General features: G+C 40.2%; 1 protein-coding gene, 4 long non-coding RNA genes and 2 pseudogenes across 6 annotated transcripts; 4 read left to right on the top strand and 3 right to left on the bottom strand.

Moving 5' to 3' along the window:
* Positions 1-9,336: 9,336 nt before the first annotated feature.
* Positions 9,337-13,905, bottom strand: LOC138816667 (uncharacterized). The gene is made up of 3 exons (XR_011368707.1): positions 13,832-13,905; positions 10,769-10,909; positions 9,337-9,430 (listed from the first exon to the last, which is right to left on the bottom strand). It is a non-coding gene; the product is annotated as an uncharacterized lncRNA (long non-coding RNA).
* A 32,840-nt stretch (positions 13,906-46,745) lies between these two features.
* Positions 46,746-75,019, bottom strand: LOC138817059 (uncharacterized). Its single transcript, XR_011368759.1, has 3 exons — positions 74,758-75,019; positions 50,846-50,897; positions 46,746-47,161 (listed from the first exon to the last, which is right to left on the bottom strand). It is a non-coding gene; the product is annotated as an uncharacterized lncRNA (long non-coding RNA).
* On the top strand, positions 54,074-66,235 carry LOC138816762 (calcium-activated chloride channel regulator 1-like; annotated as a pseudogene).
* Positions 75,020-76,559: 1,540 nt separating the features above from the next.
* LOC138816551 (uncharacterized) lies at positions 76,560-89,769 on the top strand. Of its 2 annotated transcripts, none has more exons than XR_011368686.1 (3): positions 76,560-76,699; positions 84,280-84,504; positions 89,626-89,769. It is a non-coding gene; the product is annotated as an uncharacterized lncRNA (long non-coding RNA). The 2 variants fall into 2 exon arrangements; XR_011368685.1 differs by lacking the exon at positions 76,560-76,699 and adding an exon at positions 77,100-77,134.
* Positions 89,770-97,111: 7,342 nt separating this feature from the next.
* LOC138816549 (calcium-activated chloride channel regulator 4-like) lies at positions 97,112-122,451 on the top strand. Its single transcript, XM_070006368.1, has 14 exons — positions 97,112-97,305; positions 100,221-100,361; positions 100,473-100,620; positions 103,465-103,573; positions 105,322-105,499; positions 106,009-106,227; positions 107,766-107,993; positions 111,423-111,600; positions 113,596-113,702; positions 116,869-117,084; positions 117,626-117,893; positions 119,616-119,786; positions 121,141-121,374; positions 121,903-122,451. The coding sequence occupies exons 1-14, from the start codon at positions 97,147-97,149 to the stop codon at positions 122,319-122,321; spliced, it is 2,775 nt and encodes a 924-aa protein (XP_069862469.1). The 5' UTR covers positions 97,112-97,146; the 3' UTR covers positions 122,322-122,451.
* Positions 111,430-121,366, bottom strand: LOC138816550 (uncharacterized). Its single transcript, XR_011368684.1, has 3 exons — positions 121,111-121,366; positions 118,125-118,214; positions 111,430-111,751 (listed from the first exon to the last, which is right to left on the bottom strand). It is a non-coding gene; the product is annotated as an uncharacterized lncRNA (long non-coding RNA).
* A 14,549-nt stretch (positions 122,452-137,000) lies between the features above and the next one.
* The window catches only part of LOC138817098 (calcium-activated chloride channel regulator 1-like), a 17,485-nt pseudogene continuing 10,306 nt past the window's right edge, over positions 137,001-144,179 (top strand).

The raw sequence follows: 144,179 nt of genomic DNA, 5'->3' as shown, positions 1-144,179 counted from the left end.
AAACCCCTGGCTCTACACTGCTCCTGTAGTTGGGCAGCAGCTGCTCCCGTGTGCCCCCCCCCTACACACACACGGATTTCTTTCCCAGCTCATGTCTGTGTCTGCAGTTGTGACTGGGACACACTTTTCCTGCTCCTTGTTAGTACAACCGCTCTCTTCAAATAATTTGCTTTCCTGTGGACTCACGTGGGACCTGAAGACCTTAAGGCTGTGTTAAAGGGGTGAATGTGGCCCAGAGGTGGTGTTTGCTGGGGTCTGGGAGCAGGCAAGCGAGGTCAGGCCAGGCCTGGTGCTGGCTGGGTGAAAGGCGGGGCCGCTCAGGTCTCAGAACCTGCTGGGCCGGTTGCGGTGTTTCCTTTTTATTTCTCACTGCCACAGGGTGAATGGTTTACTTGGCACTGCTGGGGAAGGTCAGGGGCTCCATCATGCTCCCAGCCAATCAGATATAGCACCGAGGAACAAGACAGCAAGACAGCTGCCCGCCTGCCCGCTCCCGATTCAACTTTAGACCTAGGCTGCCAGTGGCTTGTTACTTTGGCTGACTTCTGACATGGAAAGGTCTGGAACCACGGCCCAAGTCAGCATCTCCTGTGAGGCGCACACCTTGCTTGTATCAGGGCCCTGTGGTCACTCATGTCCTCTCCTTGTTGCTCAGTGTCACCTCGCTGCTCTGCTCTCTGTCCACATGTCCCATCCCTGGGGCCTCCCGCCCTGGCCAACCCATGGAAAGTTCCAGAGGAGTCCTGAGGAGAGTGCCTCTTCCGAGTGCTTTGTGATTTCTGTAATGAGGTTTTGACGCTGGAGGTTCCAGATCTAATGAAATGGTTCTTTGCTTCCTGAACCTCAAGGTTTCTGTCTTTCTGTTTACCAAAGACACCTGGAAAGACACACAGAACTCAGCTCCAGGAGGCAAGAGTGCTCCCAAGCCCCAACTTGAAGTTCATTAAGTCTCCCAGCGTGGGGATGTGCCCATAGTAGCTGAGGTCAAACAGATTAGAGTGAGAATCTGTAGTGTGCCTCGAGTTTTTCCCTCCTCTGTTATCCAGGGTCTGGAAAAAGGAGTGATAACATTCCAGGGAGCTGGGTGCTGGTGGCTCACGCCTGTCATCCCAGCTACTCAGGAGGCTGAGATCTGAGGACCAAAGTTCAAAGCCATAAGGCAGGAAGTCCATGAAACTCTTCAATTAACCACCAGACCAGAAGTGGTGCTGTGGCTCAAAGTGGTAGAAAAGAGCTCAGGGAAAGCGCCCAGGCCCTGAGTTCAAACCCCATGAAACTCCCCTCCCCTGCAAAAAAAGAAGTTGAGCATGATGATGCACACTTGTTATCCTAGCTATAAAAAAAAAGCATACATTGAAGGACTGAGGTCCATTCTGGGATGGGTATAAACTTGAGAACTTATCTGAAAATTAAAAATACCAAAAAGGCTGAAGGCATGGATTGAGTGGCAGAGTGCAGTTCAAGGCTCTCAGTTCAAACTTTAATACTGAAGGGGAAAAAAAGGAAGAGAAAAAAGAAATAAGGAAGAAAAGGGAAGGAAAGACAAGGAAAAGGACTGGATTAAAAAGTCCAAAGGGATGGGAGTAAAAATTTCTTCCTCTTGCCAAAGAAATTCCTTCCTCTTGCCATTCACGATCTTGATGGCACATAAACCCCTGACATGATTTGAGTTCTGAAGTTGGGCGGCTCTCTCTCAATCGGCCTTCTCTGACCGGCTGTTTTTCATAACTCCGGTCTTCTGTAAGGAGCTATGCCCGTTCGGATCAGTGTCTAGGGGTCATTTTACCTCACCCAGGCTCAGGTAAACAAGTCGTATTGGTTTACAAAGGAAAACTACAAGCTCTGTGGTGTTTTTGAGACTAGTTTCAAGTGCGCAGTGGAATTTTTCTCAGTGCGTATTTGAGTCCTTTCTTGTGTACTAGTTTCCAGTGTTCATCGGAGTACACCGTATGCAGGAATACCTTGAGATAAAAATAATCCCCCTCCTTCACTGATAGTTTAAATATTTACAAAGCAGAGAGACTACTCTAAAAATAGGCAATTTTAACTAGATCTTATTGTAGTTGTCTAAATGGACAGAGAGGCACTTAACTCCTGAACTAAGACACAATTAGTCGAGCAGAAAGGAACTCTTGGGGGGACTAATTGCTTTTAAAAAGATAAATGGAATTGAACCAGAGAAGCAGAAAATTACTTTTGTTGAGAATCATCTTGGTTTTTCAAGGGTGGGAGGAAAGGAGCCCAGCGGACGGGAGGATTTGTCCCTTCCTGGCATCTCCGTTTTGCAGACTTCAAGCCCAGTGCTGCCCGAAAAGGGAGGCTGAGCAGGGCCCCCGTGCCCCTCCCCTGCACCCTACCCCTGCCTTGTGCCTGGCCCCTGCCCGGTGCCCACCCTGCCCTCTGTGGCTTTCTGTGAAGTTATCTCAAAGGGCAAGGTTTGACTCCCTCTGTGAAGGCAGTGTAAGCTCCACTTTGTTTTGAACCTGGCCTTGGGGCAGGGATGGAGGGGATAGGGGAAGGGGGGTAGCAGGGCCTCTTACGGTGGCCACACGTGCGGGTGTGGAACAATAGTGTTCTTGGCTCTTTGGTCTAGCTGAGGATGCAGTGCACAAAGGAAGTGTGGTGTCACCATCATGATGGTGCTGAGACTCTGGGAACAGGGGCAAATCTGGAGACGTGCTGTCCTTTTGTGGTGTGTGTAGTAGCAGTACTGGGGCTAGAGCTCAGGACCCCACGCTCTCACTTAGCTTTTTCCTCCAGGCTGGGGTGTTACCATTTTAACTACACCTCACCCTCTGGCTTTTTTTGTGTGTGGCTGATTGGAGATAAAATTCCCTTGGATTTGTCTGCCTGGGCTGGCTTCAAACCTTGGTCCTCAGATCTCAGTGTCCTGAGTAGCTAGGATTATAGGCATGAGCTGCTGGACTCCTCCTCTCCGTGTCCACCTCTGTCCTGGGTGCCCGGGAGACCTCCCAGCCCCCCACTGCTCTCCCCCTGCACCCTCCAGCAGGTGCCCACATAGCACCAGGGTGAACACACAGGTGTAATCAGGGGGCGCCGATCACCGGACTCACACCAGTCCAGGTTCCCCAGGGTGCGGGGAGACTGCCAGCCTGCCTGCACAGAACTAAAGACGGGGTCCTCACACACAGGACGGGGTCCTCACACAGAGGATAGGATCCTCACACAGGTGACAGGATCCTCACACAGATGTCAGGGTCTTCATACACATGACAGGGTCCTCACACAGAGGACAGGGCCTTCACACACAGGACGGGGTCCTCACACACACAACAGGGTCCTCATACACATGACGGGATCCTCACACAGGTGACAGGATCCTCACACAGATGACAGGGTCTTCACACACATGACAGGGTCCTCACACAGAGGACAGGGACTTCACACACATGATGGGGTCCTCACACACACTGGCAGGGTCCTCACACACATGACAGGATCCTCACATAAAGATGGGGTTCTCACAAACATGACAGGGTCCTTACATACATGATGGGGTCCTCACACACATTTCAAGGTCCTTACACACACGACGGGGTCCTCACACACATGACAGGGTCCTCACACATATGAAAGCATCCTCACACAGAGGATAGGATCCTCACACAGGTGACAGGATCCTCACTCACATGACAGGTCCTCACACACATGACGGGGTCCTCACACAGATGACAGGGTCCTCAACACACACATGACAGGGTCCTCACACACATTTCAAGGTCCTTACACACACGATGGGGTCCTCACACACATGACAGGGTCCTCACACACGTTTCAAGGTCCTCACACACATGACGGGGTTCTCATACACATTTCGAGGTCCTCACATACATGACGGGGTCCTCACACACATGACAGGGTCCTCACACACACGACAGTGTCCTCACAATGACAGGGTCCTCACACACATTTCGAGGTCCTTACATGCATGATGGGGTCCTCACACACATTTTGAGGTCCTTACACGCATGACGGGGTCCTCACACACATGATGGGGTCTTCACACACATGACAGGGTCCTCACACACATGAAGTTCTGAGTTCTCTACTTCCAAAAAGGAAAGAGAAATCGACAGCATTTTTCTGTCACCAGCAGCTCCTGTGTACTCCTAGCACCAAAAAAAGGCCCTCTCCTGGTCCACAGCCACAGGTCCAATTTTTTTTCTGCCCAATTCTGGGAGAGCTGACCAGTGTTTGGGAGCTCAGGATGCAAATGACCAGATAGAGCACTCAGAACTTGTGGGCCTTAAAACAAAATTATTTTAATGCTCCCACGTTCTGAGTCCTCTACTCCTTCCCCAAAGGACAGACAAGCCACCAAAGAGAAATAGACAGCATCTTTCTGACACAAGCAGCAACTTTGTGCATCCTAGCGCTGACAAAAGGCCGTCTCCCGGTCTAAAGCCACAGGTGGAAATTTTTTTTCTGCCAAAATCTGGGAGAGCATACGAGTGTTTGGGGGCTCAGGATACAAATGACAAGGTAGAGCACTCAGAACTCGGAGGCCTTAAAACAGCATTGTTTTAAAGCCCCAAAATTCCGTGTGTTCTACTCCTTGCCAAAGGACACACAAGTCACTGAAGAGAAATACACAACATCTTTCTGTCACAAGCAGCTCCTGCGTGTGTCCTAGAAGGCATGAATCCCCTCTTGCTGTCCAGAGTCACAGCTGGAATTTTTTTCCTCACCCAATTCTGGGAGAGTTGACCAGTGTTTGGGAACTCAGGATGCAAATGGCGAGATAGAGTACTCAGAACTTGGGCTCCTTAAAACAATTTTGTTTTAAGGTCCACAAGTTCTGAGTGCTCTACTCCTTCCCCAAAGGACAGACAAGCCACCAAAGAGAAATAGACAGCATCTTTCTGTCCCAAGCAACTCCTTTGTGCATCCTGGCATCTAGGAAAGCCCCTCTCGCTGTCTACAGGTCTGATTTTTTTTCTGCTGAATTCTGGGAGAGCTGACAAGTGTTTGGGAGCTCAGGATTCCAACGACAAGGTAGAGCACCAGAAGTGGCACAGTGGCAAGTGGTGGAGCATTAGCCTTGATCTGAAGAGCTGAGGGACAGCGTCCAGGCCCAGAGTTCAAGCCCCATGACTGACCAAAAAAAATCAGACTGTGCCTGTCCTCACTGTTCCCATCCTTGAGCCTGGCCAACCACTTAATCTCAGAAAACTGGTCTTCCACAAAGGGCCACCATATGCACCCACCTTGCGCAAGTCACACACAGCAGCGCTACCACCCCATGGATTGTTCCGTAGATAACAGTGGAGTCTGAAACCCATGTTATGCTCAGGGTTTTGCTCTGTGACTCATTTAGTCCTCCAGAGAAACCCCCTCATAGTTCACATTATTCTCCTTATACAGATCAAGAAATCCAAACACAGAGGTCAAGTGACTTGTCCCACCCCACAAGGCCCAGGGATGTTAATCAAGCAGTGAAAGTCAAAGCTAAAATCCTATACACATGGTCCCCATGCTAATTCAAAGTACAAGGACAGGAAAGGGTGCAACAAAGGTCTACTTCAAGCTCACATTGCCTCCAAGTGACCTCACAGGCAAATAAAACCAGTCATTGGATAACAGCCTCTGCTCTGTCAGACATCCTCATTCCTACAGCAGATCATTGCAGGGGGAAGAAGGGGAGAGCAAGTGGGGAGACAGGTCATTGTCTTATTCAGATATGGAAGAACAGATTGATTGAGGGTCTGTGTTGGGTCAGAGACTCAAACAGGCTCAAACACCAATTCCACCACAAAAGGCTACACATCTTGGGCAAAGTACCCATATCTCTGTGTGCTTCAGCTCTCTTCCTCCCTTCCCACCTGCTTATACATGTACATATTTAAGAAGAGAAGTGAAGCCGGGTGCTGGTGGCTCAGACTTGTCATCCTAGCTACTCAGGAGGCTGAGATCTGAGGATCGAGGTTCAAAGCCAACCCCGGGCAGGAAAGGCCACGAGACTCTTATTGCCAATTAACCACCAGAAAACAGGAAGTGGTGCTGTGACTCAAGTGGTAGAGCGCTAGCCCTGAGCTGAAGAGTTCATGGACAGCACCCAGGCCCACAGTACAAGCCCCACAACTGACAGACAGACAGACACACAGACAGACAGACAGACAGACAGACACACACACACACACACACACACACACACACACACACACACACACACACACGCGAGAAGTAATGGGCTGAGTCCAGCTAAATAAATAGCAGCCTCAGTTATGACTACTCATTATGATCCTTACTAGGAGTATTTTATGTTGTGGCTTCCATCATCTAAGAAAGCTGAAGAAAATTTGGCATTCCCAGCTCCAACTTCTCTCAAAAACCAAAGAAAAGGAAGAATAACTGGGCCTGCTTTTTGCTTCCCCCTTCCTTCTCCTATCTCCATTCAGCAGAGGGCAGCAAAGAGGAAGCATGGAAAGATCAAAGAGTGATAAAGAGAGAGAAAGAGAGCCACACAGAGAGCCAGCTACTCATGTACCCACCCACCCACCCACCCACCCACAGCAAGCAGAATTGTTTATCTTCTTCTAGCTTCCAAAGTCTGAACACTCCCCTTCTTCTGGCTAGGAGGGCCAAGCAGCGGGGAAAAATGTGGAAGCTAAAGAGACAGAAGATCTTTTTCATCTCAAGAGATTTTCAGTGAGCTGCCTTTGCGTGCCTATGAGCAAGGGCAGCTGGGAGAGGAAGGCAGCCACAGAACTGACAAGACAATTCTCAGTGAAGACAGCTTTCAACTACTCATCTTGAGGCAACAAGGCTGGCAATCCTAACACCCAAGCTCTCCCCAGTGAGAAACTGAGGCCCCTGCCATTAGCATCTCAGCCCAGGGGTGTCAGAGAGTGCTGATCTACAGGATGCAGGTTCAGTGCTCCACAAGGACAGGGCTAGAGTGGCAAAGGGGTGGCCTTTTGAGGGTTAAGTCTAGTCCCCACGATGTCAGCAGGGCTCTGACATGGACATCTGTTAGCCTCTTCTCAACTAGCTTTCCCACCACCACAACCAGGAGTAGCCAGCTTCTTCTCTGTGTAAATGCTCTTTCCATATGATCCAGGTGGCCCAATCCCATCCCTAGCTCTAAGGTAGGATAAGTCACCCAGTACAGCCCATCTTCCTAACTAGTGATTGTGAATGAATCTCATCATGATGAATATATCAGATCCAAAATGGACCAATAAGATTTAAATACATCATGCCAAGATAATAGGAAAAGACATTTCTAGTCTTTTCTATAGAGGCAACAGAGATAGATTCTCTCCTCTAGGGTCTGGGTATGGATATAAGGTCAGAAAGTGTTATCATATTTTACCACCAAGGTGAGGAGGGGTGGGGACAGTACAGAGTGCTCAGTCTAAGATAAATCAGAGCCAAGAAACTCAGAGAGAAGAAGCTGATGCCCGGACAGTACCACAAACCTCCGGATCATACCATACCTGAACCAACTAGAGTCCCAGGAAGCCTGTATGTCTTCTTACTCATTTAAACCTGCCTGGCTCAATTCATTACTTGCACCTGATAGGAAGTGGCCCTACTTTCCATGGACAGCAGTGACAGTGCCACATGGCACGTGTGCTTTACTTTGTCTACTTTTTTTATTGAATCCCTTCAGGTTAGTCTACCATCAGGTTATTCTACTTTCCCTTACTTTAAAAGTAAATCCAGGCATGGTGATTCAGGCCTGTAATCCTAGCTACTGAGGAGGTAAAGACCGAAGGATCAGAGTCTGAGGCCAGCCTCGGTCTAAAAAAAAAAAAAAGAAGTTTGAGAGACTTCATCTCAACCAATGACTTGAAGCAGTTGGGCATGCTTGATATCTCAGCTATGGGAGAAGCAAAATGGCTGGACACAGTGGCAAAGCACGTGTATATTTCCCAGAGACATAAGGGAGCAGCAGAGCACAGACCAGGCATAAAACGAGATCCTACCTCGAGAATAACCAATACAAAATAAGGCTAGAGGCATGGAGTAAGTGCTAAGTTCCTACCTAGCAAGGGCAAAGCCCCAAGTTTAATCATCAATATGACCAAATTTTATTATTTTAAAGTTACAAGCCAAGTGCCTACAATCCTAGCAACTCAGGTGACTGAGAGCAGGAGGATCACAGTGTAAGGCCAGCAAGGGCAGACACATTCATGAGCTCTCATCTCAAAGAAAAACCAGCCAAAGAGAGAAAGGGGGAGACGGCAAGCTGGAGGCATGGATGAAGCGGTAGAACCTGGCCAAACAAGCAAGTGAGCAAAGGCATTGCACTGAATTCAAACCTCAGTACCACCAAAAATAATAAGTAAAAAGGTTGGAAAGAAAATTTACAAAAATTGATCTGCAAAAAAAGTCAGGTAGCACTAGCTACTCATAAGACTAAGATAGAAGGATCATGCCTGGTTTGAAGCCAGCCCATGCAGGAAAGTCCATGAAACTCTGATGTCCAATTAAGTACCAAAGTGGGGAGGGAACCCTGTGAGAAACAGATGTGGATCATATGGTACAGCACCATCCTTGAGCAAAAACAGCTCAGGGACAGCACCCAAGCCCTGAGTACAAGCTCCAGGACTGGCACACACACACACACACACACACACACACACACACACACACACACACACACACACACACACACGTGTGTTGGGTGGAGAGGTTCCAGTAGACAAATGGTGTAATTAAGTACTAGCTTCCAAAAATGTGGCATGATAATTTGACTCACAAGGGAAATAACAGTAGACATGGATCTAGTATGTGGAGGGAAGAAAGTGTTTGAAGCAGAACACAGAGGACTTAGAGAACACCATTCCTCCTGTGAGAACTCAAGTGATGTCCCTTTTGCTGCCTGCTTCCATAATGGACTGAGACTTCTCATGCACCTCCCTCCCACTTTAACACTCACTCAGCAAACATCCAGTTTTCCAAGTACCACACCATGTGCTATGTACTTAAAGAACTGTATCAAAACAGCTCCACCTATTGAGGTCATGATGCACTTCTTGGGCACAGGAACTGCAACAGGCTACATCTTTCCCCATGGCATTGTACACACTACAAAGGCTACATAAGCTACCTCCATCCCCCATGCCGTTGTGGTTGTTGGAGAAGCAAGATCTTTCTCTTTCTGACTCTGACCCAAGTATAAGATGCAGAAGGTCAGGTGCCGCGGACCGGGTTCTGTCGGGACGACGGAGGACACCTAGGGGAGGAACCTGGAATAGGATGGGGAGATGGCAAACAGACAACTCACACACAAGAGGAGTGGATGCTGAGTGCTGAGTGCGATTTAATGCAGAGGATAGCAAACTTTTATAACAAAAGTCTCCAGAAGAAAGGGCAAAAGGTTACACAATCTTGCTGCAGGGCTTCATCCTTGGGTGGTCACCAGCTGGTCGCCTGATAGGCACTTGTTTCCGGCTTATCTCTAAGAAATATACGATGTTTGTCACCAATTAACCATTACCTATCTTTACAGAGGCCTTAACTTTCCCAAATAGATCTTTCCTGTTTCTTCTTTAATAGTAAACCTCAAGGAGACCTGGATCTAGCAATTCTCTAGGTCTAGCAATTCTCTTAGTAAATAGCAGGAAATTCTTTCTCCTAAATAATTATCTCAGCAATTGCCATACATTCTTTCTGTTCTAGCTGAGCCTACAGCTTCTTGTAAATCCCTTACAAACAATTCCTTCTGCTGAAGTGACTTTGTGAAACCCCCAATACTTTTATATTTACTTATAACTTGTTTCCTAGCCTCCATAAGAGGGGTTTCAGGGTAGCACTTAACTCTGGTGAGTTAGTCATATTTTTAAGACACTCATCAGATATTGGAGTAGTCAACACTCTTAAGAAAGAGCTTTGAATAAGGAAACGTTGACAATGAGCAAGTACACAAAGCAGTAGGAGCAATAAAAGATTGATAGGCACTCTTATGAGGGAAAGAAAGGCAGAAACACATCTTTTCCAGGGGTTTTGCCAGCCGTTTCCCAGGAGTAGGCCTCTTAGAAGCCCTATTCTCCGAGGTAGACTTCGGTGAAGTCCCAAAACTTGGAGATAGGTTTCTGTAAAGCCCCATTCTCTGAGGTAGACTTCGGTGAAGTCCCAAAACTCAGAGATAGGTCTCTGAAGCCCCTATCATGGTCTGATAGATGGTTTCCCATGCTAAGCAGACTCTACTGGGGTCGGTGTGGCATTTGCCCCCCCCTTTTTTTTTTCAAATGTGCCAGAAAATTTCATCTCGTATAGAGGAGATGGAGTGGAAGACTAGTTTGAAGAGGACTGGAAAGACATAAGAATACATATAACAATTAGTGTTATGACTCCAAATGTAACCAAATAGTGCCACCAATCTAAAGGATTAAGACTTTTTAATCCTTTCTGTAAGTCTTCTGCTAACAAATTTATCCCTGCAGTTTCCAAATGAGCTTGACTAAGGGCTGAGATGTCTTCCTGTAGCTGTCCTATATCATGAGTTAAGCTATTGTCCTTCCAGATTCCTTGTAAATGCACTTTGGTAGCTTCCCAATCTAAGCTGTCATTATAAGGCAATGGGGTAACACAAATATACTTAAATGACTGATGACATCTAGTTGTCAGCTGGGTTTTAAGATTATTAACTTCAGTCCCTAACTTTAAGACTACTTCCTCCAAAGCCTCTAGTTTGCTGTCCAATTTTTGTTCAATGATTTGCTGCTCTGTTAATGCTAGAGAAACATTCTTATTTAACTCATTAACAAAATGTGCCGAGTGCACTTGTTGTACTAACGCAGTGGTGGAGAGAGAGAGAGTCTTCATCTTCTGGACCAGTTTTCTCTCCTGATGTATTTTCATTTTCTTCCTGACTCTTTTTTGGGCCTGAGAAGGGCCGGATGAGTCTGTCTGGGACCCAAATGGGGGATTCCGCATCCTGTGGGAAAACACAAGCATAGCCTCTCCCGGATGTTAACAGGATGTCTGGCCCACGCCAGGTTCCAGTGAGCAGATCCTTCCATTTTACTAAAGGAAAAGTTGTAGTTTTCTCCATGCCCCAATGTCTCATCATCGGAGTTATTCCTTGCTCATCGGCATTGAAATGATTAAGGACCAGCAAAGCATGGTTAAGAGTGTAATGGGGGGAGTATTGCTTCCCTCCTCCCCGTCTAATTCTTGTCAATTGATTTTTTAAGGTCTGATGAGCCCGTTCTATGATTGCTTGGCCTTGTGGATTATATGGAATCCCTGTTTTGTGCACAATTTTCCATTGTGCACAGAATGTAGCAAAAGCTTTGGAGGTGTATGCTGGTCCATTGTCTGTTTTTATTTCTTTAGGAATTCCTAGGTCCACAAAGGCTTTAAGCAAATGTTGAATAACATCTTTCACAGCTTCTCCAGAATGGGCTGTAGCAACCATGGCATGAGAATAAGTATCTATAGTAACATGGACAAAGGCAAGTTTCCCAAATTCTGTTACATGGGTAACATCCATTTGCCACAGCACTCTAGGCTTTAAGCCTCGAGGATTGACTCCCATTTTTTGTGGATGAAAAACTTCTGGGCATGCCTCACATTCCCTGATAATTTGTCTTGCCTGTTCTCGAGACACTTGAAACATCTTTCTTAAGGCATTAGCATTCTGATGGTGTAGTCTAAGACTTTCCTGAGCTTCTTCTAAAGCTGACATTACCTGACTTTCCTTAGTTAATAAGTCTGCAAACTTGTTCCCTTGAGACAAAGGTCCAGGGAGATTGCTATGCCCCCTGATGTGTCCCACAAATACCTTTGTCTTTCTTTGTTGTAATAGCTGTTGTAATTTTACTAAGTATTCTTTTACTTTAGATTGACCAGTAACTAGGGCTGTTTCAATGGCAGGAAACAAGGAAACCACATAGCGGGAATCTGTGTAAAGGTTAAACTCCTCTGAATAATTTTGAAAGGCTAGCAGAACTGCAATAAGTTCTGCCTGTTGTGCAGATACAGTTGGGTCATAAGATATTAATGGTGGTCTTGTACTGCAATAAACCACAGACTTTCCACTAGAAGATCCATCTGTAAAAATAGTTAATGCCCCGCCCAAAGGTTCTGTAACCACAACCTTTGGAAATATTACAGGAGTTTCAGTATAAAAATGTAACAAAGGATGTTGGGGCATATGAAAGCTTATTTTACCTGTATAAGTTAATACAGCAATTTTCCAATCATCATCAAATTGTATCAAATGATCTAATTGTTTCTTATTCTCTTGGGGAGGGGCTGAGAGGTTGCCCCTCTGTCCGTTTTTTGTTTCCTCTTGAAGAGGAGTTCCGTCTTTATGGAACTTAGATTTACATTCACTTTTCCAATGGTTCCCTTTTTGACACCGAGGACATAAGCCTGGTGCTTTTCCTGATCCCTTCTGCTGCTTTTGAGCTTTACACTCCTTTTGAATGTGGCCTGGTTTGCCACAATTATGACATACTCTTTGTCCAGGATTAAATCCTGAGCCTCTGGTTACCTTTTTCACATATGTTTGAAAAGGTGTTTCTTTCATGGCAGCAGCATATGCAAGTCCCTGAATCACAGCAGGAGAAGCATCTATGCAAGCCTTAACATAGTCTTGTAGGCTTCCTGTTTTTCTTACTGGCCTGATTAATTCCTGACACACAGTATTAGCATTCTCCCATGCCAATTGTTTGAGAATGATCTGTGACCCCTCAGAGGGAGGGAACATTCTTGCAATAGCTTCCTCCAACCTAGCTATGAATTCCTCATATGGCTCCTCAGGTCGTTGCTTAATTCCTGATAGAACAGTGGTCTTTCCTTCTCCTGATGGTAACTTTTTCCAGGCCATAACAGCAAGCTTAGTGATGGTTTCTAAAATCTCCTTTGAGAGTTTAAGTTGTTTTCTAATGTCTGCATAATCCTCCTGACCAGTTAACATGGAGACTGTAGGCTTAGGGCCTGAATTTGTGAATAATCGCCGTTGCACTTCTCCTCTAACAAGGTCCTCATATTCTGTTCTCCATAATATGTATTGCCCCGGGGTTAGCACCGACTTTGCAGTTTGATACCAATCATAAGGAGTTAGCCAATCGGTTGCTATGGAGTCAAGGACTGTTAAAGTAAAAGGGGCAGAAGGACCCATAGTTTTCACTGCTGTTTGTAATTCCTTTAGCACTTTTAAAGATAATGGCTCCCACTGAGGCGGGCCATGGTCCAGGTCAACAACAGGGAAAGTGAACGTAGTATCGCCGAGCTTTTTTGCCTCTAACATAGCTGCTCGGAAACCTGTGAGCGGAAGTGCGGGCGTTTTCACTTCTTCAGTATTATTGTCCCCGTTTTTATCTAAATCTATACATGGTTTTTCCTTATTACCTAAGTTTGTAGCTTCCATCGTTGTGCCATAGTTTTGACACCGATCGGAGCTCTTTAACTCAGAGGTTTCTTTGACTGCGGGACCTGCTTCCTCGGCTAAGCATTTTTGCTCAGCCTTTTCCTCCATAAGATCTCTTATCTGAGTCCATAACAAATAGACTGTCATAGGGACTGCTGCTGAGCCATGAGCTTGGTAGAACTCTTTTATCCCTTGTCCTACTTTTTGCCAATCTTGTAGAGAAAGGTTTCCTTCCTTCGGGAACCAAGGATTAGTTTGTAACACAAAATTATAAAATTTTTTCACTGTTGCTGTGGAGATCTTAATGCCTCGTGCTTTCAGCATATGTTTTAGGATAGAGACAAACCTATTCTTATTCTTAGAAGATGAATTCCCCATGATTTACTCGTTATCTTTCTCAGTCACAACTGAGGGGCCTGCAGCACCCCAACGAGCTTCTGACTACTATTCCAGGTGAAAAGGAATGAGAGAGATGCTTACCTCCCAAGGTTCCTTGACTGAAGAAACTGCTTCGTGCCCCGCTTCGAGCCCCACGTTGGGCGCCAATTGCCGCGGACCGGGTTCTGTTGGGACGACGGAGGTCACCTAGGGGAGGAACCTGGAATAGGATGGGGAGATGGCAAACAGACAACTCACACACAAGAGGAGTGGATGCTGAGTGCTGAGTGCGATTTAATGCAGAGGATAGCAAACTTTTATAACAAAAGTCTCCAGAAGAAAGGGCAAAAGGTTACACAATCTTGCTGCAGGGCTTCATCCTTGGGTGGTCACCAGCTGGTCGCCTGATAGGCACTTGTTTCCGGCTTATCTCTAAGAAATATACGATGTTTGTCACCAATTAACCATTACCTATCTTTACAGAGGCCTTAACTTTCCCAAATAGATCTTTCCTGTTTCTTCTTTAATAGTAAACCTCAAGGAGACCTGGATCTAGCAATTCTCTAGGTCTAGCAATTCTCTTAGTAAATAGCAGGAAATTCTTTCTCCTAAATAATTATCTCAGCAATTGCCATACATTCTTTCTGTTCTAGCTGAGCCTACAGCTTCTTGTAAATCCCTTACAAACAATTCCTTCTGCTGAAGTGACTTTGTGAAACCCCCAATACTTTTATATTTACTTATAACTTGTTTCCTAGCCTCCATAAGAGGGGTTTCAGGGTAGCACTTAACTCTGGTGAGTTAGTCATATTTTTAAGACACTCATCAGATATTGGAGTAGTCAACACTCTTAAGAAAGAGCTTTGAATAAGGAAACGTTGACAATGAGCAAGTACACAAAGCAGTAGGAGCAATAAAAGATTGATAGGCACTCTTATGAGGGAAAGAAAGGCAGAAACACATCTTTTCCAGGGGTTTTGCCAGCCTTTTCCCAGGAGTAGGCCTCTTAGAAGCCCTATTCTCCGAGGTAGACTTTGGTGAAGTCCCAAAACTCAGAGATAGGTCTCTGAAGCCCCTATCATGGTCTGATAGATGGTTTCCCATGCTAAGCAGACTCTACTAGGGTCGGCGTGGCAGTCAGGTATACGCAAAATACAGAAGACACGCACACAAATGGCTCACACAACTCAAACATCATCAGGGGCAACTAGCTGCTGCAGGACATACTTCCAGCTGCCAAGTTCACCTCAAGGTATTTCTTTACACAGTGATGTCATTCTGGATGCCATCTCAATATAACAGTGGACTCTGGACAAGGAAAAATTAAATGGTTACCTAATTGTTGCTAGATGGTTCTCTTTTAATAGGCCTTTGCTTTTCCATTATTGATTCTCTTATCTGTTATCTGTCACCAGAGCCAACAGATTAAAGGCTAAACACCTTTAGACCACAGCCTGAGAGACAGCATTACAGTATGAACAAGCTTTCAAGTTAGGGCCTCCTCAGAGGTTACATTCAAAGGCTTATAGTCCAAATCTTCCTAATATGTGCTTCTAAACTCAGAACCACAGGACCTCAGAAATGGAAAGGCCTAACAAGGTACCTATTTCATTAAAAACATTATTGTTAGTATAAAGATGATATGCAGAGGGGTTATGATTACATTAGTTGGGTAAAGAGTACATTTCTTTTTAGACAATGTCACCCACATCCCTCACCTTCTCCCAGTTTTTCCTTCCCATTCCCATCCAGAAATTGTATAGTTCATTTGCCACAATGGGTCTAATGAGTACTACCACTGCGTTTGTTCCCCATTGTCAAAAATACCAATTTCTTATATCACCAGAATTACTACATCATTAACTTCACTTGAGCAGCAGTATTGAGAACTAGTCTGAGACCAGCTGATTCCAGGCTTAGTAGACTTAGTAAAGTCTGCTTTAGTCACAGGAGGGAAGAAATTAATTAGTAATATTTGTCTTGACCACAGGGGAGGATGCACCATTCTAATACATATTTGCCTTTCCTCCTTTGGAATCTAAACTAACTTCACAAAGGAGTAATCCAAGCCCAGAGCAGTTAAACCACTTTACTAAGGTCACTGATTGAGTTGAAGGTAGGAAAGAAGACCAGAAGCCAGGCCTCTCTCCCCAGACCATCATCACTGGGGCTCCTTGGTAGAAGCAAGCCCAGAAAAACAACAACACAGGGATCTGCTTGGCTAAATCAACAGCACTTCCCAAGTGACATCAGATTTCACCACAGTAAGCAGGCAGTGATTAGCAATCTAAAGGCTACCAGCCCCTATGAAGAAAACTAGAAATCATCCCAGGCTACATTTCCAAGCATTTAACTTTCTTTCTTTTCTTTTCTTTTTTTAAAAAATTCTTTATTGTTATTAAGTGGTTACATAATTTCCCAAATTTCACAGTATTGTGGGATAGTGATGCTTAATTAAAGTCACAAACACATTCTAACTTTCATGGGGCAAATTGTTTACTATGGTCTATAACATTTATGAGTTTTATGAGCTTTGCAATAGTTATTTCTTCCACATTGGGTGATATGTACATTTCTTTTGTTTTGCATAGCATCAGCTGTTCCCTCTTTCCCACTTGTTCCCTCCCACCCATCACTGCCATTGAGTTGCTTAGTTCATTTTGATCAATGTCCAGTGCAGCTGATGGGTCTCGCTGTTGTATGTTTTTCTCTGATTCCCTCTAGTTCTGAGTCGTCCTCCTCGTTTCCCTCTGGTGTGCACATATATACCATATATGTTATCAGCAGCATGGGGTTATTTAGTAGTGATTCAATTAGATGAGTGGAAGTCCTTTGTTTCTTAAGTCTTGTTAATTTTGTGGTATCACCTAACATTTTGGATTTAACATCCACTTATCAGGGAGACCCTTTGCTCTTGGCTTACCTCGCTCAACATGATTTCTTCTAGCTCCATCCATTTCCCTGCAAATGCCATTATTTTGTCCTTTCTAATGGCTGCATAATATTCCATTGTGTATAGATACCACAATTTTTGGATCCATTCATCAGCGGTAGGACATCTGGGTAGTTTCCATATCCTGGCTATTGTGGTGAACAGTGCTGCAATAAACATGGAGGTGCATGTGTCCTTGTATACTGGTTCCTGTTGTTTAGGATAGATGTCTAGAAGTGGTATGACTGGGTCATAAGGGAGGTCAATAGTTAGCTTTCTGATGACCCTCCAGACTGCTTTCCAAAGTGTTTGTATAAGTGTACATTTCCACCAGCAGTGAAATAGGGTTCCTCTTTCTCCGCATACCCTCCAGCATTTGTCGTTGGCTGACTTTAGGATGTGGGCCATTCTGACTGGTATAAGGTGGTATCTCAGGGCTGTCTTTATTTGCATTTCCTTTACAATCAGGGATGGTGAACATTTCCTCATGTGTTTCTTTGCCATTTTTATCTCTTCTTCTGAGGAGTCTTTCTTTAGTTCCCTTGCCCATTTAGTAATTGGTTTGTTAGTTTTGGGAGGGATTAGTTTCTTGAGTTCCCTGTACGTACTGGATATTAACCCCTTGTCTGATATATTGCTGGTAAATATTTTTTCCCAGTTAGTTGGTTGTCTTTCTAGCTTGGTTGCAATAGCTTTAGCTGTGTAGAAACTTTTTATTTTAACGTAGTCCTATTTGTCGAGTCTCTCTCCAATTTGTTGTGACCCTGGGTCTCTGTACAGGAAGTTCCTTCCTGTGCCTATAAGTTCAAGTGTCTCTCCTACTCTATCCTGCAGTAGTTTCAGAGATTCAGGTTTGATGTTAAGGTCTTTAATCCATTTTGAGTTGATGTTGGTGCATGGTGATAGGCTGGGGTCCACTTTTAGTCTTCTGTATGTGGCCGCCCAGTTTTCCCAGCACCAGTAGTTGAAGAGGCTGTGCTTCTTCCACTGTATGTCTTTGGCTCCTTTGTCAAATATCAGCTGACTGTAACTGTGTGGATTTATTTCTGGATCTTCAATTCTATTCCATTGGTCTTTGGGTCTGTCTTTGTGCCAGTACCATGTTGTCTTTGTTGTTATGGTTCTATAGTAGAGTTTGAAGTCCAGCGTTGAGATCCCTCCCATGTTGTCTTTTTTGCCTAGAATTGTTTTGGCTATTCAGGTCTTTTGTTATTCTATGTGAATTTTTGAACTGTTTCTGTATTTCAGAAATGTATGGCATTAGGATTTTAATAAGAATTGCATTGAATTTGTATATTAATTTTGGCAGTATTGTCATTTTCACTATATTAAGTCTGCCTATCCAAGACACCATTTCCTGGTGTCTTCTATAATTTCTTTCTTTAAGTTTTTATACTTTTCATTAAATAGTTCTTTTACATCTTTGGTTAGGTTAATTCCTAAATATTTTATTTTGGGGGGGGGGTTATTGTGAATGGGGTTGCTTCCTTTATTTCCCTCTCTTTTTGTGCATTGTCAGTGTACAGGAAGGCAACTGATTTTTGTGGGTTGATTTTGTATCCTGCTACTTTGTTGAAGTGATTTATAATTTCTAAGAGTTTGGGGATGAAGTTTTTGGGATCATGAAGGTATAGTATCATGTCATCTGCAAAAAGGGATAGTTCAACTTCTTCCTTCCCTATGCGGATCCCTTTAATGCCTTTTTCTTGCCTTATTGCCCTGGCTAAGGGTTCCAGGACTATATAGAAGAGGAATGGAGACAGTGGGCATCCTTGCCTTGTTACTGATTTTAGGAGAATTAGTTGTCCTTTTTCCCCATTAAGTATAATATTGGCTATTGGTCTGTTGTATATGGCTTTTATTGTTTTAAGGAATGTTCCTTCTATTCCTATTTTCTCCAGAGCTTTAACATGAATGAATGTTGTATTTTATCAAAAGCCTTTTTTGCATCAGTGGAGATAATCATGTGGTTCTTGACCTTGGATCTGTTGAAGTGTTGGATTATATGTATTGATTTACGTATGTTAAACCATCCCTGCATCCCTGGGATGAAGCCTACCTGGTTGTAATGTATGATTTTTTTATGTGTTTCTGGATTCTGTTAGCTAGAATTTTGTTAAGGATCTTTGCATCTGTGTTCATCAAGAAGATTGGTCGGTAGTTCTCTTTTTTTGTTGGGTCTTTGCCTGGTTTGGAGGTAAGTGTGATATTGGCATCGTAGAATGAGTTTGGGATAGCACCCTCCTTTTCTACTTCTCTGAAGAGCTTGAGTATGGGTATTAGTTCTTCTTTAAAGGTCTTACAGAATTCTGTTGTGAATCCATCTGGTCCTGGGCTTTTCCTTGTTGGAAGACTTCTGATTGCTTCCTGTAAGTCGTTGTAAGATATTGGCTTATTTAATTGATTTACTTCTTCTTTGCTCAGTTTGGGCAACTTGTATTTCTCTAAAAATGCATCCATTTCTGCTAGGTTTTCTTTCTTTAGAGAGTATAACTTTTGAAAATAGTCCTTTATAATTGTTTGGATATTTTGGGTACTTGTGATTTTTCCTGTGGCATCCCTGATCTTGTTAATTTGGGTTTCCTCTCTTTGCTGCTAAGAAGAATATGTACTGTGTTGTTTTAGGGTGAAATACTCAGTAGATGTCGGTTAGTTCCGCATGAAGTATGGACTCACTTAATTTGGTAGCTTCTTTGCTAATCCTCTGGTTGGTAGACCTGTCCTTTGGTGAGAGTGGGGTATTAAAGTCTCCTAGTATTATTGTATTGGGATCTATTTTATTCTGTAAGTTTGAGAGTATTTGCTTAACATATTTGGGTGCTCCAATGTTTGGGGAATATAAATTAATGATGGTAATATCCTCCTCTTGGATTGTTCCCTGTATTAATATGTAGTGTCCTTCCTTGTCTTTTTTGTATTGATTTTAATGAAAAGCTTATTTTGTCAGATATTAGGATAGCTACTCCTACTTTCTTACTGGGGACATTTGATTGGTAGATCCTTTTCCAACCCTTCACTCTGAGTTTGTTTGTATGTTTGGCTGAGAGGTGGGTCTCCTGAAGGCAACAGATGGATGGGTCATGTTTTCTGATCCAATCTTCAGTTTTTTCTTTTGATTGGTGAAATAAGTCCATTAATATTTAAGGTTATTATAGAGAGATGCATTGTGGTGCCTGTCATTCCTGTTTTCCTAAGTTTTTCTTCTCTCCTTTCCTCCTGTGCTTACCAAGTTAGACTTCTATTAATGCCTGTCTGGGTGCAGGTCCCTGTTCCTGGTTGCTTTCTTCAGGTTGTGTTCCCCCTCTTAGTATTCTTTGTAATGCTGGCTTATTGTTTATGAATTCATTTAGTTTTTCTTTACTAGTAAAAATTTTCATTTCTCCATCGACTGTGAATGCTAACTTTGCCGGGTATATCAGTCTGGGCTGGCAGTTATTGGTTCTCAGGGCTCGGATGGTACTTTCCCAGGCTTTTTTTGCATTCAGTGTCTGTGTGGAGAGATCTGCAGTGATTCTAATTTTTTCCCCATTGTAGTATAGCTCCTCCTTCATTTTTGCTGCATGCAAGATTGTTTCCTTATTATTCAGATCTATCATTTTTACTATAATGTGTCTAGGAGTGTTTCTCCTGGGATCTTTCTTGATAGGTGTTCTATATGCTTCTGTTATGTAGGTAAGATGTTCTTTTTTTAAGACAGGGGAAATTTTCATTGATAATCTTGTTGAATAGGTGTTGCATTCCCTTGTTTTGATATTCCTCACCTTCATCCACTGCAATTATACAAAGGTTAAATTTCTTGGCACTATCCTCTTGCTCTTGGATTTCCCTTTGGCATAATTTAAGTGATTTTTCCATATCTGTGACTTTTTGGTCCAGTTGGTGTATTCTGTTTTCTGTATCTGACACTTTAAATTCCATTTTGTTCACTCTGTTAACTATGGCTTCCATTGTGGTTTGCATGGAGGAAATGGACTCATTTATGGATTTGATGTTGGGTCTCAAAGTACTAATCTCATGTAGAGAGCTGCGAGAGGCCGCACCTGGAAGATGGCGCCGGCTTCCGCCCTCCGCCTTCCCGATGGCGAGTGCTCTCGTGGTAAACAACTCCTGATATGGCTAAGGCAAAGAATCTGGCTTGCTTCTGTGCACCTGAACCTATTGGCGGTTCCCACGTGGCGTATCAGGGTTGGCTACTCAGCGGGTATTTAAGGCTGTGGGGAATTCTCCCCGGGGTTGGGGTCAGAAGATTACTAAAAGGTCCTGAATAAACTGCGGAGAGAAGAGTCCGGTGTCGCGTCGTCATTACCGGCCGAGGCGGTAGCGACACGTGGTGGCCCGTACGGGGACTCAGCCACAACCCCAACGAGGACTCAGAACTCTCTGTGGTCAGGGTGGTGCACCGGTAAGTTCCCAGGTAAAAGGGGAATCCGCCACAAGAGCGGGGATAAGTCCCCAGGTAAAAGGGGAATCCGCCACAAGAGCGGGGATAAGTCCCCAGGTAAAAGGGGAATCCGCCACAAGAGCGGGGAGTAAGTTCCCAAGTAAAAGGGGAATCCGCCACAAGAGCGGGGGGATTTTTGCTCTTCTCAGTAGATAAAGAGAGAGTGAGAACCCGGGGCTAGTCAATAGAGTAGCCAAAAGTGAAATTAAAAGTTTGTTTACCAGCTTTAAATGTTTAAAACATGGGCGCTTCTTCGCACCCAATTTTTTTGGCTCTCAATGAGCTACTGCACTCAAAAAAGTTAAAAATAAAAAACAGTACTTTAGAGAGATTTTTGAATGAATGTGACATCGTTGCCCCGTGGTTCGCTGTCTCCGGAAGCCTCACGGTGGCCTCTTGGGAGAAACTAGGGAGGGACCTAGATTTTGCCTCTGAACAAGGAACGCTTAAGAGCGGAGTGAGACCAATATGGAAACTGATAAGAGGCTGTCTCGAGGACCAGCGTTGCAGTGAGGCGGTAGAGAATGGTCAGGCCGCCTTAGAAATGCTGCAGGAAGAAAGATCAGAAAGGGCAGACAGCGAAAAGGAGGAGAGCAGGGGGGGGTCATACCCTGATTTTGCCGAACTAGAGACCTCTGAGTCTACAGACTCAGAGGAACTACAATCACTCATAGAACAAATAGAAAAAACAAAGATAAGAAAGAGGAGGAAAGGGAAGGAGAGAGAGGACCCAGATAAAGACGAATGCACGCCCTCCGTGCACCGCCCCACACCTTCGGCCCCTCCGCTCTATGCGGAGGATCCTGGAAGTGGCAGCCCCGGCTGTTCTTTCAGCCCAGGAGTGTGGAAAGCGGTCAGAACCGAGTTACATCTAGCCTGTCCAATATTTCAGGATCCACAGGGACAGCGGTATCATGAACCCTTAGATTTTAAGGTGATAAAATCTTTAGCTGAGTCTGTGCGGACATACGGAATCACGGCCTCCTTTACTGTAGCCCAGGTGGAGGCCCTAAACAGACACTGCATGACACCCGGTGATTGGAGTGGGCTCGCACGAGCTTGTTTGAGCCCAGGTCAGTATTTAGATTGGAAGGCCTTTTTGATTGAATTTGCTAGTGAAGAGGCTGCGGCCAATCAGGCTGGGGGAAACCCAGCTTGGGACAGAGATATGCTGCTTGGACAGGGGAGATTCGCCAATCAGCAGATAGGCTACCCGGTTCAAGTTTATGAACAAATCAATAAAATTGGCATAAAGGCATGGAAGGCCTTACCAAATAAAGGCGAGGTGAGTGGCAATCTCACCAAAATCCTGCAGGGCTCTATGGAGCCGTTTTCGGACTTTGTTGCTCGTATGGTTGAGGCCGCTGGCAGAATTTTTGGTGACCCCGACGCAGCCATGCCATTAATTAAACAGCTTGTTTACGAGCAGTACACTAAGGAATGCAGAGCCGCCATAACCCCATATAAGAATAGGGGACTAGAAGCATGGATGAAAGTTTGCAGAGAGCTGGGCGGACCACTAACTAATGCTGGATTAGCTGCTGCTGTGGTGCAATTAACCCAGGAGAATGGGGCTGGGAAGGTGGCTCAGTGGTAGAGCGCTTGCCTTGCATGCATGAGGCCCTGGGTTCGATTCCTCAGCACCACATAAGCAAAATGAAAAAAGCCGGAAGTGACGCTGTGACTCAAGTGGTAGAGCGCTGGCCTTGAGCTGAAGAGCTGAGGGACAGCGCCCAGGCCCAGAGTTCAGGCCCAGGAAAAAACCTATTTAAAAAACGCTGCAAATTTGTCTAAACAGTTGTCTAGTTATCTTTTAGGTAATTGAACTGGGGAGTTCGACAGCCTGATGGAACAGCTCAGGATTGCCATCGTCGTGGTGAACTCGACCCGAGTGGATACCGGATTGGCGGAGGGGTTATCTTCATGGATCTCCGCTGCTATGAATCATCTCAAGGAGGGGGCGGGTTTGGGAGCCCTGATAGGCCTTCTGGTGTTAGCCTTCTTGGTATGTCTGTGGTGCATTTGCCAAATTAGAGGTTCTCAGCGTCGCAGTGCAGCCATGGTTATCCAAGCCTTTACAGTCATTGGAGCAGGTCAGTCCCCCTAAGCGTGGCTTGCCACCCTAAAACAATGAGCACAGATTGCAAAGCCAAAGTACTGCAGTCGAGAGGCATGAGTTTTGCCCTCGAGGAGAGCATGTTTGATTGCACACGGGTTCGATTCGCCTTTTCCCGTCCTTGTGAAAAACGAATCAATGGACAGGCTGAGTCATCCCTAGAGAAGGTACCCTCTGGGAGAAGGCTTGTATGCAGTCCTTGTAATTGCACAACAGGGATCAGACCTCTGTTCTCATCTGTGTTCTTTAAACAAAAAAGGGGGAACTGTAGAGAGCTGCGAGAGGCCGCACCTGGAAGATGGCGCCGGCTTCCGCCCTCCGCCTTCCCGATGGCGAGTGCTCTCGTGGTAAACAACTCCTGATATGGCTAAGGCAAAGAATCTGGCTTGCTTCTGTGCACCTGAACCTATTGGCGGTTCCCACGTGGCGTATCAGGGTTGGCTACTCAGCGGGTATTTAAGGCTGTGGGGAATTCTCCCCGGGGTTGGGGTCAGAAGATTACTAAAAGGTCCTGAATAAACTGCGGAGAGAAGAGTCCGGTGTCGCGTCGTCATTACCGGCCGAGGCGGGTAGCGACAATCTCACCTCTTAGTGAGGTGTGTACTGCCTCTATTTTTGCATGCACCTCCTGTTTGAGACCCTGCATCTCTTTGATAGTTTGTCTCTGTGTTCTTTAAATTTCTGGTCTATTTCTTGCTTTAATTCTTGAGTCATTGCCTCCAGCATCTCTTGGATGGAGCTTTTATCTTCCATTTCTGCTTTGCTCCCACTGAGGCTCTCCCCTGGATGGCTGCTGGCTTTTTGGGGTACCTTGCTATCCTGGGTGTTGATAAACCTTGTAATTTTTCTCTGATTTTTGCATGGGGATTCAGGGATTATTGGAGAGTAATCTGAAATTTTGTTTTGGTCAATAGGTGTCTGTCTTTGCTTGGTTGCTGTTTCTGGCTTGGTAGAGAGAGTCTGTACCTGGTCTTGCTTCTGTTGGGGGCCAACCTCCAGCTGCTGGTCTGACCCATGCAGGGCTCTCGGCTCTCTGCTGTAGATCACTGGTAGTTCTCACCTTTAGAAGGACTGAGTGGCCTACACTGCTTCTGTTTACTCCTACAGGTGCTCTTGGTGAGATCGGATGTGGTGGATGTACTCTCTCAGTTGCTGGAATCTGCTATGGGCTCCTGATATTTTGTTGTGTGTTGTGTGTGTTGTGTGTGTGTGTGTGTGTTTTCCGGTTGTGGGCCTGAACTCTGGGCCTGGGCGCTGTCCCTCAGCTCTTCAGCTCAAGGCTGGTGCCCTACCATTTGAGCCACAGCACCACTTCTGGGTCTTTCTGCTTATGTGGTGCTATGGAATCAGATCCAGGGCCTCATGCACATAAGGCAAGCACTCTACTGCTAAGCCACCTTACCAGCCTGAGCTCCTGACTATTATCAGGTGCTGGCAGCCTGAGTTGTCCAATTCCTGGCCTGGGATATATGGTGGGGTTTGGGCTTCTGGTTCTCTTGCCCTGGACACCAGGTCTTTTGCGGTCACAGGCGTGATTCCCAGGGGTGCAGTTCCCTGTTTCCCCCCCTCTGCTGAGGACTGACTTCAATCAGGAGGAGTTGGTTGTGTTGCTCAGGCACTGGATCCCCAGGCTTGGTCCTGGCTCCCGGTCCCTGGCCTGGGGCACACCAGTTGGACCTGTGCTGCTGTGTATCCTGCCTGAGTTATGCAGCCTGGAGTACACAGTTCAAGTTTCTTCCACTGTTGGATGTTGTGACCCAGGGGCACTGTTCCTGGTTTGGGCATTTAAGCTCCCTTCCAGGGGCGCTCTTGCTCTAGCCTGGCCAGCTGCATGTGCTCCATGGGCTGGTGGAGCTCTTGAACAGTTCCCAGTTTTAATGGGTCCTGTAATCCAGATGTTGGGTTAGGGGTCTGGGTCAAGGTCTGGGGATTCCCACCAGCTCTGTTCTCCCTTGAAGAGGGATACATTGTCCCCTGCAGGGTACTCACCCTGGAGCTAGTTGTTGTTTCTGTGTGATGTAGTTCGTAGGTTGCCACTGCAATCAGAGTTCAGTTGAGATGCTTGTGGGCTGGGTCGGGTGGTGGTGGCTCTGCTGTTTCTCCTCTGTCTCTGCCTCTGTTGATGCTGTTCAGGTCAGCGCCCTGGGATGAGCCTCAGGCTTCTGGCCAAGGGGTGGGAGAGGGGTCTCTGTGCAGGTTCTGAGCACTGGAGTTTGTCTCTGTTTGTGCTCTCAAGATCAGCACTAGTACCTTGCAGCTCTTCTGCTCTGGCCTTCTGTGGGCGTCTCGTGTAGTTCTGGGGTTCCTGCCATGGGGCTGAGTGGCTTTGGGGGGATGGAGCCTCTCTGCTCAGAGAGTGAGGGGTGGGGGTGGGATCTTTGTGCAGTCTCCCGGCTCAGAGGTTTCTCTGTTCATTGCCATCCGCGGGTCCTACACTGGTACCTCAGGTATCTTCTGCATGGGTGATCTGCAGATGACCCCCCTCCCCGTGTCTCTGGGGACTCCAGAAGCCCCCACCAGGCCGGGCTGGTGCATTGCTGTGCAGCCAGTAAAGGTTGGGGGAGGGGTCTTCATGCTTCTCTGTTCTGATTCTTCCTTTTCTTTCTTTCTTTTTTTTTTTCTGCCTCCTGTTTTTCTCTGGGTGTTCATCTTTTTGTTGTTGTTGGTCTCTTGGGGAGGTTAAGGGTTGGAACTCGAACTCTCTTTTTGCTGGAGAGAGCTGTGGCATTTCCTACTGTCCCATCGCCATCTTGGTCCCCCCTCCGCACTTAACTTTCTGATGGGCACAATTCTGTTATGAGAACTGAAAGGAAGGGAGGAGGAGGGGTGGGGAGGAAAGTATTAATTTTTGCATGTGCTAAGAAGAAAGTTCAGCTCTGACACAAGAAAAACTGATACTTGAAAATCAAGGTCATTAGTATTCCATTATCCCACCAATTTCCATTCCACAGATGCTCTTATCCAATGAAGTCATTTCTCACCAGAGATTATGGCTCAGAAGTGGGGAGGGACTGCATCAAGTTTCCTAATGTGGGCTTTTAATAACCGGTTCCCAAGCCTGAAATATGAAACAGATTCTAGAATTAAACCAAGACGTTAGGCAGATTAGTGGGGGGGGGGGGGGGGAAGGGGGAGGATTATAATGAGGGCAAGCCCCAAGTTGAAAGGAAGATGGCATCACAGCTGGCTTTCCTACTTGGTTTGCAGCTTTCTGAGAAGCCAGCTCTGACCAGATGAATTTAGAAACCCTAGAAGTGTTTCATGTCCTTTATAAATCAGATGTCCTGCCCAACTCCAGAGTACACTCAGGATGAACTGGGTGTCAGTTTTGTGACTTACATTCTAGCAGATGACAGCTGCTAAGTGCTCTTTCTAATCTTCGGTGAGAGGACTGTTCAAATAATGGGTATGTTGCCCTCAGATAAACTTCTCTCAAATCCACAAGCAACCTAATTTTCTTTTGGGCAAAAGTCCTGTCAAGACTTCCCTCCAGAGCCTTTGCAGTTACTTCTGCCAGGAAGATTAATGAAGAGGTACTATGGGAAGGTTCTCAACAATTATCAGAGTAACAGACTGAGCTTAGAACCAACCAGTCAACCCTTCATAACAGCTCTGAGTGCTCCAGATAGCAGATTTCCCAGACAGCAGCCTAATGTTTTGCATGCATGCTCAGGGATAGTGTGGAATGAGGCCTGGAAGAAAGTCAGCCTCTTCCTTCAAGGCCAGCTGCCCTTCAAACAAGGAACTAACTGGGAAGGCCAAGCCCAGGGCTCTGCCTCTACAAGAGAGTAGAACACAAAAGGCTGTGTGGAAATTAGGCAGGATCTTCCTGAAAAGCAGCAGCTGAATGCTGAATCCTAGAGCACCTAGAAAAGCCTATCATTATCAGAGCACTTCTGCTGCACCCAAGAAGGAGACATTTTCTTTAAAGGGAGAACAGCCAGTTGGTAATCCTTGACACACCAATCCCATTCACCACTTTGTCCTCCTCCTCTTTATGCTATTCCAGAGAAAAAGAAGTTAAACAGTAATTAAATCTGCCCAGTGAGCCTATCCACACACACTGCAGGTCAGAGTTATGAGGAGCATCCAGCTATTGCTTTCCTCTCTTTCTGAAATAAGAGTCCCATACTGGGCCCTGGGTTCTAATTCTGACTCTGCCAAGTGGACACATCCCTGTCCTGGGAGCCTCAATTTACCTCATCTGGGAGAAATAATGGAAAGAAGCCCAGACTCTTCAGGAGTCTGCCTCTGAGTCTACCTACAGGAGGTGGAGGAGGGAGGAGGAGCCACAGGTTTTAGGTAAAACCAGACGGGGGCGGGTGTGTGTGTGGGGGTGAGGAGTAAGCATCCCAAGCCCCACTGCACCTAAGGCACTCACCTGTCCCGCCCCAGGGACCACCGCTCCCAAGCCCCTGGGGATGCCATGGGGCTGCCATGGAGCTATAGCTTGCAGGACACAGCTCACGTTGGACAGGAAGACCAGGGCTGCCAGTACCAGAGCCACCACCTGCAGAAGCCGCTTCTCCTCCTGCATTTTTAGAGCCAGTCAGCCTCGCTGCGCCCTGCCGGCCCCAGTGTGCCGCCCCCCACTCCAGGCGCCAGGCCCTTCAGCGCTTCCGCCTGGCTATGGTGGCAGCAGCTCAGCAAGCACAAGCAGCCCTGTCCTGCTCCACCTCCGCAGCACTTCCACTGCTTGCCTGCCAGGAAGCCAGATGCTACCACTAAGTCACCGCCATGGGGGGGCGGGGCTCTGATGCCAACACCGATGTGGGCCACTGTGGAGCCATCAGGCCTGCAATAACCTCTTATGGACTTTCTAGTGAACGCCCATAGATGTTGACCTCCATCTTCTTGTGATGGGTTTCAGTCTACCCCAGGAAGACCTAGATGTCCAACATTAGGTCTCCCCACTCCTGAGCCCCCATGGTGCGTCCTGCTCCTCCCAGGCTCCCCACGTGCAGGGGTGGTGAGAAAGTTGGGTTGTTGGGCCCTGACTGATGCGCACTTGGTGCTAAAGCACAGGGTGCGCTTTTGTGAAGTTGGAGTGCGCCCCGGGATCTGATCCCGGCCACCTTTGCTGAGTGAGCTACGGTTCAAGGATTCGAGCTCCTCTGGCTTTGCTTCTAGTGTTGGAGCCCTGCCCATGCACAGTCCCCGGGTTTGGGGCTCTCCACTGACCTTGGCTAGGGCCCGAGGACACCAGGACCTGTTTTGACCCCAGGACCTTGGTGTCCTCAGCCATGGAATGCAGTCCACACTGTTATTTGCTCTTCTCTGCTCTAGAAACTTCTTCCTCTAAACCTTTATGTGGACCTGGATGCTTGATGGATCCTGACTATAATCCTAGCTACTTAAGATGCTGAAATATGAAGATCCCTGTTTCAAGTCAGCCTGGGAAAACAAAGCTGACAGAATCCTATCTAATTAACTAGCAAAAAATCTCCAAGTGGAGGTTTGGCTCAAGTGGTAGAGCATCTGTCTTGAGAGAAAAAGCCAAGCAAGGGCATAAGACCCTGAGTTCAAGCCCCAACACTGGCACGCACACATACACATGTAAAAATAAGCCATGTGTGGTTCTCTCCATCTCAGGAACTAGATCAGCGGTTTTGCCTCAGCAAACCCTGTCCAGCTGATCTAAAATGTGAACTTCTTTCCTCTCCAGTTACTTGCTGTTTTGTCAGAGGAGTTCTCCATTTGGGCCTCCCTCTTAGGGTGTGAGCTCTAAGGTCACACTCTGTTCTATTGCATCCTTATCTCTAGCAGCACCAACTTCCTTTTATTGTAAATCAGAAAAGTGGCTCTCTTTTTGGGCAGAGGAGTTTGGGCCAAGCAGCCCAAGTAGAGCTGAGGTCTGAGGATTTTAGCTCATACACACCTCAACCATGGAAGGTAAACTGAGGACCTTTCTAGATTAGGCACATTGTAACTACTATATTCGGTAAATACTGCTGGAGCCAAGTATAGTAATCAAGGTCATCACATAAAGGAAATAATTTGGAGTCTCTCCCCTTCCCCTCTCCTGTTCTGCTCCCTAGAGGACTCTGAAGGAAATTAGATTTGAGGTGTTTTGTCTTATTTTATTTATTTATTTTATCTTCCCTGAGTCACTTGTTGATCAAAGTTGCACACCAGCCCGTCTGCCCACCATAAGGACTTTGCCCTAAGAGCCCAGCTTTAATCTCTGACCTCTTTCATCACTTTTACAATATAGGTTACACCCTGTGGGGAAGAGGCTTCTGGGACTTTACCCTCCTCCCGGTGACAAGACTACTCCCAGGGAAAAAAGACGCAGCTGACCACTGACTGAAACTGAACCAGAGCTGGTACTTTCCGGACTGAGCCTTCCTACTGGGACAGTCATGGGCATTAAAAGAGATAAAATATAATAAAGTGTTGTCTAGCCCTGGTGGCTCACATCTGTAATCCTATCAATTCAGGAAGCTGCAGTGTAAGGACTAGGGCTTGAACTCAGTGTTTTAGGCATTGTCCTATAGCTCAAGGCTATAGTACTCTATAACTTGAGCCATAGCATCACTTCTTGAGTAGTTTATTAGAGATAAAATCTCATGGACTTTTCTGCCCAGGCTGGCTGTGAACTGAGATCCTCATATCTCAGTCTCCTGAGTAGCTAGGATTACAGGCATGAGCACCAGCGTCCAGCTGGACCCCACCTTTCTGATGTCACTTCCCCTCATTCTCTTTCTCACTCAGAACCAGCCAAACACCCCTTCCTCCTGGTCCTGAGTTCATTCTAGCCCTGAGACTTGCACCTTAGCTATTGCCTCTGCCTGGTGTTTTTCCATACTCCCCCTAAGGCTGGCTCCCTCTCACCCTACAGGTCTTGAGGCTGGCATTATACCCCTTGAGCCACAGTTCCTACTTATGAGTTATTGCTACTTAATTGGAGATAAGAATTTCACAGACTTTTTGCCCAGGCTGACTTCGAACCATAATCCTCAGATCTCAGTCTTCTGAGAAGTTAGGATTACAAGCATGAACTACCAGTGCTAGATACACAAGAACTCTTTTAAGCATCTATACCTGCACTTTTTATCTTGCTATTGTTGCTTCATATATTTTTTTTTATTTACTTGATTGTCATTGGGCTTCCCCAAACAGATGATTGGTTGTGCCTTGGGTAGGTGCCTTATCTGTTCCTAGCCTATGCTGTGGACTATTCACACCTGACATATATCTGATAAATGGTGAATCTCTCCTCCCACTGTCCCCTTGCTACTTCCTTTTTAATTATTATTATTTTTTTGTCTGGGCTTTGCACTTAAGGTCTGGGCACTGTCCTGTCCCTGAGTTTTTTTTTACTCAAGGCTGGCATTCTATCACTTGAGCCACAGCTCTACTTACAGCAATTTGGTGGTTAATGGGAGATAAGAATTTCACAGATACACATTATTGTTGGCTTACACCTGTAATCCTAGCTACTCAGGAGGCTGAGGTCTAAGGAGTATGGTTCAAAGTCAGCAAGAGCTGGAAAAATCTCCAATTAAACACAGAAAAAACTGGAAGTGGCACTGTGCCTCAAGTGGTAGAGTGCTATCCTGGAGCAAAAAGAAATTAGGGTCAGTTCCCAGGCTCACAGTTCAAGGCCTGGTACTGGCAAAAAAAAAAAAAAAAGCTCACAGATTTTCCTGTGCAGGCTGGCTTCTAATCATGGTCTGTAGATCTCAGTCTCCTGAGTAGCTAAGATTACAAGCATTATTGACTAGTGTCTAGGACCCTTTTTATTTAACAAACTGCTGATTCATGGACTGTGTCTCCAGTTTTCCATCTTGTTATTAGTAACTGGAAATGTCAACCAGAGGAGAGGTAACAGGTGTGGGCCTTCAACCTTCCTGATGGGGATACAAAACCTTTCCTACTAGCTGTTCTTACCTTGGCTCTTTTAGGGAGCTTCCATGCTAATGCCATTTGTCATGCGATCTCAAGCTGATGAGGCCAAAGTCTTGAGCCAAAGTTTGTAGAAGAATAATGGATGCAGCAGGCTAGAGGTACTGGTGGGTCAGCTGTTTTTTTTTTTTTTTTTAACATATTTTATTAATGATTGATTGATTGATTGTGTGTGTATGTGTGTGTGTGTGTGTGTGTGTGTGTGTGTGTGTGTGTGTGTGTGTGCATGTGTGCTGGTACTAGGGCTTGCTCTCTTGTTTAGTTTTCTGCTCAACCACTTGAGCCACACCTCCATTTCTTGCTTTTTGTTGTAGTTTACCTGGTTAATTGAAGATAAGAGTGTCCCAGGCTTTTTTTTTTTACCCAGACTGACTTTGAACCACGATTCTCAGATCAGCCTCCTGATTCACTTGGATGATGGCATGAGTCACCAGTGTGTGGCTTGTTTTTAATGTTCTTTAATGAACTGCTTATCCACAGACAGTGTCTCCAGTTTCCCATTTATCATCAGAAATCTTTAGCCCCCATTTCCTTATCTACTAAATAAGGAGGATTGTAATGGTGTGATTTCCTGGCTGGCAGCAAAGAGATCTGCTTAGCCAAAAGCAAAGCCTGAAAAACCATGTGCCTTCTAGATCTCCAGTGAGTCCTCATCTCTTGGGGCTCACCAAGTTAAACTGGCACATTCCCAGAGAAGCCTGATCTCCTTGAAAAATATAAAATAATCTCCCCCCCGCGCCCTCTGCTTTCTCTGGCTCTGCTTAGTTGGAGATAAGAGTTTCTTGGACTTTCTTGTCTGGTCCAAGATCCTCCACCCAGAGCCTTCTCAGTAGTTAGGATTACAGACATGTGCCACCACACCCTACTGTACATCCTTTTGACATTGACTTGCTTACTCAAAGGCACACAATTAATGTTTGCTGGGTAACACTTGACCTTGGGCTTCCCCACAGGGCTGTAAGCCTCATGAGGAAGACCATGTGCACATTTTGCTATTTCTTGTTTGGTTTAGTAGCCTTTACTTTTTAGAGCAATTTTAAGTTCCCAACCAAATGGAGCAGAAGGTACTGAGATGTTTTGTATTCCTCTACCATTCTTCCCACACACACTCATGATAGCAGGCATGCTAATATTGATGAAAGCCACTTCTGGCCTTTTCTGTGATCAATTGGAGATAGAGTCTCACAGACTTTTCTGCTCTGGCTGGCTTTGAACCATGATCCTCAGATCTCAGCCTCCTAAGTAGCTAGGATTACAGGCTCAAGCCACCAACACTGATTCATATCTCCAAGTAATCACCACTACATTATTAACTACACTGCTTGACATGTTATTATCCTGAGCTTATACTGAACATTCAGGTTCACACTTAGTGTTGTACATTCAGTGGCTTTGGACAATTGTGTAAGGACGTGTCCACCATAGCAGAATTGTACAGAGTTTCACTGCTCGCAAAAAAACATCCTTTGGATTCTAATGAAGAAGATGGCGGGGCTCTCACAGGTAGCCCCACTATGTGTCTCTGACCAAAAGAAGATCTAGGGGCACAGCCACACTTTACCTCAAGAGATCCACTCCAATCAAACATTAAGACTTTTCTACTACTAGAGGACTATCTTGGCAGGCAAATAAGCAAAGAGAAAAGAGAAACAGTGAATGGGACCCTTGCGGAGCAACTGCACCCCTCAATGCTGTGGTGCACCAGGATCTCTGCAGACTTTAAACAGAGGAGCACCTAAAAACTGAAGAAAGCGCTCAACACTAGACCCATGGAAAGTTAGGAGGGAATCTGGTGAAGACCTCCGAGCTGGCAAAAAGCCCCCACTCCACTCCCCCACCCCCAGGGTGGCTACAGGGAAGGAGCGAACTCAGCAATTACTGCCATTACAATCGCCAGAAATTGGCACCACCAGCTAAGCCCTCAAAGTCAGCCCATGACTGCAGCTCTGGCAGGATCCCCATGGGCCCCTCACTAACCCTGTACAAGGCTCCCAGGAAACCACAGCCACAGCCAACCCACTGCTCTAAGCTCTACTGACCAAGCGCCCTGCCTACTGGGTACTCTGCTGGGACCTGCTCCCTCCCTGCTGCCAGCCCAGGCCCCGGCACCTGAGGCACCACCAAACTGCTACAGGCGTCTCTGCAGATGCACCTAGCAGCCTCAAGCAGCCACCCTGAAGGCTGCCCGCCACTGGTCTGCCACTTACCACTGCCTCTGCTGCAGACCAGCAGGGATGCTGCAGACCAGCAGGGACGCTGCAGCCCACATCAGCCGGCTGCACAAACCTCCACCTGGCTCCCCAGAGCCAGGACTCCCCACGCTGCCACAGAGGAGACCCTTCAGCATCAGCAGAGCCATACCCCCCACCTGCACCTGCCAACACCCAGACCCTCTGACTGAGAACCTGCCAACTCCATCCTACCAGCCACAGCACAGGCTCTGAGGTCCAGCACACCATCAGCTACAGACCTTGTGAGTAACCCAACTGGGTCCACTCCCTGGAAGGCAATTCCCTGTGGGATCCCAAAGCCCCCTGACAACAGCCTCCTTCCAAAAGGGAGAGATCATACCAGAACAGAGCACAGACAAAAGCTCTGTTCCTAAGGCTCCTGTGGCTTCCTGGGAAAGCCTGGGAATACAGATCCAGGCCTATGATAGCAGTCTACAAACCTGAAGCCCCCAAAACTCCCTCCCACCAGGCCTGAGAGTGGGACTGTAGATAGCAGGGAGCCTCCCCCATGAAAAGGCCATCTGCTCCCAACCAAGCCACAAGGAAAGTGACTACAGCAAAGCATACAAGGTTCCATCAGAAGTCTGCTCTAAGGACTACGGGAAGACTAAAGCTCCCCCAAAGAACCCCAAAAACCCATTCTTTAGTTTTTTGTTCCTGTTTTTATTTTGTTAGTTTTGATCTCTGATCGTTTTTTTTTTTTTTAATTTTTGTGTTACTTATATGTATTGTGATTTCGGATTTGCTATTGCACTTAAAGCTTCTATTTTTTCATTACTATTTGTTTTTTTTTCTCCCACTTTCCAATTTCCTAATTTGTAAGTTTTTTCTTTTCCTCTCACTCTCCCCTTCTCCTTTCTTTACACATTATACTTCTGCTCCATCAGAGCTACCCTCCATAGTTCTATACACAAAGTAAGGCCTCCTTCTATGTGTGTAAACAATAATTACAGGTGTTAACTTAGATTGTGACTCTCCAATAATATCTGAATAATCTTTCTCTAATCTCAGCAAGTCTCCCAAATATACTTATACGTAACTTCTTTTTATTACCTTCATCTCGATCTCTAAGCAACTCCCTACATAACTTTCTTCAAATTCTTTTCCTCCTCTTACACTCAGCTGCAAGGTCTTTATTCTCCTACTACTACATATATCCCTCCCCTAAGCTGTTCTTACCCCTCTACTATCATTACACCCAAGTCATCTTCTGAACTTGAACTCATATCTCTCCAATCCTAACCCTTTACTTCTCCATCTGCACCAGCCCATTGATCCCTAATGGTTTATATCTGACCCAACGTACAGTTGGTTCTATATTTGACCACAAAATTGGTTCCATCTGACTATTTTGAGTACAAGGGGCCCATCTTGTTAACTCTAAGCAGCAGGCTACTTATCAGCCACACTCAGGTTGTCTCAAAAGTTACAAATATACATAGTCTCGACCCCAAAGCCACAATATTCCTCTCCAAGCAAAGAAAAAGAGAGCTAAATAGGAAAACACCTACACATAACTTTGAAACCCTAAGATCTATACACCTACATGACACCAGATTGGCTCCGGTCCAAAACAAAGACTGTCCAACACTATCTCCACATAAACAAGCTACAGAGCAGTCCCAGAATAACATAGAGGATAATGCTCAAGATAGATTATAAACATGGCTGGCAAACCTGCTGAATGAAAAATTGGACACCCTGCATATGGCTATCAGAGAACGTGATGAGGTCAACCAGAAGCTAATAGATGACTTCATGGCCTCCACAAATAAAAAGATAAAAGAACTTCAGCAGAGGGAGAAAGAAGCTAATGAAAAGATAAGAACCCAGATTAAAGAGTGGAAAGAAAAGTCTGAGAACCAACTCCAGGAGGTAAGGCAATTTATTCAAGACTTAAAAGAAAACCTTAATAAGGAGCTGGCCGTCATTAAGAAAGACCATCAAGAAGCAAAGGTGATAGACACCAAAGTAAAAAGCCTTCAAAGTAGCATGGAGGAGGCTGAAGAAAGAATATCAGAGGCTAAAGACAGTTTAGACTCCATAGAGAAAGAGCACACAATTATTCATAACAAAACTAAGAAGCATGACAGATCACTGCAGGAAATAAAATATACATTCAGAAAGCCTAATTTGAGAATAATAGGTATATAAGAGGGCCTGGAGAGGGAAGCCAATGGATTAGGAAGTATATTCAGCAGAATTCTAGCAGAGAACTTCCCAAATATACAAAAGGACAGGCCCATCCAGATACAAGAAGCTTTTAAAACCTCAAATAGACCAGACCAGAACAGGTCATCCCACCACCACATTATAATCCATATCGGCTCAATAGCCACTAAAGAAAGAATTCTCAAAGCTGTCAGGGAGAAGAGAACAATCACATATAAATGTAACCCAAACAGAATTATCTCAAACTTCTCAGTAGATACCATAAAAGCAAGGACGGCCTGGAAAGGGGTATGCCATGCCTTAAAGTCAAATAACTACCAACCAAGAATAATCTACCCAGCTAAGCTCTCATTCATAGCAGAAGGACAAATAAAAACCTTCCATAGCAAGGAAAATCTGAATCAATATATTTCTACAAAACCAGCTCTCCAAAAAATCCTCAAAGACGTTCTATATATAGAAAACCAACAAGAACAGAATATTGGCAACGAACAGAGAAATATGTAATCACAACAAGAACTTCCAAGGCAGAGTTGCTCCCCAAAATATCTATAAAAACATAGGGGCAGGCAGCCACCTCTCAGTCCTAACCCTTAACATTACTGGTCTTAACTCTCCAATTAAGTGACATAGATTGTCCAGTTGGATCAAAAAGCAAGATCCTTCTATCTTCTGTCTTCAAGAGACACATCTTGCCCACAAAAATAAACCTATTCTGAAAGTGAAGGGCTGGAATAAAATATATCAAGCAAATGGCCCCCATAAACAGGCAGGAGTTGCAATCCTAATATCAGATAAAATAGACTTCAAATTAAAATCAATGAGAATGGATAAAGAAGGTCACTCCATACTAATTAAGAGATCTCACCTTCAGGAGGATATTACGATTCTAAACATCTACTCACCAAATAATGGAGCAGTGAAATTTATCCAAGAAACACTACTTTCCCTGAAATCTCACATAGATCCAAAGACATTAATTGTTGGGACTTTAATACACCATTATCCCCACTAGATAGATCAACCTGGCAAAAACTCAACAGAAACCTCGGATCATAAAATCTGCATGGATCAACTAGACTTAACAGACATCTACTGAATATTTCACCCAGCAGCATCAGATTACACTTTCTTCTCAGCAGCACATGGAACATTCTCCAAAATAGACCACATTCTAGGCCACAAAGCAAATCTGTCCAAATTCAGATACATTGAAATTATACCCTGCATTCTCTCAGACCACAAGGGAATAAAACTAGAACTCAACACCAAAAGCCACCAAAGAAAGTACTGTAACACATGGAGGCTGAACAACACACTGTTGAATCACCAGTGGGTCATGGAAGAGATTAGAAAGGAAATTCATGATATTCAACAAAAGTGAACACACAAATTACCAACTCCTCTGGGACACAGCAAAGGCAGTACTCAGAGGCAAGTTTATAGCTCTGAGTTTCTACATCAACAAATTGAAGAGATCTGAAACCAACAATTTAATGAGACATCTGAACTTCCTTGAAAAAGAGCAGCAAGCTAAACCCCAATCCAGTAGATGGAAAGAAATAATTAAAATTAAAATAGAATTAAACAAATTAGAATAAAAAACCATAGAAAGAATCAACAAAACAAAGAGTTGGTGCTTTGAAAAAATTAACAAAATTTGACAGACCCTCAGCAAATCTTATCAGAAAAAGAAGAGAACACACCCAAATAAATAAACTCAGAGATGAGAATGGAAAATCACCACAGAAACAACCAAGATTCAGAACATTATAAGGGAATTCTTCTCAAACCTTTATGCTAATAAGTTTGAGAACCTGGCAGAAATGGACCCTTTCCTAGCAAATATTGACATGCTGAAACTAAACCAAGATGAGTTAAACCATCTTAACAGGCCCATATCAAGCACTGAAACAGAAACAGCAATAAGAGACCTCCCATCTAAAAAAAGCCCAGGACCAGATGGATTTACAGTGGACTTCTACAAGGCCTTCAAAGCAGAGCTCACACCAATACTCCTCCAACTCGTCAATGAAATTGAAAGAGAAATTTCACTGCCAAACTCATATGATGAAGCCATCATAACCCTCATCCCAAAACCAGGCAGGGACTCATCAAAGAAAGAGGACTATAGACCCATTTCTTTAATGAACATAAATGCAAAACTTCTCAACAAAATTTTGGCCAATCGACTTCAACAATTCATCCAAAAAGTCATACATCACGATCAAATAGGATTCATTTCAGGGATGCAAAGCTGGCTCAATATATGCAAATCAATTAATATAATTCATCACATCAACAGGAGCAAGGCTAAGAACCAACATGGTTATCTCAATAGATACAGAAAAAGCATTTGACAAATCCAACATCCCTTTATTATGAAGGCTCTGGAAAAATTAGGAATCCATGGAACATTCCTCAATACAATAAAGGCTGTATATGACAAACCTACAGCCAGCATTATAGTTAATGGTGAAAAACTAAAGCCATTTCCTCTAAACTCAGAAATGAGACAAGGATGTCCACTCTCTCCACTTCTCTTCAATCTAGTATTAGAATGCCTAGCTACAGCAATAAGACAAGATGCAAACATAAAGGGGATCCAAATAGGGAAACTTGAAGTTAAACTCTCCCTCTTTGCAGATGACATGATATTTAGAATTATAATATCCTCCTGAAGGAGAGAACCTTTAATTAGTATGTAGTGACCTTCTTTATCTCTTCTCACTAATTTTAATTTGAAGTCTATTTTGTCTGATATTAGGATTGGAACTCCCACCTCTTTATGTTTGTTTTTGTGGGCAAGGTGTTTCTCTTGAAGGCTCCATACAAATTTCTATTATGGCTACTCTAATTTACACTCCCACTCAATAGTGTAAGAGAGTTCTTTTTCCCCCACTACCCTAATTCTGGCCAGCATTTGCTATTTTCTCAATGATTGTCATTCTGAATGAGATATAATGGAATCTCAGTGTCATTTTGATCTGCATATTTCCTTTATGGCTGGATGTTGATCTTTTCTTTGATGTTTATATTATTTATTTCCAAGTAATTTAAATCCAGGAACATGGTTGGCTGAATTTGAGGTTTCATCAGATGTTTTATGAACTTTAAAAAAATCTATGTAGTAGTTGACAGTCCATTTTTAACGTTCTGACAGACATTTAATGACAGCAAAATATTTTGTTATTAATTTAAATTTTGTTGACTGGTAAGAGACATGGGATGGACTAAACAAAAGTGTGATGAAAAGACTTGGGAGGATTTTCTTTTAAAAACTGTGGTGAAATGTTAGCTGGGCATTGGTGGCTAATGCCTGTAATCCGAGATGCTCAGGAGACTAAGATCTAAGGATCAAGGTTAGGAGTCAGCTTGGGCAGGAAAGTGTATGAGGATCTTCCAAAGCTGTAAGTGGTGGTGTTGGCTCAGGTGCTAGAGTGGTATCCTTGAGCAAAATAGTTCAAGTATAGTGCTTGAGCTCCTAAGTTCAAGCACTAGGGCCAAAACACACAGACACACACAGACACACATACATACAGACACACACACAGACACACACAGACACACACAGACACACACAGACACACACACAGACACACACACACACACACATGACACACACAGACACACAGACATACACACAGACACACACACAGATACACACACAAGGAGTGATGAAATGTCATAATTTTTTTTCCAAAATAACTATTCAATACTGTTAACATTACTTACAATGGTTTTTGTTCAAGTACAATGCCAAAGACAATCATCAAGAAGTATTGAAGTTATGCCAAAGTCAGTGAAGATAAAAATAAAGACCAAGATAAGGGATAAGTGGATAGTTGGCTCATACTTAATGAATATGTATTGAAATATCAAAGTCAAATGTGTACCAGTGGGAATATCAGTGGGAATATAGGACAAAGGATTTACTTTCTGTGCATCTTATAACACCTGCCAAAGGTAATCATCTCTGACGTACCATAGAGCAAAATTATTTTCAGTGAAATCATTCACAATAAATAAATATACATGTCATTTATTAAGTGCCAATGAGGCATTTAGCTTTGAATTATATACACTGCATTCATGTTGTCTTTCACAAGAACTCTCTCTCTTTTTTTTTTTTTGCCAGTCCTGGGCCTTGAATTCTGAGCCTGGGCACTGTCCCTAAGCTCCTTTGGCTTAATGCTAGCACTGTACCACTTGAGCTATAGCACCACTTCTGGCTTTTTTTTTTTTGTGATTTGTTGGGGATAAGCATTTCAAAGACTTTCCTGCTAGGGCTGGCTTTGAACTAAGATCCTCAGATCTTAGCCTCCTGAGTAGCTAAGATTACAGGTGTGAGCCATCAGCACCTAGCCTCTTAAAAACCTTAATGGCTAAAGGGTTCTCATTTCCATTTTACAGATGAAGATACTGAGCCTCAGACATAAAAGTAACTTTCCAATGTCATGCAGCTAAAGTGAGAATTCACATTTTCTGCATTACAGCATTACACTAGACAATTACTGTTAATTAGTAATTACCAAAGCACAGAGCATGGCCAGTTTGGACTTACCTTTATTTGTTGAATGAGTGCTTCATCTTCTGGGGTCTATGCCAATGACAATGCCTTCGTAGACATTGTTGTTCAGCTGAATGAGGGAACTGCTTAGGGCCCCTTCTAGAAGATGAAGGATCACGAGGAAGATAGAGCATTTTAATGATTCTATTGTTGCAAATCATCCTTTGATTTCCTTTTGGGAACTACTGGTTGTAGATGTGTCTTTCTTTACTCATATATACACACATATATAATATACATATGTATATATTATATAAAGAAATGTAGGCAAGGATTTTCCAATTAGTCACGGGTGGTTTACCGTGGGACATTAACCCCTTTTTACCCTCTATATTGTATACCCCCATTCCTGTGATACTAATGAGAACCCAGGAAGCAAAGTCTGATGTAAGAGCAATCCTGACCCTACCAATGGGAGGAAACTCTGTATTTTATCAACCCCAAAACAAGAGTTTTTCTCAGGGCTGTGGAGGGACAATTCTTCACTTTGCTGGCCCTTCCATGAGGGAAGGGAAGGAGTACAGAAGCATCTTGTCCTGATAAAGGTGCCCAAACTGATGTCAGGTGGAGGTATTAAAATTTTTTAGAAAACAACAGAGGGCTAAAAGTAAGAGGGAAATGCCTTCTAAAAGACCACCCTGGAATCTCACTGTAGCACCTTGAGAGACAGCATTGTACAATGAGTAAGACCCTACTCTGCAAAACAGGGACTGTAGTGAGTGTATGCTCATGTAGGTTTATGAGGATCAAATATATAAATGCCTGCATAGTGCCTGGTGCCTAGTAAATTGGAAACATAGTTACTGGTGTTTTTGAAGAAAGAAAGAAAGAAAGAAAGAAAGAAAGAAAGAAAGAAAGAAAGAAAGAAAGAAAGAAAGAAAGAAAGAAAGAAAGGAAGGAAGGAAGAAAGAAAGGAAGGAAGGAAGAAAGAAAGGAAGGAAGAAAGAAAAAGGAAGAAAGAAAGGAAGAAAGAAAGAAAGTAATTTCTTTTGAAATCTTAATAATCAAAAGCCAAGAGTGAGTTTTAATTGCTTCTAAACTTGGGAAAGACATCAAGAAAAATGAAATTCATAATAGAAGAAATAGACTAGGGGAGAAAAGAAAGAAAAAAAAAGAAAACCAAGTCCAATGTGTTTCTGACCCTGGCCAGACAGTGGGGCACAAGATCATGCCAAGAGACCACAGACAGCATAGCTCTAACAGAAACATCGATGGCAGTTCTGTGGTGCTGCAGAGACTCCAGCATGCCTTCAGCTTGCGATCTTTGGGGCTTTCCTCCTGAGGAATGTATTTTTCACTGGCTACTCATTTGGCTTCTGAGAATGAGTACTGAATAATCGGATGTGAGATAAGCAGGCTTCCACCATTCCCTTCTTTGTCACAAGAACGCATAGAGTTACATGTAGAGGTATGCTCAAATTCTCTGAGTGCTTACGAAAAGTGAGTTCCTCTGTTGTGATTCCAAATCTTGACAACTGAGAGCACTTACCATGAGTTCTCCCACACTGTCTTCAAGGACTGTCTATGAAAAGACTCCCCCAGCGCCCTTGTAGGAACAGAGGCTCTAAGTCAACTTCTCATTTCTATTATTCTTTTTCTCCGTGTATTTTTAAATTATTACTATATATTATGCTATATAATATATATGAATATATATTTTTAATTATAAAGGTGATGTATAGCGGGGTTACAGTTACACAAGCCAGACAATGAGTACATTTCTTTTTGAACAATGTTACCCCTTCCCTCAATCTCTCCCAGCTTTTCCCTCCTGTCCCCACCCACAAGTTGTGTAGTTGATTTCCACACAGGGTCTATATGTCAGCTTCAGCCAGTTCTCAAAGTTTTGCCACCTGTACAACCAGTAGAGGGTGCTGCAACAGCTCCATCCAAAGTATCTGCACACCTGCAGAGGTTCCTTGGAAAAGACCTGGAGAGCACCTCCCAGATGAGAAGAGGGAGTCAGGGATAAGACCTAGCCTGTTCCTCTCCCCCTCCCCCTGCTGTTTCTCTCTTTCTTACACACACACACACACACACACACACACACACACACAGAGTAATTTCAGGATCTCGTAAATGTATGGGAGCCCAGGCTCTGCTTGCCTTGGTATTGCAATCTAGCACTCACCATAACCACTGTATTTATTATGTTGGTCATGTGTTCAATCATTCTAAAATATTTTCAGAGTATCTCCATAATGTCAGCTGCTAGGAATCTACTTGTGAGCAATATACTATCCTATCCCTGTCCTTAAGGACATTTTTTGGCTCATCCTACAGCTGTGATCCCCACTCTTCTTACATCCCCAAACCTGGAACAAATACCAAATGTTTTATTAAAACATAAAAGTAAGAGTATCTGTGCTGCTTCTTCAAGCACACTGACTGCTCTTCCTGTCTCCTTGGTTGGCTTTGCCTCTGGCCACCTTAAAATGCTCAAGTTCTTCCTTCCTCTGTCAGCATCCTGGTCTTAACAGAACTAGTGCCCATTTCCCACAGATGCAGCATGTAAGACTTTCCCTACTATCTGGTCATAAAGCATCTCAAGGAATTGGCTGAGACTTTTTTTTTTTTTTTGCTGATCTTGGGGCTTGAACTCAGGGCCTGGGCACTGTCCCTGAGCCTCTTTGTGCTCAAGGCTAATTCTCTACCACTTGAACCACAGTGTTCACTTTAGGCTTTTTCTGAGTAGTTTATTGGAGGTAAGAGTCTCACAGATTTTTCTGCCCAGACTGGCTTCAACCCATGATTTTCAGATCTCAGCCTGCTGAGTAGCTAGGATTACAGGCATGAGCCACCAGTGCCTAGCTTGGATGAGACATTTAGTAGTGCTGCTTTTTCATTTTTGGAGAGATAAAGTTGTGTATAACTTGAACTTATTTAATGATACTATTTCTTGATAACTAAGTCAGACATTCAATTTTGTTTGAAATATTCTACTGTGTTATTCATAAGCTAATATTTTTGTCAAAACAGATAAACTTACAATTGCCTTTGTGAGTAAAACCACAAAGACCAAGTAAACTAGCATAAATAAACTGCCAAAGCAAGTTTTTTCACTTCAAATAAGGATTATGATTAGTGCATTTCTCAGCTATCATTTAATTTACTGGTTTGCATGTGTTGATAAATGTAGTCTTGTCATTTTTGACCTTATATAATTGAATAATTGTTTAAACTGTTTTACTATATTGTGAAATTACCTGACATTAACTAATAGTATTGTTTCTATAGATCTATGAGACTCAAACTGAGTGAAAACAATTCACATGACAGCCACCAGATGGCAGATATGCACAGCATTATTGGACATCTGTGGCCATTCAACCTAAACTGATCTTGTTAAAATGCAGACTCAGTAGCTATGGGGGAAGGGATCCGTCTGAATTTTAACCAACCTTCCAGGTGATGCTGCCACTTCAGGGCTATGTGGCACATTTTGAGCAGCAAACAAGAATATCTGTGCTATTCAGCTCTCAGATACTGGTAACCGTCAAACAGGGTGAGGTAGCACAGGGGGCTGAGGCAAGAAGATCTCTAGTTCAAGGTCAGCCTGAGCTATAAAAACAACAAAACAAGTCCTTCCCCAAACACAGATGTAAACACAAAATAGAGGAAACACTAACTAAAGAAAAAATTCAAATTTTCTTTTGAAAAAGAAAAACCCTTTCTCATTTCTATATATGCTGATAGAACTAAACTAGAAGAAGCATTGAAATACACAGCAACAATGCACATAAACCACATGCTTTCTACATATAATCAAGTGTGATTTGTTAGTAAACAAATAGTTGTAGACACCTTTACTGTCTTAAAAATATTAGATTCCTCCAGAATCAGCTTCTTTCTTTCTTTCTTTCTTTCTTTCTTTCTTTCTTTCTTTCTTTCTTTCTTTCTTTCTTTCTTTCTTTCTTTCTTTCTTTCTTTCTTTCTCCTTCCTTCCTTCCTTCCTTCCTTCCTTTCTTTCTTTCTTTCTTTCTTTCTTTCTTTCTTTCTTTCTTTCTTTCTTTCTTTCTTTCTTTCTTTCTTTCTTTCTTTCTTTCTTTCCTTTCTTTCTTTGGTAAGGCAGAGAAACAAGCAAGCAAAGAATTCTGGTGCCTCCATGTTCCACCCCTAAATACACTAGAGCACTTATCCAGAGGTGCCAAACTTACTTCTCAGTTGTTCTTCAGTCCTTCATTTCAACTCTGTAGTTGGAACAGAAAATTCCCAGCCTGTGGCTCAAAAATACATTTTTTACCTATTTGTTCTGTCACAGTCCTAAGCCTACTCCAGCCATTTGGGCTCCTACACAGTCTTCTACCTGAAAATCATACATGGCTCCTCAGAAGCCAGTGTATAAATTTTTAGCTGTGGGATTTTTAGGGCTCCCTCTGTTTGCACCTGACCATCCATATACAGCCTATGTTGAAATTTACAATTCAGAAAAACAAAGCTGTATGTAAGTCATTAAAATGCACCCAGAAGCTGGGTGCAGGCAGCTCACGCCTGTAATCCTAGGTACTCAAGAGGCTGAGATCTGGGGATCACAGTTCAAAGCTAGCCCTGGCAGGAAAGACCATAAGACTCTTATCTCCAATAAACCACTCAGAAAACCTGAAGTGGTGCAGTGGCTCAAGTGGTAGAGCACTAACCTTGAGCTGAAGAGCTGAGGGAAAGTGTTCAGGCCCAGAGTTCAAGCCCCATGACTGACAAAAAAAAGCATCCAGATATAATAAATATCTGACTCCATACCTATTAATCTGTAGACACTATGTACCTAGATAACAATATGAAGAAGTCATAATATCTGTCTTCACAGAGAAAAGTGCCCAGTGGGAGACTAGCCATGAAGCAGCTATGACAGCAGTGTGTTGATATGTACCATAATGGAATGAAAAGATGTGCGCCCAAGGAATTCCTGGGCTAATTTGAGCTTGCCAGGGCAGACAGTCATAAGGAAGAGTAGGAGTTACAGTGGCAGAGAGAGGAAGAAGAGATTCCTAAAGGATATACATATCAAAAGATCCAGAGATGAGAAAGAGTATTATTTGACCTGCAATGTTCAAGTTAAGGAATTGATTGGAATTAGAGTGTTGAAAGAGGGTAGGAAACAACAGTGAATCAAGCGTGGAGAGGCAAGGCTCAAATAATCAGGTCTCCAGCATGTTATACTAGGAGTTGGACTTAACCCTCCACCGTGAAGCATTTTGTGTCTGAACCTGTGTGTCCTCCACTGGACCAAGCACTGGACATGGATAGTTGAGGCTGTCTCTCATCTTTGTATGAATTACTGTTTCTCAGTAGGTGACTGATCAACATGTAATGAGTATAGTATGCCTTTGATTATTCTAAAGAATTCATGTCACTGGGCACGAATGGTTCTCACCTGTAATCCTACTCAGGAGGATGAGATCTGAGGATCATGATTCAAAGCCAGCCTGGGCAGGAAAGTCCATGAAACTCTCATCTCCAATAAACCACCAGAAAACCAGAAGTGGTGGTGTGGCTCAATGTGGTAGAGTACTAGCCTTGAGTGCAAAAGCTCAGGACAGCGCCCAGACCATAAGTTCATGCCCTACAACCACCACCACCACCACCAAAAAGAATTCATGTCTCTAATTTTCAAAGAGCCTACCAAAGCATTATAAACATTTTCTCTAGTGTGAATAGGTGATTTTATCCTATTTATTGTATTCCAGTGTTTAAAGTATTTTCTCATAGGTAGGGAATTTGTCCATGAGTGGGCTCATCTAGGATGGGGAATACAGTAATGTATAGATGAATACAATCATGACCAGAAGTTCTAGTTATCCAAAGAAAAGACCACACCTGTAAGGTATATATATTCAGATTTCACTTTTCCCACGATTCTAAAGTGAAACCATATTTTTTCTCTTGAACTGATTGCATTAAAATAACAGTTTTTGGTTTTCCTTTCTAAGTCTTAGTCATAGTGTATTCTTTTTCCGTTTTAGAGCTATCACATTGCTATTGATTGAAATCTCTGTTTCGCAGTTTTTAACTCATTTGTTGTAAGTGGGCCAACTATTTAAAAATAAATGTACAGCCACAGAACTCCTGGGGGTCTCTAAGGCAGAAAGATACCTTCATGGACAGTGTTTGGATGAACAGGCCTGTGAGGGCCTGTGGAATTTGCACAAAGGTGATCCAAACGCTAAAACAGCAAAACCGAAGCACACCATAGTTTGAATTGAATCCAGTATGGTGTCTATAGAAAAGAAAATTGTATCATATTTATAAAGTACTATTGGATGTCATGATTTTAATGGGCAAGTTTTTGAAACCAATAGTTTCTTGCATCTAACCTAGTTTGACACAAACCTAACAAATAGGAGATTTGCTGATTTATTTTAAAGAGCTAGTGTAATTCAGGTACCTGTCTGATGGGGTAAAAATGTAGTTATTACTCTCTAAAAATGATAGAAGCAAAGATTTTAAATAAAAGGATAATAGATTACAGTAGATGGAATAAGAGAATAATAAAGATACCAAGGCCAGATAGGATGCTCCTAGCCATCCAAATATGTTGCCATGCCAGGTGAAGAACTGACACACTTCATCAAATAAGGCAGGAAAATGAGAAATTATTCCAACAGAGTCTCAAAAGCAACTTGGTTAACTTGCACATTTATTTCTGGGGTTAAAAAACAATTTATGTATGTATGTATGTATGTATGTGTGTATGTGTATGTATGTGTGTATGTGTGTGTGTGTGTGTATGTATTCCAGACTGGCCTCAAACATATGATTCCCCTGCCTAAGTCTCTTGAGTGCAGCAATATCTATTTTGAAAAGTAAAAGTTGAATCAACACATTCTTCTAGTCTTGCTCAGTTGATAGCTCTAGATGCCCCAATTTGTGGCTCATTCATAGTCTTATTTCCGTAGGTTCCTTTCCAAGAAGAGCTGCACTGAACTCAGAACTCAGCTTTGATCTCTCATTTCTCACACATGAGCTTCATCATTCCCTACACGCCCCGTGATTTTGACATTCAGGCTCTGTCAGCAGGCTCTGCTCCCATTATATCTTTGCTCATTGTTAGAGCTCCATGAAATCCTAGTAGAAAAATAGGCAAAAGAGAATATATAATTCACAAAAGAAGAAATAAAATGACCACTAAATATATATTTTTTCAATGTTGTTCTTTCTCTTCTAAGTTTCTTTTTTTAAATAAGTTTTTTATTATGAAAATACTGTACATTGGTTACAGTTATATGAGCAAGGTAATGAGTACATTTCTTATCCAGCATTGTTACCTCCTCCTTTGTTTTTCCCCTACCATCCCTGCCCTCCCACCTCCTCAACTACAGCCCCCACCCCCACTCCTGCTTAAATTGTAAAGTTTGTTTTTCCACATAGCATCTTGTACATCTCATTGTTGCAATGGGTCAATCTGTATCCCTATTTAAACATTTTGCTTTTTCCCTTCCCCTCCCCAAACTATGCCAACGTCAAATACAGTAAAAACAGGGGTTATACCATGGAGGAGGGACATACAAAACAAAAAAAAATCACATGGTACATTATAAATAAGTTAGAAACAACAGCAAGGAATTAAAAATCACTTGTGTCCCTATCTTGGGGTTCACTTCGCTTAACATCATCTTTTTTATTGTGAAAATACTGTACAGAGGGGTTACAATCACATGGGCAAGATAACGAGTACATTTCTTATCAAGCATTGTAGCCTCCTCCTTTGTTTCCCCTTCCCATCACTTCCCATCCTACCCCTCAGCCCCCCACCCAATCCTCCTTCCCCCTCCACACCAAAGTTGTAAAGTTTTTCAACATAATGACTTGTACATTTCATTGTTGCAATGGATCCACCTGTATCCCTATTTAAACAGTTTTTTCCCTTCCCCTCCACAAATTATACCGACATCAAATACAGTGAAAGCAGGGGTTATACTGTGGGGGAGGGACATACAAAGCCATAAAGAAATAATCTTATAAATGTGTTAGAAACAATCACATGAAAGAAAAAAACATTTGAATACATATCTTAGGGTTCATTTCCCTAACATCATCTTATCTGACCTTTTCTGCTTGTCTCAGACATATGCTAGTTATTGCAAATAAGAGAAACCATGGACTTATGTTTCTTTGGGTCTGGCTTACTTCACTTAATATAATTTTTTCCAAGTCTTTCCATTTCCTAACAAATGATGCAATGTCATTCTTTCTGATGGAGGCATAGAATTCCATTGTGGATATATATCCCATTTTCTTGATCCATTCATCTACTGAGAGGCATATCTTAGCTATGGTAAATAATGCTGCAATAAACATAGTCATGCTGGTGGTTTTAGTGTGGTCTTGTTTGTGAACATTTGGGTAAATGCCCAAAAGTGGGATTACTGGGTCATAGGGGAGCTCTATGTGGAGTCTTTTGAGGAACCTCCATACTACTTTCCAAAGCAGCTGAACAAGTTTACACTCCCACCAACAATGTAGTAGGGTTCCCTTCTGGCCACATCCCCTCCAGCATCTGTTTTAGAGTTCTTGATTATAGCCATTCTAACTAGGGTGAGATGGAATCTCAATTTTCTTAATAGAGACCCGAAACACAACAAATCAAACAAAAGTTGGACAAATGGGATTGCATGAAGTTGCAGAGTTTCTGCAAGGCAAAGGACATAGCTAGCAAGATCAATAGAAAGCCCACAGATTGGGAGAAGATCTTCACTAGCCATACAATGGACAAAGGTCTCATATCTAAAATATACCTGGAACTCAAAAAATTAAATCCCCCAACAACAAATCCTCAAAGAAACAACTTCCCAATAAATAAGTGGGCTAAAGACTTAAAGAGAAACTTCTCCAAAGAGGAAATAAGAATGGCCAATAGACACATGAAGAAATGCTCAACCTCTCTAGCCATAAAAGAAATGCAAATCAAAACCACTAAATATATTAAGTGTTGATATTTCCTAATAATCAAAAAGGTACAAATTGGATGAAGAGAGATTCATCTGCTTCCTAGAAGGTTACTGCCTCTGGTTAAAAGCTCCATGGATTTTCATTAGAGTTATAAATTGCAACAACTTTTCTGGAAAGTGATTTGAGAGACACACAAAATTTTGAAGTGTTTTCCTCTTTCTTGGCTCAGTAAATTTCATGTTTTAATATCCCTCTTTGAACTGGTTGGATCAGAAGGAGAAAATGACTCCTAAAAAGTCTAAAGGTGAAGGGAAATCAAAGAAGTAATTGAATACAAGTACAACAGAGACCTCTGCCAGCCATGACACTGGGAAATTACTTACAATTAAAATTTAGTGTTTTCTGGAAAAAATCCCTCTTAAGGAAATAATAGAATGAGCTATATTGACAACTCTAGATATCAACCACATGAAAAACTTGGCAGTAGAGTCAAAACTCCATGTAAAAGTTTTTTTTATTTGTTTATGCTTTATTTCTAGTACCGAAAAAGTAGAGGAGAAATTAAGCTAAACAAGGTAAGCTGAATTAATATAATAATAACAAAAGATGGAATTATTAAAATATATTTCAATAATATGAAATTATATATTAACAATTTAAACATACTGACATTCCAAGTTTTTTAAACAAATGTTATAGCAATATAGTAAACATTTCAACATGTTAACAATAATTTAATTCTAATGGTAAAATATGTTTAGTTTTTCTTTCCTTCTTTATATATTGTGTGTGAATTTATAAGAACTCTATCATACAAATTTATATACTCAAAAGTAAAATAAAAATAAATATGACCAGAAAACCATTCCACTTATAACAAACTCAACTTATAAGCATATAACATAATATTTTTAAATAACCAAGAGCTACGAAAAACCTATTTGGAATAAGCCAATTAAAAACAGTTGGGAAATATCAACAAATTTTTAGTGGGAAACAGAAGGCTCCTGTGTTCCAAGTATGAAAAGGAGAGATTAGGAGGAGCTTAAGGATCTCAGACCTCACTAATGTTAGCAGACTCAGCTTTTTCATTTTATAGAAATTCTGGTACTATTTTAGTAGTCCTCAGATAGTTTCTAGCAGCAGAAATGACTGATAGAAATTTAATAATTTAGTTATGGATTTGTTTCTTAGTTTATGAGTGGAAATCACAAACAAAACCATCTGCCACTCCGTTTGAAATGATTGCATTGCTTAAACATCTAACCTTAATATATATATATATATATATATATATGTATACATATACATATATATATTCAGATGTTAAAAGCAATTACTGGTAAAAATAGAATACAGGGAGGCAGTTGTGTCAAAAACAAAGCATGCAATTTGGCAAATTAACAGGACTGTATGAAAAAAAGATGTGAGTTCATTCCTGAAGAGCCACAGACTGAGAAGGCTTCCATAATGCTTGTACAAAGTATTGACAAGTGTAAGTTCCTTATTCCATTTTCCCCAATCTCTTAAGAACTCAGTGAAATCTCTCATCCTGATACTTTAAGGAAAGATCAAAGTTTGGAGAAAATGTTATGGAGACTGTAAGGTCCTCTCAGTAAAGTCTCCTCCCAGTACCTGCATTACCAGGCAATTGGTACACCTGGAAGAGGTCACATCTGCACCTGCTGAGGTCACATCTGAATTGGATGTGGCCACACCTTTCTCCACCCATACCCTAGATAAGGCCTAGCCCAGGCCCAGACGCCCTTTTCCCCAGGTTTTCCCCAGGCCTTTCCCAGCCGTGTGGATTGCCAACATGGTCTGGTGCCAGCCAGAACGATGAATAAACCTACTGCTTACCTGAATACCACTTGTGTGGTGCTCTTCTTACTCAACAATCTCTTTTGAAAACCTAAAAGAAACCATCAGCGTTTGGGAGAAACCATCAGTGTGATGTCTCTGGAATAAAGTCAAGACCTCTTGCTTACCCTTTTCTATGTTCATTCTTTCTATTCCACTGTCTACATTCTACTAACTTTAACTGCTTAGAATCACTTTAAATGCCCTTAAAGACATATAAGCACAATTCTTAGATAAGACATTTACCTGGGGACACTAATCAGGTCTTCTTATTATCAAAAACTTGAGCAATAGTCCTTTAACTTTGAGAGAACTCATCCCAGGCTATGTATTTGCCTTTGGTTATGAACTGACATTTTCTTTTTTATTTATTTATTAATTTAATTGTGAAAATACTGTACAGAGGGGTTACAATTACATGGGCAAGATAATGAGTACATTTCTTATCAAGCATTGTAGCCTCCTCCTTTGTTTCCCCTTCCCATCCCTTCCCATCCTCCTCCCCCCCACCAAATCCTCCCCGCTCCCCCCCCCCAAAGTTGTAAAGTTCATTTTTGACATAACGACTTGTACATCTCATTGTTGCAATGAGTCCACCTATATCCCTATTTAAACGATTTGTTTTTCCCCTTCCCTTCCACAAATTATACCGACATCAAATGCAGTGAAAGCAGGGGTTATACTGTGGGGGAGGGACATACAAAGCAACAAAGAAATAATCTTATAAATGCGTTAGAAACAATCGCATGAAAGAAAAAAAACATTTGAATACATATCTTAGGGTTCATTTCCCTAACATCACCTCATCTGACCTTTTCTGCTTGACTCAGACATATACTAGATATTGCAAATAAGGGAAGCCATGGGACCTATGTTTCTTTGCGCCTGGCTTACTTCACTTAATATAATTTTTTCCAAATCTTTCCATTTCCTAACAAATGGAGCAATTCCATTCTTTCTGATGGAGGCATAGAATTCCATTGTGTATCTATACCACATTTTCTTGATCCATTCATCTACTGAGGGGCATGTGGGTTGGTTCCATATCTTAGCTATAGTAAATAGTGCTGCAATAAACATAGTCGTGCTGGTAGCTTTAGTGTGGTCTTGTTTGTAATCATTTGGGTAAATGCCCAAAAGTGGGATTGCTGGGTCATAGGGGGCGGTCTATGTGGAGTCTTTTGAGGAACCTCACTACTGCTTTCCAAAGTGGTTGAACAAGTTTACACTCCCACCAACATTGCAGTAAGGTTCCCTTCTGTCTACATCCCCTCCAGCATCTATTGTTTTTAGAGTTCTTGATTTTAGCCATTCTAACTGGAGTGAGGTAGTATCTCAATGTTGTTTTGATTTGCATTTCTTTTATGGCTAGGGAGGTTGAGCATCTCTTCATGTGTCTATTGGCCATCCTTCTTTCCTCTTCAGAGAAGTTTCTCTTTAAGTCATTAGCCCACTTATTTATTGGGCGGTTGTTTCTTTGAGGATTTGTTGTTGGGGGATTTAGAAATTTTCCCACAGTTTTAATTTTTTAAATAGTTTTAAAATGCTTCTGTTGTTTTCTAAAGACCAAATGGTCATAAATTGAACATGACTAATTACCTATGTTAATGCTAAATATACAGCTCAGTAGATTTATGTAAATTAAGATTAAACATATCAGTTAATTGATTTTAGGGAGAATCATTTCTCATCTTCCAGTCTCCAAATTCATCCTAGATAAAGTTATGTATTCCCTCTGGGAAAGGAAGGTGAAATAATTTGCAAGGGTCTGTCAATTATAATGTGGCATCAGTCATTAAAATTTTATGTATCATTGTGCACAAGGTCTGTCCTTCAATCTGACATTGCAGTCCATTTGAAGGCTTATGTAGATTTCAAGGAGTGGTTGTCAATAATATGCAGATGTGTTTTGACTTACCATGGAGTACATCCCAACAATTCCATCTCAAGTTTAAAATACCGTAAGTTGAAATTCATCTAATACCCTTGAGTATTTGTTGTTTTCTTGGCTGTCCTGTGTTGATATTGGAACTGTGGCTCACTGTCATTATCCTAGTATTGTAAATAACTCCAGAAAAGATTGAACTTACTACTTAGTATGTATTTCTTCACATCACCACCAAGTGAAAGAATTGTAAGTTGGAACCTAACTATATTTTAAATTAGCTAGGGTTAAATTGGATACACATCCAGATTTGAAAACATCTGTCTAGTATTTAACACAGAAATTTTACAGGTAGCCATACTGATAACAGGGACATACTACCAAAGCAAATGACCTGAAAAATGCAAATAAAGAAAACATTAATTTTGTAACTAGTAACTTCTTTTTAAGTTACTAAACTCCTAGTTATTTTGGTTTTTAGTTAAATGATAAAAGTATAAAGTCTTAGGGCTGGGAAGGTGGCTCAGTGGTAGAGTGCTTGCCTTGCATGCCTGAGGCCCTGGGTTCGATTCCTCAGCACTACATAAGCAAAAAGAAAAAAAAGCCGGAAATGGCGCTGTGGCTCAAGTGGTAGAGCGCTAGCCTTGAGCTGAAGAGCTGAGGGACAGCGCCCAAGCCCAGAGTTCAGGCCCCACGACCGGACCCCCCCCCAAAAAAGTATAAAGTCTTCAAGAGTAGGAAATAAGTTGTTCCTTTCATACTAAAGGTATGAATAACGAAGAAAAAAGATAATTTATGATTGTTTTAGTATCAGTACCATTGCATATGTTTTGGTGTAATTTTTGCATAATAACTGTCACTATTTTGCAAATAAAAATACTGAAGTTCAACAGGATGCCAGTGACTCATGCCTGAATCCTAAGGATGCTGAGATCTTAGGACTGAGAAGCCAACCTGGGCAGGAAATCCAATTAGCCATCTAAAACCCAGAAGTAGAGATTTAACTCAAGTGGTAGAATGCCAGCTTTGAGGGGAAAAAGCTAGTGCCCAGGCCCAGAGTTCAAGGCCCCATATTGGCATAAAAAATAAAATGAGGTACAAAGATGTTAAAGTTACTTAAAAAACAACAAACTTACATTGAGTTTTCCCTATGTGTAAGACACTGAGCAAGAGTTTGAGGACATGAGTTGGTAATTACAATAATAAAGGGAACTTACTAAAGTTTCTACCCTGTATTGTTAGTCCAAAGAGGATGAAGTGGAAAATCTCTCTGGGAAGGATAGAAAATAAGAGAACATTTGGGAAAGTGACTTTTTGGCTGAAACAGCAAAGTAGAGCTTACAATGTGGGAAATGAAAGAGAAACACCTGATGAACTACCATGAACAATGGCAGAGAAGTATAGAAGTCTGGCAAGTGTGGAAGTTAACAGGCCATAGTGTGAGAAAATAGAGCACTGGAGTGCAAAGCTAGTATAAGGATTGAACACGAAACAAAATCCAAGCCTTGGGGATGGCTGTTTGCTATGAGAAATCCATCTTGTAGTCTGTGGGCAGTTGGACAGCACAAAAAGTGTCCTATTTACAGGTGGAAGAAGGAAGATTCCCCAGACAGTTGGAGGTGGATCAATCAGAGAAAAGGCAATTAGAAAGTGAGATAGGAAATTGCAGGAGCCTGAGGGAGGGCCCTTGAGGGCTTGGTGATGGAGAGTCAGTCCATTGCAAAGAGAGAGTAAGGTGAAGAACTGGAAATAATGTGAAGTATATTGATCTTGATTGTTTTGTAGGAGGAAGAAGAGAGGAAATCTCATTTCCCATATCAGGTGACTGGGTGCATACTGGTGATTCCAAGTTAGGAAATACATGAGGAAGATGAGCAGTAGTGTTGGAAAAATGTGATAAGGTTGTTGATGGAGTTGGAAGCATCTGGGATACCTGAATGGACTTTAGGGAGAGGTGGCATGTTGGGTGTTGAAGGTTGGAGTGTAGGATGGTGGTCAGTAAGTAGAAAGAAAAGTAGTGGGATTCTATGATACAGGGATGGAGAAGAGTAGATGAGAATGATGATGGCTTGAAACAAGTGAATCTGAGGAGTAGGAAAGAAGCCACATAGACCAGATAAATGGATTGTGGATAAGCGAAGGTTCAGGGAAGTAAAAGACATGATTTGAGATAGGATTCGGTATCCTGGCTGTGATTTTTTCCCTAGAAGTCTATGTAGTAACTGTGGGACTGAGGTACTATGACTGGTAAGCAACAAAGAATAGGGAGGACAAGTGATTGAAATGATTAGCCATTTAAACCAGCAGCTTACTTTAATCTATGTTGTTTGATTGAAAATTTCAGGCTGTGGAATTCTATATGGAAAAGAACCACAGTGCTGAAGCCCTAAACCTGCAAAACCAAAGACACAATCTCTGAAGCTCTTTTGTCTGAAGCTCTGAAGTCATTTGTGCTTTTGAAGAGTAAGAAAACCACTCCTATGAGCACTCAGCCACCCAAGCCCACCTTATCATTACTGCAGATTGGAAAAAGAACTGTGTGTTTAGTCCTTGATAAGTCTGGAAGCATGTCAGTAGGTTCACTCAGATGCCAATCTCAGATAGATGTAAATCACAATCTGGATCACAATTGGAACCGGTGTGGCTTCAATATAACAAGATTGTCAAAGTCATCACAGCATCAGTGCCATCAGAGAAGCTCAGTCCTTCATTCCATACATTCAGCATCAACATTTGCCATATTAAACTGCTGTCAGTTTATGAGCAAAGATCTGGTGAAGTACACGTTTCATATTTATTTTTTTGTGTGCCAGTCTTGGAGCTCAAACTTAGGGCCCGGGCACTGTCCTTGACCTTTTGTGACCAACACTAGCACTTTACCATTGACTTTTTGGTGGTTAATTAGAGATAAGAGTCTCACAGAGTTTCCTGCCTGGACTGGCTTTGAACCATGATCCTCAGATCTCAGTCTCCTGAGTAGCTAGGATTATACTTGTGAGCCACTGGTGCCTGGCTAGTTAAGCTTCACTAATGATCTGTAGTTGTATGATTATATAGAGGACTTACCTAGGACTATTAGAACAAGCATGAATTTCCATGATGGTGTCACGTGGCTCCACCTTTTGCTATTCATGCAAAGGTTCTAGGATTCTACCCGAAGATGCTACAAATAGAAATGGAAAATTTCCCCACAGAAATGTGTCACAACTGCTTGTCATTTACTCTGCATTGAGAGAGCCATTCCCCCAAACTGTCTAACCTGTTCTTTGTCTATCCACATACACCAATCTGACTGCTTTTCTTCTATTTGTCCAATCAGATTTTTGGCAGTCGCCTTAACAGAATGAGTCAAGCAGGCAAGCTATTCCTGCTTTAGACTGTGGAGCTGGGGTCTAGGTGGGGATGGTGATGTTCGATGGAGCTGCCTACATACAAAGTAAACTAAGACAGATAAACAATGGGAGAGACAGGGATGTACTCATCAGTAGTATACCCAACCCACCATAGCTGCAGGAGGGACATCTGCCTTCTCTAGATTTCGGTCAGCATTTACTTAAAGACATGTTTCAGTGTTCTCAGTATTTGTGACTTTTGTTCCATAAAATTTCCATTTTCAGTACATGACTAGACGCTAACTGAATTAGACAACCAAAGATAAATCAAATGATGCAAAGACAAAGCCATCCAGAAATATTAACAACTCATTCATTCAAGCCTTCCTGGTTTTCTTTTTTCTTTTCTTTTTTCTTTTTGGTCAGTCGTGGGGCTTGAACTCTGGGCTTGGGCACTGTCCCTGCGCTCCTCAGCTCAAGCCGAGCGCTCTACCACTTGAGCCACTTCTGGTTTTCTAATGGTTTATTGGAGATGAGTCTCAAAGACTTTCCTGCTCGGGCTGGCTTTGAACCGTGATCCTCAGATCTCAGTCTTCTGAATAGCTAGGATTACAGGACAGGCGCCAGGCTGCCTTCCTGGTTTTCTGTATCACTACTTTCATGCTTTTCTGTATGTATGTTTGCAATCAAATATTTTTGCTGTACTAGGCACTAAAACTACTACAAAAGCCAAATGGGTATCATCCCTTTTGTCACAGAGCTTACAGTTTTACTGGGGGATGTATTTATCACATAATAACACACACCACATGTGTGTACAAATGTATAGTAAGTGCTGTGAAGAAAGATACACAAAGACCCAAGAGTTTTATCTTTATATATTTATTCTCACCTAGTGTGTGTGTGTGTGTGTGTGTGTGTGTGTGTGTGTGTGTGTGTGTGCACTTGCACACATGCCAGTGTTGGAGCTTAAACTCAATATAGATAGACAGACAATAGACAGGTAGGTAGGTGGATAGGTAGGTAGGTGATAGATAGATAGATAGATAGATAGATAGATAGATAGATAGATAGATAGATGCATTCATAAAACCAAAGTGTTTTGCTTTCAGCAGAAGGGATATTAGAAGTTTTAACTGCCATTTTGATCTGGTAATGGACAGTCAGAACCAATACCAGTCACAAATTCATAATCAGACTGGTGAATGTCATACAAGCCACAATTTCTTCTGGGTAGTATATTTCTCTAATAATCCCCAGTATAGGGATATTCTCTGAAGGCATCTTTGAATTTCTGGACATCTGTCAAAGACATATCAAGTAATAAAAACTAGAAAAATGTTTGTTACCACTCTAGCACCGCCCATCTTTAGAAGTGCCCTGCTCCACAGCTACTCAGAGACTAGAAGAGAGAAAAGACCAGAGTGAAGTTCCGTAAGTTGCTGCAACTTTCATTGCTGCAAAACTGACGGATAGCTGAACACTCCCAGGTATTTGTTTCCCTCTGGAATATCTTGTCTTGTCCCATGTAAGCGCAGCTTTCACAAACACTTTGGCTACTCCAAGACTGCTACCTCAAGTTCTGACTCTTATCTTCAGGTAATTACAAAGAAATATCCAACCCATGGCTCTGAAATGGTGCTGCTGACAGAGGGGAAGGACAACATATAAGTGGGTGCTTTAATGAGGTGAAGCAAAGTGGAGTCATCATCCACACAATCAATCTGGGGTCTTCTGCAGCTAAAGAATTAGAGCAGCTGTCCAAAATGACTGGTAAGTCTTACCATGGTACTCTGAACTCCAGTAAATTGGGGAAGGAGGGCAGGAGGAAGGTGGAATGCAAAGACACATGGTAAACACCAACTATCTCCCCTTCCTCCAAATGGCCAGTACAGCTGAGTCAGGAAATAGTGCACACAAGGCAATTTCTTTACATTAAGGTAATCTGCATCTAAGACTCATATATACACACACACACAGATGGCTCAAGTAGATCCTACACTTCTCTGGCTTCTTTTGCAAAGCAGATGAACATATTTTTTCTTCTTTTCTAACTTAGGGATATAAATTATGACACTGGTCAGTTTTCTGGGGTAGCTAAATGATAGGACTGTTTGAGCTCAATACTACTTTTCCTGGACTGCATTTCCTAGGAGCAGAGTCTGAGACAGGGATCTGGATACATGTGATTTGTAAAAGGCTCTCAGGAAAAAAGGAGGGAAGGAAGAACAGAGCTGGGGAAATGGCCAAACACGGATGCAGTTTTGGAGCTTAGCTAAAAGGCTGACCATAAAGAAGGCCCTGGCCTAGGAAGTACATCACAGAGTTGATCACAATTTGAGACCAAAGGGACAGTTAATGGCCATGAACTGTCAGGGCAGCATACATTTTTCTAGGTAGGGAAATCCTTTTTTTACTACAGATTATCTGCTAAAGGAGGCAGCTATAAGCCATTAGTAGCCAACACTTAGAGCAGGAAGAAGAGATGACACACACTGGTACAAGGGATAATGGATGGGATATCAGCAGTACTATAAGAATTCTTTTCTTAATTTTTATTGGTATGTTAACAATTTAAAAGTGATTTTACAATACTATCTTAGTAATACTAATTCTAAATAGCCCACCATTGCCAGGGCTTGTGTATTAGCTCATTTTTACTATGTATGCTCCTTTTCTGTCACCATCCCTTTGTCCTCTTATTTCTTGCTGTTACACACACACACACACACACACACACACACACACACACACACACACACACACTTCCTAAATTAGAAGATAACTCAAAAGCCAAGTAAATGACAGTAAGCTTAGAGTACTACTTAATGAATTCATTTTTGAAAGTGCATAATATTTACAATGTAGATTTTATTACATTAATGCTGGCCTCTGAGAGATTCATGGCTAGTTTGCAGATAGTTTAAATACCTAGATGACAGAGATGTGACTGGCAAAATTATTTACTAGAACTAAAACTTAGTATGAACTTCTGAATTACTGTGAAATAGAGCTGTTGATTTATTTTTGCCCTAATAATACAAGGAATACTTATATTGTGCATTCTGTTATCTTAGTAACAGTGTTTCCAGGAAGCAAATACTGGAAAGTAACTTCTGATAATGTCATTGTGTTTTAGGAAGTTCACAAACATCTGCTTCCCATCAGGCTCAGATCAATGGCCTCACTGATGCCTTTGCAGCCCTTTCATCAGGAAATGGAACTCTCTCCCAGCACTCCATCCAGACTGGCAATCTTTACTGGGTTTCTTGTGTTTATTCATATATTTTACCAAAATGGAAAAAATAATGGTTAAGCACTCTAATTTCTACATTCCTCTGGCCAATTAGAAATTCAGCCAGCTGTTAGACAATATTCTTACAAAGCAATACTATCTGCATAAAACAACTTATGTTTACTTGTGTAGAAACAAAGTTTGTCTCTCATAGCACAGTATAAAATAATTTTTCCAATAATTCTTTTTTAACACCTGCTAACCTGAACCCATAAGTGGCTTAGAACTTTCTTCGGAATAGTATATCTCAGTTATAACTTTTCTGAGAGGAGTATTCTGATATAATTTTACTCAGTTTTCCCATTACTTCCAATCCCTAATAGTTGCACAGGATTTTCACATAATGGAGAGAAAGCACTTTGCACTATACAAAACCTATGGAACTACTCAAACACCTAGTTGCAGTCTCGGGTCAGCCAAACCATAAAAATACCTCTCATAGATACATCTGGTTCAAAAATTTTAAGGAAGCCAAATTATCTTTCAAATTCTTGGGACAACTTTTTAAAAAGGATATATGTATTTTAAAATTCTTTTATAGTACCTAAAGAAATTACTCACCTGTGATATTTTAAACTAGAAAAAGTAAACAGTACCCACACTAGTGTGAATTATTTTTATTATGAAAGTTTGTGTAGAGGTAAAGTAATCCTGTAATGACAGATTTCAAAACAATAGGCTTTTAGGCCAACAAAAGTAGCATTTAGTCAGTCTCAGAAAATAGCAATTATGCCTATCTCTGATATACTGGGTTAGATTTTGAAATCAAACAAAGGGCCTAGTTTTGAAAAGGAGCATATTCTAGAAAAGTAGTTGAAAAGGACAAAGCTGAGAGCATCTACAAATTATTTTTCTATTTAAGGAACCTAAGAGAGAAGGACAAGTGGAAAAAATGAGAACTGGGCAGGACTTATTTAGCAACTTGTCACAAAACAACAGCCCTTTACATCTAGAATCATTACTAATCTGCCCACCAAACTAGAAACCTAGTAGTATAAATGGCTTCTAATAGATACCAACTTAAGTGTAACTGATAACTAGCTAGCTTCTAATAGGTATAAAGTAAGGGGTAATTGATAACTAGAAGACAATCTTCAAATCACATTTCTTACACAAATCTTGTTAATTTCCCCAGTTCAATCCCTACTCTCTAGATCCTCTTTTGGACTTGATTCTACAAATCCACTTATCTTCCTGGGGACAACCATGATACTTTGCCTACTAATGTGCTAACTGTAATTTAAACAGTCTCTATGAGGGTAAGATATGAGTCTGTCTTCTTCAGGGTTCACAATCCAGTAAAAGAAATGAACTGAGCACACTAGTTAGTGTGAAAAGAGCGCAGTGTGATGAACATCAAAGGACTGATAGAAATAAAGTCTTCTAGGAGTTCACAGGCAGGCGAGATGATTTACATCTAAAAAGTGGGATGAAGGTCAGAGAGGGCTTCATGAAGAAAAGGAATTCTGAAGGGTTAGGAAGCCTTAGATAAGTGCAGAGGAAGTGAAGACATCTAGGAAAAACAAAGTGTGATAAAGTCAAGGATTCCTAAGAATTCTTTGAGAAGTCATCTTGTTTTGGTGAAGGAAGAAATACTATGGAAACAAGGGCTCAAAATATAATTCAGAAGTAGACCAGAGTAGTCCTAAAGGACAAACCAAGAAATAGAGAATTGCTGATGGCTTCTTGATGGGCATGTGGGAGTTGGGGTGGAGTTGAAAAGACCTTGAGAACTTTCTCTAGAAAGCAAACAAGTGCTTTTCTTAACAGCTGGAAAGTAAGGGATTCTCCTTCCAGAACTCTCAGTGGATGAATGGCACAGTGATCTTGGACTGCACTGTGGGAAGGACCTTTGTTTCTTATCACCTAGAAAACACAGCCTCCCCAAATCTTTCTCTGGGATCCCAGGGGAAAGAAACAAGATGGCTTGGTAGTAGACAAAAACACCAAAATGGCTTACCTTCAAATCCCAGGTACTGCCACGGTATGGAGATTCTTATTTCTTGCTTACAATTTGACAAAATAAAACAAATTGTTTTACAGGACAATGATGGGTTTTTAAATGGCAGTGTTTTCTATGAGAAGAGTCAGTATTGCCTTAAGAGAAAAATAAGCCAGTTGTCTCATGACTGTAATCCTAGCCACTCAGGAGTCTGAGATCTGAGGATTGTGGTTCAAAGACAGCCCAAGCAAGCAAGTCTATGAGACTCTTATCTTCAATTAACCACAAAAAAAGCCAGAAGTAGAATTGTGGAAAAGCACTAGCTTCGAGCAAAACATGCTCAGAGATAGCACCCAGGCCCTGAGTTGAAGCCTTAGGCACAGGCAGACATACACTGAAAACTAAGAAATGAACATTTTTCATCCATTGAAAAAAATCAATTTGCCAGCAAGTCAAAAGAAAAGGAAACTAGTAATATTTTATGTAGATAATAAAGGGAAACTATTCCCTTACCTCTGAAAAATTCCTTCATTGCTCTCAGTTGGCGTGTGTGTGTGTGTGTGTGTGTGTGTGTGTGTGTGTGTGTGTGTGTGTGTGTGTGTGTGTGTGTGTGTGTGTGTGTGTGTGTGTGTGTGTGTGTGTGTGTGTGTGTGTGTTTATAGCTGGCACTCTCCCACCTAAGCTATACCTATATCATTTTGCTGATCAATTGGAGACTGTTGTGTCCTGGTTGGCTTCAATTCTGAATTTCTCTGTGTTTTAAGAAAATTAATTCACATATGGATTGGAAGCCTACAAATACCAAGTTACCTTAATTCTTTCATCTCACTGTCAAGGTGTTGATGCTACCAAAGATGATGTCTACTTAAGGTATTTTACAGCTTACAATGCAAATGGTAGATACAGTTGAAAATAAGGGGTCTGGGAGGAAAAAATGCAGCCACACAGAGAATAATGCCTCAATAGAATGGAGTCATGTCTGGCTGGATTGAGAATGGCAACTAATCTAGGTAGTATGACTGGTTGAGTAAAAGGATTTGGGATCAAGAGGAGAGCATTAAGACTGTGAAAGGGGATAATGCAAAATCAATTCCTGATCACTCAACATCAGCTCTATTGGCATTTTGGGCCAAGTAATCCTCTGTGTTGGCCGTGGATTTATGTATTATAACATCCCTGGCCTGGATGTCAGTAGCAGCTCTCCCTGCCCAAGACAATCAGAAATATCCCCAGCCATGTCCCATTATCCTGTAAAGGGGGAAAATATCCCCCAATTAAAAAATCACTAGATAGAACATAGCTTTTGATTGCCATTGTTGAAATCCTACTTTTTTTTTTCTTTTTTTTTTTTTTATTGTGAAAATACTGTACAGAGGGGTTACAATTACATGGGCAAGATAATGAATACATTTCTTATCAAGCATTGTATCCTCTTCCTTAATTTCCCCTTCCCATCCTTTCCCATCCTCCCCCCACCCCCCGACCCAATCCTTCCCGCTCCCCCCCGTCCCCCCCCCCCCCCGCACCAAAGTTGTAAAGTTCATTTTTCGACATAATGACTTGTACATCTCATTGTTGCAATGGGTCCACCTGTATCCCTATTTAAACAATTTGTTTTTTTCCCTTCCCCTCCCCAAATTATACCAACATCAAATACAGTGAAAGCAGGGGTTATACTGTAGGGGAGGGACATACAAAGCAACAAAAAAAATAATCTTATGTGTTAGAAACAATCACATGAAAGAAAACAAACATTTGAATACATATCTTACGTTTCATTTCCCTAACATCACCTTATCTGACCTTTTCTGCTTGACTCAGACATATACTAGATATTGCAAATAAGGGAAACCATGGGACCTATGTTTCTTTGGGCCTGGCTTACTTCACTTAATATAATTTTTTCCAAGCCTTTCCATTTCCTAACAAATGGGGCAATGTCATTCTTTCTGATGGAGGCATAGAATTCCATTGTGTATCTATACCACATTTTCTTGATCCATTCATCTACTGAGGGGCATGTGGGTTGGTTCCATATCTTAGCTATAGTAAATAGTGCTGCAATAAACATAGTCGTGCTGGTAGCTTTAGTGTGGTCTTGTTTGTAACCATTTGGGTAAATGCCCAAAAGTGGGATTGCTGGGTCATAGGGGAACTCTATGTGGGGTCCGGTCGTGGGGCCTGAACGCCTGGGCGCTGTCCCTCAGCTCTTCAGCTCAAGGCTAGCACTCTACCACTTAAGCCACAGCGCCACTTCTGGCTTTTTTCTTTTTTGCTTATGTGGTGCTAAGGAATGGAACCCAGGGCCTCAGGCATGCAAGGCAAGTGCTCTACCACTGAGCCACCTTCCCAGCCCCTATGTGGAGTCTTTTGAGGAACCTCCATACTACTTTCCAAAGTGGTTGAACAAGTTTACACTCCCACCAACAATGCAGTAAGGTTTCCTTCTGTCCACATCCCCTCCAGCATCTGTTGTTTTTAGAGTTCTTGATTTTAGCCATTCTAACTGGAGTGAGGTGGTATCTCAATGTTGTTTTGATTTGCATTTCTTTTATGGCTAAGGAGGTTGAGCATTTCTTCATTGTCTATTGGCCATCCTTCTTTCCTCTTCAGAGAAGTTTCTCTTTAGCCCACTTATTTATTGGCCAGTTGTTTCTTTGAAGATTTGTTCGGGAAATCCTACTCTTTTATCAAATAAAAAAATATATATTATCTTTGTCCTTTTTCTTCCATTTTAACATAGGATTTGTGTTGAGAAATAAAGTCATATATATAAATACACTGCCACTGGCAAATAACAAGTGCTCAATAAATGATTTATCATTTTCAATAAACAAATGATTTTATAATGAAACTCCTTCCACTGATATTGACACTTCTACAAAGCAAAAAGATATCACAGGGCTTATTATCTATTTCAGCTATAATTAGGCATAAGCCTACTGTCTCCATTTCCTTCTACTTCCTTCTGTGTAGACACAATGCTCCCAATTCAAACAGTAAGCCCACATGTGCCAAGTGAGAAAATGATGCCCAGAAAACAGACAACTCTGATAAAGCCTGATGTGGGGTTTTATCACCAAAGATTCAAAGTGAATTTTGTTGGTAAGAAGAAAAGACTAAGAAGAGGCTGATTCAGTAAAAGTAAAAAAAGATGCATAGCCATTTTATGTTACTCTTATGACATTTTGAGTACTTTTTAATACAGGTGAAATCAAATGGAATCCCTACCTCCTGAAACCAGTAACAAACTTCAAGTGAACCAAGTGTGCTTCAGCAGAACATCTTCAGGAGGTTCATTTGTGGCCTCCAATGTCCCAAAGGTTCCCATCCCTGACTTCTTTCCACCTTGCCAAATCACTGACCTGAAGGGAAAAATCCAATGGGACAATCTCATTAATCTGACTTGGACAGCTCCTGGGGATGACTATGATCATGGGCCAGGTAAGTGGAACATGAATGAGTTTCCAGCCAAGGACAGATGGAGGAGGAGGTAAACCAGAAGGGGATGTTGAGAGGCAGGAGGAGGCAGCTAACAGGGAGGTCTTGAATGTCCTCTTAAATGAAAAGTCAAGATTTCTAGACATGAGAAGCTTAAAATATGAAAACGGCCCCGCTTGAGGAGTAGGCGGCTATAGGTGGGAATGACAAACTTTCAGGGTGTTTTCCCCCTTTTTTCAAATAGTAAGTCTCAGAGGAAATCTGATTTTCATGAGTGATTCTGGAGAGACAGAGAAAATACATGAGAACTCCTTACAGACTTCAGCTCTCACCCTGTGGTCTGTGAATTAGGCAGCTACACATCATATGAACACGTCTCAGTGTTCATGGAGACTCCCAGTCCTGCCCCAGAACTAATGAACGAGAATCTATCTGTTGAGATCGCCTAGCTGATTTCTATGCAAATTAATGTTTAAGAAGCATTGGCATAAAATAACTCTTTTTAAATAATAAAATAAGCAATAATTAAACCTCTTCTGTCCACCAATTCTGTGTCCAGAAATGCTAACCAAGGCTTTAAGTCACAGTCAATTTTATCTTCATTGCTTTGTCAGGAAATATAAACAAAAACATAGAAGAGATATTAACACTTGGGAGCTGGGGCTCACACCTATAATCCTAGCTATTCAGTAGGCTGAGATCTGAGGATCACGGTTTCAAAGCTAGTCCGGGCAGGAAAGTTCATGAGACTCTTATTTCCAATTAACCTCCAGAAAACAGGAAGTGGCACTGTGGCTCAAGTGGTAGAGTACTCACCTTGAGCTGAAGAACTGAGGGACAGTGCCCAAGCCCAGAGTTCAAGCCCCAGGACTGAGAAAAAAAAAAAAAGATATTAACCCTTGCAATATGAAACACTAAATCAATTTATCACTGGAACTTTATGGGATGGTAATATAATTTCGAATAGACTTTTAGAGCTTCAAATTTGCGAGCTAATGATTTATATCATTTTTCCTTTTAGCTTACAAGTGTAGCATTCAAATGAGTGCACATATTCTTGATCTGACAGACATACTACTGATCTCATCCAAAGGAGGCCAACTCTGAGGCAGTCTTTGTTTCTCAACCAGAAAACATTGCTTTTGCAAATGGCACCAATCTCTTCATCGCTATTCAGGCTGTTGATAAGGCTAATCCGAAATCAGAAATGTCATTGCCTGGGTATCTTTGTTTTCCTCCTCTAGAGTCACCCAGTCCCACTAAAATTTCTACTGTTTGTCTTAAAGTCAATAGTACCATTTCTGGACTTCAATTTTTTAAAATTATATGGAAATGGATTAGAGAAATGCAAGTGTCACTAGGTTTGCACTGTTTTTATGAAATATATCCAATAAACCCTCCATTCTTTTTGGTTATTCAGGTTTCTAAAATGTTCTTTAGACTTCCTTTAGAGGGCAGTGTAATAAAAGTGAAGCAACTGGTACATGGATACTAAAATCATTTAAAATGTAATCAATACTGTCTTTTAATGACTGACTACTAGATATAAGTGGTACTTTCATCAATCAGTGGGAATAGTGGGGATGTTTTAACTCATCTTAAAGAGCTTTTCCAGCTGTAAAGCACATGCACTTCCACCTAAAAGAGTTTGCTAAGAGTTGTTCTCTTTTGAAGGATGTCAGAAATACCTAATCCAAATTATTTCAAGATAAAAGGCCTGACTTTGTTACTTAGGAGCTTTGGACAAACATCACCAGGAATATACCTCATTTTATGTAGATCTACCAACAAGATGTATTGAAAGAAGGGACTATAGTGTATAAAGAAATGACGATCTGATGAGTCTGTAAGCACAGCAACACGTGCTACGTGCATGGAATTACATGTGTCAATACCCCTTAGAACCACAGTGGTGAAAATGAGCTAGGAGAGAGAGCTGTAGGCCAAGTGTGGAGAGACAGTGACTGGAAAATACACATATATATTTTGTATTTTATGCCAAGTGCTCCACTAATGACCTACATATATTAGCTTATGTAATTCAATTCATTCAACAAATCTATGCTCATCTGCTATTAACTACATTTCAGTTCTATGCTAGACCCTGAGGACACAAAAATAAGTAAAATGTTTTTTTTTTCTTGAGACTAGTAAAGATCTTTTGACAATTTGTTTCTGAAATCAGGAGACAGCTTTGCATAAAAAGAAAGTTTTGTTTTTTGTTGTTTTGTCGACTGTGGGGTTTGAACTCTGGGCTTGGGCACTATCCCTCAGCTCTTCAGCTCAAGGCAAGTGCTCTACCACTTGAGCCCCAGTGCCACTTCCAATTTTCTGGTAGTTTATTAGAGATAAAAGTCTCATGGACTTTCCTGCTGGGCTGGCTTTGAACTATGATCTTCCGATCTCAGCCTCCTAGGATTACAGGTGTGAGCGCCAGCACCCAGCTAAAAAGGAGGTTCTAAGGACAGTATAATGGGCTGAAAAGGATAAGCTAAAGCAGGAAGGACAAAAGTAGAAAACAAAAGGAGAAAAGTGTGCAAATGTAGACCTAAGAGCATGCTACTCTCCAGTTCCCAAGGGTTGGTATTCCTGTGAAGAGAGTTTCAGGTCCCTCAGTTCCCATTTTCCCCCCTCACCTCCTAACACCATTCTCAGTGGTATTAGAACCTCTATGAATGAATCAATAAATACCTTAGCACCAGAGTTCTCTTTACCCTAAATCTGCTAAACTTCAAATCCATATCTTACATTCTAATATGCTGGACCACAGCTTGCAAACTCTCTGAGTTGCTCACTTCCACATTGAACTGGCTTTGTAATCTCGCAGTAGTGCTCATCACTCAAAAACAGTCTCTATTTTTAACGAGGTACATCATCATCACCTCTCTACACTCTGTACATGACTTTCATGTACATCATTTCAGGTTCCTCCTTGACTACTCCCTCACATTGACAACTCTGCCTCTACTTATCCTCTTGTCACCTCCTGCCTCATTTGTCCTGAAAACATTTACTTTGCATTAAGTATTGTAGAGTACTTGAGGCATTGGTTTATCCATTCAACATGTATCTGTTAGCATCTGTATTGTAGCTTAAGCTACAATCAGATGCTAAAGAGACATGAGTAAATAAGTTAGAGAAAGAGAGAGAACATGTAGTCCCTTTTTTTCAATTATACTTTAAATAACTGCATGACACATGATCTCAGCGAATTCTGCTTGCCCTAATATGAGGACAGAAAAAATTTTTCACTGGAAAGCCTACACAATGTTATTACAACTGAGTAAAATCCATTGAGCTCATTAACAAAAGGGAAAACGTTAAATGGTTCTTCCTGTTTTGACTGTTACTAAGCATAAACATCTTCTAATTTTTAAGAGCAATTTTGAATCTAAAAGGAGGAAATAATGATGAGCTATAGATGTACAGCATAATTCAAACTCCAGATGGCACACTAACTTTTTCAGGATTCAGGCACAGAATGCAACCAATTGTAGTGGAATGCCATGGAGTAGTAGACCTAGCAGTAGGATGAAAGCAACTAGGCCACTTAGAGCAAAAACTTAGGTCTAAAGGTTGGAAAGAACATAACTACCACCATAAGCCAACTAACTAGGTATGGGAAGGATGAGGGGCCAAGAAGAAAATATATAACATCATTGGAATTATTTATCTGACAGTGATAATAGCCACAATTACTGGCTTTTTTTCTGAGTGCCAGACACTGTTTCCTATACTCACATCTAGAACTTGGAAGGTACTGGGGCAAGATTAAAAATGAAGATCCAGATCCCATATGTCTAAATTTGCAACAACACAAGCTTCTAAAATGTTTATGTTCTATATTGATAAATACACCTTTATAATGACCTGGAAGGCCAGGTTCAGATTTAAAATTCTTAAGAATCATTCAGAATTATGCTGAAACATAGCATCTCGGAAAAAGACGGGCCTTACTGGGCTTTCTTTTCTTCCTAATCTTTATTGCCCAATCCAAATCCAAAGAGTTTCCAGCATCTGGTAGTGGCATTTTCCATTCACACATCACATGAACAGCTGTCCTTTGGACATAATACCAGCCTGGAGGTGAACACATCTTTTATACCACCTGCCCTTGGAAGAACTGGCCCAGTCCCAAAGTCCGTTCTGGTAATGCGGACTACAGGAGGATCAGTTACTGGTCAGGGAATTTCTGGTATGTGACATATATTGTGAGGTGACATTCACTGGATGGAAACAACTTCTTGACCCTATGGACTTTTCACTCCATCAGAAGACTTGACCCACTACATAATTTAGGAAATCCAATGCAAAATGAAAATGTAGGACCTCTCTTTCAAACAGCAAGAGGAAAATATACTAAAATATGATTCATTACCCTACAGTTTCTTAGCTTGTCATGATTTTTTCCCATTATTTAATAGTGCTTGTAGTAAAGAAAATTACAATTTCAAAGAGCTCAAATGAATTTTACCATTCATCTTTATATTGTTTAGTAACACTTGGAAATTGTTTTAAAAAAGAGCATTTAACTGGCATGCTGAATATACAGTGTGCATTTTCTAGGTCGTATATGCATATATATTGCATAAAACTGACTCACATATTTTCATTTTACGTGATATGCTCACATTCTAACCTTATTCTCTATCAGTGGCTTCTTAATAAAGAACTGACAGGAAAGGTAAGCTATGAGTTGTTTCACATTTTCTTCTGTCTTCATTTTCATTAAATACCCAGGGTAATATCACAAATAAGATGGAATTTCTTTGTCATTCATTTTTCTTAACCTGATGTTGTATTCTTTCTGTGTCTAAACTAGAAATGTGGCTTCTCTAGCTGTCTGTTCTTGCCCATTCTTAAACATGATACACTTGTCTTTGAGTCTCTGAACTCTAGGATATGTTAGTCTAACTAAATTCTATATATGAGAGGAATCATGAACCTATATGCAAATAGCACAGGAAAAAACAGTGCATACACGTCCACATACTTTATCTCCTCTACTTTTACACATTTTTTTATGGACGTCCCATCAGACTTTCCCTTAAAACACACAAATTCAAAGATAAATTTTAAGACAGTATAGCACCCTTCTGAGTGCAGGGTTATATGTAATTGCACAGGCCTGATGCCCATCAAGACAGCCCTTCAAGAGGCACAGCCAGAGCCTGGTAATGGATGGAATGTCCTATCAAAAAGCTGCACAGCAAGGTGCCAGTGGCTCTGGCCTATAATCCTACTCATGAGGCTGAGATCTGAGGAAGCCTGGGAAGGAAAGTCCATCTCCTATTACATACCAAAAACCCAGAAGTAGAGCTGTGACTCAAATAGAGCACTAACCTTGAGCAAGAACCTCAGGCACAGTGCCCAGGCCCTGAGTTCAAGCCCCAGAACTAGCATACACACACACTAAAAGCTGCACATCTGGGTAACTAAAATGTTGGGGGAATCCTCTACCTGCTGTCTCATCTGATAAGATATTGATACAGTATTAACTCAGAGTCTGACTCCGGAGACCAAGCTCTCTAATCAGCTTATTTATTCTACTTCTTTAGAAACAGAAATTCATTTGCAGAACCTAGACCAGTGTTATACATGACTCAGATTTTTAGTTAGTTTGTTTTGTTCCTCATAGCAAGGCAGCATTTCCAGGCTAAATGGTTAATTTGTTTACAGGCTAGATCTAGAAATAACTGTATTCATCTATTCCCAAGGCATTAGCATGAAAGACAACTTAATCTATTCCCAAGACATCAGCATGATTAACAGAAAGGAGGTCAGTTACTCCTTAGTAGAAAATAGGTAGAAAACAGAACAGTAAAAATATTTATTTTTCAGTAAAAATAACTAGTATATACTGACCTATTACATTCCAGGCACCATTCTAACAGCGTTTGTTAAAATATCCCACTTTTCTTCACAGAAGCTCTATGAAGTCAGCAATACTATCAATCATATTTAATAAATGAGAAGGCTAAGGCAGTAAGATCATACAGCTACTTAGTGATAAGGTCAGCACATTGAACTCAGGCAGTTAGCTGCTTTGAACTGTCTCTATGTACTTCAGACAGGTAGCAGTAAAGTGACTGACCCAAATGAGGTAATCTTGGCTCTTTTTTTATAATAGTATGAGAGACTTGAATAACATTTTATCTTATCTGGTATTACTAAAAGCTCATATAGACCAGCATTTTTTACATTTGCTTTTCAGAATTTTAAAATATTCTCATTATAAAAATATCTTATTTATACCATGTTTCATAGAAGTCTTTCAAATGCAAGAAATATTTTATACTTAATGTTTTTTATGCAGAAAACATTTTTCAGGGCTCCACATAAACATTTTACATATTTATCAGAATTTAAGATACAGCCAGGAACCAGGAAGTAAGGGAAAACCCCAACTGACTTCATAGGACTGTTCTCAACATAGCTACTGACTTTAACATTGTGTGCCAATCAAATTTAGTAATTTAATGTTTATGGTTAATTGCCTAGATTATGTTTTTATGTTGTATAAGGTAGGGATGGAGTTGGTAATTTATTATAACACTATTGCCTATGTCCTTTTCATTTTATTGCTCTGTGAGACGGTTGGACTGCTTTGTGGAAACTCAAATCGTAAATATGTATACCTGGTATTGAATCAGTGACCCTGAATAGCAAATAGTGGAAAGGTAACTAAGAACAGCAAACAGGATTTATCTTTCAGTCTATCTGTTCAATTTCATCCTAAATTTTTGAGTGCTATAAGCAGTTTTAAAAATTAGTATCAATTAAAAAACTTTTTCCTCACAGCCACGTGAGCCACAGCTCCTCTTAGCTTTTTTGTCTTTCTGGGTTTTGTTTTATTTTTATAGCTCATTGGAAATAAGAGTCTCATTGACTTTTCCTGCCCAGTCTGGCTTCAAACTGAGATATTCAGATCTCAGCCTCCTAAGTAGCCAGCATCAGAGGCGTGAGTCACTGGTGCTAGACTTATTTTGTTGTTGTTGTTGGTCGTGGGGCTTGGACTCTGGGCCTGGGCACTGTCCCTCAGTTCTTCAGCTCAAAGATAGCCCTTTACCTCTTGAGCCACAGTGCCACTTCCAGCTTTTTCTGTTTATGTGGTGCTGAGGAATCGAACCCATGCATGCGAGACAAGCACTCTACCACTGAGTCACCTACCCAGCCCCAAACTTAAACTATTTTTATATTCCAAACCAACAAAGTTATTTTCAAGTTTTAATCTAGTGAGGTGTATGGTCCATATACTTCCTCAGAGACTATAAATCAGCCATACTTTAAGAAAGCGGTAGATAATCTTAAGTATCATAAATTTCCTAACCCTGTAACACATCAGTTTATGTCCAGACATATATAAAAATTTTAAGATCCCAAATTTAAAACAATGTTTAACAACAATAATATGACTGGAGACTTTACTTAACTGGTGGAGTGTTTTTCTAGTAAAAGGCAAGGTCCTGAGTTTATACCATTTAATGTTAAAAAATAACACACTTCAAATATATACATATATGTATACATATTATGTAACATTGTTAATGTACTTCCCTAACATCTATTTTCAGCACAGAAGAAATACTAAACATCATCTCACTACTAGTATTGACTTTCTTACTCCAAAATAACCTTTCAGTGGATTATGTATAATGTTTAAGTTATAAGTGGTTGAATACACAGTTTTGTCATAATGGGTTAAGGGGGAAAGTGTGTGTGTGGTGTGAATAATTAAAATCCCTTTCTTTAAACCTTAGGTTTTCCAATATTTTTATGTGATACTTATTGCAAGAATAAAGGTTGCTATGTCCCTCCCTCATGGTATAACCCCTGCTTTCACTGTATTTGAGGTTGGTATAATTTGTGGAGGGGAAGGAAAAAAACAATTCGTTTAAATAGGGATATAGGTGGACCCATTGCAACAATGAGATGTACATGTAGTTATGTGGAAAAACGAACTTTACAACTTTGGTGTGTGTGTGTGGTGGGGAGGATTGAGTGGGAGGGCGGGGGGAGCATGGGAAAGGATGGGAAGGGGGAAAAAAGAATAAAGGTTGCATTTTTTATGAATGAGACATAGTGGAAATTTTTTCTAAACTTCAAATAGTCATATAAGTAGTTACAATTTAACATGTGTCCAGTGCTTCTTAGTCATCTCTCTCACATCATTTCTCTCCCATTCTTGCCTCTTCCTCCAAGGGTTATTTCATGCCTTCCACTTTCTTTAGCATTCTGACTGTACTGTCCCATGTTTTTTCATTCACCAATTTCCCCTCTCACTATTCCATTCCAATTTCTTTCAGCTGATAAACTGTTAAACTATTATTCAAAAAGGTTAATCTATGGAGTTTAATATTTGAAGACTTTTCTGCATATGCTATGCTTTAGTTTCATCATTTACATGTCCAAATGCTCCTGTGAATATTCACATGGGAGGTCATATTTTGGGTCTAAGATCCATATATGAGACAAAACAGGCACCTTTTCTCTTACTGGACCTGGCTTACTTCCCTCATATTTTTCAGATCCATTTTCCTTCAAATGATATTTCGTTCTTCCTGCTACATAAAATGCTGATCAACTTACCTATCTACCTATCTTTATCTGTATGAGTGTATAGTATATGTGATTATGTGTGGTAGAAATGCAATACATTGACAGAAACAGATAACATTTTTTTTGACCCACCCAATTGTTACAATTTCTTGGCTACTATGAACTGTGTTGCAATGAACATGGGTATGCTGACGTCCTGTCATACAATCTTTCCAATAAATGCCCAGGAATAGTATTAATGGATCATAGGGTAGTTTTGTGTTCAGTTTTTTGAGGAATTTTTATACTGATTTCTATAGTGGTTGCTCTAATTTACATTCCTACCAGCAGTGTATTGGGTCCCTTCTTCCTCTCATCCTTGCTATATTTGTTGTTTGTATTCCTGATGATGGCCATTCTAACAATTCTAACAATGGCCATTCTTTCCTTTTTTTTTTTCTTTTCTTCTGTTATTGTTGTCTGACCTGAGTTCAAGCCTCAGGACCTAGGTGCTGGCCTTGAGCTTTTCTCCTCAAGACTAGCATTCTATCACTGGAGCCTCAGCTCCATTTCCAGGCTTTTGGTGATAAATGGGAAATAGAGTTTTACAGACTTTCCTTTCCTATGCTGGTTTTGAACCTATGTCCTCAGAGCTCAGGTTCCTGAGTAGCTAGGATTACAGGCATGAGCCATAGGTTCTCAGCTTCAATTTGTTCGATTTGCATTTCTTTTCATGGCAGGGAGGTGTGGGGAATGCTGACTATATTTCCTTTTTTCTTTTTGTCGGTCGTGGGGCTTGAACTCTGGGCCTGAGTCCTGTCCCTCAAGGCTAATGCTCTACCACTTAAGCTACAGTGCCACTTCCCCGACTATATTTTCATATATGAGAATATTTTCATGTCTGTTCAGCTCCTTTGCCCATTTGTTAAATGGGTTAATAATTCTTTGGGGACTTAGATTCTTTTAGCTTCTTGTATTTCCTGGTTATTAGATTCTTGTCAGATGCATAGCTGGCAAAGATCTCCTGTGAAATCTGTAGGATTTTGTTTTAGCTATATCCTCTCATTTTAACTATATCCTTTGCTGTGCAGAAGGATTTTTTTTTCTTTATATCCTCCCATTTGTCAATTGGTTCTCCTATTTGTTGAGCTGCTGAAATTCTATGTAGGGCAGATGGGCAGCAAAGATGGTGCTGAAAGGGAGTTGAGTGGGCAGAGCCCGAGTTGTTTATGTTAAAATCTGACTGGGTACCACAACCAGGCAAGTGACATCAGTGCATGAACAGCTCGAGGATATCAGGGAAAGTAAGAAAGCTTAGGCTCATGATAGGGTGACCTCTACAGTGATTGGTTGGTTCCTTTTCCTCCCCTTCCATGCCATGAGATTTTTTGCTTTAAAAAGCGCTTGCTGTGTGTTCCTGCTTGACTTGACTCCCCTGCTTCTGACTGTCTCTGTGGCTAGGGATCGGGGTGCACTTACCTTTCCTCTGACCCTGTCCGTCTTCCCCAGGATGGACCCAACAATTCTACTCAGGAAGTTCTAGAAGTTTTGAGACTCAAGTCTTACATTTAGCTCTTTGATCTCCTGCCCTGAACTCTGTGAGACTCAGGGCAACATCTCCAATGAGGCCACAGCATCTGGAACTAAAGGCATTGTGGAGGGAGCTGTGAGGTGTTGGGCCTGAAGGCTGCTGGCCTGGCCCTCGTTGCCAGCTGCCAAGATGACATCGCTGCTACCTAGGCACTGCCCAGGGCCAACATGACCCTGGGGCCCCACTTACCACCCAACACCGTTGTGTAGCCATGGCTTGAGACCTCACCACAACATGTGGCCCAGGCCTGGTGTGACCATGTGGCGGTACCATGGGGCTGAGGGTTGGTTCCATACTTCACCGTATTCGCCATAGCTATCTCTATTGGCGGCTGCTACCCAAACATCAGCATGGCAGCAGCCATTTCGAAAACTTCAGGTGCTCTGCTCTTCCCTTTTACTTCTTCCAGCCTGGGTGTGGATGTCCCGAGTCCATGCAGGTGCCCAGGGCTGAGGCCTGCACTGCCAACAAGGAGATCCCTTGGGCTGCGGGGCTGATTGCATCTCCATAGTCACCACAGCAAGGGACTTGAGGCCTCCACTGCCAGAGAGCTTGTCCCAGGCTTCTCGGTCTGAAGCCTTGATTTGCTCCTCATGCTCCTGTGAGGCAAGAAGACATGGCCTGCGACCTCAACAGCACCGTGTGCCGAGAACGGTGACCACCAGCCTTCCTTGCAGCTGGGGACGGCTATGTAGCAAGAGCCACCTCAGGACAGTGCGGTCTGAACCTGGGCTCCCCGCTCCCCAGGGAGGCCCGGGGAGGCCACAGCAGCACCGCCTCTTCAGCACCTGGATCCAAAAGCAGCAGTCACAGAGCCAGGGGTCTGTTGGGTGCTTATGACACAGTTGTCACCAAAGCAACCATTGTGATGACGCCAAGCCAGAGAACCTGACAGAGGAGTTGGGGCACCTTCCTCTCTCCACGCACTCCTCCAGGCTGAATGAAGCCTGCCAGACCTCTGGCCAGGCCACTCCCAGCGGCTGGTGCTAGGGGCCATGGGGGGGGGGGGGTCCGTAACGTCCAGTCTGCCATCACCACCACCATTATGGCCGCCAGTGTTGCTACAGCCTCGGCCAACACGATGGGCACCGCCAACTTGGCCATGGAAGTTGCGCAGGCCACAACCATCTACATGGCCGCCACCAACGTGGCCGCCCTCACCAACAGGGCAGCTGTTTTTGCCCAGACCACTTGTGCCAATATGGCTGCCTTTAAACCGGCCGCGGCCATTGCTACGGACACCACCTCCAACGTGGCCGGCGCCCCGGGAACACCGGCACTTCCAATATGGCCGCCACGTTCTCTGAGGCTGCCACCGCGGTTATGGCTGCCTACATAGCTGCCAATATGGTCGCTGTCGGCACTGCCGCTAGGGCCACCGGTGCTGCCATAGAGGCTGTGCTGGCTGGCGCGTCCACCATGGCTGCCATGAGTCTTCACGGCCCACTGCCATGGCCGCCATCACTGAGGCCTCCACCACCGTGTCGCCAGCGCCCGCCCTGTTTGCCCCCACACCCCATCCCCAGCTGCTCTTACTGCGCATGCTCCCGCTGGTGACGCAGAAGCGTCACCTGATCTTCAGTCCCGGCCCAGGGTCGTCACGCGGAGGTCAGGCCGTTAGATCACCCTAACTGTCTCCACTCGCAGCCCAGCCCTTCCCAGCTCTCCAGTGAGCCGTGATGCAGAAATCCCGGGTGACATGGCTGCTGCCTGGGGCCGGGAGGCCTCTTGACATGAAGATAGTCTGTTCGCTTATCTCGCTTAAGTGATGAATCTCGAAGTTGGTTCTCCTAGAGCATCCTACAGGCCGTGGTGATGCCTAACCATCAGGTTGTCTTCAATGGGTCTGGGAATAACCCGTGGGGCCCTGATAATCAGCGCCAATTGGCCTGCTGGAGGGGGCGGGGCATCAAGAGGCGAGCCTCACCACAGACCCCGCCACGGAACAAAGCAGGGCTTGGAGAGGTGACGTCACCGCGCCACGGGGCGCCGCCGGAGGGGCGTGCCATGCCGTGGAAAGGGGCGGGACATGCTGCCGAAAGGGGGCGGGGTGTGCTATTGGAGGGGGTGGGGCATTGAGCCCCACATGGTGAGCTGCCGATTGGGATTGGACAGGGGGCTACTTGGGGGAGGAGCATGAATAGTGGTTAGAAACCGTTAGTGGGGGAGGGACAAAGCCTATCCGGGTATATATAGGCTGCGCGCGCAGAGGCCTGGGAGTAGGGGAAAAACCAGAGGCCGGAGGAGCGATTATGGGGAGTCAGGGTATGAGTAAGGGAAAGACCGGGGTCCTGAGGCCAGGGAGAGTAAGGGAAAAACCAGACAGCAGTAGGAGTGGAGAGAGATAGCAGGAGGGGAAAGCTTGCTAGGCAGGCCTCGAGAGGCCACTTGGGCCCTTCTTTGGAGGTCATCGGGGCCTCCTCGGGAGGTCATTCGGGCCTCCCCTGGGGGTCATTCGGGCCTCCTCTGGAGAGGCCTCCGGAGCAGAGCAGGCAGGCAGGCCTGTGCAGAGTGGAGAGGCCTGCGGTGAAGGAGGAAGGTTAGAAAGGGAAAGCCTTGCCCTTTGGAGGTTCCGAGCTCTGGAGCTTTGGAGGTCTGAGGTTTGGAGGTTTGCAGACCGACTAATAAAGGTCGGGGGTCGGGGTTGCCCATTGGAGGCTTAGAGGTTTGGTGGTTGAGGCTGCTCTTGGTTCTGGGTTTCTAGCCCAGGACAAAGTAGTCTCTCTCTTTCTGATATAAATAGTGTAAATAAACTTCGTTTGTCTGTCCACCTTTCACAGTCTGGGCCTCGATGGATTGTCTTGCTTTCTGTAGCTCATAAGTGTTCCATCTCAGGCTTTTATGACCTAGTTTCAGAATTTGGTCTAGATTGAAAAAGTTTCCAGCAAAACTGATTCTGTATCAGCTCCTGGATAATCTGCACCTAGACTGGTTCAGCGTTGTCTTAAGGGCTTCCTTAAGGAGAAACAATTTACCTATCGTGTAATAAGTCTCTGGACCGAATGAAGATCATGGTTCTTGGCTACTAATTTCATTACAACTCAAATGAAGGGTTGCTGTCTTAGAAACAGTCTAATCTTATGTGCTCTGAAAATAAAAGGGACATGATTCAACATATGGTATATTCCTTTATTGTATGATGTTATAAATATTTCATCCAAACACAATGGTACCTAGCCTGTCTGTTGCAACATGGTTCTTTGTTCTTTCCCTTATTCTTTGATGAAGTGTCCTACAAAGTTGTAGAGTCAATAGCACACAATAAGAGGAGAGTCACTTGAGATTCATCCAGTACATGTTAAGAAGTGTTCCTTAGTTGTATAGGCCTGCCCCCCCTCTCTTCCCCTCACTTTCCCCCTCTCTCTTCCTCTTTCTCTTCAGCATTAGAATTTGAACTCTGAGCCTTAAATTTCCAAGACAGGCCCTCTAACTCTTGATCCATGTCTCCAAGATTTTTATTTTTGTTTTATTTTTTAAATAGAGTGTTATGCTTTAATCTGGAGCCAGCTTCAGACCTCGGGTGTACCACCTACATAGCTAAGAATGCAAATGCACAAATACCATAACACCTAGTTGGTTAAGATATGGGTTTCAATAACTTTTGCCTATGCTGACCTTGAACCAATATCCACCTTTTCTCTGCCTCTCCAGTAGCTGAGATTACAGGCTTGCAACACCAGCACTTTTTTTTAGTAAGTTTTTTTTTGTGTGTGTGAAAATACTGTACCAGAGGGGTTACAGTTACATGAGCAAGGTAATGAGTACATTTCTTATCAAGTATTGTTGCCTCCTTTGTTTTTCCCCTACCATCCCTTCCCTCCCATCTCCACAACTACACTCTTCCCCCTCTTCCCCATCCACCTAAATTGTAAAGTTCATTTTTCCACATAGCGGTCTTGTACATCTCATTGTTGCCATGGGTCAACCTATATCCTTATTTAAACAATTTGCTTTTTCCCTTCCCCTCCCCAAATTATACCAGCATCAAATACAGTGAAAATAGGGGTTATACCGTGGGGGAAGGACATACAAAGCAACAAAAAAATCACCTTATAAATACATTAGAAACAATAGCAAGAAAGAGAAAACCACTTGTGTCCTTATCTTGGGGTTCTTTCACTTATCATCTTATCTGACCTTTTCTGCTTGTCTCAGACATATACTAGCTATTGCATGGGACCTATGTTTCTTTGGGCCTGGCTTCACTTAATATAATTTTTCCAAGTCTTTCCATTTCTTAACAAATGGGGCAATGTTATTCTTTCTGATGGAGGCATAGAATTCCACTGTGTATATATACCACATTTTCTTGATCCATTCATCTACTGAGAGACATCTGGATTGGTTCCATATCTAAGCTATGGTAAATAATGCTGCAATACACATAGTTGTGCTAGTAGCTTTAGTATGGTCTTGTTTGTGATCAATTGGGTAAATGCCCAAAAGTGGGTTGTGGGGTCATAGGGGAGCTCTATGTGGAGTCTTTTGAGGAACCTCCATACTACTTTCTGAAGTGGTTGAACAAGTTTACACTCCTACCAATAATGCAGTAGGCTTCCCTTCTGGCCACATCCCCTCCAGCATCTGTTGCTATTAGAGTTCTTGATTATAGCCATTCTAACTTGGGTGAGGTGGTATCTAAATGTTGTTTTGATTTGCATTTCTTCTATGGCTATTTGTCTATTGGCCATCCTTCTTTCCTCTTCAGAGAAGTTTCTCTTTAAGTCTTTAGCCCACTTATTTATTGGACAGTTGTTTCTTTGAGGATTTGTTGTTGGGGGATTTAATTTTTTGAGTTCCAGGTATATTTTAGATATGAGACCCTTGTCGGTTGTATGGCTAGTGAAGATCTTCTCCCAGTCCATGGGCTTTCTATTGATCTTGCTAGTTATGTCCTTTTCCATGCAGAAGCTCTGAAACTTCATGCAATCCCATTTGTCCAACCTTTCTGTGATTTGTTGTGTTTCTGGGTCTCTATTAAGAAAATTTTGTCCTATGCCAAGGAGACCTAGGGTTTCTCCTATTCCATCCTGTAATGTTTTCAGGGTGTCTCCTTTGACTCCAAGGTCTTTGATCCATTTGGAGTTGATTCTAACACCAGCACTTTTGCACAGCACGTAAGTCTATTTTGTAAACAGAAAAACTCTTGTTTCCAATTTCCTTTGCATAAATAAGAATCTTTCAAGTTGGATGCCGAAGACTCATGCCTGTAATCCTCAGTAGACTGAGATTTGAAGAGAGAAGTTGGAAACCAACCTGGACACAAAGACCTGTGTGATCCTTATCTCCAATTAAATAGCAAAAAGCTGGGCTAGTGATGTGTCTCAAGAAGCAGAGCACCAGTGGAAAGCAAGCAAGCTGGAAGGAAGGAAGGAAGGAAGATAGGAAGGAAGGAAGGAAGGAAGGAAGGAAGAAAGGAAAGAAGAAAAGAAGGAAGGGAAGGAGGGAGGGAGGGAAGGAGGGAAGGAGGGAGAATTCTCAAACTCTGCCTCTGTATAAAATATGATGATATGAAATACGTTGATATGAAAACCTAATATGGCTTAAATTCTGTCTTAAGAAGAAAAAAAATCTAAAATGATTTAAACTATTAATCAAAAAAGTACCACTATAAGAAACCAGAAACAATTGTTTAAAAACTCAATGTTCCTTTGGAACTACACTTTAACCCTTTGGGAGTCTATACTCAACCCTGTTTTAACTAGTAGCAAAGATTATTTTTTTTTAAGTCCTGATTTTCAGAGAAGAGAAAGATAATTGATTCTTGGACATATTTCTTGCTCCATGTAGCCAAAACAAAAATAATTTGCTATCACTATCTTCTATACCTCCCCTGTTATGCATAAGAAGATTGATAAACATAAGAATTGTGTTACTGACAGAAGCTTGTAGCTCATGCTTGTAATCCTTGCTACTTAGGAGGCTGAGTCCAGAGGATTGATATTTGAAGAAAATTCAAGCAGACCCTACCTCCAAATAGCTGGCAAAAAATCTAGGCTGGAGGCATGGTTCAAGTTGTAGGGCACCAGCCATAATCAAGGAAACTGAGCAGTTGTGAGGTCTTGAAGTACAGTCCTCAGTACACAGGATCTAGAAACTCACGCTTTTTGACCAACTGACACATACAAGCCCAGAAGATGTACTAATGACCCCATGGTAGGACCACTCTGAGAGTAAAAGAATCATCTTGGGAAAACTTAGTGAGAGTGGAGCTCCAGAAAAAGTCAGGAGCCATGCACCAATGACTCACCTGTAATCCTAGCTACTCAGAAGGCTGACATATGAGGATTGCAGTTTGAAGTCCACCTGGGTGGGGAAGGTCCACAAGAATCCTATCTCCATTAAATCTTCAAAAAAAGGCAGGAATGGAGCTGTGCTTAAGTGCTAGCCTTAAGGAGAGAAAAAAAAAAAGCTCAGGATAGCACTAGGGATGTTGGGGAGGAAGGAGAGAGAGGAACAAAGAGAGGGAAAGCCAAACACTGATATGGAAATGAGGCTTTATAGGCATTAATATTAAGTCGCTGGGATGTGAGATGACAGGTAAATGTTATAAAGGAAGTTGAAATGTTATTTCTTTGCATACTATCTCAGAAAAATAGCATTTGTAAAATTTAAAAAATCCAAAGCTTTTCATGATATTTTAACTTTTTTTTATTGTGAAAATACCATACAGAGGGGTTACAATTACATGGGCAAGATAATGAGTACATTTCTTATCAAGCATTGTTGCCTCATCCTTTGTTTCCCCTTCCCATCCCTTCCCAGCCCTCTCACCACCCCTCTACTCCCCCCCCCAATTGTAAAGTTCGTTTTTTGACATAACGATTTGTACATCTCATTGTTGCAATGGGTCCACCTGTATCCCTATTTAAACAATTTGTTTTTTTCCTTCCCCTCCACAAATTATACCAACATCAAATACAGTGAAAGTAAGGGTTATACCATGGGGGAGGGACATACAAAGCAACAAAGAAATCATCTTATAAATATGTTAGAAACAATTGCATGAAAGAAAAAAACATTTGAATACTTATCTTGGGGTTCATTTCACCTAACATCAACTTATCTGACCGTTTCTGCTTGTCTCAGACATATACTAGTTATTGCAAATAAGGGAAACCATGGGACCTATGTTTCTTTGGGCCTGGCTTACTCCACTTAATATAATTTTTCCAAGTTTTTCCATTTCCTAACAAATGGGGCAGTGTCATTCTTTCTGATGGAGGCATAGAAGTCCATTGTGGATATATACCACATTTTCTTGATCCATACATCTACTGAGGGACATCTGGGTTGGTTCCATATCTTAGCTATGGTAAATAATGCTGCAATAAACATAGTTGTGCTGCTGGTAGCTTTAGTATGGTCTTGTTTGTGATCACTTGGGATATTTTAACTTTTAAGGAATCAAGATGATCTTGCAAATATGATCTTAAACATCTCCTGTTACAGACTAGTGCTAATTTTCCCGGCCTCCAAAGAAAGAACAACTATTTTGGCTAGTGTAGCCCTGTGTCTTAAAATTTGTACATTAACCAAATCACTTGGAGTTAGTTAAATAAATATTCAAGTTCAGTAGATTCATTTTAAATGAACCACAGATAAAGCTATGAACCAAGTTTGAAAAAGCAAGGACTGAGATCAACCCTATTTCTCATGTCTTTGATTATCTGATCTTCCCTCCTTTATAGTTGACTCAGAATATGCCCCTGACTATTAGTTCAGTATCATCTCCCAACTACAGGTGATTCAGTTATCAGGGTGGACACCTGACTCAGTCAGATCAATGTCTTCTGGCTTCAGGTGATTCAGTCATTCAGGGTGGGTACCTGACCCAGGAAGATCAGTGTCTTCCCCTGGTTATAGGTGATTATTCATCCAGGGTGAGTACTTGACTCACAAAAGGCTTATCAGTGATGTTTTTCAGGATTTTTAGAGGCAGAACTAGGGAAGAACATTCTCTCTGGCACAAAACTATGTGTTCTGAGGTTCAGGGTTATTCTCTACATATTCTTGCTGAAAGAGAAAAGGTGATATAAAAGGTGAGGCCCAGGGCTTTGCAGAAACCAGACTATATTAATGTGCCTGGTTCCCCAGATTCCCCTAAATTGGAGCTCAGTGGCAGCCTTGCCTCTGCAATATCATGTGTAACGCTGTCCTTTTCATTTCTCAATACTTATTTCAGTTTATTTTCGGTCACCTGAAATCAAAAATTACAATGCAATTGATATTTCAAGATATAACTTTTTTTTCTTCTCTTTTGAACTAAATAAAAATTCTTTGCAACACAGAACCTACTACTGATTTTTTGCTTACCTTTTTTGTCTGTATATTAGTTACTTTTCCGTGGCTGTGGTCAGAATACCTGAGAGAACAACTTAAGGGAAGGACCATTTTATTTTGGCTCATGGTTTCAGAGGTTATATCTGTGATTGCTTGGTCTTGTGAGCATGGTATTGGCTAAAACGTGGTAGAGATGTTTTTTTCTCATGATAGACAGGAAGGAGAGAGCAAAGAAGGGACAGAGGTTAGGAACAGCCTTCCTAGACATGTCCCCAGTTATCTACTTTCTCCAATGAGGCCCGTCCAACTGCAACCTTAAAGGTACCAGAGATGAGCCTCAGAAATACTGCCACTGCCTGGGGACCAAGGATTCAGCACATGATTGTATTTCATATTCAAACCATAATGGTCTGAGCATGACACAGTCTAGCACTTGGGACATGATGTTTGTTGGTGAATTTATTGACTCATTGAACATCATGTATATCATATGGCAAGTACCATATTGAAGGCTGGTTCCTTCCCGTTGATTATAATTTAGTTGGGGAGACAAATAAGCAAAATAATTTAAAATTATGGAATGTATCAAAGGAGCACAAAGGAGACAGCGTCATGGAAGGGATGACACCTCATCTAATACTTTCAGGATAAATGTAGGAATAAAAAGAAGAAAATTCTAGTCAGAAAGAAACAAATAGGCAAAGGCATATAATCATTAAGTTTCTAATCCAGCCCTAGTCTTTTAATGAAAGTAAATCTGTATTGGATTAGGCAACTGTTAATCAGATTTTTTAAAATATTTTAAATCTTCTTTAAATCTTTTTAAAAGGCTCCTAAAAATGCCTATGAGAAGAGTCAGGGAAGAGGTGAAGAGGGGAGAGATGAATGAGAATGTCGAAAGGATGGCATGGATCAAGATATTGATGCACAAGACACCAGTGTGGTTGGTTCTTGTTCTCTGGTAGTATTGAAATAATACCAGGAATGATAAGCACACTTTTAAAGAATTTCTTTAGTAAAGAGAAATTTAAGGTCACTCAAAACAATTAGTAGGAGGACCAAGAGGCCAGTGGTCCTGGGCTGTTGCTTTATGTTGCCCTCTATTCTTCCCCTTTCTCTCCTTTCAGGCAACCTCATAGTATGACTGATGTGTTTGAATCAGGCCAGATCTTCTCCAGGGAAGTGGCTTGAGGATGGTGATCAGAGATTGGTGGATTTGGCCTGAGACAAAGAAGAAAGACCCAAGACCATCCTCTGCATGGTGACTTGTAGGAGGCCTGGCCTGGGAAAGACCCAAAACCCTCCCCTGGATGGTGGCCACCAATGGAGGAGGGGAAAAGCTGGCTAAACAGGTTTGCTAATATCCTTCAATATACTGTATTCACAAACAGCTTTGTTAAGTGGTGATTTTTAAGCTAGGTGCTAGTGGCTCATATCTGTAATCCTAGACACCCAAGAGGCTAAGATCTGAGGTACAAAGCCAGTCCAGTCAGGAAAGTCTATGAGACTCTTATCTCCAATTAACCACCCCCCCCCCAAAAAAAAGCAGGAAATAGAACTGTTGCTCATGGTAGAACACTAGCCTTGAGGGGAAAAAAAAAAGCTAAGGACAGTGCCCAGACCCTGAGTTCAAACCCTATGATTGCCAGCATGCACGTGCACGTGCACACATGCACACGTGCGCACCCGCGTGCACGCACGCACACACACACACACACACACACACAAAGATGACTTCTTTGTACAACTACTTAAAAATAATTTTAAAATCCTAAAAAAATTAAAAAACAAATGACTATAGGCTAAATATATTATTCAAGTGTGAAATACAGACAAAAAAAAAAGCTATCAAGATAAGGAGAAGGCAGAAGAGTAAAGACCCTGAATTATCCAAACTAAGGTGTGCTTCTTCAAATAAGCAAGGGTCTGCTATGTAACAATGATCCCTAGCTTAAAAAAAAAGGTTTTACTGTTTTAAGGAAGGTTTAGGTTCATAGCTAACTTGGAGAACTAATATGGGACATCTATATATCTAACCTCTGCTGCCACAGATGTACAGCTTGCCTCAGTTATTGACATGTGTTAACATGTTGTAAAGTAAATCCAGTTGGTGCAATACTGAGAAGCCACATTTTGAGAGGTCGAATTGGGAATCTATTAAGAAAGCTGGCATCTGCAGGAGGACTCTGTCACAAAGAACTGTAACCCTGTAAATACACTTAACACTGTTAGAAAACTGAACCATGAGAGCAGGAGAGGAAAGGAAGAGCAGAAAACCAATACCAATCACCCAGATCAACTCCAATGGAGAGCTGAAGAGGATGCCTTGCTGACTGGAGGGGAGACAGTAGACAGGAATCGCAGCACAGGAGGCCTGGCATAATGGCTGCTGAGCTCGAATGACCCTAAAATAGGGTCAGGTCAGAGAGCAGGGTCACATGAAACTCCAGTCTCCAAGTTCAAGGCACAGGACTGACAGGTCCAGTAAGCTATCATCTAAATCCCCGCCTCTGCCTCTAGGAATTCAGACATGCCCATCAGCTGGTAGGTAGGATTCCCCTTCCTCCACTATGAAGAGAAGATGGTACCAGTTAAACCCAATTCCCTGTCCACCACTTGGCCAACCACTGGTTAGACCCAGCATCCCCACTTCAGAGTGGTATATTTGCTGCAAGTGATGATCTTCCATAGGAGTATCATTATCCCCCAAAGCTCATAGCTTACTCTTATGGTTGCACATTCTATAGGTTTTAGTGAATGTATAATGAAGTATCATGTAGATACAAATTACCTTAAAAATCCTCATGAATTCCTTACCTAAACCCTGGTACCATAAATCTTTTACTGACCCCCCAATTTTGCCTCCTCTAGAATGTCAACTTGTTGGAATTATATAGTATGCATACTTTGTAATAGAATTTTGTACACAGTCATAGTTGTCTTAATGTCCTTGGATATTCTGTTCTATTTTTTTGTTTTGGGTTTTGTTCTTTTTTTTTGTTGGTCATGGGGCTTAAACTCAAGGCCTAGGTGCTGTCCCTGATCTTTTCAGCTCAAGGATAGTGCTCTACCACTTTGAGCCACAGTGCCATTTCTGGTTTTCTGTGGTTCATTGGAGATAAGAATCACACACACAACAACAACAACAACAACAACAACAACAAACAAACAAAAACAACCAGAGTCTCACAGACTTTTCTGCCTTGGCTGGCTTGGAATTGCAATTCTTAGATCTCAGCCTCCTGAGTAGCTAAGATTAGAGGTGTGAGCCACCAGTGCCCAGCTTCTGTTCTCTCTCTCTTCCTTCCTTCCTTCCTTCCTTCCTTCCTTCCTTCCTTCCTTCCTTCCTTCCTTCCTTCCTTCCTTCCTTCCTTCCTTCCTTCCTTCCTTCCTTTCTTTCTTTCTTTCTTTCTTTCTTTCTTTCTTTCTTTCTCTCTTTCTTTCAATTTTTGCTCTTTGATTTTCAGTTTCTGAGGTTTGTATTGACACGGCCTTAAACTCAGAGATTATTACCTTACCATTGTGCAGTATACTAATAAGCATACCAAAGGCATTCTTTATTTTAGTTACAGTGATTATTTTTATCTCTAGCATTTCTTTCTATTTACTTTTTAAGATTTTCTAATTATATTACTTACCTGTTCACACATGCTGTGTACTTCATTCATTAGAGCCTTTAGCATATTAATCAACACTTTTAAATTCTTGAACTGATAAGACCAATATTCCTGCTATGTCTGGCTCTGATGTTCTAGTTGTCTCTTCAAATTATTGTTTGACTTTTATTATGCCTTGTAACTTTTTTCTTGATAGACATGATATACTGGGTAAAAGAGAATCAGTAAATAGGCTCTTCCTAATATATTAAGGAAGAAATAGGTTTATGATCCTATGCTTAGGTCTCAATATTTTAGTGAGTCCGTGCCTCTGTCCTTTGAATGCTAAAAGTATGTCTTGGGCTTTTTTTTCCCCTCTAAAGATGGTAAAGGATGGCTAGAGTCATCGCAGTTGAGTATTTCTCTTCTCCATGTGAAGACTGGAGTTTACTAGAGTTGAGTACTTTCCTTTCTCTGTCATTTAGGCTTTTAAAATCCTTAAGGGTCAAGCTTTGGTTAACTATCCCCGCCCCCCTCCCCCCAGGTAGGTTTGTTAAGAACAGAATGCTCTAGCGCATTTCAAAAATGATTCTGTTAACCTCTCTGTGCTATAAGCATAAAAGGTTTTTCTCCAACTTGAGCACAAAATGACAAACTCCTCCATAACAGGGTCACCTTAACATTTTAAACTCTTAAATTTGTCCACACTGAGTACTTTATCAAGGACTGCACATTTTCCCTATTTTGACACTGGTTCCCACTGAAGCTTCTTATAGGTCTCTCTCCCTAACAGATCCAAAAAGAGTTTTTCCAGTCTTTTCACCACTTCATTTGTTAGCACAGAATGACATTTTATGAACTTCTCACATCTAGACCAAAATAAAAGTCAGCTTTTTCAGAAATATTCAGTAACATAAGAAATATATAAGTAATATATATTATATATAATATGTATAAGTAATATAAGAAAGATGTGAGGCTCCATCAGAAATCCAGAAGTAAAGCTGTGGCTCTAAGTGGTAGAGATCTAGCGTTGATGAAAAAAAAAAGTGGTCAGGGTCAAGGACAAGCTTCGTGACTGGCTGACAAAAAAAAAAAAAAAAGATGTCAGGTTCTACTTTCCAGGTTCCACTTTCCAGAATACATAATAATAATTGATATTTGATGAGCATTTTCCATATTTATACATTATGCTAAGAATCGTATGTTAAATTCACTTTTATCTTAAACCTCCCTGAAAAATGTCTTATTATACCTTCTCTTGAGATGAGAAAACTGAGGCACAAAGAGTTCAAGAATCTTTGATTCAAAATAGATAGGTGAGGAAACAGAAATTATATTATTTTTAATGAATATAAAAAGGGACAGAATCACAAGTTAAAACCAAAAAGCAACTGGAAAAAGTCTGGAACTAGAAACCTAAAAAGGGCTATCTAAATTTGCCCTCTCCTTTAAAATGGTTAAAAAAAACCTAAATTGGTAACTCTCTATAAATGGGTAGGAACAATAAGGTGAGAAAAAAGAAAGCCTTAAAGCTCACCTTTTGTTACCCATGTTTTGGGTAAGACCAGAGGCATATTTTAAAACAATAAGCAAAAGCACCCATCATGGCAACCCAGAACCACTTTCTAATAGTTGGGAGTTGCTTGACTGCATGACCATGTGTATTTGTTCCATTCAGAATAAAACAGCAGATAACATTTTGAGTATTTAACTCCTATTTCCTGCTTAAGGAACAGGAAATGTTTTTTTTCAATTTCACTGTTGGAATCTCTTTTTGTGAGACACTCAGAAATTCTTTTCCTGAATGGGTCTCAAGGACTTGTGGTTTTGTGCAGAAACTGGAAGCTGAGAGTACACCATCTATTCTCTAGTGACAGCTTAACCAAGTTTACCCAAATACTAAGTGATGAAGCTGGGGTTTGAATTTAGCACAACTTCAAACCCTTGTACTCTCACCTGCTTTATTTTATTTCTGTTCTAAAGGTAAGGATTCTTTGGAAATCCTAGGACTCTATGGAAATCATTCCCTTTTGTCAAATGTTGCCATTGACATCTCCAAGCTCTCATATCCATTTAGAAACACATAAAAATACGAAAGCTTAATTTGAGACTCATACATATAACTGTGGATATATAAACACTCACTGCTTGGGAGCAAACACTATAGCTATAAAATCTTCTGGGTCTTTAAAGACTACAGTGATTCTATACACACTGTCTTTCAGAGAGAAACACTGCTACTACACCTACCAGAGCAAGTTCTTTGGGGCTTAGGCCTTTGTATTAGAGTTTTTAAATGAAGAATTAGAGACAGAAGCCATTTTCTACGTCTGTAATTTCAGCCTCTCTTTCCAATATGATTATGATATGCATTTTTCCTTCATGGGATGAAATAGAATGGGAAAAATGGAACAGAACATAAAATAGAATGGTAACATAGTAGAATCAAATAAAGTACAAAAATGTTATTTATACAACTAAGCTTAAACTTCATCGCTCCTTAACTCTATCACCAGCACTGACTCACCTACGAATCACTAGGCGGTGAGCACTCCCTTGTATCATCCTCTTTGCTATCATTACTTTTATATGACACTTAACAGACTATATGCTAGGTCTTCCTAGGTCAATCTTCTTCTGAATTGAACATACCTTAAGGGATCCTAAATCATATGCTCCATAAATATTCTAAGGATTAGTGTACAAACTATATGGCCTGTCATAGGTTTTTCTCAGACAAGAAAACATTGTTTCCTTGGTTACAGATATCTACATTCTCTGGGTAAGAAAAAAATAAATTGTATAATGATATGAATACTAGGTTTGCAGTGGAAATTTAATTCTTTCTTTCTTTCTTTCTTTTTTTTTGTCCAGTCGTGGGCCTGAACTCTGGGCCTGGATGCTGTCCCTCAGCTCTTCAGCTCAAGGCTAGCACTCTACCACTTGAACCACAGCGCCACTTCCTGCTTTTTTCTTTTTGCTTATGTGGTGCTAAGGAATCGAACCCAGAGCCTCAAGCATGCAAGGCAAGCACTCTACCACTGAGCCACCTTCCCAGCCCTTAATGATTTCTTTTTAGAGTCTTCCTCAGATAGAGTTTAACCAACTATGAATTGAAACCCTTGAAAAGGGAAATGTCATAACCTCAAGGAATGAAGCACAAGGGTTATTAAAATGACTTAGAGTCAGATAAGGGTTATTTGGTTCTGACGGTGGGCATGTGATTGACAGCAACCTATCAAGACTCATTTGTAAAATGAAGAAATGACATCTACCCATACTATTTGGCATATAATAAGTGCTTAATAAAATATGCTTGATAAGTTTAGGCAAGATATCTTAGACTGGACTCACCTAAAGCAAACTCTGAGACAATGATTTGTATGTAAGCAATTTACTAAGAAAATTCTCTGAGAAAAAAATGATACAGGAATAGGGGAAACAGAACTGCTAAAAAGAAGCAGCCAAGTATGGATATGATAAGAGGTAAAGTCCCATCAAGATAGCACCCATCAGACTGACAGGAATTTGTACCTCAGAATGTATCCACCCCAAAGTAAAGGCACTGAAATTTCACTTTCCTGCATTGTTAACAATCGGCTGAAGATGCACATTGTCTTCTTGCTTTCTGAGGGAACAGATTCAGTAGCCTGGGGTTCATTTTCCAAAGAACAATTGAAAGAATGAGCTATTGGAAGCAAAGGCATGCTTGTATAGGTGTAAGAATATAGAGGAACAGTAAAAGTGCTACAAGAGGATTTGGGCAGAACACCAGATTACAAGGGATAACCAACCACATGCAATAGGTTCAAATCCTGGCTCTTCCTCTTTTTTGGTTAAATAAACTCAGCTAATTTACTTAACATTTCTGAGTTTATATTTTACCACTTGTAGAAGTTAGTTGATAATACATATTTCAAAGAGTAGTTACAAAAACTAAATGAGTTAGTGTAAAGCAACTTTCAGAGAAGTGGATATATCCACATATACTCAGTTCATATTAGTTTTCTCTAACTCTTGTAGGATTTGTATTATAAACAAAGAGTAGATTTTTACACACCAAAGTTAATAGATGATCCTAGATAAATTAATTATCCTGATGTGAAATTCTGTAGATAAATCCTGCTTAAGGAAATTTTGTTTTAAAGATACTTCTACTTATGGCTTTTATTCATTTTTTCTGATTATATGAAGAAAACATATTTGAGTCATGTATTCCAATATTTCTGTAGAATTAGCTAACTTACAACTTCTAAGAATTAGCTAACTTACAACTTTCTGGTGCCGTGAGTTCATTGTATAGCAGGTGTAACAAATTGAAGCAGTAAATTGAGCTCAAGAGGAGTGGAGTTGCATAGCATTGACCAGGAAGAAGTTGGGACAAAGTGTGAACCAATGCAACAGTGACACTCACTAGAAACTATGTTGGAAATGAACTTTACAACTTGGGGGAGAGGGGAGTGTGGGGTAAAACACGAGAAAATTATGGAGGGGTTAACACTATTCAAAAAGTAATATACTTAAGAGCTGGGAATGTGGCTAAATGGTAGAGTGCTTTTCTAACATCTATGAAGCTGGGTTCCATTCCTCATGCTACATACACAAAAAAGCTGGAGGTGGTGCTGTGGCTCAAGTGGTAGAATGCTAGCCTTTAGCAAAAAAGGCTCAGAGACAGTGCCCAGGCCCTGAGTTCAGGCCCCAGGACAAGAAAGAAAGAAAGAAAGAAAGAGAGAAAGAGAGAAAGAAGGAAAGAAAGAAAGAAAGAGAAAGAAAGAAAGGAAGGAAGGAAGAAATAAGGAAAAAAAGAAAGAAAAAGGAAGGAAGGAAGGAAGGAAGGAAGGAAGGAAGGAAGGAAGGAAGGAAGGAAGGAAGGAAGGAAAACAAAGGAGGAGGCAACAATGCTTGATAAGAAATGTCTTCATTACCTTGTCCATGTAATTGTAACCCCTCTGTATGGTATTTTCACAATAAAAAAAGGAAGAAAGAAAGAAAGAAAGAGAAAGAAAGAAGTAAAGGAAGGAAGGGAGGAGGGAAGGAAGGAGGGAAGGAGGGAAGGAAGGAAGGAGGGAAGGAGGGAAGAAGGGAAGGAAGGAAGGAGGGAAGGAGGGAAGGAAGGAGGGAAGGAAGGAAGGAGGGAAGGAAGGAAAGAGGGAAGGAGGGAAAGAAAAGTATTCATTACCTTATTTATGTAACTGTAACCCCCCCGTATATCACCTTTACAATAAAAAAGGGCTGTGCCAAGCTAAAGTAATGATGAGCTCTTGAATTTGAGAAGGGTAAGATAATGATATACATATAATAACTAATGGTGTATAAGATAAATATGAACCAGAAAGAACTGTTAACTAGGAAATCTTTAAGAAGAATGACAAGCTATAAATAAAAATAACCCTTAAAATCAAAGCAGTTTGTATTGATTAGTAGATATTGTAAAGAGACTGGCTGACCAAACCAGAGTCCTACAATAGTGAGAAGTATCCTCACATGGGCCTGGAGGAGCCTATATTCCCTTTGATTATATAAGACTATATAGTTCTTTCTAAATATACTCAGCTCCACTTGATGGGTTTGAATATTCATCTTTGGGAGAGGAAGTAGGAAAGAGATGAAGTATACTGCTTTGCAAATACAAAGAAAATACTTAAGATTCCAGGAATCTAGCAATCCAAGATGGAAGGAGGAAGAATAAGAGAATAAAGGGAAGAGAAAAGAAAAACTGCACACTAAGTTGGGGGGAGAAGGGCAATAAAACTCCTTGACAATGTCCCAGGCAAGTGATTTCACATTGTTTCCTATTTAGTGGATCAGAGCTATGAAGTGATGAAAGTACAGTCAGTTCCCTTTTAGAGTTTGGAATTTATTTGGAAATAGACATAGGAACCAAGTGGATGATCAAAATATTAGCTGTGCATGTGGTGAAGTTTAAATAGCTAGTATAGTTACCACAAGCCACTAAGAACTCAGAAAGGCACTTCACCTGCCACCCCAGAATAACTGTTGGAAAAGCAGTTACTATCTCTCCAGGTAGAAAGGGAAATGAAAGCTTATAGGAATTGGGCTTGTGGTAATAGAGACAGAGAAACTGGTTTGCAGATCCGAATCTAGAGGTACCCAGTACTGAGCCATGTGCTGTAAACAAAGAATTCAGAGCAGAAAACACATTGTAGATGAAAAGAAAGAACAAAAAAATACAGAAATACAAAAGTTCTGGAGCTTGAACTCAGAGCCTGGGCATTGTCCCTGAGTTTTCTTGCTTAAGTCTAGCACTCCACCATTTGAGCCAGGACTTCACTTGCAGTGTTTTGGTTGCTTAATTGGGGATAAGAATCCCCAAGATAGGGACACAAGTGGTTTTATCTTTCTTGCTGTTGTTTTTAATGTATTTATAATGTACCATGTGATTTTTTTTGTTTCTTTTGTATGTTCCTCCCCCATGGGAAGAATTTTAAAAATTGTTTTATGAGCATGAATTAACTATACAGAGGAATTTCATTGTCATATTTTCATATATATTATGTATTTTGATCAAATTCACTCCTCTATAGTACACATTTCTTAACTATTCTCGCTAAAGGAAAATAGAATTGGAGATCATTGTCTATAGAGACATAAGTTTTCACTAATATGCAGAATATAGAACAAAAAAAGCAACAATATACTATTATGGTAAAATGGGAATTGTTGAACACTATTTTTCCTGTACCTGGGCTTAAACTCAGGATCTTGTACTTTCACTTGACTTTTTCACTCACAGCTGTCATTCTACCACTTGAGCGATATCTCCAGTCCAGCTTTTTTGCTGGTTAAATAGAATCATAAGGACTTTTCCTGGGCTGGTTTTAAACCATAATCCTCAGATCTCATCTTTTAAAGTCACTAGACGTAGAGGTATGAGCCACTGGCACCCAACTTTCACATTTATCTTAAAATAACAATTAAATTCACAAAAATAAATTCACTAGAATAATCAACATGAGACACTAAAAAGAGAATTACATAGTAAATTCCAAATAACAAAAGCAATGACTAATGAAAGAAGAAATAAACATGGCTAGATACGGAAGTGATATAGATTCTCTCTGCTATTCTCAGTGGGCAGAGCCCTTCTGGCTCTTTAGCCAGTAAAAACTGCTAGGGTTGCTGTCTTAGCTGGTTCTGTAGCAGGCATCTGGTTCCTGCTTGCCAGGCCAAGATACTGTCAAGGAGTCCTGGGTCCAAATTGATCTACTCTTTTGTTGGGAGCTGACAGTAAAGTTTAAATATCATCTTGACCCTGGTGCTCACTTGAAGGCACGTACAAGGAACTGGCTTACTTAAAAACACCAGGTGCCCAGGATTGCTTTGCTATGTCTGCAGAGTTTGTTTTACTTTCTACCAGTTGACCTTGTTTTTACTGTACTTTGTTTTTTTTCTGAAATTTTCCTTGTTTTTCTGGACTATGGTAACCTTATGTTACCTCTTGACTTCTAATAGTATATATTAGGGAAAGTTAAAAATAAACGGTGCTGCAGTCTTGAGCTGCAGACCTCCCGACCTCATCCTTTGTCTTATGTCTTTATTTTTCCGTCCTCGCCCCCTAATTCAGGATTTTCTTTTGTTGCCGGCAGGCTCCGGCACTCTTTCAGTGGTGCTTGCCTATAATACCAGTACTCAGGAGGCTAAAGTGGGAGGATTGTGAGTTTAAGGCCAACTTGACCTACATAGCAAGACCATACTCTCCAAATTAATTCACTACAAGTGCCATCGATAATAACTCCCCCAAATAATTTTCAAGTGAAAGCATAGTCCTTCAAACTGGAAAGCTAAACACACATAATTATGAATCAATAATGAAAGTTCAATTTTTAGTTAAGCTATTTTATGAACTTGTATTAAATGTTTTTAAAAAAGATTATTCTATATGCATGCTACCATAGACTCCATTTGCTAACCTCATCCATGCACGTGCCAGCCTCAAGACTGTTGCCCTGTCCCATACTTCTTCTATTTGTTTCCTAATACTGTACTTCAGATCATCTCACTTTGAAAGGAAAAAAAATGAAAGAAAAAGCCTACATCCTGGTTTCAATCTTCAGTATCACAAAGAAAAAAATGTGAGTTTGATACATTAGATACATTTTTCTATTATACACTAAATTGAATACCTAACAACTATTTTTTTCTTTGTTTTGAAGAGCAAAGAAACCCACTCCCCTTAAGTGATGGATATGAAACTGTCTGGATAAGTTCTGGACCCACTTAGCATGGTCCTTTTGACTTGAGATTATAGCCTCTGACAGAACATCTTTGTGAGGTGGGATTGATCACAACAGTAGACTTGTAGCTGGACCAACCCACCTGGAATATGTCCGAAGTGAACTAGTTATACTTTACTATGATTATAATGAAAAATTACTTTTAAGAGTATATATAGACAGGAATGATGCTGTAATTAGTATATATAGACAAAGCAGCTACCCACTGCCCTCCTTGCAAAGAAAACAACCAGTAAAACAGACAAAAATTAAGCAAAGGATACACATCTGTCTCCTTATCTAAGGTTCCTAAGATTTCAAGAATGAACAAAAGGAGACTAATATAACTATTTACCTATTTTCACTAGATATCACATGTTCAGTGCCTAAAGAAGCTTTCCATAGTTCTTTGCCAAAGACCAAGTTTCTCCCTTCTGATCCTGTAACTGAGAATTTCCTGAGTGCACTGAGGGTGTAATAACACCGCCTCAAAATAAACAAGACAAATCTCCAAAAGGTGAAGAGGATACAAGTTTTTCAGGTATCTCCAACATTTTCAAGATGGACAAGCTTCTTTTTCAGCATTGTGATATGTTATAATTTGGGATTAAAAAAAGATAATCATTCACTAGTCCACTCAGTCTACCAGTGAAAATCAATTTCTTGAGCATGAAGTAAATAGGATGTTAGGAGCATGCTGGTTTACAGGAATCCACTTTGCTGGAGTTGAGTAAGAGGTGGGCAGTCATAACAGGAGAGGATTGCACAGGTGCATTTGTCAATACCTTTTCCTACTCCAAGACATCCCAGATTACCTGGGGTTTCCAGCACAACAGTTCATCCAGCATCTTAAACAACAAATCACTTCTATGAGCATACAGTTAATTACCTTACAGTATTGCTGATTGGATGGAAGGAGGATGTAAGATGTACAGCCTGAATGCAGATGATAAAGGATCAATCTTGGGAATGTGGCCAAGAATTCAAAATTGTATCAATTCTCAATTCTGAATTCTTGAAAAACAGTTTCTTCTTTTCTACTTTTAATCCTCCTTTGTGTCCTCTGATGCACCCTGGCTGCTGTTACTTTAGGTTAAGATATCCTTGATTTACTGTGGAAATTCCTAAACAGATCCCTTTACTCCTTAAAAAAATGTACTACATTATTTGCATTCTAAAATAGCATGACCTTGTAATAGACTGATTAAATCCTTAGGCCTGGAATAAGAATGCTAGACATTCACAAGCTGTGAGGTCATGGCAGGTTTTACACTGTCTATGCCTCACTTTCTCCATTATAAAGATAATACATGTATTTAACTTATAGAGAGTCTTGGTGAGGATTGAGAGAATCTTTGTCCTGGAGTGCACTGAATAAATATCAACTATTAATATTAGTTACTCAAAAATAACAAGCTAGGTGGTTTTATATGCTTGTATAAAAGCAAATTAATTTCATTCTTTACTGGACAGGATTTTTATAGTTTATTCTAATAATTTGACTTTGTTAGTTCTAAAATTTATCATTCTTTAATTTAGGTTTCAAATTTACCTCATTGGGCAATATCTATACTTGATAATCTTATATTCCCTTTCATTACTTATACAATTAATATCTAGATGACAATGTAGATAATAATTAAGTTACTCTATAAAATGTAAAATAACACTAACACTACTGTCTGTTCATTTTTATTATTTTATTAATTTTGACATTCCATTATATTTTTAAAAATACATAAAGTCTATGTCTATATTTAAGAAATGAGTCAAAATCTGGAAGTATAAAAATATGTTCTAGAAGAGGCTGGTGAGGAGCTCAAATGTAGAATATTTTCTAGCAAATACAAGGCCCTATCTTAAAACCTCAATACCAAATATACATATCTATCTATCTATCATATATATTGTATAATATATAACATATATTAAGAGGAAAATATTTAGTAGATTTTATAATTCTTCTTGATCACTTTTATGCTAATATACAGTAAAACTGTTGCACATGCTGAAATTACATAGTTTCCTACACACATATAACACTGACCTTTAGACTGTCAATCTCTCATAATCAGCCAACTGCAATAATTTTGAGGAGTATATATACCAGGAGAGCGGCAGACAGGTCAGAGAAAATCCTTTGATCAACTGAGGACAAACAATGGTGTTATTCAAAAGTTTTGTCTTCTTCTTACTCCTATACCTGTTGCAGGGGTCCAGTGCTTCCTTTGTTAGGCTGCATGACAATGGATATGAAGATATTATTATTGCTATAGACCCTAGTGTGCCAGAAGATGAAAAAATAATCCAAGGAATACAGGTAAGGGCAAGTTTTTTTTCATTTTTAATTATAGAAAAGTGAATAATTGTAATGGAATTGAATATAGCATGCTACAATGAGAATGATGCTAGCGTGGGCAGTGAAAATGAAGGTTTTCGGTGGGGATCTACTCTATTACACCATGAGATCAAAAACAAGTCACTGAGCCTTCCTGGTCCTCAGTTTCTTCATCTGTAAATTAGTACTTGGGTTCATCTATATTTAAAATAAATACTTATTGAAAATTTGTGACATACTAGAGGAAGAAAACTCAGAGAAATCAAAGGGAGAAAAAAACTTCTAGTGGAATGGAATATATATTCTTTTTAGAACTAAGGAAGCACTGAAAACTTTAACCTAAATACTTGTAAGGGTAGATAATCTTCAACTGAGAAAGACAAACTAAGTGGAAAAAACTTGGCAGTTGGAAGACTAGGAGTGAAATTTTGGGAATTTTGAAATTGCAATACTCTTTAGACATTGAGCAGAGAAGACAAGAATCTTTAAATTTGGGCTGAAATGTGTGCACAAAAAATTGAGTGGTATCAGTGTAAAGAGGATATGAATTCACTAAGTGAGTACAAACAAAGAAAAACTCTAGGACTAAACCCATGACTGATTTTCTAAAGTTTCTTCTAACTATACTATTCTATGCAGTGCAATTATTGATATTATACATAAATTATTTTGTCAGTGTTTCCAATACCCCAAATGTATTAATTCCTTATTTCCAGTTTCTCCACTCCTGGATCCTGATGCTTGAGTTGTGCTTAGGTCACCCATTTCTATAAACTCCACTTCAGCACAGAAGTGATGGTCACAGGGGATAATACTTTTTCATCTTCTTTGACCCAACTATAATACCAGAATTCCAAGAACTCAGGAATTGGGCTAGTATTCTTTGACTTTCTCATATAAGGCTGGCACCCCACAACTTGAGCCACAGATCCATTCTGGCTTCCTGATAGTTAATAGGAGACAAGAGAAGAGCCTCACGGACTTTCCTCCTTGGGGTTGGCTTCAAACCATGTTTCTGAGATCTCAGCCTCCTGAGTATAGTCTTTTTTTTTTTTCAAGTCAGGCTTCTCTGTGATGTTTCCTGGTATAAAACAAACCTACAATAGAACTATTCAAGAATCCAGGGTTCCCTTCCTAGTTCTTTTAAGAGATTCTAGTGTGTTGACTCACAGCTGATATACAAATCAACTGATTGTGATCAGAGTCATGGGTTTAGTCAGAAGGCCAGAGTTCAGGAAGTGAACCCTTAGAGGACCTGCCAGGAATTAGAAAAAGCGTATATATATATATATATATATATATATATATATATATATATACATATATATATATATATATATATATATATATATATATAATTCTAAGGTGGATTGATTATTTCTCACTAACCCTAAGACATATAAAAGAATTATATTTCTTTCCTAAAGGATGCTTCCATCTTTTTCAAAAGCAATATGTAAAGATGACAGGTTGTGCCCCCTACATAGTTTTTCGAAAGAATCTCACAGACTTTTCTACCCAGGTTGGACTTGAGCTTTAATCTTCCAATTCTCAGACTCATATATAGCATGGATTAGAAACGTGAGCTACAACCACCCAGCTTTATTGAAATTTGGTTGGTATTTCTCTTGTATCTGGTAAAATAATTAGCATATTTCACAATACATTGGCAGTTTCTCTAAAAATCCAGATATGTCCTCAGGACTTTCAAAAATATATATTTTGTTTAACTTTATAATTACTGCATTTGGGGATTCATCTGAGTTGTTACTATGTAACAAATGAAGGAGGAGTAAGGTATATTTTTCCATAAAAATACTTTGCATTTTCACAAATTGTTAAAGAAAACTCTCTTCATTATCTATTTACTTTTATTTTTCTGCATACTGAAAGCATACTTTGGTTTTATTTTTATTATTCATCTTCATATCAATATGAAATAGACTTGAGTAATATATTCCAAATATTACTGAGGTTTTGTGCTCAAAGCTAGTGTTCTACCACTTGAACCACAGCTCGTAGAAACTCATAGGATTTTTTTCACAGGCTGGTTTTGAACCATAATTCTCAGATCTCAGCCTTATGAGTAGCTAGGATTATAGACATGAGCTACTATCACCCAGCTAGCTCTTAAACTAATTTCTACAGACTAAATCATCAGCTAAATCTGCTTTTGAGTTATATTTCTTCTAACTAGTGAGGATATCAAATAGTTTTAGAACTACTTACACAGGAGACCTTTGTAATTCATTCTTTCTGCCAACTATAATGATAGAGAATGTAATGTTTTCCATTAATGAGGTAAGGAAACTAAGCTCCAAATCAACCAGAATCTATCACCCAGAAGTATGAATGCTAGGGCTGGGAAGGTGGCTCAGTGGTAGAGCGCTTGCCTTGCATGCCTGAGGCCCTGGGTTCGATTCCTCAGTACCACATAAGCAAAAAGAAAAAAAGCCGGAAGTGGTGCTGTGGCTCAAGTGGTAGAGCGCTAGCCTTGAGCTGAAGAGCTGAGGACAGTGCCCAGGCCTTCAGGCCCCACGACCAGAACCCCCCCCCAAAAAAAAAGGAGTATGAATGCTAGTATTACTAGTAAATAATTATATATTACATATAACTATATATAATTATATCACCATATCACTATATATATATATATATAATCACCAACTATAGGCAGTTAGGTGCCTTTTGAGGTAAGAGGAAAAAACATTGAGAAGACTTTAATGTGCAGAATGAAGAGAGATTTGGAGATCGACAGATACCAGTGCCATTGACCTTACAGGTGGAGGGAGACCTTCGCTTCAGTAATAAAAGTGGGAAAATTCTGTATGTGAACCCCTGATCTGAAAGTCTACTCTCATTTGGTCATCCTCCATATTTTTTCCATTTGATAACAGGAAATGGTGACAACAGCATCTACTTACCTATTTGAAGCCACAGAAAAAAGATTTTTTTTCAAAAACGTATCTATATTAATTCCTGAGAAGTGGAGGGCAAGTCCTCAGTACAGAAAGCCAAAGCATGAAAGCTACACACATGTAAGTGTCAAAATCTTCTCCAACAAACAAGATTATATTCTGATGTTCTCCAGTTTTTGCCATAAATGAGTCTTTCTAACAAAATATTAAAGTTTTAATATTTTTTCTCAGGCTGATGTTATAGTTGCACCGCCTGCCATCCCAGGCAGAGATGACCCATACACCAGACAGTTCAAAGAATGTGGAGAGAAAGCAGAATACATTCATTTCACCCCTGACTTTGTACTGGGAAAAAAACAAAATGAGTATGGAGAATCAGGTAAGAAATTTGGTTAAAACATCTAATTTTGCAACAAGCAAATTATCTGTTCCCAGCATGAGTGTGCAGGAATTAGAGCAAGAGTAAGTGTGCATGAATTAGAGCAAGAACAGTGAGGTTCCAATATCACCTACTCTACTTGCTATTTCTGTCACCTCAAGTGATCGACCTCAAAGGTGCTTATATACTGCAAAATGGTACATTTTTGTGGTTTGTGAAATTTTTGTAGAATTTCTGTCAACTAGTTAATGCAGTATCTACAATGTCTTCAGAAAGTTTTGTAAGGCATACTTTTAGATTTTAATTTTTTGGTTCTCCACAGCTGAATATTCATCAACCTCATGGTAGAAGCAGGAAAATCAGATGCCTTGCAAGCTGGAAGGAGCCAGGACACCAGTTGCTGGTCAAAAGCAATATTCATAGGCTATTAGTCATTGACATTATTATCCTATCTATTAGGCTGTACCAGACAAAACTGGCTGCAACCAATCATTTAGGGCTACTAAGATGGCAGTTTTATCTAGTGTAATCTAAATGTTAAGATTATTTGTCCCAAAGAACATCAGCCCATTATTTTTAAAATATAAATCACTGTTAAAAGAATGGTCCTTACAGGTTGGGAATGTGTCTTAGTGGTAAAATGCTTGCCTAGCATGCATGAAGCCCCGGGTTCGATCCCTCAGTACCACATAAACAGAAAAAGCCAGAAATGATGCTGTTGCTCAAGTGGTAAAGAGCTAGCTTTGTGCAAAAGAAGCTCAGGAACAGAACGTAGGCCCTGAGTTCAAGCCCCAGGACTGGAAAAAAAAAGGCCCAATTAATGTTACTTTGTATCTTTTTTTTTTTTCTTCTGCTTATGTGGTGCTGAGGAATCCAACCCAGGGCCTCATGCATACAAGGCAAGCGCTCTACCACTGAACCACCTTCCCAGCCCAAAGGTCCAATTAATGTTGCCATTTAGTGAAAACTTTCATGACTCTTCATGGCCCAGAATACCCTCACCTTCTCTTTCTCTCTTTCTCCCTCTCCTATTGCCTGTTCACTGAGTATTTAAATGTCTCTGAACACTCAGCAAGCGTAGTCATTATCTAGAGTAGTTCCCCACTCCAATCTGGAAAGTTCTGTTATGTCCTCCCATCCCACTCTTACCAGTCCTTCATATGTTCTCCTTACCATTTTTTCCCCTCAAATTCCCTCTAATCCTTGTACCCTCTACCAGGAATGACCAGGAATCACTTCAACCACAAGTGCCAGTAGCTCAATTTCTCTACCACTCTTATCCTTAGCTATCATTCAGTGCTAAGTCCCTCATACGGTATGATCCAGCCAGTATCTTTGGCTCCTGCTATGTTTCCCAGATTGTTTTAGAAAATTATAAAAACCAATTCGGATTACCACAAACATAGTTTCCAGTCTGAGTGAAGCCCTCAGTGTTGTTCAACAGTACTTAATTCATTGGCTCATCTTAGTTTCCTTCTCTTTTCCTAAAGAAACTTTCTAAATTTCTACCATTCTTCTCAATTGCTAGCCATTCTATTCCCTTCTACTCACTCCAGTTGCCATGTGCTTTGACTGAGCAAACAGAAACCTCTCTTCCTGTCTGGGTCCAAACTTATGGTCACCTCTACCTGCTCTTCTTTCTATCCCCTCTCCTGTTTTACCTTCAACTGTTATAGAGTTGAAGGACTTCTAGGTAAGGCCTGTATCTTCAGTATCAAAAGTTGTGATTCTATTTCTATTCATTGTACCTAGGAAAAAACCCCTCAAACTGGTAATTTTAAAGTTTAATGCATAAAGAAATAACTAAACACTATCTAGATCACATTCTAAGTATCAAAGACTTAAAACAGAAATATGACTTCTTCCCAACTGCTTCTCCCTGACCCCTTCCTACCCCCACCCCCACCCCACTATTGTCTGTTTTCAGGCCATATGAGGTCATATGGGCTACTGAAACACACATTGTAGCAAAAAAAATATTGTTAGCCTTTTGCCCATTTTTGTTTCCTCTGAAGTTTTCTTCAATTTCATTGCCAGACGTTGTTTCTTCTCTCTGTATCTCAGACTTTGGATTCACCTTTATCCTTCCATTCATTCTAAAGCACTTGTGAAAATAAGGTTTTAGTCTGACTCCTTTCAAAACCTCTCCAAATCAAAAGACATATTTATATTTCTTAATAACTAGTATTATGCTTAATATATAATTAAATAATTGTTTCATATAATTAATAATGAAATGGAGCAGAAATGAATCACTTCTTGTGATATCCTCCAAATTCCAAATGATCTACAATATTATTTCTCAATCATTTTCCCACTACCAACACCCTCAGGAGCATTTCTGCATACATTTTTCTTAGTTGCCTATCCTTTGTATTTTAATACAACAAAATTACCATTGGTAATGGAAGTTTGGAAAGCCATAAGCCATTGTAATATGTAAGACCTTTAGCTCTCCAAGAACCAAAACCCAAATCCTAGTCTAATTTGATAGTCATATATACCTTATTAATGTTTCATTAATTTAATATTGATAAATAAAAAGGAAATATACTTTATATTTTCATTTAACACATAGACTCTTCTTATACACAAAACTATAAATATTAAGATTTAGGGAAAACAATTCTACATATATTTTGTAACTAAAGGAAGATCTTCCCAAATAAACAACAAAAGCCATACAAAATTATTTTGAGATAGAGTCTGACTGTATGATCCAGACTAGTCTGAAACTTGAGATTCTCCCAGGGACTGGAATTACAAGTGTATGCCACTGAAATTTTGAGACAAAATGTTTGCTATTTGGATTATGAACATGTATTTGAAAATGTTTCCCCACAGGTAAAGTGTTTGTTCACGAGTGGGCACATCTCCGCTGGGGAGTCTTTGATGAGTACAATGATGAGCAGCGCTTCTACAGTGCTAAATCAAAGAAAATTGAGGCAACAAGGTATGACAGTACCTCTAACTTATGTTTGATGATCCTGGGCTTTTAACTGGCCTTATTTTCCTTGATTTGACTTCTTTCAACTGACCATTCTTCATTTTTGCCCACATGCAGATTATAGATGCTATATCAAATGCTGCTTTTATTTTTAAAGAAAATTATTTTAAAGCAGCTGATTATATATTTAACATACATGTAACTTCAATGGCAGTTAATGTCAAGGTATTTTATGCCTCCTTGCTATAGGCGCTGAAATTCATTTATACTGAAGTTGTACACTGTGTAAATGGACTGTCTATAGGTGGGACACCATCAAAGTTATTTGCATTAAGAAAGAAAGAACAAAAATGGCTAAGCATTGCTAAATGAGAGCTCAGGAGGAAATCAAGCAGCTCTAAAGACTCAACAAGGAATATCCTCTTGATTATGGTGTCGAGAACAGAATGGTTGGGGGAGATTTATTTTAAATGAGGCCCTTAATCTCATTAGTGTTACACGTCTTGCTAGAGTTGAGACTTGTTGCAGATAGAATGATACCTGACTTCAGTGAAGGCCCTTTCTATGCCACCTATTCACCCTAAATGTCCAATTTCTGCTTCAAAATATTCATCACAGTTGTTCATATAGATAGCCTTATTATTCTCACCAAGACTTGGAGCATAGACATTTTTAGAATGCTTCTAAATGACTGAATAAAATATAGCCAATGTAGCTAGGTGCCAGTGGCTCATGCCTATAATCCTAGCTACTCAGGAGGCTGAGATCTGAGGACTGCAGTTCAAAGCATGCCTGGGCAGGAAAGTCCATGAGACTCTTATCTCCAATTAAACACCAGAAAAACAGAAGTGGTGCTGTGGCTAAAGTGGTAGGGTGCTTACCTTGAGCTGAAGACCTAAGGGACACCACCCAGGCCCAAAGTTCAAGCACCATGACCAACAAAAAGTATAGATGTGGAGATGGGAGGGGAGGATTGGTAGGGGAAAAATAAAGGAGGAGACAGCAATGCTTGATAAGAAATGTACTCATTATCTTGCTCATGTATCTGTAATCCCTCCTCTGTACAGAAAAAAATAGCCATTATTTCCTGAACAGGAACTGAAAAAGATGAGACACACACATTTTAGCATATTGGCTATAATCACTGCCACCTTTGTCCAATTCCATGCAACAAAGCATACATCTTTTTTATTCTACTATCCTTCTGGATACATCTCATTCTTTGTTCTCAGCTGCATTTCCCTTTGGACTTAAATACCCTTAAATAATCAAAATGTTTGTAGCTATGACTTATTCCAGTCTTTGGGAAATACCTTCTATGAAAGAGATGTATTATGAATTTTGAGCTACTTAGAATACATGTTTTCTCATTCCCTCACAGTGCAGTTACCAACCACAAGGACAGAGGAAGTTTTGGTTTCTAAGCAAGAAACCAGAATCATTAATCCTAGCAGTTACCAATCACAAGGCCAGCAAGAAGTTCTGGGTTCCAAGTAAGAAACCAGAATTGTTAATCCTTGGAGAGAACTCAGGCATTATGTATATCTGGAGGTCCCAGTTCAATTCTTTCATTATTCTATCTTTGATTGGAACTCTCAACCTACTGTCAGCATAAGGAAGTACATGACACAGGAAAAGACAAAAACCAAAACAAAAACAAACCCTTGATACAACGATCATCCTGAATTGAAGCAGTTGATGATTTTTTAAAGTGTTAATGACTATATGGACTCAAAGACTGTCACATTTTTCAGGTGTTCTACAGGTATCTCTGGGGAAAATAGAGTTCAGAACTGTCAAGGAGGCAGCTGTGCACTTAGAAGATGCAGAACTGATTCTACTACAAAGTTGTATGAAAAAGACTGCCAATTCTTCCCTGATAAAGATCAAACAGAAAAGGCATCCATAATGTTTATGCAAAGTATCAATTCTGTAAGTATGCCAATTGTTGCTTCCTGAATTTAAAATCAAAAGATATAATGGTAATTTCTCTGTACAATACTTTAATAATTACAGTAAAATTACATTTAAAAAGTAAAAAAAAGTCAAAAAATATGTCTGATTTTGGTGATTTTAAAACTGCTATCATTATTATTATTATGCTTGGGATTGAACTCAGGGTCTTTCATATGCTAAGCAAGCCCTCAACTCACTGAGATACATTCCCAACATTGACACATCTGATCTTAAAATCTGTCCAGATGACATGAGGATTAAATACATTAATATAGAGTTCTTCAAACATTGGCAGATTAATTAATATTACTAATTGTTATTATTATTACTTTTACAATAAATCTACTATATCATTGATTCCCATTAGTTACATTTCATTCACAAAAAGCATGTTTATAAGCATATTTTAATTTTTCAGTCTTATTCTTAGGATTTCTTAATGCATGTATGGTAATAATTATTTTGTCATTTTATGAACTCTTTAGGTGGTTGAATTTTGTAATAAAAACAACCACAATAAGGAAGCGCCAAGTCTACAAAACTTAAAGTGCCAGCACAGAAGTACGTGGGAAGTAATCAGCAGTTCTGAGGACTTTCAAATGACCACACCCATGGAGGAATCACCCCTTTCACCTGTCTTTTCATTGCTGAGGTCCAGTGAAAGAATTGTGTGTTTAGTGCTTGATAAGTCTGGAAGTATGAGTGTAAGTTTATGGGTCCATTTTTTTCTAGATGTGGGAATGGGAACAACTGAATGCTAAGAACACATGAAACTCCAGATGTATCCAGATTGTTCTAACTTGCAAGGTAGCATAAAGTACCATCACTTCCGATGGTCAACAACCCTGAGATATTACAACAAAATATTATAGTAAAGAAAGACACCAGTAGAATTAAGAAAACTCCAGCATTTCCCATTTGTCCCCAGGAAATGGATGTTTAGCTAAGAATGTTGAGATTCTTCAGACACTTTAGTTGAAAGATAAGAACTAGTGATTAAAATATGAAATTGCTCTTAACAATGGACCTTTAAACAAGAATGCTTGAGAGACATGAGGGTAGATTAGTCAGTGCTAAACCATTCTAGTTCAATCAGCACAATTCTCTAACATGGCTTATTTGTACAAGTGACCTCTTCATGCACAAAGACCCCCCCCCAAAAAAAAGAGCATTGTCATAAAGAATATTATGGTGAAATGTAGCCATTCATTCTTTGATTATTATTCACAGAATGGCAGGCATTGGGCCAGGGTCTGAAAACAGAGATCTATGTCCTGATAAGTTCATAGATCAGGCCTAGTGCATGCTTATAATCTCAGAAATCTGAGGCAGGAGAATTGACCTGAACTCAGGAGATGGGCTTTGGCTTCTAGGATGCTGTAGACCCTTCTCCTCACTCCCAACACTCTCTCTGCATATCTTTATTATTGTATATTTCATCGAGACTACATGTCTCAACCAACTAGATTGAGAGTTCCTCACGAAATTGGAAACTTATCAGATGCATTTTTGTATTTCTATGGCCAAGAGTTCATCACAGGGTGATTAATAGCTAGTTTTTGAAGTGAATGAGCTACAAATAAGCAAATATAATGTAGTAAAGAACTGGAAGGATGGCATACTTGAGTCAGGACAGCATGCTGAAGACAGGGAATAAAATCTTCAGCAAATAGGGGGAAAGTGTTTATAGAAAAAGGCAAATGATCATACAGATTAGTGCCATGAACTATACAGCAACAGGATTTCACAGAAAATAGCAAAGTGCTAAACATAAGCATGTATAGTTTCCAGGAAGTATTATAAGATTTTCCTAATTAAGAGTAAAGTAGCCTCAAAGGTAAAGCAAAATGGTAGAGAGTTCTCAAACATGAGAATATTAGAGCTTTTCAGAAAGGTAAGCTTTACTTTTTTGAGAGGTAAACTAGTCCCCCCAAAGTCAGGCAATTTCACTTGTGATTGGAGTCCAAGATATTCTGGATTGATTTGAGAGAGTTTCTAAAATGTGAAATATCACCCTCAATTCTGTCTAAACCTCTACTCCAGGTTTTACCGATAATTTAAAAGTGGAGCTTAGATGGATACTGATCAATCAATACCTATAATCTATATCTATACCTCAATATATCACATACTACATACAACCATATTTTATTTTACCAATACAATTTACCCATGTATTTTGTATGAGCTAGTATAATCTTACCATTGAGAAACAATTATTTTCTTCTTCTTTTCCATTCAGTCCAGTGATCGCCTCAATCGAATGAATCAAGCAGCAAAACACTTTCTGCTACAAACTGTTGAAAATGGATCCTGGGTAGGGATGGTTCACTTTGATAGTACTGCTACTATTGTAAGCCAGCTAATCCAAATAAAGAGTAACACTGAAAGAAGCAATCTTGTGGAAAAGTTACCTATCGTAGCTAGTGGAGGAACTTCCATCTGCTCTGGAATTGACTCTGCATTTAAGGTGAAAATCAGATTGCAAATATAGTTTCTATGTTTTTGTTTTTAGGACATACTAATGTGAAGTGCTGCTGTGCATACTTGCGACCAAATTTTAACATAATTAATCCTAAAACATACAACAAGACACAAGAAAAAAATTGAAGTGCTTCTTAATGGGTCAGTGAATCAATGAATGAACCATGAGGGAATAAATGAGTATAAAATTACTGCTAGATCATAAGCCTGATGAAGTCATACTAAGTGTGGTTAGAAAAGCCATCAAATTTTGGGCAATAAAGCAGGTGTGATTCCATTTTGAGTCAGTTCTCCTTTTAGTATATGTGACATTTAGATAGAACACACAGATGTATATTTATATATTTTATTGTTTATTTTACTTTTTATTTAATTACTTTTTGGGGTATCAGGCCTGGGGCTTGAACTCAGGGCCTGGGTGCTGTCCCTGAGCTTTTCTGCTTAAGGCACTCTAACATTTGAACCACAGCTCCACTTCTGTTTTTTTTGGTAGTTAATTTGAGATAAGTATCTCTCTGACTTTCCTGCCTAAACTGGCTTTGAACTACTATCCTCAGATCTCAGCCTCCTGAGTAGCTAGGCTTACAGGCATGAGCCACCAATACCCAGCTATATTTATTTATTGTTTATATATACTTATTATTTATATGTATTTATTAAAGTCTATGCAGCAGACACTATAATCTCTAGGGTTTATCATCTGACATAGAGGATGAAGTTTGACATCAGAATAGCAGCTCTGATACTTTCTAGTTTTTTGTTTTTGTTTTTTTTTTTTGCCAGTTATGGAGCCTGAACTCAGCCTGGGTGCTCGCTGTCCCTCAGCCCTGCAGCTTAAGGCTAGCGTTCTAGCTCTTGAGCCCCAGCGCCAATTCCGGCTTTTTTCTGCTTATGTGGTGCTGAGGAATTGAGCCCAGGGCCTCATATATGCAAGGCAAGCACTCTACCACTGAGCCACCTTCCCAGCCCAACTTTCTAGTTCTTTAAGTAAACTTTCTAGCTCTTATGAAAACTTTTTAATCTCGATTCTTTAACCTTCCTCTATAAAATATAGAAAATTGAAATACCTTCCTCATAGGATTGTTATATAGACTAAATGAAGTCATATAGCTGCATACTTAGAACAATTATGCTTATATTATGAAATCATTTTATGCAAATGTGCATCTTGAGCAAGTAATATCAGTTATCCTATTTTCCTGCTTAGAAATGCAATCTGTCCACTCATAGTCTACAAAATTAAGTCTTGAATTTCTAAGTCTGATATTATTCAAAAGTTTCCTAAGCCTTGGCATTACACTTATCTGTCTTTCCAGACCTTTTCTCTTCGTGATGCTCTATGCATCAAATAATTTACTGCACACATTGTTCTCAGGCAAGCATGACCATACTTTTGTACATGCAATTCCTCTGCCTAAAATTATTTCCCATCTTAAAAATTAATTGTTATAATCAAAGTAATGTGCAGAGATGTTATAGTTACAGTCAGGTAAAGAGTACATTTCTTTTCTGACAACGTCACCCCTTTCCTCACTCTCTGTTTTTCCCTCCCATTCCCACCCTTAAGTTGTGAAGTTAATTTTCAAAATAGTATCAACATAGTATCCTGCTACATTTGTTCACCTATTGTCCATCCATTTCTGTACCTCCCCTTTGGGGGTAGAACCCCCAAACACCTATAAAAGAACAGACAAAACAAAACACAAAGAAAAACACTATAAAGAAAAAAGTCTCTATTTCCTGGAGTCATTTCAGGAAATATTGTTTCGTATGGTCAGACACACATAGACATTGTGCCCTTCTGTTCCTTTCCTAAAAGTAACATCTTTCTTTTTCCCATCTTTACATACTAAAAACTACATAAATCTATATACAGAGTAAATTAATAAAACCAATAATCATAGATAGACAGTAATTGTAGACCATCATCTTGTTGGGTGATATAATAAGGAGTAATGAGAAAGGAGAGCAATCATTTTCACTAGAGACTCACTGAGGCTAAGATTTGAAGGAGGAGAAAGAACCAACTGTTTATGTAGAAAGGAGAACACAAAATTTTCTTGAGACAGAGGTGGAAAGAAACTGGTTATTTTAAGAAATAATAAAAGCTAATGGCACAAGGGATTGGTAAAAAGTATATGAGGGTAACTTTGTTTTAAGCATAACAGAAAGCTACTAGAAGATCTGAAGATCAGAGTCTGAGAGGCAATTTATATTTTACGAAGGTATCTCTGGTTGCTCCTATAAAATAAATTGAGCAAGAGTTGTAATAGGGAGATAGGGGGATCTTAAACCTGGATTAACTTACAAAATACATAAAACATATTAATGCATAACAAGTGAACAGTAAATGGTATTTGATCAGTAAATACTATTTGATCATTTCTTTTCAACTTTAGAATATTCTAACTATATATTATATTGTCTATTTCTCATTTCTATGTCTCCTCAGTCTTTGATACAATTAAATATTCAATTCTTTCCATGAAGGTGGTTCCTACTGAATCAATAGCTGAGAAACTGGCCAATTATAAGTGATCAGTGAATAATCTAATTCACAAAAGGGATATGAAGGAGAGAAAATTCTAGCCCTTCTTTGGATCTTCATTTTGCACTTTGGATCTTCATTTTGTATAGGAGTAGCATAAAGGGGATGTTGTATACATGACATATATAATTTAAAGTATTTTGTTAACTTTTGTTTGGTTTGTCAGTTTGTTTGGCATTTCAGTTAGTGTTTGCCCTATTTTGTAATGCATAGAATACTTGTTTTGCCTCAAAACATATAAAAATATAATATAGATGGTATGTATACCACATACCAATTTTTATTAAGAATTTCTATATTCCAAACACTACACTGTTTATCTACACATAGATACCCACTCTGTGCCCAAAATAGCCACTGATAATTCAGTATTCTTTCCTTTCAGCCTGGACTCAGTTTCCCAAACTGTTACTAAAAGAAGACACTACCAGTTAAAACTATCAGAAAAGATTAAATATAATTGTTATCCTGGGCTATGTTCTCTCTATCCTCTGTTGCAGGGACTTAAATTAGGAACTCTGAGTTCTAGATGTTGAACTTCACAGGACAATAATTCAAAACATAAACAATACCCAGGAAATATTATTCATGTAGTCTTTGAGCACAGTTAATATGCCCAGTTTTGTGCTAATTCTAGTAAAGAATTCAGTTCAGGTGCAATTTTATTTCTAAAGTCCTGTTGCTACTTACTTTCATTTGAATATTCTCTGCAATTAAGAGGTAGGAAAAGAGGTTAAGTTCTCCGAAGATGGATGATTTTTTTAAAGACTCTATCTCTACTATTTTGCACCCCTTTTATTTCCTCTATATTTTCTATTTCCTATAATTTGAGATCTTACATGGTAATTGTGCTTGGAATGTCTGCAGGTGATTGAGAAGCAAAATCCTCAAATAGATGGGTCTGAAATAGTACTGCTGACTGACGGCGAGGACAGCACTGCAAGGAACTGCATTGATACTGTGTCACAAAGCGGAGCCATCATTCATTTTATTGCATTAGGACCATCTGCTGACCAAGCAGTAATAGAGATGAGTAATGTAACAGGTAAAACTATATATCCAAAGATCCCACACCTTTAATAGTTGTGTGAGAAAAGGTTGACAGTTCTGTACCAACTCTACGTGTTATGCCAGGAGTTAGAAACCAATTCACTTAGACTCCATCTCTGTTCTGATGATGCTCAGAGTCCAGTTATCTAAAAAAAAAAAAAAAAGTTGCTAATCAAATCACAGAATCAGATACCATTCATTCCTGCAAGTCTGGAATTTATAAATAGAGGGGGGAAATCCATTGTCCCAGGATATATAGAGGAAGAGAAAGAGAAAAAATAAAAGCAAAGCATGAGAGACTAGATGACTTCTGAGCTGGACCTTGAAAAAGGTGCTGAAATTTTCTAGGAAGTAGGAAAGGATATACATTTTTTGTAATCTGGGGAGGGGAAGAGATATAGCGGAATGAGTAAATGGTGATGCAGGGTGACCCATTGTGACCCATGGTGTACAGGACACTATGTTGAAAACGAACTTTACAATGTCAGGGGTGGGAGGGAGTTGTGGAGATGGGAGGGACAGGATAGTAGGGGAAAAACCAAGGGGGAGGTAACAATGCTCGATAGGAAATGTACTAATTACCTTACTCATGTAACTGTAACCCCTCCGTACAGTATCTTCACAATAGAAAAATTATATTAAAAAAAGGTGATCAGAGGATGAATAAGAAGAACAGAAATTATGTTTCAGCAGCAACACAAAGCACACGGTGGGAATAGTGTTCCTAGGAAACCAGGGCATAAAATCCCAGCTGTGATACATGCACTGTGAGGTGGGGGGACCGGAGCTCAGACAAAAGAGCTCAAGCTGGAAAGAAACAAAAAGTTTCCATTATCTATAGTGGCTGTCATTTTAGACATAGATCTGATGAAAATGGACTATGCATTTCTAGTACCTTCTTAAACATAACAGAAAATACACACTTTATATAATAAATATCAAATACTACAGTCCTACCGGCTTTAACGGTACTACATATGTATTTGCTCTTTATTGTATTAGTTGTGTTGTACAAACTCTTAGCATTTCAAAATGCACTTATGGCCATTGAAGAGTTTTTTCCTAGTCCAAGTAGTATCTATTTGGACTTGTCTCCAACTCCTTGCTGTTGTTTTATATCTTCTCAGGGCCAGTTCCTTCCAGGATACTTCCATATAGCAGTCCAATCATCCTTCCAAATTTCTGATGGACTTTGTCTGTAAACTCTAAAAGTCAACTTTGCTAGAACTGTTATCTTAAATAAAAATGTAGAAGACTGTTGTGACCTCATATATGTGGAATTGTAACATCTTCTGAAGTAGTCTATGGCTATTTGAAGTATTCATTTAGTTCATAGTGGTATTAGTGTGTCTTTTTTCTTACTTGGTTGTTTTTTATTTAAGTTTTAATTTTATTGTCAAGGTGAGGTACCTAGGGGTTACATTTATATAAGTAAGGTAGTGAGTACATTTCTTGTGGAACCCTTTACACTCCTTTGCTCATTTCCCCCTCTCTTTTCCTCCCCCACAAAATTGTATGGCTTGTGGTATCACTGTTGCATTAATTCCCCTTTTGTCCTTTGTCACACCATTTTTTTGTTCCCCTTTCCTTCCACAATTTAGATAAATGTATATACAATACCCAGGGTACCAAAATCGAAGACAGTGACAACAGGGGATAAGCCATGGGGGGGAAGGAGGGGTGGAAAACACAAAAGAAAAAAGAAATCACATAGAACATTAAAAACAACCCCAACAACTAAGCAAAACCTCTGTGTCCATGTCTTGGAGTTCATTTCACTTAGCATCATCTTATATGGTCATATGTACTATCTTATGCTTTATAGTTATAATTTGAAATTAGCATTTCACTGTTAATGGCTACTTGACATTGATCTTTTTCAATAACACATACTGGGATTTTGATCTTGTTTCAACTGTTATGTAATTAATCATGATAATGTGATAAGTACTTACCCCAAAACTACCTAACCAATTAATTTGCATTTTAGGTGGTAAACATTATTATGCTTCAGATGTAGCTGAGAACAATGGCCTCATTGATGCTTTTGGGGCACTTACATCGGAAAATGCTGACCCTTCCCAGAAATCACTTCAGGTGAGTTTTTTTGCAAAACAGAATTTTAAGTTTTGAGTGCTATATTTTTCTTGAAGCTAATTTTTAGCTAAAATAAGAACTGTAACCTGCACCAGGTTCTGGTTGTTCACACTTGCAATCCTAACTACTCAGGAGGCTAAAATCCACAGGACTGAGTTTAAAGCTAGCATGGCAGAAAAGTCCCTGAAATTCCATCTCCAAAGTAATCAATTAAAAGGAGAGCTGGAAGCATGACTCAAAGGATACGGCTCCAGACAAGCAAACAAAGCACTGAGTTTAAACACCAGTACCACCAAAAGAAGTTTAACCTGAAGTACAAATTATTCTTTAAAATATAACCAAGTTAAGTAGTCAAGTAAGAGTAAAACAAATGGTAAAATGTCAATTTTTGTTATTTCTATCAAATTTGGGCAAGGGATAATCTAATAATAACAAACCAAAAATACACTCTGTCCTTTTTTTTCCCCAATTAGTGCATTTCTAAAAGTTCATGCTTCCAAGCTTTCTTTACCTTTAGTGCTATGAAATAGATGTAGACAAATGAATGAACTCAACCACCTACTTTAGAAATGGAAGGAATGTATCTTAGAAATAAACAGGAAGACTGAGAGGACGTATTTGCAAGCCAAAGACTTCTCTAAACTTTTCAATATATTTTACTTCACTTGCATTTTGTTTTACTCACATCTGCTCTGAGCTTAATTCCTTTTCTCACTGGTAGTTCAGGTGATCATATTCTGGTACTTTGATGCAAAAACATTGAATAAAATTTGGCTCTTTCATTTATGACCTATATACAATGCCAGCACATACTGTTAAAATCAGAACATACATTATTCAAGTTTGTTTCTGTTAGAGTAAATTAGACTCTGCAGGAAAACCACACAGACACCCAGGTAGGAAGAACAAAGGAAAGGCTGATTGCCTGTAAGGGGATGGGCAAGACCCCTTCTCACGTGCCCACTAATTGTCTCAGTTGACCTTTTTATAACTTCCAGGAGTGAGGGGATCTTGCTGCCTTATATGGTCAAAGCTATCCCAAAGGGGTGATCTCTCAGGGGTAAGGGCTAATTTGCTACCTTTACTACATGGGCCTAGGGAAAGAGCATGTTAAGCTGTGAGTGAGGAGTCTTCTGGGCTAAAGTTTCTCTTCTTTCCATTCACACACATCATGACTCTTTATGTAAGACTTTTTTCTTCAATTTTCCAATTCAAGTACCTACACTGGAATTTGTCCTATCACCTAGACATACGTTATCATCCTCTTGTTTTCAACAATAAGGAAAAACAAACATTAGAGAATGTGGGCTTAGGGTAAGTACAGATTTGTTCAGATATCTGGTCTACAGATTTCCTCTAAATATCTGTTAAAATATTGTCTAGTCTGGCAGTGTATGGAGAACAAATTAAAAGAGAATTAAAGTCACTTGTCATGTTTTCAATCTGATGATAGTACAACCTGAAACTGACAAGAAAGGAGAGATAATTGATGGCAAAGATAGTGTTACATACCAGTTTTATCTTCAGTACTTTTGAATGGATGGTGGGAACTCTACACATCCAAAGACATTAAAATTGTAAGAGCAGAATGTGGAAAACAGCTAGAAAGGAGACATTTATATGCAAGAGGTGGTCAAATTTTTGAGAAAGGATTTTTTTAAGGGTGTGAAATGGGTAGGAATAAATTTTTGTTCCCTATACTTGAAATATGTTAAATAAAGAAGCAATAAAAAGCAAGCAAATTTTTGCAATGCTAATTTGGAATCATATACATGATAGGTAGAAAAAAATGGAAGAAATAATGACCAGTTAGCAGCATGCTACAATATGAATCGATAAGAACATTGAGTTTGAGTTATGGCAGCTGGATTAGAGAGGAAAGGCTTATATCACACACTCTCCCTAGTGCATCTTATTTTCTTTGATTTTCCTGATGGAGAGTATAAAAGACAAAAACATAAATTCAAATTTAACCCAGGTCCATCAGCAGATCTGTCCACATTACATTGGGTTAAGACTTTTGTCATAATAATGATGTTTCAAAGAAGAATTCACTAGCTGTTAGCAACATAGGACTGAAGCTGGGTTTGGCTGAGGACTGTGTTGGAGTCGAAATGGAATTGCCTACAAAAGGGAACACTTAGTAAGCCCCCAGGAGGTAGAAAACTTTAGATTTCCTAGGAGTTCATGCACAGAAAGCTGTATGTACATGAATCTCATGTGTGGAATCTAGAAACTTTGAAGTAATAGACACAAAGGAGAAAAGGAATAATTACTTGTAGCTGGTTAGGGATAGTTGGCAAATGAAATAAAATTTTAATTAGATAGAAGAAATAAACTCAAAGATCTATTATACAAAAGGCTGCAGTTAATAATATGCACTGAAAATAGCCAAGAAAGTAGATTTAAGTATGATCAATGCACACACACACACACACACACACACACACACACACACACACACACACACACACACACACACACACACACGAAACTAATCCTGCTCTGCAATCTTATTACTCTTTAATCTTAAAGTGGGTGTGTACCTACAAAACTGGACAAGTACAATAGGATCACAGCCTCAATTTTAAAACCCATATATCTTCTCCAAGGCTTTTCTTACACTTTTTCCTTTCTTCAGAACTATATTTCTAAACTCTGACTGATAACTGTTACACCTCAAAAAGTATTCAGAAAAAAATTTAAAGTATGAAATGGTCCACATATGTGAGCTTGTTTTGAACCAAAATTTAAGAATTGTCTTCAAAAGGAAAAAGACTGGGGCTGGGAAGGTGGCTCAGTGATAGAGTGCTTGCCTTGCATGCCTGAGGCCCTGGGTTCGCCTCCTCAGCACCACATAAGCAAAAAGAAAAAAAGCCGGAAGTGGCACTGTGGCTCAAGTGGAAGAGTGCTAGCCTTGAGCTGAAGAGCTGAGGGACAGCGCCCAGGCCCAGAGTTCAGCCCCCATGACAGGACCCCCCCCCCAAAAAGGAAAAAGACTAAAATTATTCTCTTCTAAATAATGGGGGTGATGACATTGATCAAGATGTTTTGTCCTCATGAGCTGAATTTAAACCTTTTTGTGCAATTACTTAAAGATAATTTGAAAAAGCAGAAAAAAGGTATTATCTTCTGCAATTACTAAGTTTTAAATATATTTAAACAGCTTGAAAGTAAGGGATCATCACTGACCAATAATGCCTGGATGAATGACACCATAACAATAGACAGCACAGTGGGAAAAGACACATTCTTTCTAGTCACATGGAAGACACAGAAACCCAGTATATTTCTCTGGGATCCCATTGGAACACCAATCAATAATTTCACGGCGGACAGTAATTCCAAAATGGCTTATATTACTATCCCAGGAACTGCACAGGTAAGCAATCAGCCTGTTTGAGATTTTTCTAAAAATCATTCTTAAACCTGAAAAAAATTGTTTAATGACCTAAAGGTACCAAAATCATCTTAAAAATTAAAATAAAATGTTATGTACTTTTCATTGCCTCTGTGATCCTAAAAATGATGACAGCACAAAGTAGAAAAAAATGAAAGAGAAGATAGAACTTTAAGGTGGAAATATGAGAATTTATGTAATTTTGTGTGCAGATAGCTAGAGAGTCCATTAAAAGATTTAGTAGGATCATAGAATCTGTGAGTCTGAGGTCAAAGAATAAGGGCAAAATGGAGGGAAACTTCAAAGTTTAAAATTTCCAGCCAAGTTATCACAGAATATAAGTGCCATTCATGGCACTAGTTTAAATATCCTTGTTGAAGTGCCTCAGTTTGCATCCTTTTAAAACTTCTAAAACCTGTTAGTCTTATTTCACACGTGTGCCATTTATAGTACTGCTGCATAATGGTTAGTGGATATAGCTTGATTCTGGATACTTACTATAAATTCCCATTGAACCTTTTAGGTGGGCAGTTGGGCTTATAGCCTTCAATCCAGTGCAAACAACGAAATACTAACAATTACAGTAACTTCCCGGGCAGCAAATTCTTCTGTGCCTCCAATCACAGTGAATGCTAAAATGAATAAAGATGCTGACAGCTTCCCCAACCCCATGATCATTTATGCAGAAGTTCTACAAGGGTACACACCCATTCTTGGAGCCACTGTGACCGCAATCATTGAATCAAACAGGGGACACACAGAAGTTTTGGAACTTTTGGACAATGGTGCAGGTAATTCACAGTCTACATTTGCATAACTTAGGATATATTATGGGTCTGTGGTAATGTGGGGCATTAAAAAATTGACAGGCATAGAAGAATTTAGGCAAGTGAGAATGGAAAGGCAGAGCCAGCAAGAGATTCTATCAGGCAAAACCTGCAACAGGGCACATGGCAAGCGCTCTGTAAACACCATGTATTTCCACTGCTATTGTCGATGTCATCTACCTAGCCAATGCTTACCTTCAGTTAGGAAGGCCTCATTCAGAAGGTTGAGGATCGAGTCAAAAATTCTGAGCCAGTGTTTTTTTGTTGAGACATCATGATTAAAATCTAGGCAGAGAAGGTGAGAGCATATGCAGGCAGATGAGATAAAGGGGCTGGCCCCTTAAAGAGAAAGAAAGAAGCAATTGGAATTCTCAACAGATACAATGAAGACAGCATCCTGAGAGCAGAGGATCAGAAGTATCTGAAGCTGCCACAGATCATCTGGGGCATTAGACTCCAGATCTTTCTGGTGAGCAACAAGGAGCAGGCAGGCCATTCTCTGTCTTTTTGGTCTGTAGGCATGAATGGGAACTGAATGAAGCTTCTGTTAAGAGCTCAGGGAACAAGGAAACCAACAATTCCATACACTTCTGATTTGTTTCTGATTTGTATCTGTATCTTGGGATGGCATGGAGTTGGTCATTTAATAATCTTATCTTCATCTGGAGTGGGCCAATTGTTCTTTGGTATACCTCAATGCCTTGAGTATAACAATATTTCCTACAGCTATCCCATAAGACATATATACCACATCTATACCCATATATTTTTTATCTATATAAAGCTTATCTGCAATTGTTTCATTTCCTAGCATTTGACCAAATAAATATTTAGCTAATTAGGGAATAAGCTACGTTGGAATACCTTTACCTAAGAAGGTGCTAGTATTAGCAATGACTTAGAGAAGGCATACTCCCACTTTAGTGTACAAAAACACAAGACACTGAGTCCTTTCTCTAGGTAATCTGGGAAATTTGTACATGTAAACATCTTCAGATTTATAGTGTTACAAACTTCTTGGTATAGGCCCTTGTTTTAATAGTGTCCGATTTAGACTGTTAACCCTTTGGGGCAATGTGTTTTGTAATTTTACAACTGATTCTAATGCTGGTGATGCTGAGAAGTGTGCTGTTTGTTTGTTTGCCAGTACTGGGGCTTGGACTCAGAGGTTCATTCTCATTCTGCTTGTTTATTTGCTTGCTCAACTGGTTCCCTACTGCTTCAGGCTTGCATTTAGCCCAGCTTTGTCTTGGTTAATTGGAGATGGCATCTTGAGAAGACAGTTAAATGCTACCCCAAGAAACTTCATTTGTTTTTAGTAGGGACCCTTTGACTTATACAGAGAGATTACATAATTAATAATAAAATAAAGTAGGTAGAGAGCAATCCATTGGGCAGAGAAATAGTAAGAAGAGCACTAAAATCGTTTATAAAATGATAAGATAGAAATGTGAGGTGTTATAATGTTTATTAAGCAAAAACAAATATCAATATATACATATTTGTTAAATTGATATTTGTTAAATTGATATGTTGTGTTCAAAAGAACACAACAGACATCAATTCAACAATATATTGTCTTGGCAGCATATACTGTGAAGTATACCAAGTCATGCAATATTAATGAACAATAAATTAAGTAAACAACAACAACAATAATAATAATATATTTTTTTCTATAAAAAGGTGCTGATTCTTTCAAGAATGATGGTGTCTACTCCAGATATTTTACAGCTTATACAGAAAATGGTAGATATAGCTTAAAAGTGAGGGCTCATGGAGGAATGCATTCTGCCAGGAGAAGCTTTCAGTATCCAGCAAATAGAGCTGTCTACATACCGGGCTGGGTAGTGAATGGTGAGTAACTCATGATATATAGAATCCAGTCACAGCTTCAATAGTATTTGTGATTCCATATAACAAAAGCTTCAAATATTTTACAACTTAAAAAGTATTGGTTTTTCCAGGCTGGGAAGGTAGCTCAGTGGTAGAGCACTTGCCTTGCATGCATGAGGACCTGGGTTTGATTCCTCAGCACCACATAAGCAGAAAAAAAAAAGCTAGAAGTGGTTCTGTGGCTCAAGTGGTAGAGCGCTAGCCTTGAGCTGAAGAGCTGAGGGACGCGCCCAGGCCCAGAGTTCAGACCCCACGACCAGACCACCCCCCCCCCCAAAAAAAAAGTATTGGTTTTTCCATTTTTACGTGAAGTTTGCAGATCATTGCCTTCAGGTTAATCTCAGCTTTGGAAAACCGCTTGGCATCTAGTAAGAACTCAAAGCCTGTCAGCTAGTATTAAGTTAGTTTGGAACACCTTATAACAGTAATATAGCCAGTTTTTGGTCAGGACAAAATAAGACAATCTACTATGTGATGAGGCTATATACACAGAGGTAGGATATACCTTTCAGAATACATGGACTATAAGAGTGAACCTTTATGTGGTGTTTTTATTAATTCAAAAGAAAAAAATGTATAGAATATGATGATAATAAGCATTAAGGATACAATCTTTGCTATCTTTCCTTTGGTCCCTTTATCTTGTGGCTTTGAAGGGCTTTTCATTGAAATACATTCAGAAGTGTTCCAGAAGTAATCCTAGCTATTTGACATGCTGAAATCTGAGGATTCAGGTTCAAAGTTAGCCTTGGCAGAAGAGTCCATCAGACTCTTATTTCCAATGAAACACACACACACACACACACACACACACACACACACACACACACACACACACACACACACACACACACACACAACCCAGAAGTGGAGGTATAGCTAAAGTGGTAGACTGCCAGCCTTGACTGAAAATGTAAAAGTGAGAGTGTGAGTAGGAGGAGGAAGAGGAAGCAAAAGATTCCTTAACACCACTTCCAGGAGGGAACAGGACCTTGTCCAAGTTGTAGGAAGGGAATTTGCAACCATTTTCCCAAATATGTTCTTATCTAACAAATAATTTTGAAGGTAATGAAATGCTTATTTAAAAGGCTCATGTTGAATTATGTGACATTATTTTCATTCAATGCAGTATGCCAAAGATATTTGTTATTCAGTTTTTTCCTGTAACATTCTTGCTAAAGCAGTCTCCCACCAACGGAATGCTATGATTATGTCATAAGGATGAGTAAAAATGTGACTCTATAATAGTGAAAAGGTGAATGATATAAAGGACGCACAGTTTTACCTATTTCAAACTAGTGAATTTTCAATGCAGGAGATGTTCAAGCAAATCCACCCAGACCTGAAATCAATGAGGATGGTCAGACAGTCTTGGAGAATTTCAGCAGAACAGCATCTGGAGGTGCATTTGTGATGTCACAAGTGCCATCTGGTCCCTTGCCTGATATGTTTCCTCCAAGTCAAATCATAGATCTTCATGCCACATTTGATGAGGATAAGATCAATCTAACATGGACAGCACCAGGAGATGATTTTGATATTGGAACAGGTAAGAACAAGGTTTCATCTGGTTTGATGTAAGTGAAAGATACTCATTGGAAAAGCAAGGTTTCATGGATATGTGAGGAAAAAATACTTTTTGACGGATGAATTTTACAATCTAATCCTTTTGAATAAGTCAAACATGACATAACCTTATCTTACTATGTAGAAAGTAATGCATCTGGCAGAGTTTAAAAGACAGAATTCAGTGGAGCACAATGTGGCCCTTTTAATACTAGCACTTGGGAGGCTGAAGCAGGAGACTTGTGAGTTCTAGGCTGCCCTGAGTTATACTATGGTTTCCAGGCAAGCCTGGGATGTAATGATAGCCTATGTTTTAAAAAACTGGTACTAACAAGCAACCATAACAGATTTATTCATTTATTTTAGTAGTCAAAATTCTGTTTTCATAAAAATGTGAGGCTGATATAAATATACATTTTACATAGAGAAGTGACACTTTTTAGAATAAATAGAAGGAAGCTAAATATGCTATCTTAGTTACTAAACCACTTGCAACTGTTTTTTTCCTTAGTTCAACAGTATATCATAAGAATAAGTGGAAATATGCTTGATCTGAGAGACGATTTTGACAATGCTCTTCAAGTTGACACATCTAATCTGTTACCAAGTGAAGCCAACTCGGAGGAGACCTTTGCATTTAAGCCAGGAAATATTTCAGAGGAAAATGACACGCACATATTCATTGCCATTCAAAGTGTAGACAAAAGCAATTTGACATCAAAATTATCCAACATTGCACAAGTAGCTTTGTTTATCCCTGAGGGAGATCCCAGTCCTGATCCTGGTGCCAGTAATGCCAAGTCTGGAGTTAATATTCTCACTGTGGTGCTGTCAGTGCTGGCAGCGGTGGTACTTCTGAGTCTTGTTGTAGGTATCATTGTTTACGTTTTTAGAAAAACATCTTCAAGAAAACATTCAACAACATTTTAATAAAGCAGAAACAAAGTAAAGACTATTTCTGAATTTTTAAATTCTTCCTGTGTGACTGTGAACTCTTAAAAGTAGTCTTAAATGGTCTAGCAAAGTTACCAATTAAATAAAAGGCTGTTTATGTGAACAACTGTCAATATTATAGTTTTCCATTTTATTCATTCATTTTACTTAACATGTATAGAGATAGTTTTTTTCATATTGATTCCTAGATGTGTATTATTTCTGATGAAAAAGTTTTCTGAAATGAGCTATGGTGACTCATGCCTATAATCCTAGTGACTCTAGAGGTGGAAATCAGAAAGATCATTATTCAAGGGCAGTCTAGGCAAAAAATTAGTCCGTCCTCATCTCAACTAATAAACTGGGCATGGTGGAACACATGTGTCATTCCAGAAGGCATGAATAAGAGGACTGTGATCCAGACCAGCTGGGACAAAAGCATGAGATCCTATGTCAAAAATAAAAGTTCAATGGTATGGCTTAATGGTGCTAGCACAAGTCACTCATACCTCAACCTCAATACTGAGCAAAAAATAAACAAAAACTTTCCTGAAACTTCCTAACATTTCAAACTTCATGGAGAAGTGAACAATCTAAATAGTCAAAATACAGTATAATATTTGAAGAAGGTAAATCAATATTTGATGAAGGTGAATATGGTCTTATTGCTACAGGCATAAATTGATAGTCTTATATACCTATCTAATATTTCCAATTATATACTATAATAACTAACAACACACTTACTGACATTCATAGACATGAAAGATGCTACTTTAAAAAAAGCAATACCACCTTCAAACCCTAAGGCTTCCTGACTTCAGTTTAATATAAATATGTGTCTATTTCTTTTCCCTTAGAAAGCCATAGCTACCCATGTACTTTTTCCTTCATCATAGGACAGACCTACTGAAGGAACTGTCCATTGACTTCTTTACAGAAAGAAAGCAGAACACATTTTAATTCATTACGCAGAGTCATAGACTTGGGGTCACAATCACATTGATTAATAAGACCAATTGACAAGGGAATGTAAATTGAGAAGAGCAAATTTACTTGATTGGCTAAATTTACAGCCTCTTCTGAGTCCAAGTTTACAAGTATATGGCTTTCCTCCATTTTACACAGACTTTTACTATCATAATGTAGCAACCCAGAGAACTGGAGAAAAACAACACATATGATCACTTACATCCATATTTCAAGTAGCCTCAACAGGAATTATTTGCTAATTTGGAAGTAAGCCAATATCAAAGTCATGTAAATTGAGTACAAGAATAATTTTCAACAGTCTTTAAATGTGGACTAGATCTTTGACCTGGTATAATTAATTTGATCTGATTAATAGAGCTGACAAATGGCTTTTGTGGTTTAAATAGAAAGGAATATAAGACAAGGGAAGAGGAAATAAATGGTAGTTTCCTGGTGACCAGGAAGATATGACTTGCTTTAACAACCTGCTTAAATAAATAAGTTGTGCCTTAGGGTATTTGGGGACTGTGCTATTGAAACAGAAGATCTATTGGCACTATTAGTTCTTCTAGCAGGCCAGCATTTGCTCAGCTAGTTCTAATGCCAAAGAATGGTAGATACAAAGAAAATGTGCAGAAAGAGAAAGGGCTAACCACCTGGACTTTTATTTCTTGAGAGAGAAATAAAGGTCTGAAATTCTTTGCTGTCAACAGAGATGTCTTCCCTGCGTCCTTCTTACCTATTCACCTGTCAAGCAAAGCCTACCAATCTGGTTATATCCCTTCTGATGCTCCAGTGTTCAGATCAGTACTACTAGTGGGCTATTTTCTCCTAGATCAGGCCTTGATTTAAATCCTTAATGTTTGTGGGCATTAAGTAATTGGTCATGAATTAGGAAGAATTAAAATATAAAATGGCCAGGCACCTAGCTACTCAGGAGGCTGAGATCAGAAGATTGTAGTTCAAAGCCAGCCGGGGCAGGAAAGTCCATGAGACACTTTTTTTTTTTGGGTCCGGTTGTGGGACCTGAACTCTGGGCCTGGGCGCTGTCCCTCAGCTCTTCCACTCAAGGCTAGCACTCTACCACTTGAGCCACAGTGCCACTTCTGGCTTTTTTCTTTTTGCTTATGTGGTGCTGAGGAATTGAACCCAGGGCCTCATGCATGCAAGGCAAGTGCTCTACCACTGAGCCACCTTCCCAGTTCACCATGAGACTCTTATCTCCAATGAACTATTCAGAAAATCAGAAGTGGTACAGTGGCTCAAGTGGTAGAGTGCTACCTTGAGCTGAATTGCTGAGAGACAGCATTCAGGCCCAGAGTTCAAGCCCCATGACCAACACACACACACACACACACACACACACACACACACACACACACACACACACGCGCACACACACACACACACACACACACACACACAAACTAAATGATTGCTATAGTTATAATCAGGACAGGCTACACAATATATATTTTCCAGTACACAGTGGAAACAAGAGGCATTTGTATAAAAATTAATCAGGGTTTCAAGACAGAAAAAACAAAGAATTAAACCATTTTCAGAGCCCTTCTAAGCACAGAGGTCTGAACATACACATACACCCCAAGCCTGTAGTGCTAGCCCTGTCAGTAACTACTGAAGGAAAAAAAAAACTAGCAATAGCACCCACAGTATGAAGTGCTTGCTTGAACATTCTATTAAAGCCACATGGTCTAATAGTTGAACTACTACATCAGAATTTACTAGATCTGGGAAGGAAGCTTAGTTCTATTGCCTCTGAAAGGGAATCTGGAAAATAGAAAGTAAATAAACCATCCTAGGAAGGAAGAAAGGCATCCTGTGTGGAAGAGGACAGCTCCTTTCTCTTCAATAACATTGCCTCAGACTATAACCAATGCATACTGCTGGAAAATTTAGTCATAGCTGGTTTTTCTGTCTTCAGTGTGTCCTCTCCTAGCCAAGTCCCACAATGGCCCCAAAGAAATTAGGTACAAACTACACAATAGATCCCAACTGGACTTCTAGATAAGATTGAATTACCTCACCTCAGAAAGCTAAATACAGACCTCCCCTAAGACCCAGCTATACCACTCCTAGGCAGCTACCCTGAGCAACAGGAACCAGGGCACAAGGACACATGCACCTCCATGTTCATTGCAGCACTGTTCACAATAGCCAAGATATGGAAGCTACCAAGATGCCCCACTGCAGACACATGGATCCAAGAATTGTGGTACCTATACACAATGGAATATTATGCAGCCATTAGAAAGGATAAAATATTTTGCAGGGAAATGGATGGAACTAGAGCAAATCATATTGAGTCAGGTAAGCCAAGAGCAAAGAGACAAACAGCACATGGTCTCCCTGATATGTGGATGCTAAAGCCAAAATGCAAGGAGATATGACAAAGTAAACAGGACTCGAGAAACAAAGGACTTCCACTCATTTTGTTGTATCATTGCTAAATGACTCCATGTTCTTGACCACACACACACACATATATATATGTATATATATATGTGTATATATATATATGTATATATATGTATACACACATATGTGCACATCTAAGGGAAGCTAGGAGGAAGACAGAATCAGAGGGAAATTGGAAAACATACAACAAGGACCCATCAGCTGCCCCGGACGTTGAGGAAAATGAACTAAGCAACTCAAAGGCAGCGGTGAGAGGGAGGGAATGAGAAGGGAAGAGGGAACAGTTTACAATAAACAAAAGGAAAGAAATGTACATATCACCTGATGTGGAAGAAATAGCTGTATTGTCAAAGCTCATAGAATTCACAAACTTTATAGACCATGATAATGACAATTTGGCCTTGTGAAGATTAAAATGTGTTTGTGACTTTAACTACGTATCATTATTTCACAATACTGTGAAATATATGTAATTTATGTAATCACCTAATCTCAATAACAAATTATTTTTTTAAAAAAAGATTGAACTACCTCAACATATCTCAGTGGAAGAGATGTGGCCAGTTTAACTGATCCCTTATTTGTCAGGTGCCACAGCAGAGTAAAGACACAAATATTTGTGAGATAAATGAGCACATTACCAGGATTTCACCTCTACCTCCTCTTTTCTATGGCATCATTCCCTCTATACCACAATTGAAATCAGTCACAGACACATGATTTCCCCAAATCACCTACTGGTTTATGTGTCGATGCTCTTACTAGGAACATCATGGTCTTTTCTTCCATCTGACATTCTAACCTTCAGTCTCCCTCCTCTGTCTTCTAAGTACAACATGCTCTTTTTTTGGGGGGGGGTCCAGTCATGGGCCTGAACTCTGGGCCTGGGTGCTGTCCCTCAGCTCTTCAGCTCAAGGCTAGCGCTCTACCACTTGAGCCACAGCGCCACTTCTGGCTTTTTTTTCTTTTTGCTTATGTGGTGCTGAGGAATCCAACCCAGGACCTCATGCATGCAAGGCCACTGAGCCACCTTCCCAGCCCCCAACATGCTCTGTTAAAATCTAATCCTACTGCTCACCTCCCTCCCTTCTCCACACTCAGATAGAAAGGATGTTCCCTCTTGTCATCACTTTTCACATAGTTTCCTGACTCCCAAATGCTCTTGTTTACTATTTAACAGAAGTCCCTCTCCAAGCTTCCCTGCAGAATTATTTGAAGCAAAGAACTGGAACTTGAGGAGAGAAAATAAAGGAGAGAAACAAAAGCACTGAATGCTGAACATACTAACACATTCATAAAATGACAGAAACTTTCTTATTCTTGCTATTTTATTCTCTAAACCCCATCAGTTACCAAGTCCACACAATTCTTAATATCTTTGTGTGTGTGTGTGTGTGTGTTAAACTTTGTTTTTTTTGTGTGTTTTTTTATGGTAAAAAACAGTTTTTAAATTTTTTTATGGTAAAAAACAGTGTACAGAGGGGTTACAGTTATGTAAGGTAATGAGTACTTTTCCTATGGAGCATTGTTACCTCCCCCTTTGTTTATCCCCTACCATCCCTTCCTTCTCAACCTCCCCAACTTCTCCTCCCCATTCCCCTCCCCCACCAAGTTGTAAAGTTCGTTTTCTACATGGTGTCTTGTACATCTCATTGTTATAATGGATAAAGCAGTATCCTTATTTCAGCATTTTGTTATTACCCTTCCCCTCCCCAAATTAGAAAAATGTATATATAAGATGCAGGGCATCAACATCAAATACAGTGAAAATAGGAGTTATACTGTGGGGGAAACACATACTAAAGAAGCAAAAAAAAAATCACATAGTACATTTTAAGTTAGTTAAAAACAATAGCAAGAAAGAAAAAAAGTTGTGTCCCTATCTTGGGGTTCATTTCACTTAACATAATCTTATATGGTCATATGTACATAGCATTTGACCTTTTCTGCTTGTCCTAGACAAATACTGGTTATTGCAAATAAGGGAAAGCATGGGACCTATGTTTTTTTGGGCCTGGCTTACTTCACTTAATATAATTTTTCCAAGTCTTTCCATTTCCTAATAAATGGGGCAGTGTCATTCTTTCTGATGGAAGCATAGAATTCAATTGTATATTTATACCACATTTTCTTGATCCATTCATCTACTGAAGGGCATCTGGGTTGGTTCCATATCTTAACTATGGCAAATAAGGCTGCAATAACGTAGTTGTGCTGGTAGCTTTAGTATAGCCTTGTTTGTGATTGGTTGGATAAATTCCCAAAAGTGGGATTGCTGCATCACAGGGGAGCTCTATGTGGAGTCTTCTGAGGAAACTCCATACTGTTTTCCAAAGTGGCTGAACAAGTTTATGCTCTCACCAACCATGCTATAGTGTTCCCTTTTGGTCACATCCCCTCCACCATCTGTTGTTATCAAATTTCTTGATTATAGCCATTCTAACTGGGGTGGGATGGAATCTCAATGTTGTTTTGATTTGCATTTCTTTTATGGGTAGAGAAGTTGAGCATTTCTTCATGTGTCTATTGGCCATTTTTCTTTCTTCTTCAGAGAGGTCTCTCTTTAAGTCTTTAGCCCACTTATTAATCCAGCAGTTGTTTCTTTGAGGATTTGTTGTTGGGGGATTTAATTTTTTGAGTTCTAAGTATATTTTAGATATGAGACCCTTGTCCGTTGTATGGCTAGTGAAGATCTTCTCCCAATCCGTGGGCTTTCTGTTGATCTTGCTAGCTATGTCCTTTGCCATGCAGAAGCTCTGCAGTTTCATGGAATCCATTTGCCCAACCTTTCTTTGATTTGTTGTGCTTCTGGGTCTCTATTAAGAACATTCTGGACTGTGCCAAGGAGACCTAGGGTTTCTCCTATTCCTTCCTGCAATGTTTTCAGGAAGGATTGCTTTGACTTCAAGGTCTTTGATCTATTTGGAGTTGATTCTGTTGCAGGGTGATATATAAGGATCTAACTTTAGTTTTCTACAGGTGTTTAACCAGTTTTGCCAGCACCATTTACTAAAGAGGCTGTCTTTCTTCCATTCTATTTTTTTAGCTCCCTTATCAAAGATTAGATAGGTCTGTGGGTGCATTTCTAGGGCTTCAGTTCTATTCCATTGGTCCTCTGGTCTGTTCTTGTGCCAGTACCAAGATGTTTCAATTACATGGCTTTGTAGTAGAGTTTGAAATTTGGTATTGATATTCCTCCAGCACTGTTCTTTTTGCTAAGGATTGTTTTTACTATTCAGGGTCTTTTATTATTCCACATGAATGTTTGGATTGCTTCTTCTATTTTATTGAAGAATGAGGTTGGAATATTGATGGGTATTGCTTTGAATTTGTAGACAACCTTTGGACGTATTGCCATTTTCACAATGTTAGTCCTCCTAATTCAGGAGCATGGGAGGTTTTTCCACTTACTACGTTCTGCTTTAATTTCCTTTTTTAGATTTTTAAAGTTTTCATCATAAAGGTCCTTCATTTCTTTAGTTTACTCTTAGGTATTTTATTTTTTTGTGGGGCTAGTACAAAAGGAGTTGGTTTCCTGATTTCAGCCGCGCTTTTCTCATTGTTGACATACAGAAAAGCCATTGTTTTTTATTTTTAATATATATTTCTATTTATAATATATTATATGTATATACTATATATTTATTGATATTTTATATATATTGTAATAATGTAAAAATGTTGACACAGGGGTTAAGTTACATAGTAGGGTAAAGAGTACATTTCATAGTAAGCATTGTTACTTCCTTTGTTTTCCCCTTACCATCACTTTTTTTTGGGGGGGGGGGTCTGGTCTTGGGGCTTGAACTCTGGGCCTGGGCGCTATCCCTCAGCTCTTCAGCTCAAGGCTAGCGCTCTACCACTTGAGCCACAGCTCCACTTCTAGCTTTTTTTTTTCTGCTTATGTGGTGCTGAGGAATCGAACCCAGGGCCTCAGGCATGCAAGGCAAGCGCTCTACCACAGCCACCTTCCCAGCCCCCTATCATCACTTTTGTCTCCACCTCCCCAACTCTTCCTACCCCTTCCCCACCCTGACATTGTAAAGTTCGTTTTCAACATAGTGTCCTGTACATCTCGTTGTCACAGTGGGTCAGCCTGCATCCCCATTTAAGCATTCCCCAATATCCCCTCCCCTCCCCAAATTACAAAAATGTACATTCAAGGTGCAGAACACCAGCATCAAATCCAGTGAAAACAGGGGTTATACCATGGGGGAAGAACATACAAAAGAAACAAAAGAATCACATAGTGCATTGTAAGTACATTAAAAACACTAGCAAGAAAGAAAAAATACCACTTGTTTTCCTGTCTTGGGGTACATTTTGCTTAACATTATCTCCTGTGATCATATGTACATAGCCTTTGACCTTCTCTGCTTGTCCTAGACATGTACTAGTCATTGCAAACAAGGGAAACCATGGGGCGTATGTTTCTTTGGGCCTGGCTTACTTCACAATGTAATTTTTTCCAAGTCTTAACATTTCCTAACAAATGAGGCAGTTGTCATTCTTTCTGACAGGGGTATAGAATTCTATTATATATATGTATATATATATGTATATATATCATATGTTCTTGATCCATTCATATACTGAGGGGCATCGGGGTTGCTTCCATATCTTAGCTATGGTAAATATTGCTGCGATAAACATGGATGTGCTAGTAGCTTTGCTATGACCTTGTTTGTGATCCCAAAAGTGGGATTGCTGGGTCATAGGGGAGCTCTATGTGGAGTCTTTTGAGGAACCTCCAAACTGCTTTCCAGAGTGGTTGAACAAGTTTACACTCTCACCAACAATGCAGTAGGGTTCCCTTTTGGCCACATCCCCTCCAGCATCTGTTGTTACTAGATTTCTTGATTCTAGCCATTCTAACTGGAGTGAGGTGGAATCTCAACGTTGTCTTGACTTGCATTTCTTTTATGGCTAGAGAAGTTGAGTGTTTCTTAATGTGTGTATTGGCCATTCTTATTTCCTCTTTAGAGGAGTTTCTCTTTAAGTCCTTAGCCCATTTATTAATCAGGCAGTTGTTTCCTTGAGGATTTGTTGTTGGGGGATTTAGTTTTTTGAGTTCTAAGTATATTTTATTTTATTTTATTTTTTTATTTTTTTTTTGGGTCTGGTCGTGGGGCCTGAACTCTGGGCCTGGGCGCTGTCCCTCAGCTCTTCAGCTCTATCACTTGAGCCACAGCGCCACTTCTGGCTTTTTTCTTTTTGCTTATGTGGTACTGAGGAATCGAACCCAGGGCCTCAGGCATGCAAGGCAAGTACTCTACCACTGAGAGTGGTAGAGATCCTTGTCCTCTGAATGGTTAGTGAAGATCTTCTCCCAGTCTGTGGGCTTTCTGTTGATCTTTCTATGTCCTTTGCCTTGCAGAAGCTCTGCAGTTTCATGCAATCCCATTTGTCCAACTTTTCTTTGATTTGTTGTGTTTCTGGGTCTCTATTAAGAAACTTTCATCGCGTACCAAGGAGGCCTAGAGTTTCTCCTATTCCTTCCTGTAATGTTTTCAGGGTGTCTGCATTTTTTTGAGGTCTTTGATCCATTTGGAGTTGATTCTGTTGCAAGATGATATATACAGATCTAGGTTTAGTTTTTTACAAGTGTTTAACCAAAACCATTGATTTTTGAGGTTCATTTTATACCTTGCTACTTTGCCAAAATTTCAAATCAGCTTGAGTAATTTGGGAGTGAAGTCTATTGGATCCCCTTCATGTTTGCATCTTTTCTTATTGCTGTAGCTAATACGAATACTGTAGCATTCTAATACTAAATTGAAGAGAATACTAAATTGAAGAGAAATGGAGGAAGTGGGCATCCTTGTCTCGTTCCTGAGTTTAGAGAAAATGGCTTTAGCTTTTCACCATTAAATATAATGGTGGCTGAATTCTTAATATCTTAAAATGCCCGCAGTGTGTCTGTTTCCCTAGTTCACACCTATCATTTCTAACCTGGATTCTCCACAAAACAATTCCCCACACAGTATAACTATGAACTCCTGTTTGAATTATGCCCTGCCTGGAGGCTCCTGAGTACAAGGAGTATAGTCGAATATCCAGTCTAACTCAGTTTCTAGGATTGTAGATGGGTTGTTTAACAACTTGTGTGCCAAAAAAAATCAGTGCTAGAAATCCAGGTCTGCTTGTGACCACTATTCATCTTATAGTCCAGTCTTTTCTAAAATTCAATTTAGTTCTGTCCTTTTCCTCTCTAAAATCAGTGACTCTCCTTTGTACTCTGACTCTATGTAACTGATTACCCCTTAATGTCTTTCTACCTTCTCACCCCTCAAGATTATTCTCTTTATGATTGAGTTTTAGGAAGAGCTGTTCTGTTGGGAGTTTTACCCGCTTTGCTTATCATAAGTGATTTGTTTTTGTTCTTAGATCTGGTCTACTGGGGCTTAATGCAGGATTCTAGTCCAAAACAATGGCTTGAGGTTGGAGGCATGGCTTAGTTACTAGAGCACCAATCAATGAGCAAAAAGCATCAAGTACTATGTTTGAGTCCCAGTCTATATACATACATACATATATATATATATATATATATATATATGTAGTCTATAAGGAAATCTCTGCTTTAACCTTTATGAGAAAAATGACTTGCATTAACCAGCTATTTAACAATCTCATTTTTTAATTTTGCTATTTCCTTGATCTAATCTTACTAAAACCAACCACTCTGTCAAACTTGGTGGAATATTCTTTTTATTGATACCAACTAGAAAAATGGGTTTGTTTTCTCTACCCACTAAAGAATTAAAAGGCAGAAAAAATGTGTAAGGTAAACTGAGTACGTTTATTTGGGAAAAAAAAAAGCCATGAAAAAAATTAGCTTGCCAGACCCTCCATCCATTTGGAGAAGAGCCTAAAAAGTTGTCCAGTAGAGTCCTCTCAAAGGGCATCCTTCGTAAGACAGAGTGCTCCTTTTCTCTTCATTTAGGAATTGCACTGATTGCTCAATGGCTTGTGTGTGCACTGTTCTGTGTCTTTTCATTGATTGAGCAGGCACCTAAGGCATTATGGGGGGACATGTGAGCCTGAAGAAGCATTTCAGAAACAGCATTATAGCAGGAGCCCACGTTGCCTGGGAATAAGAGATGTCATGATGGAGCACATGTTATTGGCCATATATGATAACCACCACTTTTCCATTGATGCCTGCTTCACAGTTCTTTTGTTCTCTGGGAATCATCTAAAGGAAGGGAAAAACCTATTTTACATATGAGAAGTAAAATTTTGCCTGGCACTAGTAGCTCACACCTTTAATCCTAACTCCTCAGGAGGCTAAGAGAGGAGGATCACAGTTTGAAGCGAGCTCAAGTGAGAAAGACTGTGAGACTCTTACCTCCAATTAACCACCATACAAAGGCAGAAGTCTAGCTAGGGCTCAATGGCAAAGCACTAACCTTGATCAAAAAAGCTCAGGGACAGCACACTCATCCTGAGTTCAAGCCCCAGGACCAGCACACACACACACACACACACACACACATACACACACACACACACACACACACAATGTGTATATATGTATATATATATATATATATATATATATGTAGAGAGAGAGAGAAAGATATATATTTGTATCTATAAGATATTTTATATATAAGATTATTAACTATGTTATATATTTTATATTATATATAAGATAGTATATATATCTTGTTATAAATAATATGTAGATATATACCTATATGATATATTATATATATATATTAAAGAGAAAGAGAGGGAGAATAAAATCCTTCTCACTTGGTGCTTGCCATATATGCCGGAACACAATACTGTTCCATCCAGCTACTCAAGTTAATAAAACAATTAAACTGAATGCTTGAAATTTTTTTTTCTCTTGTAATCCAAGCACAGTGATCTATTTTCTTTCCTCACTTTATCTTCTAAAACTGGTTTCTCACATTAACTTCTTAAATAACTAACTAAATAAAAAGTGTTGACTTAATGCTGAAATAAAGAAGATTGGTCTGTTTATTTTGTTAATGCTCACAAGTATAGTGGCATAAAGTCACATGACAGCATTGTTTAAAATATTTTATGCTAAATAAAATTCTGTTTATATTATCTTTTTTGCTCATTTTCTAAAGATTGTTGCATGTAAAACTTTATTTCTATCAATTATTGGGTAAATTTTTATAAGCCAAAAACTTCTAACTAGCACCTATATCACCAAGAAAGCATTGTCAGCATCTCTAAAGCTCACTTCTTGTTTCCTGCGGTCATTATCATTCAAAGTAAACATTATCAGGCTTCTCACACTAGAGATTATTTCTGTCTGTTTATATAGGTAGAATGACTCAGAGTAAAAGATTCAAATGAAAAATGGAGGTAAAGATGCCAAATGTTTATTTTGGTTTTAGTTACCATTTAGACATTTGAGGGGCAAGAAAAGAATAGTCTAGGCTTTTAGCAAAAGCAGTTTCTGAGTACCTGTTACATTAATATTTCAGAATTTTAACTTAGAAATGACTCAGACACTTGATGAGCATCATTATTCAGCATAACACGGCTCAGGGTTTTACTACTCAAAAGACTGTTTACATTTCTTTATAAACTTCTACATCATTTACATTCACCAAATGTGCTCATTCTTAATTATAATGCATGATTGTTCTTTAAACAAAGCTAGCCACTGAAGAAGTCCACTCTCAAGATGGTAGGAAGCCTGGCGCCGGTGGCTCACGCCTGTAATCCTAGCTACTCAGGAGGCTAAGATCTGAGGATCATGGTTCAAAACCAGCCCAGGTAAGGAAAGTCAGTGAGACTCTTATCTCCAATAAACCACTAGAAAACCAGAAGTGGTGCTGTGGCTTAAGCGGTAGAGTGCTTGCCTTGAGCTGAAGAGCTGAGGGGCAGTGCCCAAGCCTGGAGTTCAAGCCCCATGACTGACCAAAAAAAAAAAAAAGATGTGTAGGAAAAGATTTGGTTATTTTCTGGTATCAGGATTTGAACTCAGGGGGTTACACTTGCTTGCTCATCCTGCTTACTCAGCTGGCTCTCTGCCACTGGAGCTTTTTGCTGGTTGTTTGTTTTGTTTTTTTTGGGGGGGTCCGGTCATGGGGCCTGAACTCTGGGCCTGGGCGCTGTCCTATAGCTCTTCAGCTCAAGGCTAGCACTCTACCACTTGAGCCACAGCGCCACTGCTTATGTGGTGCTGAGGAATCGAACCCAGGGTCTCATGCATGCAAGGCAAGCGCTCTACCACTGAGCCACCTTCCCAGCCCTGCTGGTTGTTTGGAGTCTTCGGACTCTTCCACCAGGATGGACTCACTACCCAACCCCTCTGGATCTCCGCATCCTAGCTAGGATTGCAACTGTGAACCACCATAAACTGGTGGCTTTTATGAGGAAGGAGAAGCAAGAAACAGCAGTCAGAAAGGCTACATGCTTCTTTAGACAAAAACATTATTGTTTCCCTGTAAGTTAAACATTATTCCACTTTGAATTAAAGAACAAAATTAGCACACTTTGATGTTAAGTACTGCTCTCACTTATCTACAGACCTTTTCCTTGTAATAATTCACTCCAGGAATTAGTGGGTTTTTTTTTCAACTTACAAGGCTGAGAAAATAGGTAAACAAAATAACTTTACAGGGGGCAATGTACAAAGCAGGTCCCACAATGGTGTAGTTATTCTTACTATTACGAGAAAGGTCCCAGAGGAAAACACCACAAAGCTAAGTCACATAAAGCTTTGACTCTTTGCCAACTTAGCCAATGACTGTCCCTTTCATGAGCAAGAAAGAAAAAGAAACACAGACTAGAGCACAAAATGTCGACAAATTTCTACAAGCTGTAGTTAATTCTGCCTATATTAACTCCATTTACTGTTTCTGTCTTACTTAGACACCTGGGACCTCCCTACAAAGCCACTACTGTTAACCATCTCCACTCTGACCTTATCAATGATGAATCAGTACTGCAAGACCCAGTGCCATTTTCTCTCTCACAGCACCAACTAGCCTTGGAATCCATTTCCACATTATGCATTTTTGCACAATACCAACTAATCCTAGAATGGAAGGCCCAAGGATGGGTAGAGGAAAAAAGGATCAAAATGAAAAGGACTTGACTTACTCAAAAATTTATTTGCTCAAAGCCAAAGGGAATTTATTTAGAACCACTGAGATTCAATGAGAAAGAAATGGGATCTAAGCAGGGGTCAGAAGTGGTACGTCTCCTATATTAATATAGGGTTCTCAAGAGTGATCAACACTGACCTCCTGACTTTTGTTAGTCGCAAGATACTTTGCAAAGGCAAAATTATGACTAATTTACCAATATTGTCAGCAAGATTTGCTTGTGGTTCTAGACTCAGGAAACATCACATTCTACAAAATAGAGTGGGTGTCACCACACAAGTTGGACAAGTAGGTTCTGTTTTGATTTTGTTGGTTTCTTTATGAGCTGGTACCTGTGACTTGAACTCCGGGCCTGAATGCTGGCCTATGTTTTTGTGCTCAAGCCTAGCACTCTAATACTTGAGCCACAACTCCATTTGTGGCTTATTTGCTGTATAATTGGAAGCCAGAGCCTCACGGAGCTTCCTGCCCACTCTGGCTTTGAGCCACAATTCTCAGATCTGTTTCCCGAGTACTTAGGATTACAGGCATAACCCACCAAGACTGGCAGGAAGTAGGTTTTTGTTGTAGACAAACATCTGGGGAAATCAGGAAGAAAACAAAAAGTCAATTCATCATTTCAAGATTAATTTCCTTGTAAAACTAACAAACAGCACAAGGAAGTTCCATATTGTGCCAAATACCACGGTTGTATTGGGGATTAGCTATTACCTTTCCTGATTTCTTGGGGCCATGATTGCGTAACAATGTGGCTTCAGTTTTGTGGCATAAAACTTTACCATTTGGTTCTGCCTTCCTGTAAACTTTCACAGTAAAAAAACATGTAAGTGTAAAGCATATCAAAGAGTTGCTAAGAAAAAAAAAGTTGCTAAGAAGATCATTCAATTAGAATAAAGGGTTGTAGGGTATGGAGAATGACTAAGCAAAAGAGATGTGAGTTACTGTTTTATGTGGAATAGTCAGGGAAGACTTTACTGTTGTGACATCTGAGCAGACACAACATGAATCACAAAAGAACCCATGGAAACCCCAAGACCTGGTCACAGGCTGGAGGTGTGAGCAGCTTGATTGGACCAAGAAAACTGACTGATTAGAGAAAGGGTGGGATGAATTGAAGCTGGGACAGGTGGCAGGACCCAGATCAATGGAAAGAACCTGACTTTCACATGAGAATCCCTGGAAGGAAGTTGAGGAGAGGAGGCACCTGTCCACGCACGTTCTGAACTACAGTGTGAAGTAAGTGAGGCAAGTTTTCATCTTTCAGGAATTCTACCTGGTTATCCTGAAATGTACGACACTTTGGCTCAAAGTTGATCACTTACAGTGTTTCATTTCAATTTTCTTTTTTATGCTCACGTCTCTTAGCAGTTTGAGAGACTCTAACTTTTAGAAAACATAGTAAGTTATTCTTCTTGGTTCTAATTCTGAGAAGTGATTCAGAAGGAATATGTAAAAATTCTGTATTGAAAGCTTGGGAACACCATTATTCATTATGGAAGCATACTGCAGAGACTCAGTTTTCTGACAAAAGGTCTGTGACATTATTCCAGAACTTGAAAAAATATCACTTGTTTATGGCAACAAAGGCTATTCTTTCCTAAAGATTATCTACAAATGGCATATCTACCCGTTTTATTGACTGACTATATGTACAAGCCTATATAATGCATTCCATGTTTCTACTAATCTTAAATAAGTAGTAGTAATCTATTTAAGAGGCAAGGAAAATGAGCTGCCCAGCTGTTATACAAGTCAACCAAGCTTCATAGCCAGTATGAAGGCAGGCTTAGAACCATGTATAGATGAATTCAACATTCTTTCTCTTACTTAACAATTCTTATGTATTTGTCTTTGCTATAAGGGACCAAGAAACCTTTCAATGTGCAAGATAAAGCAACAGTTTGAGATTAATAAACAGCTTGAAATTACAGGCAAAGACTTACTCATTAAAAATTAAAAATTTTAAATTGTGAAAATACCGTACAGAGGGGTTACAATTACATAGGCAAGATAATGAGTACATTTCTTATCAAGCATTGTTGCCTCCTCCTTTGTTTACCCTTCCCATCTCTTACCATCCTCCCCCCGCCACCCCCCCCCCCGCCAAAGTTGTAAAGTTTGTTTTCGACATAGCATCTTATACATTTCATTGTTGCAATGGGTCTACCTATATCCCTATTTAAACAATTTGTTTTTTCCCTTCCCCTCCACAAATTATACCAACATCAAATACAGTGAAAGCAGGGGTTATGCCGTGGGAGAGGGACATACAAAGCAACAAAGAAATCCTCTTATAAATGTTAGAAACGATCGCATGAAAGAAAAAACATTTGAGTACTTATTTGGGGTTCATTTCACCTAACATCAACTTATCTGACCGTTTCTGCTTGTCTCAGACATATACTAGTTATTGCAAATAAGGGAAACCATGGGACCTATGTTTCTTTGGGCTGGCTTGCTTCACTTAATATAATTTTTTCCAAGTCTTTCAATAATTTAATTTTATATTAACAATTGAAAATGGAAAATTCCTGGAACACACACACACACACACACACACACACACACACACACACACACACACACACACACACACACACACACACCCTACCCAGGCAACAGTGGATCATGCCTCATGCATAGAATCCTTGCTATTCAAGAGGCCAAGAGCAGAGGATCACAGCTCTAATTCAGTACATGCAATAAAGTCTGTGAAACCCCTATCTTCAATTCACCAGCAAAAAGGCAGAATAGACCATGTTAGTGCCAAATACCACTAAGTCTAGCTATTCAAAAGGCAGAGTTCTAAATATTGTGATTCAAAGCTAGCCTAGACAAGAAAGTCCATGAGTCTCATCTCCAATTATCTACAAAAAAAAAGCCAGAAGTAGAGTGGTGGCTCAAGTGGCAGGGTACTAGCCTTGATCAGAAAAAGCTCAAGATGCCAAGCACCAGTGGCTCAAACCTGTAATTGTAGCTACTCAGGAAGCTGAGATCCGAGAATCACAGTTCAAAGCCAGCTGGGGCAGAAAAGTCCATGAAACTCTTCTCTTACTATTATCTACAATTAACCACCAGGAAACAGGAAGTGGCACTGTGGCTCAAGTGGTAGAGCAATGGCTTTGAGCTGAAGAACTCAAGGATATTGCCCAGGCCCAGAATTCCAGGCCCATGACAGACAGAAAAAAAAAAAAAAAAAGCTCAAGTGCAAGGCCCTGATTTCAAAGCCAGGCCTGCTACTCAATCATACACACATACACATCCCCACACCCTGGCAAAAAGTAGCCCACTTAATGAAAAGTTTCATGATTCCATTTGTACCATAATGCCCTCTCATTCTCTCTCTCTCTCTCTCTCTCTCTCTCTCTCTCTCTCTCTCTCTCTCTCTCTCTCTCTCTCTCTCTCTCTCTGTCTGTCTCTGTCTCTGTCTGTCTGTCTGTCTGTCTGTCTGTCTCTCTCCTATTCTCTGCTCCGTGAGTATTCTTTAAGTGTCTTGTATTTGATAATACTCAGCCAGCCCTAGTCATTTTCTGGGCTGCTTCCTCCTTCTACTCTTTAAAACTCCCCTCCTATCCCATTCTTGCTGGTCCTTCATATGTTCCCTTAGCAAAGGTTGTTCTCTTGTCCCCTCTAATCTTTTATACCCTCCATTTATATATTCTTTCTACCAAAAATGGCCAGCAAAGTCAGTCACTTCAACCGCAAGTGCCCAAGAGTTGAATTCCCCCAACATCATTAAGTTACTAAATCTCCTGTGCAGAATGATCCAGCCAAGTATCTTTGGCTCCTGTGACATTTCCTAGATTGTCCAAGAAAATTACAAAACGAATTCCCATCACAACAAATACAGTTTCCAAGGTAAGTGAACCCCTTAGAGGATCTTGATAAAAATTGTACTTGATATTTCTCAACTCCCTTTCTCATTTCCATAGCCACTTTGAAAAGATTTCTTCCACTTTTATGAAGATCTCTGGCAACACCTCTCACTTGTAACAATCAATAGGTGCCTTATTGAAACAAACAGAAACTCCCGTGTATTTTCTTTCTTGATCTCTGCCTATCTTAGAAGAATTTTCTCCAATTTCAGATATGTTCCCTACTTGAGCTCATGATTCTTTTTTTCCTACCTTCATATCAGCCCTATTTCATGGCTGAATTTCCTCTCTTCCTCTTAGATATTCTAATTATCAGATGTTTGTGGATGAAGAAACCTGATATTCAAAACTAGGTCCTAAGGGCAACAGGCTATGGAAAAAATTATATCCCTTACTATCTACTATACTTTGGGGTAATTGCAATTACCACAACAAGTATTTAGAAATGATTTAGACTATTTAGGTATCTATTCAGTATTACTACCATAGCAATTATTTAGGAATAGAAAGACAAGGGGAAGAGAAGAGGAAGGGGAAGGAGAAAGGAAAGGGGAACGATTCAAAATAATAGAGACTCGGAGTCTGAAGGGCTGATTTTTAGATGAACATGAAAAGTAGGGCAATCTGTCATCAGCTGAAAAAGACACAATTTAATCCACTACATTTTTTGGTATCACCATCAAATGTTAAATACTAAAAGATACAAATAAAATGATTCTCAAGGTGGTTTTGGCTTTTTAGCTCCTCTGAAAGGAGCTTAGACATTAAGGCCCAAGGCCTACTTGGCCAAAAGCAAGGGACCTTATAAAACCAAAAGCATGGGATGGGGAGATTGGGAGGGAGGGAAAGAGGGAGAAATATGAGGGAGGGGGTAACAAGTTAGACAAGAAATGTACTCACTACATATGCAACTACAACCCCTCTCTACATCACTTTGACAATAAAATAAAAACAAAATAAAATAAACCCCAAAGCAAAGGAGGCTAGAGGTCTGGCTCAAGTTGTAGACTGCTTGCGTAGCAAACATGAAGTCCTTAGTTGAAACCCCAGTACAGCAAGAATAAAAGGTTGAGGATAGCATTATGTGAATTGAAATAATGTTTAAGGATGTGTAAAAAGCAACAGAAAAATCAATTAAGATAATTACTAACATAAAAGGTCATTTAACAGTACCTTGAAGAAAGAGCATTTGACACAGTGCTAATGTTTATTACAGTATTTTTGTGAATGAGTAACTAAATAGATAAGAAAACTGAAGACAATATTATCAAATTTCGGGCTTGTTTACTGGCAGCAAATACAGTGACCTTCCAAAGGTTATGAGATAAAAAGCAGCAGTAAGAAAGAAGTCATAGGTGAAAGGTTAATATGGTATGAAGAGACATCAGAAGACCAACCATGGCTGCAATGTATCTCAGTGGCAATGGCTTGCCTAGCAAGTGCAGTGTCCTAGGTTGGAACCCCAGTAGCAAAATAGAAAAGACAAAGAAACAAAAGAAAGCAAAGAGAGAAGTAATAAAGCGAATTCTAAGAGAGTGCCAACAAGGAAATGAAGATGCTATGACAGTTCACTATTTTTGTTAGTTGCAAGATTATGTAATAGATAGTTCCAGTATAATCTCTAAGGAATTAACTATGACATTTAAGGGTGATTGTATCAGTGGGTGTATTAGCTCATAAATCTCTGAATTAGTGAACCATATCCACAGGTAAGCTCTGAATATTTCCTTGTTTAGATCACGTGTTTTTATTTTGCTTTTCAGAATACAATTTAACTATATAAATCAATGGTCTGTGGCGACAATACTTGCATGCTTCTAATATTATATCTTTTCATCTAGCAACTTCTTTTGGGAAGATGATCCAGGGAGAAATGAAGTAATGATTTCAATAAGAACCACTTAAATCCCAGTACTAGTGGCTTGTGCCTGTAATCCTTGCTACTTGGGAGGATGAGATCTTTGGGTGGCTGTTGGAAGGCAGCCTGAGCAGAAAACTGCCTGTGAGATTCTTTTTTTTGCGGGGGGGTGGGGGGAGGTCCAGTCGTGGGGCCTGAACTATGGGCCTGGGCGCTGTTCCTCAGCTCTTCAGCTCAAGGCTAGCCCTCTACCACTTGAGCCACAGCACCACTTCCGGTTTTTTTTTCTTTTTGCTCATGTGGTGCTGAGGAATCGAACCCAGGGCCTCAAGCATGCAGGGCAAGCGCCCTATCGCTGAGCCAGCTTCCCAGCCCTGACCTGTGAGATTCTTAATCTCCAATTAACCACTCAAAAACTGGAAGTAGAGCTGTGTCTCAAAGTGGTGGAGCTCCAGCCTTGAGCAAAAGAGCTCAGGTATAGCACCGAGTTAAAGCTCCACAAGTGGAAGGAAGGAAGGAAGGAAGGAATGAAGCTATGAAGGAAGAAAGAAAACAGAAAAGAAAAAGAAAAAGGAAAGAAAGGAATAGAAAAGAAAAGGACACACATACATGTAAGGGAACTTAGTTGAAGACTACATTCTAGAATGTTGTGACAATATGATTTTTACAGTTTTTGTCCACTTCAATTTAAGATCCAATTTCAAATGACTTATCTTGAAACAAGATAGAGATTCTTTTGAGTAATACCAAATTAATGGTAATAGTCTAGAAGCCTGGCTCAAGTGTTAAATCACTTGTTTAGTAAGTGCAAGGCCATGTGTTCCTATCCTAAATCTCAACAATTCACTTTCTCTAGACTCTTCTATTGATGACTACTGTTTATCAAAGAAGCTACTTTCCAAGTATTTTTCAAGCCTATACTCTCTGATCATCGTTTTCAAAAGCATTATTTGTGGCATATGTTTGAAAACAGCTGGAGGGCTGGGGTATGGCTGGGATATGGCTCAGGGAAAGTACTTATCTAGCATGCATAAGGCTCTGGGATTGATTTCTGGCATTGCTAAGAAGAAAAAAGGGAAAGGGTGGAAATAGAGTATGATTTAAAAAAAAATGTAAGCTCTGAAGCAGAATGTTCTCTGGTTTTTCTTAATTTAAATTTAAATTTGAATTTATTGTACAGGTGATGAACAGGGGGTTACAGTTACATAAGGAACGCAATCAGTACATTTTTAAATCACTGTTACCCCTCCCTTACTTACTTCCCCCCCCCACTTATAACTTCTCATTCCCATCCCACCCTCCCAGTTGTAAAGTTCATCTCCAACATAGTGCCTAGTGACTACATTGTTGCATTAGTTCTTCCTTTCCATTCCACAAATTAGATAAGCAACATCCCTGGCTATAAAAGGAATGCAAATCCAAACAACACTGAGATTCCACCTTACCCCAGTCAGAATGTCCTGAGTTTCCATACCAAAGGTTTCCTTTTTGGAAAGTATAAGCTCTCCATTTCTCAGTCTCCTAAAGAATGGCCTTCTCCCAAAGCCTTCCTGAATCCCTACACCATAAACTCTTACCAAATTTTGGCACTCTAGTGAAGAGATTATAACTTTCCTATTGAATTGTTTTACCCCTACCTTGTATTGTTGTTGTTTTCTTCTTTTTTTCTACTATTCTAATCCATAGACGTGATTTTAATTTCTCCATCAGTAATGTTATATGTAATCATCCTGTACTTGCTCAAGAGTAGAGCATTGGATGGGGCACCTAAATGCATTCATATTTTTTTCATATAAAAGAAACAAAGAAAAGCACTGAACATCTATTTTAATATGCATTTTTATCATCTTTAAATAATTGTACAAAGGAGTTTCCATTCAGCAAAGCAGTTTATGGACACAATGTATATTGATCAGTGTCAGCCTCCTTACAATGTTCTCACCCTTCCCTCTCAACAGGCCACCTTCCCTCACTTTGCACAAGTTTGGAGGATTTGTTTTGACACTTGTGACTGTATTCTCCCCCAACCTCTCTTCATTCATCTGCCCACCCTTCCATTGAGCCCATCTTACCCCTTTCAAATACAGGTTTCCTGGCTGAACTGTGAGTTAGACTTTCTAAGGAATTACACAGTTTGAGTTTTCTCCATCCTCAATAAGCATTCATTGTGAGTCTAATATGCACCAGCATTTACAAGTATTTTCCCCATGTTCTTGTATTTAATCTGCCCAACAGTCCTTCTAGTTATTATTTCCTCATTTTATAGTTAAGGAAACTAGGATTGAGAAAGATTAAACTCAGAAAAAAAATTCTCCCTCCAAGAAAGGAGACAAGCTACTATGCATATGAATAATAACAAAAGCAAGACTGGATGTGGGGACTCATACCCATAATGATAGCGACAGGGGCTGTGGGTAGGAGGACTGCAGTGCAAGCCTGGCTGGAGTCACATTGTAAGACCCTCTCTGAAAGATGGCTAAAGCAAAAAGGACTGGGAGGATGACTCAAGCAGTAGTTTACCTAGCAGCACAAGGCTCCCAAGTACTAGTAATAAAATAGTAAATTACGAGAGCAATGCAGATGTTAGGCACAAACAAGTTCAAAGGAA

Source organism: Dipodomys merriami, unplaced genomic scaffold, assembly GCF_024711535.1.
Source record: "Dipodomys merriami isolate MVZ:Mamm:240054 unplaced genomic scaffold, mDipMer1.0.p SCAF_7, whole genome shotgun sequence".
Lineage (NCBI taxonomy): Eukaryota > Metazoa > Chordata > Mammalia > Rodentia > Heteromyidae > Dipodomys > Dipodomys merriami.
This window is presented reverse-complemented; position numbering and strand designations above follow the sequence as displayed.

Coding starts and splice junctions, on each gene's coding strand:
- LOC138816549 (XM_070006368.1), top strand. CDS start 97,147: ATGGTGTTATTCAAAAGTTTTGTCTTCTTCTTACTCCTATACCTGTTG. Junction 113,703..116,868: donor CTTCCCAGAAATCACTTCAG/GTGAGTTTTTTT, acceptor ATATTTAAACAG/CTTGAAAGTAAGGGATCATC. Junction 119,787..121,140: donor ACCGGGCTGGGTAGTGAATG/GTGAGTAACTCA, acceptor TTTTCAATGCAG/GAGATGTTCAAGCAAATCCA.